This window comes from Cervus elaphus, chromosome X (assembly GCF_910594005.1).
Source record: "Cervus elaphus chromosome X, mCerEla1.1, whole genome shotgun sequence".
NCBI classification, from domain to species: Eukaryota; Metazoa; Chordata; class Mammalia; order Artiodactyla; family Cervidae; genus Cervus; species Cervus elaphus.
The window spans coordinates 124,268,062-124,411,369 of NC_057848.1; the positions used below are offsets into that span (position 1 = coordinate 124,268,062).

Consider the following 143,308-nt stretch of genomic DNA (forward strand, 5'->3'; position numbering starts at 1 on the left):
AGGGACCTCTATCTGGGAATTATACTCTGAAGAACTCAATTTGGAGGCATCAGCTGGTCTACTGGCATAGTTAAAGGGGGCTTTCCTGGTGGCTCAGTTCGTAAAGAATCTGCCTGCAATCAGGAGACCTGGGTTAGATCGCTGGGATGGGAAGATCCCCTGGAGAAGAGAAAGGCTACCCACTCACTCCAGTATTCTGGCCTGTAGAATCCCCATGGACAGAGCCTGGTGTGCTACAATCCACGGGGTCGCAAAGAGTCAGATACAACTGAGCGACTTTCACTTCATTCACTGGATGTGAGAGACTGGTGCTCCATCTAGCAGTTTATTCTGATGTTACTGTGATGAACCCTGAGTTTTGTTTTGGTGAGGGTTCAGTGTGGTCTCGGTATGGGGGTCTGAAAGTTTATTCTGAAACCTAAATCTCTTGTACACAGCCTGGGGAACTTCTTCAGGAAGGTTAGGCAGGATATTTGTTCTGGAGATATCATTTTGGTGGTTTGACCTAGAAACTGTTTGAGTCACTTACCTTATGGTTGCCTGTCTAGGGACTCAGGCATTGCTACCTTAGTACCAGGATCAATCTCACAATACTGCTCAATCAGGAGCTATATCTGAATCATTCATTGTTGGGTGGTCAGCATGAGAATTTGGGTTTAGAGTGCTGACTCACTGTGGCTCAGATATCAGCCCATTCTAGAGGGTTCAGCATCTCATCAGAGATGCTAAGGATGGTTTGAGCCATATATGAATGGTTTGAACCTTATGTGAATGGTTTGAATAAGACAAAAGCCTTTATTTATTTCATGTAAAAACAATCCCAAGGAACTGCCCTTCTCTTTCATTCAGATCTCATTGGCCAAAGCCTATATATCACATATCAAATAGCTGTACCCAGTTGCAAGGAAGACTTGGAAATATCTTTTAGCGGGGCTTGCTTATGCCCACTCAGCTAAAAATATGGATTCTGTTCCAAAGAAGGAAAGGGACAATGCAAGTTTCAGTGTAAAGCTAGCAATCTGGCTACACAGGTAGCAAGAATCCTGGGATTCTCAGTCTGAATCCCTGGTCCTGTGAATACAATTTTGTGTACTGATTCTGAGGGTATGAACTTAAGGTCTAGATGATTGGAAGCTCATTCTGGGGAATCAGTTTCATGATCACAGTTGAGAGACACTGGTCTACAAACATACTCTAAAGGATTCAGTTCAATTTCTGAGTCTTTGGACAGTATGGTAGGTTCAGCCCACAGAATCCCATTCTTGATGTTCACTTTATAGGGGGCTTAGTCTGGGGGTGCTAGAGATCATAGTAGTATTTCAATATGAGAGTTCAGGGGCTTTCTGTCAGTCCAGTGTTTAAGACTCCACACTTCTACTTCAGGGGGTCTCGAGTTCGATTCCTGATCAGGGAACTAAGATCCTGCATGCCACTCTGCACAGCCAAAAAAAGAAAAAAACCATGACTTCAGAGTTCAGTTTAGGAGCTTGATTGTTGGGATTCTACCTGAGAGCTCAGTCCAGGGTCTGTCTGATCTGTATCACCAGTCTGGTGCTTCATTCTGGGCTTTGGGTTTGTTTTGTGGGCCCAGAGTTTGGAGGTTCAGTCTAAGGAAAGTGGCTTAATTTGGGGGATTAGCCTTCAGCCATCATTTTCGGAAGTCAGTGTAGAGTTCTCAGTCTGGAGTGTTAGGACTCCCTCTAGGGATATTTGTCTAGGAATTCATTTTTGGATTATGTCATGACAGCTCAGACATTGGTAGATATCTGGGGGCTCAGTGTGGGAGCTTCCTCAGTGGGGGTCTTAAGAGGAGCCCATTCAGCGGCAGTTAGACTGGGGGCTCAGTTTTGGCAGGTACTTCTGTGAACCTAAGCTTAAAGTTTTCGGAGTGAGAATTTCATCCGGCAGCCTTTGGGGGGTCCACAAGGCTCACTCCCTCTTCCATACAAGCCTGTGAGAACTCACTCAGACTGGGCTGTTAGTCTGAGACTGAGACCTTGGAAGCTCATCTGGGGGCACGCTGGCTCCTGATCTCAATCTATAGGCTCACTCTGAAAATGGGAGTTATGGGTCTTAAACACTGACAGCTCAGTCTGGAGAAATTAACTTCACTGTCTCATTCCTTGGAGCTTGTGTTAGTTCTGAGAAGCAACACTAAGATGGGGTTAGTGTCACAAAAGTGGGCACACTTTTATCAGGGGGGATGCCCATGAGAGAAAAGTCACTGGAACATAATGCAGTCTGACCCAGACTAAGAAGAGAAGGAGGGAAGGTTGAGTGAAAGAGCTCTAGAGTGCTGTGCAATGTATGGGAGATTTGGCAAGACTGTCTGGGATACCTTGAACCAGTCACCAAAGTATCCCTGCCACACTCAGTCATTGGCTGAGAGTAGCTCATGAGAAGTATGGTCTCTGCACAAATGAGAGGAGCGATTTAAGAACACAGCAGCTGGGGCTCTTGATCAATTATGCTTCCTGAAGTTCAAAGTCTACAAGATGCATCCTCATCGCTTTCATGGGTTGCATACTGGTTGTTCTCTCTGAGGATTCCCTCTAGGGCTCTTTCTGGGCATGTTATTTGGGACATTAGGTTTTCAGTCTGAGGGAATCTGTTTCAGAACATGGGATTAGTTTGTACTTTCGGTGGGGGGATATCTGTGGCCTCAGTGTGTGAGGGGTCCTTCTGGGAACTCAGTCTGGGCCCACTTCAAAGGTATCACCCCCATTCTCCTTCAAGGAGCTAAGTTTGTGGTCTTAGTTCTATGGCTCTGCCTAGAGGCTCATTATGGAGAACCTGACTTTGAGGGTTTAAATGTAGACAGTTCACTTTGAGACACCTAAGGATTCAATATGGGAGCCTGATTTATGGTCTGAGATATGACTGAACCTCTCACTAAGGGAGTGCCAGGCTCAGGGCTCAGTCTGGGTAGCTGGGTCTGGCTGGCTTTGGGAGGCTCAGATACTGGGGGCTCAGTCTGGGACATTTTAGTCTAAGGAGTCATGACTAGGGTATCTCAATGTGATGACCTTACCTGGGAATTTCTGCCTGGTGGGTTGTCTTGGAATCCTAAGTAGGGTCCTTGACTGAAAATTTTCATCTGGAAATACACTCTGCATTTATACTCTAGCTGTTCAGTTTGGCAGTTCAACCTGCATTTCAGTCGTGGAGCTCTGTCTGAGGTCTCACACTGGGGACTGAATTTTGGTTTAGGTTTTGGGAGTTTAGTCTTTAACAGATCAACACGGTCATCTTCATCTGAAGGCCTAAGGTAGCCTGAAATGTTCCCTCTAGAGGGATCTAGAAGTGTTTAACCTGGGATTCATGGATTTATAAAGCATCATATATATAATTTGGAATGTCTATGTATATGAATACTAAAAAATTTTATTTTCACCAACCTCCATTTGAAACTTGACATTTTTTCCATAATGAATGTAGGCAACTGACCACAGTAGTATTAGCAGTACATACGACTTTGTCACTAATACACAGATATGTTTCACAGAAGATCTCTTAAAATATTGTTTACATTCATCATTAATTTGAAATCATAGTAGTCATTTAACCTGTTAGTGAAACTGTGTAACTCAGATTGGGACTTGAACCCATATGCTGGGACTCAAATCTGGCCAAAACCCACGATCTTTTGATTGAGATCAAATACCTGGTCTCTGGACTTAATGAAGCTCAGGTTCTTTATATCTCATTGCAGAAAGAATTCAGTGAGATATGAAGTGGTAAGTAAGAAATAGACTTATTTAGAGAGGTACAAATCCATAGAAAGAATGTAGTCTGTTTCAAAAGGGAGAATGGCCTTGGGAGAAACACACTCCACAGAGTGTGGGCCATCTCAGAAGGTGAGAGGCCCCAAAATATGGCATGGTTAGTTCTTATGGGTCAGGTAATTTCATAGGTTAATAATCTGAAGGATTATTCCAACTATTTTGGGGAAGGGACAGGGATTTCTAGGAATTGGGCCATCGCCCACTTTTTAGCCTTTCATGGTCGGCCTCAGAGCTGTCATGGCACTGGTGGGTGAGTCATTTAGCATGCTAATGTGTTACAATGAGCAAATAATGAGGCTCAAGGTCTACTGGATAGTCGACTATTCTGCCATTTGGACCTAGTTGGTTCCAACCAGCTTATGTCATGTCCTCAATGGCTGTCATTCTTTTAAAGTTTGTGCCCTGCTCCTTCCCTCCTGTTTCATTAGTTGTTTTTGTTGTTCAGTCACTAAGTTGTGTCTTTGTGACCCCGTGGATGGTAGCTCACCAGGCTCCTCTGTTCTCCACTATCTCCCAGAGTTTGCTCAAACGCATATTCATTGAGCTGGTGATGCTATCTAGCCATCTCATCCTCTGCTGCTCCCTTTCCTTTTGCCTTCAGTCTTTATCAGCATCAAGGTCTTTTCCTGTGAGTTGGCTCGTCACATCAGGTGGCCAAAGTATTGGAGTTTCAACTTCAGCTCCAATGAATATTACTTCCAATGAGTATTCAGAGTTGATTTCCTTTAGTATTGACTGGTTTGATCTCCCTGTAGTCCAAGGGACTCTCAAAAGTCTTTCTCAGCACCACAATTTGAAAGCATCAATTCTTCGACACTCAGCCTTCTTTATGGTCCAACTCTCACATCCATACATGACTACTGGAAAAACCATTAGTAGATCATGGTATTTAATGCATTAATAAAGACGTATATATATTGGGAATTCCCTGAAGGTCCAGTGCTTAGGACTTGATGCTTTCACTGCTAGGTCCTAGGTTGTATCTCTGGTCGGGGAACTGAGATCCTACAAGGCGTGCTCAAAAAGAAAAGTATGTTACAATAAATGTTTATAGTATTTTGGTAAATTGTATTTTAATATAATTGGTTTCCTCTGTAACTCTATATTTCAGTTTATGCATTTAAGAACATTATTCTGAGAAAAAGTATACTGTCTACACCAGATTGCTAGATGCTAGATGGGTTCAAAGCACAGTTTAGTTCAGTCACTCAGTCATGTCTGACTTTTTGTGACCCCATGAACTGCAGCACACCAGGCCTCCCTGTCCATCACCAACTCCTGGAGTTCACCTGAACCCATTTCCATCAAGTCGGTGATGCCATCCAACCATCTCATCCTCTGTCATCCCCTTCTCCTGCCCTCAATCCCTCCCAGCATCAGGGTCTTTTCCAATGACTCAGCTCTTCGCATCAGGTGGCCAAAGTATTGGAGTTTCAGCTTCAACATCAGTCCTTCCAATGAACACCCAGGACTGATCTCCTTTAGGATGGACTGGTTGGATCTCCTTGCAGTCCAAGGGACTCTCAAGAGTCTTTTCCAACACCACAGTTCAAAAGCATCAATTCTTCAGTGCCCAGCTTTCTTTATAGTCCATCTCTCACATCCATACATGACCACTGGAAAAATCATAGCCTTGACTAGACGGACCTTTGTTGGCAAAGAAATGTCTCTGCTTTTTAATATGCTGTCTAGGTTAGTCATAACGTTTCTTCCAAGGAGTAAGCGTCTTTTAATTTCATGGTGGTAATCACCATCTGCAGTGATTTTGGAGCCCAGAAAAATAAAGTCAGTCACTGTTTGCACTGTTACCCCTTTTATTTGCCATGAAGTGATGGGACCAGCTGCCATGATCTTAAGTTTTCTGAATGTTGAGCTTTAAGCCAACTTTTTCACTCTCTTCTTTCACTTTTATCCAGAGGCTCTTCAGTTCTTCACTTTCTGCCATAAGGATGGTGTCATCTGCATATCTGAGATTATTGATATTTCTCCCAGCAATCTTGATTCCAGCTTGTGCTTCATCCAGCCCAGTGTTTCTCATGATGTACTCTGCATATAAGTTAAATAAGCTTGGTGACAATATACAGCCTTGACGTACTCCTTTTCCTATATGGAACCAGTCTGTTGTTCCATGTCCAGTTCTAACTGTTGCTTCCTGACCTGCATACAGGTTTCTCAAGAGGCAGGTCAGGTGGTCTGGTATTTCCATCTCTTTCAGAATTTTCCACAGTTTATTGTGATCCACACAGTCAAAGGCTTTGGCATAGTCAATAAAGCAGAAATAAATGTTTTTCTGGAACTCTCTTTGCTTTTTCGATGATCCAGTGGATGTTGGCAATTTGATCTCTGGTTCTTCTGCCTTTTCTAAACCCAGCTTGAACATCTCGAAGTTCACGGTTCATGTATTGCTGAAGCCTGGCTTGGAGAATTTTAAGCATTACTTTGCTAGCATGTGAGATGAGTGCAATTGTGCAGTAGTTTGAGCATTCTCTGGCATTGCCTTTCTTAGGTATTGGAATGAAAACTGCCCTTTTCCAGTTCTGTGGCCACTGCTGAGTTTTCCAAATTTAAATTTGTCACTTTCAATCTCAAGGCAAAGTCTCAGGGTTAATTCAGAGGCCTTGGTTTGTTGGAGCCTAGAATTGGGCTCCCTTTGTAGGAATTTCTAGTGGGTCTATTGTGATATTGTGATTTATAATAAAAATGTATATTGGAGAGTCCCTTGGACAGCAAGAAGGTCAAGCAAGTCAATCCTAAAGGAAATCAACCCTGAATATTCATTGGAAGGACTGATGCCCAAGTTGAAGCTCCAATACTTTGGCCACCTGGTGGGAAGAGCTGACTCACTGGAAAGGACTGTGATGCTGGAAAAGATTGAGGGCAGCAGGTGGAGGTGACAGAGGATGAAATGGTTGGATGCTGTCACTGACTCAACGGACAGAAGTTTGAACAAACTCCAGGAGATGGTGAAGGGCAGGAAAGCCTGGCGTACTGCAGTCCATGGGGCCCCAAAGAGTTGGACACGACTGAATGACTGAGCAACAACATTGAGTCTTCAGTTCAGTCGCTCTTTGCGACCCCATGACTGCAGTGCACCAGGCTTCCCTGTCCATCCTCAACTCTCGGAGCTTGCTCAAACCATTCCTAACACAGAGTTCCTAAAACCTTTGGAATTTCCTCTGAGAAGAGTGTGATAAAAGGCCTCTTTTGTTATGTTAATGAAGTGACTTTTTTGTGGAGCCAACCACATGATTAGGGTTGGCACTTTCAGTCCCTCCCCTCTACCTCAAGGAGGGGAGAGAGGCTGGAGTTTGAGTTTAGTTACCAATGACCAATCATCTAATCAATTGTACTCTGTGCTGGAACCTCCATAAAACCCCAAAGGAACAGGTTCTGAGGGCTTCTGGGTTGATGAACACGTGAAGATTCCAGGAGAGTGTCATGCTCAGAGAGCTTGGAATCTCCTTGTTCTCTTCCATTTGGCTGTTCCTGAGTTATATCCTTTTATAATAAACCAATAATCTAGTAAGTAAAATGTTTCTTTGAGTTCTGTGAAACAGTCTAGTGAGGTGAGGGTCATTGGGACTCTGATCTGTGGGCCTGGGCCTGTGGGTCAGAAGCACAGGTGACAACCTGAACTTGGGAATCCGTGTCTGTAGTGTGGGGGCAGGGGTGGTGGAGAGGGTGCGGAGAGAGGCAATCAGGTGACTGAGCCCTTAACCTGTGGGATCTTCTGTGATCTGGCATTATCTCCAGGCTTCCCTGGTGGCTCAGACAGTAAAGAATCTGCCTGCTGGGTTCGATCCCTGAGTCAGGAAGATTCCCCTGGAGAAGGGAATGGTTACCCACTCTAGTATTTTTGCCTGGGAAATCCCATGGACAGAGCAGCCTGGTGAGCTACAGTCCATGGGGTCACAAAGAATCGGACACAACTGAGCTATTTTCACTTTCTTTCTTTCCAGGTTGATAGTATTGTTGCAGAAACCAGTAATCGAGAAACCAAGCACCGCACTCGGAGAGTTGGAGAATTCAGGTTTATTATGCCGATGAGCCCAGAGGAGTTAACACTCTAAGCTCTGAGCCCCAAACAAAGGTGTTACAGATTTTTTTTGGACCTACTATAGTGGGCAACACTAGCTGCTAATAGGCTGGTTTAAACTAAGGAGTTTCACGCACACGGGAACAGAAGTCAAGATGGGGAGGGGGATGCCTGACCTTTACATGGACATGATTAAGCAGGTTGGCAGGGGCTGGACAACTGCAAAGAGCAGGACAAGGGTGAGTGAGATAAACTTCAGTTCCTAGTATTGTAAGTCCCCACTTTCTGAGACTTCGTGAGCTACGCGATCCAGACTTTGCAAGGAGCAAGCTGAGTTACAGAGGCAGAATGAGCAGGAGGTTATGTAAAATTTTAACTTTTCCTCTTCAGTATCAGAATTGAGTTGAATTGTAGGACACCCAGCTGATGTTGAAGAATTGCTTGGTGATGTGGGAAAACCCAAGACACATACACTGCAACTGGTGACTAGAATCTTACCTACTATATGTACGTTTGAGGCTCTGGGAAGTCACTCGAAAGTGGGAAGTCACTCAGAAGTGCTTAACCTCAGTTTCTCCATTTGGGCCTCTTTGAAGTCAATTTAAGTTGGCGAGTCTGTAGGAATGAGTCTCTAGAGCCCCGTAGGAGTTGATGCCTCCTGAGATGATCAGTCTGGGAGTGCTCATGATTATCATCACACATCACATTGTTTTCTGCTTCTGTTTTTTTGTATAGTTTCCTCAGCATTAAAGGCTGTTTCTTTTAGAAACACACTCCTATCCTCATCTACACAAACTTTATCACCTGGCAAAATTCCACTCAAACTTTGAGGCATTATCTCTCAGAGGCTTACCATAATCCCCAAGGCTGGATCAGGAACCCCCTCTGCTGGACTCACATGGGCCCCCGTGCTCCTTTCTCCTCTAGCATTGCACAGAGATGGACTTATCATAAAACTAATAAAATTAAAGCCTCTTCTCCTCACACTTGCAAAGACCACATTCAAGTCCTTGGTTGTTGAGCACTGTAAATTTGAGAAGTACTTAAGACTTGTCACTGTACAACAACAATCAAAATATAATGGAATTTTACACCTCACATGTAAAAAAAAACTATATAGAAGTTTTCCCAAATATAACAGTCTCAAATTTTGTATCACTAATAATGAACTGTGAAGTTGAAATTTTCCTAAACTACCAATAACAAAATATTTTGATCAGTTAAATGGAATTTAATTAAATTGAATTCCTTTTATTCTTTCTTGAAAATGTTATTATAAAATAATTGTTCTTTGCTTACAGAAGGATATCAAAGTGCACCCAAAAAAGAAAAAAAGGAAACGTTAGTAGAGAGATGAGTTAGGCAATTAATAACAATATTTTATTTTTCTAGTTTTGAGGATGTTTTGTGGCACTTTTCAGTTTTTTAAATTGGAATTTGTAAATTCTAAAATTTCTTTGATAAATCTAAATTGCTTTCACTTAAATTTGTACTATTTTTCTTAAAGACAGCTTTCAAAATTCTGTCAACCTCAGGCCTTTCAAAATCTGCATTCACCCTCAGCACTGATCATAGTCTATGGTCCTGACAATCTTGCACACCAGACTGTAAGCTCCTTGAGCATCTGACCAAACCCTGTGACCCAGCAGCACTCAGCACAGGACCAGACACAGAAGCACCAGTACTGTTTGCTAACCTAGTCTAGCCCAAAGTTTGCATCCTTTGCTGTGAGAGGGAATCACCTATAACACTTTTCTAAAAACAATTTTATTTAGATATTATTTATATACTATAAACTTCACCCATTTATTTTATTTATTTATTTTTTTGGTTTGGCATAGTTTATTAAAAATATGGAACGCTTCATGAATTTGCGTGTCATCCTTGCACAGGAGCCATGCTAATCTTCTCTGTATCGTTCCAATTTTAGTATATGTGTTGCCGAAGCGAGCACAACTTCACCCATTTAAAAAGTACAATTAAATGGTTTTTGGTTTATTTTCAGAGTTGTGCAACTATATTTGTTTGCTAGAGCTGCCATAAGGAAATACTCCAGACTGGTGGTTTTAACAACAAAACTTTATTTTCTCAAAGTTCTAGAAGCTAGAGGTTTGAGATCAAGGTATTGCTAGGTTTGGTTTCTTATGAGGCCATTTTCCTTGGCTTGCAGATGTGTGTTCACATGGTCATCTCTCTGTGCATGCATCTGGTGTCTCTCTCTGAATCTCCTCTTTTCTTTTTTTTTGGCCTTGCCACACTTCTTGTGGGATCTTAGTTCCCCGACCAGGGATCAAACCCCCCTGTGTCCCCTACAGTGGAAGCTTGGAATCCTAAATGCTGGGCCATAATCTTCTCTTCTTCTAAGGTCACCAATCATATTGGACTAGGGTTCACTGTATGACCTCATTTTACCTTAATTATCTCTTTAAAGACTCTGCCTCCAGATACAGTCACATTCTCAGGGGGTAGGGCTTGAACATATCAATGGAGGGGGGTGGGCGGAGAGGACAGGACTCAGGCCCTAACAGCAGCTGTCACCACATCTAATTTCAAAACATTTTCATTTCCACTAAAAGAAACCCTATACTCCTTAGGAGTCAGGCCCCATTTTCCCCCTTCCCCTATTCCTAGGCAACAATTAATCTATTTTCTGTCTCTATAGATTGGCTTATTCTGTACATTTCAGATAAATGATACCATACAATATATGCGCTTTTTTTGACTAGCTGGGAGTGATGTCACCTCTTTCATTCCTGATTTCAGTAATTTGAAATTTCTCTTTTTTTTTTACTTAGTCAGTCTAGCTAAAACTTTGTCAATTTTGTTGATCTTTCCTAAAGACACTACTTTTGGTTTTACTGATTTTCTCTATTGTTTTTCTACTTTCTGTTACATTTATTTCCTCTCCAATTTTATTATTTCCTTCCTTCCTTCTGCTTGCTTTGGGATTACTCTATTCATTTTCTAGTTTCTGAAGGTGGCAGATCAGGCTATTCATTTAAGGTTTTTCTTCTTTTTTAATAGGGACATTTATATCTGTAAGATTCCATTTAAGCATTGCTTTAGCTGCACCTCATAAATTTTGGTGTGCTGTGCCTTAGCTTTCAAATTATTTCAAGATGTCTTCTGTTTTCCCTTATGATTTTTTTCTTTGACCCATTTGTTACTTAGAAGTGTGTTAAAATACACATATTTGTTAATTCCACAAACGTCTTTCTGTTATTGAATTCTAATTTCACCCCACTGTGGTTGAAGAACAATCTTTGTATGGTTTTAATCCTTTTAAACTTATTGAGGGCTGCTTTAGAACATAACATATGGTCTGTCCTGGAACATGTTCCACTTGCACATCAGAAAAATGTGTATTCTGCTGCTGTTGGGTGGAGTGTTCTGAATACATTATTAAATGCAGATTTGTAGGCATTGCTACCTGAGGTTGCTGTCCAAGGGCCTGAAATCTACATCCTTAATAAGTTCCCCACATCTTCTCTGCGCATTACCCTTGTGTCCCGAATTCATGGACCTAGGCGTCCTCCACTCCTGGCTTCCTTAGATTTAATTACAGGTGAGTAACAGTGTTGGTTGGTGAAGGAAATGGCAACCCACTCTAGTATCCTTGGCCTGGAAAATCTCATGGACAGCGGAGGCTGGTGGGCTGCAGTCCATGGGGTCGTGAAGAGTCGGGCACGACCGAGCGACTAATGCTGACTTAACAGCGTTGGTGTCATCGATTCCTCGACAGACTTTTCTATTGCTCTTGTCTTGCTATCAGGTCAGCGGAAAAGCGAATCTGCATCCTCAAGCTCGGCTTCCGACTCCTTCTGTCTGGGCGGTACTGCGCAGGTATTGGCCCGCCTGGGGGTCACGTGGTCCGCGGCCGAATGATGGCGGACGCTGGTGAAGATTCGCGAGCCCTCTTCGGAGCTGCAGTCCGCGCGGCGCTGGAGGCCTGGCCCGCCTTGCAGGTGAGCGGAGCCGCAGCTGGGATAAAGATTAGGGACCGGGAGAGAACAGGAGTTGGTTTAGCGAGCCGCCTGAGGCTTGGTTGGGCGGCATAAAAAGGGGAATTCTGCGCCACTGCAGGCTGGCTCCCGGACTGACGTGGTGGGCTTGGGTCTGTATTCGCAGATCGCTGTGGAGAACGGCTTTGGAGGTGTGCACAGCCAAGAGAAGGCTGAGTGGCTCGGGGGTGCAGTGGAGGAGTATTTCTTCCGCAACGGTGAGTGAATGTAAGGCTCTGGGACTTGTCTCTGTGGGGGCGTGAGGAGGAGGAGGCCGCCGATTCTGAGGAGGCCGCCGATTCTAGTGAGTCCGCACTTCTTGAGCAATTGTCGGTTGGTACCTGAGGGCGAGGTGGAATGAACGCAGGCTTTGAAGTCAGAATCCTGAGTTCGAATGCCTCATGGGCCGTGCCATTGACTCAAGGTATCATGCTGGACAAGGATTATCGCCTCGCCTCGGTACTCAGTTTCCTAATTTGTAAAATGGATGTAAAAGTATCTACCAGCGCGATCCTATAGAAACATATTAGTCGCATCATGTAATTTAAAATCTTTCAGCCGCCACGTTAATAAAGTAAAAAGAAGCAGATGAAATGAACTGCCCACCTCAATGGATCCAAAATATTTCAACATGTAGTCAGTATAAAACGCTATTAATAAGATGTTTTACATCCTTTTTTAGTATTAAATTTTCAAAATCTGGTGGGTATTTTGCAGCTTTAGCACGTCTCATTGTTTTTTTTTTTGCCTAGCCACATTTTAAGTGCTCAGTAACCACATTTGACTATTTGGACAGCAGAGATCTACATCTTTGATGCACCTTGAGGGTCGTATAAGAACAAAGGGTCCTACAGGGAGTCTTTTACAAAATAAGGTTTTTTACAGATTTCTTCATTTAGTTTTTTAGTCTTGGAGGTGACATTAGGCGGAGTCCTTTCTCTCAAGAAAATTTACCATCTAGTGAGAGATCCAGATAAGTAAATAGGCATTTGCAGACAGGGTGATAGGTGTTCTAATAATGAGGAGCTCAGGATGCTTGGGTAATGTGAGCTGGAGGAAAAGGAGTCTTTTGGAGATCTTTAGGGAGTGGTGGTGATTGGGCTGAATCTTACGGGATGAGAAGGAGTTAACAAGGAGGGGAGGCAGAGAGAGCAACACTCAGAAATAAGTCCTGTGGTATGAGGAGATTATGCGTTATATTTGGAAAGTGGTAGGGAGCTCAGTGTTAGAGTAGGGATGTGTGTGTGTGTGCTTGTGGGTATGTGGAAGGGAGGAGTGGTGGAGAATGAAGATGGGAGATGGGGAGGCTCCTGGAAAAAGAGTGAGACGTGGAAGGCCTTATGTGCCTTTGATTTTTGTCCTTTAGGCCAGCGTTTGCCAGAATGCATGCTTTGGAAGACTAGTTCTATCAGATGTTCAGTGAAGAAAAAACTTCTCCAGTCAAATTATATAAGGAAAGCTCTTTTCTTCAGCTCTTACTTAAGAGTCACAGTAATCATTAACATAGTAAAGGCTTGGATAAGGACAAGAACCACCGAAAAGAAACCTGTTTACCTTTGTTTCCCTTTAGTTTTCTTTGAATAACTTCCCTTAAAATCCAGGAGGCCAGTTATTTTTCAAAAGCAGAATATAAAACACTGCAGTTAGGTGATTAAAAATTCATGAGCAGGATCTAATAGGATGGGGTTTTCTGGCTAGAAAGTTCAGAAAGTAGTGCGGAGCATGGACTTTAGAGGGAAAGACTAAGGAGAGGGCTGTTTCTGTCTAGAAAATGATGAGGCCAGAACTAGGACATTAGTCATGGGAAAGAAGGGATGGCTCTAAGGAAATTGTTTGACTGTAGATGGGGAGGGAAAATGGGGCAGGTTTCTAGTTTGAGTCACTGGGTGGCTTAGTTGCCTTTCATGGACTAGAAGAACACTGGAGAATGAAAATTAGGTTTGGAGGGTAAGATGATGAATCTGGCTTTGGATATGGAGGGTCTGAAGCACCTGTGGAACAGGTGGAGCGTAGCCTGGGTTGGAGACTGATTTGGGGGGCATTAGAATGGTAGGGAAAGTGAAGGGGGTGAATGAGTTCTCCCAGAGGGAAGAGAGAGCAAGGAGCTTTGTGGAAGACTTTCTTGAATTATTTTCTAATTCAGAAAAAGTAGAGCATGGGCCCATAAGGTAACTGAAGCTGAGAGAGGAAGTCTCAGCTAAAGTCATACAATAGGACATTGAGGTCAAGGCTGTGATGATTTCATCATGGCAAGTACTGAACATCCATTTCTTCTTACCTATCCCATTGGTCTGTGGCCTCCTGTGTCGGTGGAATGCCTGTGCTAGGCATTGTTTGGGTGACTTCTCATAACAGACCTTCAAGGAGGTTACCATTAACCTCACTTTGCAGAAGAGAAAACAGGCTTGGAGATGAGTAACTCACATGCTCAAGGTCACGTGGAGAGGAGGCTGGTTAAAATAGGCCAGCTGAAAAGGTGAGTGTGGATGGAATGCTGCAGGAATAGAGGACTTGGAAGAATGCAGGAGATTGGAAATTAGGTATTTAATGTTTGTTTCTTTTTCTTTTTAAAAACCATGTTAAAACCTGGAATGTAGAACACTTTAGCAAATAAAAGGCTCATTAAATCTTTACCCACCAATCAGATGTGGATCCACCAAGTAGGTACTTAAGAGTAGTGGGCAAGGGTGATGAAGTTGGCTGGTCTTTGACCAGAGGACTTTATCCTTTCATACTCAGCTGACTTGGAGCTAGATGAGGTGGAGGACTTCCTCGGGGAGCTAATGATGAACGAGTTTGATACAGTTGTGGAGGATGGGAGTCTGCCCCAGGTGAGCATGTCATGGATACAACTACCATCTTCCTGCCTGCAGCCTTTCTTCTCCCTGTCTGTTTTAGATGAACACTTTTGGCTGTAACCATTCTTTTCTTGAGTCCTGTGCAAGAACTTGACCTCCTGTTGCCTAAAGGAAAGTCTAGTCTTCCCAGGCCTTTCAAATCCTACCTGTATTATTTCTCTCCATGTATCATTCTCAGTCAGGTCTGTTTGTCACCTCCATCTCAGGGGCACAACCAGGCAGGTACATTTCCAAATGTTCTGGTTAACATCACTACTCCTGCTAGGATTGCCTTCCCTTTTTACGTCTTCTGTCTTTCAAACCCAGTTCTAGTGCCTTCCGTGCTAGGAGGGCCTCCTTCAACACTTCAGGCCCTTAATGAGCCCTTCATATGTGGTTGCTTCATTAGTCAACTCCTTGGGGGAGGAAAGATCCCCATTCTCTTCTGGAAAATTCCAGACCCCTCCCCACTCTTGCTGCAAACACGAGCTGGTTGTATTGTAGGTTCTCTAGAAAATCGAAGTTGGTTGAATGTTTTCTTGGTAGGTGAGCCAGCAGCTGCAGACCATGTTCCACCACTTCCAGAGGGGTGATAGGGCTGCTCTGAAGGAGATGGCCACTCTCATCACCCAAAGAAAGTGCAAGGTCAGAGCCACTGCACTGACGACAGCCGGAGAGACTGATGAGGACAATGATGCGAACAGCATGGAGCAGATGGAGGTGAAAGGGGTGCAACTCTTGGGTGTGGAGATGTAGATATTTTCAGTCTTCTGGGAGATTAGCTAATTTCACAGGGAACTTATGGGGGTGGTGGTTGTTGTATTAGTCATAAAGGGCAGGAAATTTTCCCAAGGTCACACAGCCAGTCCTGGCAAAGCTAGGAGAGCCTGGGTCTCCATTGGCCATAGCTGGGGGTTTATTTAGCTCTCTCTTGTATTTCTCCTCTAGGTTGCAGCTACGAATGATGGGGCAGCTACAGATGGGGTCTGCCCCCAGCCTGAACCCTCTGGTCCAGACTCCCAGACTATTAAGGAAGAGGATATAGTGGAGGATGGCTGGACCATTGTCCGGAGAAAGAAATGAACGGGGCTGGAAATGGTCTGGGTTCTTGTATGCTAGTTGTTTGGGATTTGTTTGTAGGTTTTTTGTTGGAGGGTTGCAGACCTGTGGACTGGTTATCCCATATCCACCCTTTCCCTCATTCCCTTGTCCAGCTTCTTCCAGGGGAAGAAGAGCCCAAGTGTTCTTGGACTTGGGGTGGTCTGAATGATGAGGCCTGATTTCCCAGCAAAGTGCCTCTTGGGTGCAACCAGTGTGAAGAGGGAGGGATGAGTGGGTGTGGGAATGACTGGAGGGGAAGCTAAATGCTGGTTGATAGTAGGCAGGTGAATGTGTGAAGGGAGAGAGCCAGCAGGAGAACCAATATTTCTGCTGGGTAAGGAATGGTGAGATGAGCTTGCAAATAGAAGAGAGATTAGTTGAAGCTATGAATGAAAGTAGCTGTGGTACCTCTCCCTCCCCCGCCCCCACATAGAGCAGCTCTGTGCTCCCGAACCTCCCAGGGATGTTTCCTTCCTGCAGCCCAGGGTCCAGCCCTAGGTTCCTTCAGGATGTCTAAGACCTTGTCTAGGCAGTGAGCTCAGGGGACCTGGGCTTTGTTTTCTGTCTCCTCCAACCTCTTTCCAGACACCTCATCCCATCGAAGTCACCTCAATAAATAATACCTTATTGTTTAATTTGTGGCTTGACCTGTGAGTAGTCTTGGAAGCATCCTTCTGGGAGCTGAGCTTCAGAGCTCAACAAGGGAGCAGTTTCTGGGCCTATCCTAACAACCTGGTACTTTGGACAAACAGATGCACAAATGGAGCACAGCCACGCTCTGAAAGTTTCCGTAAGCTTGAAATAAACTGTATTTTTCTTTAAAAAACAAAACAGAGTATTCTTTGTCCTCCCCCGTGTTCCCCTGTCCTGCCCAGTGGCCCTGCCATGGGTCTAGACGATAAAATACTGGGTAGCCCTGGGGGCCAGGTAGAAGCTGTAAGCCATGGGAGGCAGGAGGGGTCTGGTCACCACCCCACATAGCATCATACATATGAAGACACTGGTTGAAAGGGCAGGGGTGGGCCAGAGCCATGGGGTCTGTGGCAGAGCTGGCACTTGAATCCAGATCTCCTGCCTTTGGTGCTTTGGAGGGAATTGGGTGGAGGCAGGATCTGTAGGGTATTGAGGGGTTGGGGGAAAATGGCCTAATTCAGGCAGGTCTAGCAACAGCCCCCACCCTCCCTGGGGGGACAGGGTTTAAAAAAAATTAACCACACTGTACGAATATTTTTTAAAAGCCCAGGTTTTGTGAAAAGATGAATTAAAAAAACCCGAGACCCAGCATTCAGGATTGAAAGTGCCCATGATGGGAGTTCAAGTATTGACTGAGCTGGGAGGGTGGGAGCTGGGGCCCTTAATTGGACATGGGCAGCTAGAGTGTGGGGCAGAGGGTCCCAGTTACCCACAAACCCTCTAGGTCTTATCTCGGGTCTGAGGGGCTTCGGAGGGTTCAGCAGTGGCTGCTGAAGCTGCCACTGGCACCTCCTCCATCTCTCTGTCCTCAGACAGTGTGGGCCCTGGGCAGAACGTGTCCCCACGGCCTGCCCGGCCAAGCACAGCCATCCAGCGCCGCTGTAGCTCCTCTGTCTCAGGACTGAAGTACCAGCTCAGGTGGCTCTGGGTGATCTTGAAGACATGCCTTCTGTCGGGCCGCTCCCCTGCCTCAGGAGGCCCCACCTCAAAGCCAATGAGGGGCAGGCTGCGCTGCGCTTTCACATCCTGGAGAATAGGGACAGAGCTAGGGTCACCTTGGGGTTGGGCTTCTCACTGGTTTTGCATCTTCTAAACCCCTTTTTTTCTTTCCCTGCTCAAGAACCTTATGTGGTTTAACTGAGCAACAGGAAAATGTCTGAACTGGGGCTAGAACTGCAGGCTGGTTCAAATACCTCTTTCCTTCCACACCCCAAGCCAGCTAGGCTAGTCTTGAGCATATAATGTTTTCAGGCCTTTGGGCTGTTGCCCTCTTCTCCATCTTGCCCACTCCAAACTGGATTAAGCAGTATCTCATCTCCATTTCAGCTTCCTTCCCCTATAACTCACCCCACTTAGCCTTAGGTACGTTGATCCATAATCACTCCTTGTCTCGAGCCAGTTTTTGTCTCATAAGGGTGGGGGCTTCTGATTTCCCCTTAGGTTCACACTATCTTCCAAGGCCAAGGAGAGGTGAAGGACTGAGAGGAAAGGAGAGTAGCCTGGCTTTGCCAGGTGGCTGAAAGGACCAGGAGAAGGATGCATACCTGAGGAGCTCCGTAGATGTACAGCACCAAGGGTTCGTTCTCAGGGACCACAAACCATGCCTTGTGCCAGCCTTTTCCACCCTTCTCCATGTAGTGTAGGAAGCTGCAGATGACACTGTTCTCCGCAGCCACTGAGGCCTGTTTCTGTGACCAGAGACATGAGGGGCATCAATATTGATAGGAGGCCTACCTTGGCTCCAGCACCCCCTCAGCATAGGGATTGCTATTCACATGTCTCAGGAGGATCCTGAAGCTCAGGTGGCAGGAGTGATTTGCCCACTGTCAACCCAGTGAGGGAGAAGGCAATGGCAACCCACTCCAGTACTCTCGCCTGGAAAATCCCATGGATGGAGGAGCCTGGTAGGCTGCAGTCCATGGGGTGGCTAAGAGTCGGACATGACTGAGCGACTTCACTTTCACTTTTCCTTTCATGCATTGGAGAAGGAAATTGCAACCCACTCTAGTGTTCTTGCCTGGAGAATCCCTGGGACGGGGGACCCTGGTGGGCTGCTGTCTGTGGGGTCGCACAGAGTCAGACATGACTGAAGCGACTTAACAGCAGCAGCAACCCAGTGAGATTTGAAATTCAAAGCCAGGCTTATCTGCTGGATTCGGGCCATGGCTACTGCCTCTAAGGCTTGGTGGGAGGGGTGTGTAAGTCTCAGTGGGGGCCCCTAAATGTCAGTCAGGCATTCTTCCATCAGTCCATTTATTCTTCAAGTCATTTATGCATTTACACTTCATCTTTTTTTCAATCTTCCATCACATGCATTCCCTACACTCAGTGAGAAGCAACTTAGTATTGTGGTTAAGGGGTGGGTGGGTAAGGCAGTCAGGCTCAGAATCCCACCCCTAGATGGAAATACTGATATACTGACTTGGAAGGAGAGCATATAGGGCTGTTCTGAGGATTAAATTAGTTACTATATGTAAAGTGCTTAGAAGAATGCCTGGCATGAAGTTAGCTTTCTTTAAGTGTTAAATAAATACCTCAATTTAGTTACAAAGCATAAGTTTATGTATGTGCATATATCTAGAAAGATAGGAAGCATAAGCATTAATGTGGTAATCTCTGTGTTAAAGGAATTTGTAGTAGTAGCATAGTCACTAAGTGATGTCCGACTCTTTTGCAACCCCATGGACTGTAGCCCAACATGCTCCTCTGTCCATGGGATTTCCCAGGTGAAAATACTGGAGTGGTTTGTCATTTCCTTCTCCAGGGGATCTTCCCAACTCAGGGATTGAACCCGTGTCTCCTGCACTGGCAGGTGGATTCTTTACCACTGAGTTACCAGGGAAGCCCTGGGTTAAAGGACTATGGTGTTTTTACTATTTTTGGCTATGACGTCTAACTTTCTTCAAAGCACATATCTATTGTAATAAGAAAAGGTATTTTGTTAGTTAAAAGAAAATCCCAGCTCTGCCACTCACTGTGTAACCTGGGCCTCAGTTTCCTCCTTTGTAAAACAAGAATAGGAAAAGCATTGATAGATAAGTTACTGTGACGATTAAACATCTAAAGCACTTAAATAAAAATTACTCTTTGACTCACTTTTGTACTCATTTTACTCACGCGAAGCCTGGATCACTTGGTTCAGTGCACGCACGTGGTATTACAATTTCAGAAATGCCCAGGCCTTAGTCACCACTGCATGAGTGGCTGGGGCCCCTGTGGTCAGTTGAGGGTTGAGGGGCCTGGCTCTTACCTCCAGGATGGACCTCCGGCGCTGGGGTGTATGCTGGCTGCAGGCTGGGCTGCTCCCGGGTACCCCATGCAAAGCCACGTAGCAGTCAGTGCACACACGGTTGGAACGGTTGTTGTCATAGACAAGGCGAGCCCGGAACTCGGAGCACTTCCCACAAACCACCTGGGATGGCAAGTGGGTAAGAACAGCCTGATTCCAGTGGGTCTTCCTCTTCAGTGTACCAACTCCCACAGTGGACTTCACAGCCTCCCCCTACTTAGAGGGTGCCCTCTTAGAAGTGGGCCTTTGGGTTGCCAGCCTGTCTGCTCCATAGCTCTGCCCCTGCCTCTCAACACTTACATGTCCGCAGGCCTTGCAGTGGTGCCTGCGTTTGGTGATGGAATTGAAGGGCTCCTGGCAGCGCATGCACATGGTGACTTCCTTTTCTCGGATGGGCGTAGGTGCCCGCTTTCCAAGATCCACATTCTGGAGAGAGAGCCAGGTCTCCAGTCAGAGAGTCAAACTCAGACTCCCCAGCCCAGTCCATCCAGCCCTCGCCCAGGCTTGGATCATCACTGGTAGGCAACAGACAGATTCAGAAGACCTGCCTTTGAGTCCTGGCTCTGCTCTACTTCACTGTGCTACTGAAGACCTGTCACTTGTACCAATACTTTCCAGGCATTGGTTTCCCCAATAATTTCTCTATGACCCTACCAACAGAAGCCTGTGCTTCTGCAGTCATCTACTGCCTCTCCGGGAAGAAGAGAGGAGTATCTCAAGGTAAGGTGGCCACCTGGAGGGGATCCTGGTGCAGAAGGAGGAGATATGGACTCTTACCGGAGAGTTGGGGGGTGTGTCTTCATCTTCCCTGTTTGTGGAGTTTAATAGCTTGAAGGTCTCCAGCGTCTGTTCATGCTTCAGGAGGGTAGAGTTGATGGCCTGGGAGAAGTGTAAGAAATAAGAGGTCAAAACACAACTATCTATTTCCACCCTTACCTCACTTTCCTATAAACTAGCTTGGAGTCAGAAAAGTTGGATTCTAGACCCAGCTCTATACCTTGCTAGACGTATGACCTTGGGTAAGTCCCTTCCCAAAATCCAGGTCTCAGTTCTTATATTTGTGAAATGGGGGAAGGGGATCAGTGGCTGAAAAACCACAGAAGGCCTTCCTGGCAAATGTCTGGGATTAAATGTTTTACAGGGCTTAACTCACTGAGGTTACACCTTCAGAGGAGCCAGCTTTCTAAAGAACTGGGTAGTTTCTGCTTATCCTCTGGACCTCAGTTTGCTTATCTGTAAAATGGGGATGGTAAAATTTACTGGAAGGCAGATGTCCAGGCCCATTATGGTCAGATGTGAATATTAGGGGAGAGCCCACCACCCCCAGAAGACCTGTTAATACTCTTCCAGCCCCCTACCACAAAGCCTTCTTAGATGTTACCTGGACCCAGTCTTTCTTCTCTTCCTCAGTCCTTGGGTAGGGAAGGTGGTGGGGGCAGGGGGAAAGAAAGATGTTGGGTTAGGCAGGCCAACCAAAAGCAATTGGAGTGGTAAAGAGCAGATGTTTTGGAGTTGGAAAGATCTGAGTTTGACCTTGCTTCTTCACTTACCACTTATGTGACCTTAGGCAAGTCATATAACCTGAGTTTACTTATTCAACAGTTACTAATACTTTCCAGACTCTGTGCTAGGAGCCTGGGCCTCAGAGCAGACCCTACCATCAAGGAAGGAGCTCATGGGGGCAGACATGGACAATACAGGGGAATCAGTGCTGTGACAGAGGGAAAATGGGGCTGAGGAGCCCAGGAAACTTGTCCCATCCTGGAGTTTGGGTGGGGGCTGCTAAAGATGGTTTCCTCAAGGAGGTACTAGCCCTCAAGTAGAGGGGGTCAGGGTGAAGTGTGTGAATTAGCATACAGAATGTATAGGAAACCATGAATAGTTCCCTGTTTCTGCTAGAATGTCAAGTTTGAGAAAGGAGGGCAGTTTATTTTTTTTCACTTGTAAGAATGGATGATAATTACCAGCCTGAGTTGTTCTGAGCAGTAACTGGAAAGTGAAAGTTGCTCAGTCGTGTCCAACTCTTTGTGACCCCATGGACTATACAGTTCATGGAATTCTCCAGGCCAGAATACTGGGGAATTTCCCTTCTCCAGGGGATCTTCCCAATCCAGGAATCGAACTGGGGTCTCCTGCATTGCAGGCAGATTCTTTACTAACTGAGCTATCAAAGCAGTAACTGAGGTGATGTGTAAACTGCCCAGCACAATCCTTGATACACTAGGTACTCAATCAGTGTGTTGCCCCTTCCCTTTGCCTTCCTTCCCTAACTCTCCTGTCTGCCCTGGTGCAGGCCCATCAACAGCTCACTAGGAGTAGGGGCCAGCCTCTTGGCTGACTCCCGCCTGGCCTCCTCTAATCTCCTTCCACATTTACACTCCAGTGAAAGCCACTCAATCATGTCTGACTCTTTGCAACCCCATGGACTATACAGTCCATGGAATTCTCCAGGCCAGAATACTAGAATGGGTAGCCTTTCCCTTCTCCAGGGGATCTTCCCAACCCAGGGATCGAACCCAGGTCTCTCACATTGCAGGCGGATTCTTTACCTGCTGAACCACAAAGGAAGCCCATCTACACTTCAGACATCAAAAGTATTTTTCTAATATGAAAATATGACTGTATCCTTAGGATCATTTCATGAAAAATAAGGATGGGAGTCAATATTTAGCTACAAGAATATCCACTGCAATGCTATTTATTGTCATGAAAAATTAGAAGCAATCTGTGTCCAACAACAGGGGCTCAGGTTTAAAAAAAAGAAATGATGGTATACATCACTACTTCCACACAAGATAAGTGATAAAGCTGTTTATAATATGTTAACTCAAAACAACATATATAAAATAAACATAGCATTCCCTTTTTGTTTAAAAACACATGTGCCATGAGTGTTTACATTTGTCAGAACTCATCGGTGGTACACTTAAGACCTGTGCATTTCACTCTGAAAATTTTGCCTCAAGAAAAAGGAGGAGACCTTAAACAAATATTGAATGCTAGTTAATGATATGCATGCCAAAGTCTTTAGAGGTGAGGTGTATGATATCTGCAACTTACTTGGTGAAATGCATTAAAAAAATAAGATGGATTGGTAGGTGGATGAAATGATCGATTTGTGATAAAGTAAATATAGCACAATATTAACACTTGAATCTACATGGTGAGCTTGGGTGTTCACTGTATTTAAACTTTCCTGTATTTTGGAAAATACTCATAATAAAATATGGAAAGGAAACATTGTGTGTTTCTGTGTGTGCATACATATGCAAATAGAGGAGAAGCCAGAAAGAGTTTCTGCCAACACATTAGCACTGACTGTCTCTGGGTGGTACAGTTCTAGGGGATTTTACTTTATTCTGATTGTATTCTTTTTTACAAATTATTTTTTATTTATGTATATTTTCTAACTTCTTTGCACTAAACAATATAGCTTTTGATGTTTAAGAGCCACAATAGTGTTTTTGGCAGTGCATACTTAAGTATATAGGGGTGAAGAGTTATGTCTGTAATTTACTTTAAAATGGTTCAGCAAAATATTTATATGGCAAAAATATATACTGATTCCTAACTCAGTGCTTCTAAACCCTGGTGCCAGGTTGAATCATACGAGCAACATCACCTTCTTTGTTTCTGCTGGAAGAGGAAAGTGAAAGTGAAAGTCGCCCAATGGTGTCCAACTCTTTGTGACCCCATGGACTGCAGTCCATGAAGTCTCCAGGCCCTGATGCACATAATATTAAAATCACTTGGGGGAGCTTTTGAAACTCCCCATCTTCAGGCTATACCCCAGACACATTAAACCAAAGTCTCCAGGGCTGGGTCCCAGACATCAGTATTTTTTAAAGCTCCTCAGTTGATTCCTATGTCACCAAAGTTGAGAATCAGCTAAGTGGTGGGCATATGAGTATTTGTTGTATTTCTACTTTTCTGGTTATTTGAAATTTTTCATTAAAAACAACTTAAAGGGCAAAAAAGCAACCGCAAAGCAAACTCTGCATGCCTTCCCTCTGCTACTAGGAGAAAACCCTCCACTGCTCGGCGCACCTTCCGGGCCCAGCACCCCTCAGCAGCCCGCGCCTTCCCGTCCTAGCTGGTGACCTGTCCTAGTCATGTGGCTTGTCATTTAGGCTCTGTTGAGCCCTGACTGAGCCCCACATCTGCCCTCCCCTGGTTGTGCCTGTTGTCACTTTTGTTGTCACTTTCCTGGCTTCAGGCCTCTGAGATGCTTAGTCTCTCAGAGCATCAAACCCAACTGCCTTCTCTCATCTTCCAGGACACCCTCTAGCCCACATTCATCTCTCTCCTGCCTCCATGTAGTCCCAGCAATGAGAGTTCTGACTCTGATTTCTTAATTCTTTGCAGCCTCTCAGAAGTAGATCATCTACCCACATGCATTCACTCTCTGGCCCTGAACATGGCCTTGATACCCTATCACCAATTCCAGCTCTGCTTTTTTCTAGCTGCGGGATCTTGAGAAAGGTGTATAACTCTTCTGTGCCTCAGTTTCCTCATCTGTAAAATGGGGTTGATAGTAACAGAGGCTACTTCAAGGGTTTTGAGAGTTCAACTAATAAATTTAAACTTAAGTTAAAATTAACTTAAAACTGTGCCTGGCACAAGAGCAAGTGGTCATTAAATGTGAACTATTATTATAATCATTCAAGTAGGGAATGGATATGAAGGTCCCTTTGTTAAATGGCTGGACATTATTTTAAAAGTTGTTCTTTAAAGATTTTTTTATTATGAAAAATTTCAAGCATACAGAAAAGTAGATAGGATAACACAAGTACATTAAATATATATTCACTACATAGATGCAAATTTAAAAAATATTTTGCTATATCTTATACATATGTGTGTGTGTGTGTGTGTGTATATAGGCTGATATAAATCATTTAAAAATAAGTTACAGATATCATGATACTAAATCTTCAGCATGCATCACCAAAAAAAGGCCATTCCTCTATATCCTCGTATACCATTATCACACCTGAGAAAGTTAGCAATAATGCCCTGGTAGCTAATGCCCAGTTCACGTTTAGGATTTTCTCTACTGTCTTGAAAATGTCTCTTAGGGCTGTTTTTCTCAAACAAGACTCCTATCATGGACCAGGCATTGCATTTGGTTGTTATTTCTCTTAAATCTCTGAATCCACAATAAACTATTTGTGCTACTGTTACTCATGTTTGGATTACTATCTCATTATTCCCTCTCCTCTAACAAAACCCATCAGAAGAGCAAGCATCTTTGGGGAAAGGGACCCATCCTTTCTCTGGAATACTCTCTCCTCTAGGGAGGTAGCCAGTCCCCTGGCACTAGGTCTAGAATGCCTCAGCATATCTGACAGCGACAGGAGGCTGGAGAGAAGATATAGGCAAGGACAAGTACCTGGCCTGGAGCTCCAGGGAGCGCTGCTTTCCTGACACCAGGAAGGTCCGAGGCAGATTGAGGTTGGAACTTTCCTTCAGCTGAATGGAGAAAGAAAAGGGCTTGGTGAACTACTGAGCTCACCTACTGAGCGCCACAGGGCCCTCGCCCTCTGCACACATGCACACACTTGGGGTCAGAGTCAGAACATCTTTGTTCCTCCCAGCGCCAAGGTCCCACTCCAGGTCCCCCTTTCCCATCTCCTGGTGCTTACCTCCATGCCATCTACATCAATGCGTGCCCGCACGCTAAACTTCTGGCCAAGGAGCCGCAGCCTGGGCACACAGTAAAGGAGGCGGTCGTTGAACTAGGAAGGAAAAGGTTTTGGATGTATGTGTGGAGGCCCCACAAGGGCTATGGCTCAGCTCCCTTCCCTTATAGGACTCCTGAAACTTTACTGCTGGGGACTCAAGGCAATAGATGGAGAAAACACCGACCAGATTGGGCACAAAGGTTGCAAGGAAAGAGCCTAGGCATGGGAGTCACTTCCTAGTTGGGTGACTTTGGGCAAGTCAGTTCTCTCTAAGTTTTAGTTACATAATCTGTAAAGTTGAGAAAAAAATGCCCAGTATAGGTAGTAAAAATACAATGCATTAGTAGAGGAAGGAATGGAGAGCAGGAAGTACAGCCTTAAGTGAGTACCGGGTCAATGCGGCATGGCGGGTGGGGGTGGTGTGGCCCACTTGCACCCCTACCCCTGACACTTACTAGTATGAGGTATCGGTCTTGAGTGGTCCCATTCTTTGCTGACAGCTTAAGGATATGGCCTTCTTTTATGAGCTCTTTGGTGGGGCTGACAATGTCTTCCTCACCTCCTAGCAACTCGTATACCTTCAGCAGCTTGTGCATTCGCTCCTGGTAGTGAGTAAAAGGCAAGGTTTGAAGTTCCAGCCTCCCCTCAGATGTCCACAAGTTGCAAGCCTCCCAACCCCCAGGATGGAGATAGGTGGCTGGCCAAGGAAAGGCAGGGGCTAGAAAGGCCACTCACCATTTTGCGGATGGCAGCATTAGAGTGCTCTGCTGCTGTGGCTATCAGTTCCAGAGACTCTGCAGACAGAGTGGGAGGTCAGATAGGGGCTAGCAGAAAAAAGGCTTTGGGAGCTTCTCTGCTCCCTGAATACCTCCTCCTGGCCTGACCACACCCTCCCCATTCCAGAAAGTGCCGGCCTCAAAGATGTCCATAGCAACATCACTTAAAATCAGAAAACGACTCGATTAATGCCACAGTAGTAGCAGAACCACAGGACATGAAATAGCTGGCAGCCAATAAAACGTAAGCTTAAGGTTATTATTTCCACAAACAAAATAACAGTAATAGTTACACCTGTAACTGGAAGGACATATACCCATGTTTAACAAGTTGTCTCAGGAGCTTCCCTGTTGGCTCAGTGGTAAAGAATCTGCAGGGTTTTATGGGTTCGATCCCTGTTCCGAGAAGATCCCATGTCACAGGATAACTAGGCCCGTGTGCCATGGCTATTGAGCTTGTGCTCTAGAGTGGTTAGCTGCAACTACTAAAGCCCACGCACCTAGAGCCCATGCTCTGCGACAAGAAAAACCATTGTAACTAGAAGCCTGAGCACTGAAGCTAGAGAGGAGCTCCTGTTCACCACTAGAGAAAGCCTGCCTGCAGCAAGGAAGACCCAGTGTAGCCAAAAATAAATAAATAATTTTTTAAAAAAGTCTCTGCAGCAAGAGAGACACAGATGTATAGAACAGTCTTTTGGACTCTTTGGGAGAAGGCGAGGGTGGGATGATTTGAGAGAATAACATTGAAACATGTAGATTATCATATGTGAAATAGATTGCCAGCTCAGGTTTGATGCATGAGACAGGCTGCTCAGGGCTGGTGCACTGGGATGACCCAGAGGGATGGGATGGGGAGGGAGGTGAGAGGGGGGTTCAGGATGGGGAACACATGTACACCCATGGCTGATTCATGTCAATGTATGGCACAAACCACTACAATATTGTAAAGTAATTAGCCTCCAATTAAATAAATTTAAAAAAAGTTGTCTCTGGATGATGGGACTATGGGTGATTTCACTGTCTTCTTTTTCCGAATTTTTGACAAAGAATATGTATTAACTTTTATAATCAGAAAGCAAGTCATATAAAGAAACAGAGACAGTTCTATTCTTTGTCTCAATAATTCTGACGATAGGAATCTATACTAAGAAAATACGTGTTCTATGTACAAATACACTTTCGTTGCAGTGGTATTTACAATAATGTCAAACCAGAAACAATACAACTGTAGGGGTTCAGTTAAACAGAGTAATGTGCATTCATATAACACAATACTAAACAACCTTTGCAAATGATGCTTTTGTAGGATTTTTCATGATCTGTGAAATGCTCAGGATATTTTAGGAAAAGGAAAGGATACAAACTTGTGTATACCACATGATCTCAATGCCACAAATATATGTGTATTAAAAATACCAGTAAGAAATTATGTCAAAATGTTCCTCACTCTTATTCTCTGGAGTTTTGCATCATAGATGATTTTCTTCCTTGCCTCTTTCAGCTTTCCTGTATTTCCATACTTCCTATTGTGACTAGGTATCAGAAAAAAATACAAAATAAATCCTTACGCATCTCCACACACTAATGAATCTTGTCCATGCTTGAGGCCCAGCTGCACTGTACCCAATTCTTGTTTGCATGGTGCTGGATTTTCCCATTCAGAAAATATGCACAGGTGCTTCTGAAGAGAGTCCACATGGTTGGCTAAGCAAGTGTTATTTTCCCAGGAGGCTGTCTCTCAATGACCAAGTCTTGGTGCTCAAGATCTGTGGTCCCTAACCCAGTTCAGGCCTTTCAGGTGCCAGTCTCCAAGCTCCCAGCCCTTTTCCACCCTAGCTGTCAGAGGGCGCGCTTTTACACACAGCTTGCTGTCACTCCTCTGTTCAAATCTGTCAGTGGTTCTCCTATGCCTGCAGGGTAAAGACCCAGTCCTTTAGCCTGGCATTCTAAGCCCTTGGTCAACAGAGGCATCTGTTGACCTCTCCAGCCTTCTCCACTTGCACCTCCCTAAACGTGTCCTGTCTTGCTTCATCTGGCCAACTCAGTCTTCTGGATTCAGCTCAGCTCCTCCAAAAAGCCTTCCCTGAGTACCCAGGCTGGGTTAGGACACTGTCTGGGTTCCCACCTTCCCCTTTGCTCCCTTCTGTCCCGCCAGTCACATTATGTATTCATCATGTATTTACCTATCTGCATCCCTCAGCAGACTAGGAGCTGCCTAGGATGGGGAAAAGGTTCTACCACCTTTTCCTGGGCTCCTGAATAGATGTTTTGCCTAACATTCTTCAACCCTCGTAACAACCTTATGTGCCTTGTTTGTCCAATGAGGAAACTGAGAATCAGAGAGAGAGGTGCAACCCTAGGCTGTGTGCCCCAGGAGGCAGCAGAGCTGACATTAGAGCTGCCCTTTCTTCCACACATTCTGCATGGGGTATGCTGGGTCGTGGAGGTGGGCAGTGCCCAGGAAAGGGGGCAGGAAGAAGACTCTGGCAAGCTGTGGTCATATAAGCTCGGGCCTGTAGAGGCCACTGGGCTCAGACTACTTTGCTATCTGGAACTCTGTCTGGAAATGTCCTGTGTTGGGGTATAGATGGGCTTTTCCAGGGGTCCAGTGGGTATAGGCTCTGGTGATTCAATGTGGGGATTTCAGTCCAGGATTTCTTTTGGGGGTTCAGGCTAGGGAGTGTGGTTTGGGGAGCTTTGTCTAGGAGCTTGGTAGTTTTGTCTGGAAGCTCTGATGGGGACTGGTCTGGGCTGGGCAGTCTAGGATCTTGGTTAGAGTTCAGTCTTGGGCTCAGGGGGGCTGCTCAGGCCAGGAGTTCCAGCTGGCCTGGTTTGGGGAACTCAGTCTAGGGTCCAGGCTCCAGAGTTCAGTCTGGGAAATATAAAGTAGGAGAGTCACTGTGGAACCATAGATATGATTCAGTGGGGCTCAGATCTGGAGGTACTTTCTGGGGCTCTACCTGGGGATTTTAGTTTGATGGGTAAAAAAAAAAAATAGGGAGGTCAACTTAAGATCTTGGGCTGGGGAGCCTAGTGAGCACATCTCAGGCTGGCTGTCCTTCAGTGATTCTCATTCTGAGCAGCTCAGAAAACTGGACTGGAAAGTTCTTTCTGAGGGGCTCATCTCTGGGCTCAGTGTGGGGAGTTCAGCTGGCCAAACTCAAGCTCTGAAGTTTATTCTAGGGACTCATATAGGGCTGAGATTGGTATAAAACAGGAAACTAAGTTAGGTGAACTCAATCTGAGGGCTGATTTTAGGAACTCTGTACCTGCTATTGCTTCTGCCAGGGACATGCTCCTCCCTACTCAGCACATGGCTCTCCTCTTCTTGTTCATATTTGATTCAAATATCCTCTTTTGAGAGGTCACCCAGTCTAAAGTTCGTTCCGCCAGTCACTGTCACATCACCCTCTCATTCTCTGAATCACACATAGCACCTATCTAATGTTCTCCTGTGTATTTATGACTTTTGTCTACTGTTTATCTCCCCGACTAGAACACACACTCCCTGAGATCAAGGACCTTGTCTGTCTTGTTCACCTTCCATATCCCCAGTGCCTAGGACAATGCACAGAGCACCAAGGTACTCAGTAAATAGATGAAGAAATGATCTATTATGTTAATTAAGGAATAAATGAAAATAAGAGTCTGGGGAGAGAAAGCTGGGGAGACTCTGGGGAGCACTCTTGGGGTGTAACCTTGAGAAGTGGGTCCCATATTGAAAGAATCAGAATGAAACCCTTGCTAGTGGTTCAGTGTGTACTTGTCTAGGGAGGTGGTATTTTAGCCTAGAGATCCAAATCTGGGAGGCAGAAAATATGGAGTCCAGTCTGGGGTACTCAGTTATGGGGAGGTGATTTTATGGGGTTCTGATCAGACTTGGAGGTTCTTTTGGGAGGGTCATTCTGGGTAGTGACTGGTGGGTACAGAATGAAGCTCTAAATGTGGAGAATGGAAAGTCAGGGACTTGATGAGACAAGTCTCTTCCTGGGGAGCTCAGCAGTGAAGATTCAGTAAAGAAAACTTGGCCTGAGAGGGTCAGTCTGGGCTCTTAGCCTGTTGGCTCAGTCCCTGAGGGTTTAAGCTCAGTTTCATTTTGGACTGGGGACAACTTTATTTGAGAACCAGTCAAGGGGTCAGCCTTGGGGTCTTAACCTAGGGAAGAGATCCCTTTAGGGGATCTTTCTGAGTACACCCATCAAATTCTGGAGTTCCGGTTGGAAATTTCAGGCTGGGGGACTCATGAATGTCCTGTCTAGGTGCTCAGGCAGAGACCTCAACCTGGAGGTTCATCCTGGGGTCTCATTCCAGACACTCAAGGTGGGCCTTTCAGTTTGGAGGTGCTACTCTGAGATCTCAATTACATGGCAATGGAAGGCTGACCCTGTTAGTTGTCTTTGGTGGGGGGGTGGTGGGGAGGAGGGCTCGGTTGTATGCACTCACTTTGGGCGTCCTTGCTGTCCGGGGAGCCATGGGGCAGCTTTAACAGATAGTCCTTGAGAAGCAGCTCATAACGGGGGATGCGCTGCACGGGCTCCAGCATGTGGTGCTGCAATGTCAGGTTGCCACAGGCTTCCTCCTTCTGTGACAGGCAGAAGCAGGAGGGTTCAGATCTGGCCAAAAACCCCTGACCAGGTGCCCACAGACCTGTCCACCTCAGCCGGCCCCATCCAGCTTCACTGCTTACCTGCACCTCATGGATGATCACTTTAAACTGGGTGGAGCGCTCTGTCCAGGTGTTGACCAGCTCCACAGCTCGGTCAAAGTTCTTCACATACTCGCCATACATTTTGAGGAAGGGTGCCAGCTTCTGCAGGATGTCTCCGATGCGTGGGTAGCGGTCCCTGGGGTGGAAACAGGGGCTGACCTGGTCCTGCTGATCCTTGTCCCACACAGTGCCCCCACTCTACAGGCCATTCTTATCCCAGTCCTGGAAATCTACTTCTCAGCCAGTCTGTTCCTTTGGAAATGTTGCTTATATTATAGAATAAGTAGGCTGAAAGGCTCATTGTGACCTAAGACCACAGCCTGGGCCCACCCACCCCAACTCTGCCCTGCCCTGAGCATAAGGGATGACACATCCTGGGACACCTGGAAGGGCCACTTCATACACTGCCTATTGATTCTGTGCCCAGCCTTGTACTGGGTTATTCTGGTGACACAAATAAGCCACACTTAGCTGATCCCTGAGAGGGTCATGGTCTGGTAGGGGAGTCAAAGTAACCAGACCTGGTTGCACTCCTCAAGAGTCACAGTCTATTGGAGGACACATAGGACCAAATCTTCATTGGTCACAGTCTGCTGGGGGAGACAAGAAGTGGCCTTGGTTCAGCCCTCAGAGGTCATAGCAGTTGGGGAGATGTAGGAAGTGACTTCATGCCAGTGACTTCATGTAGAATGAAGACGTACTTTATCCTGTGGGTGTGGGGAGCATGGAGATGATTTAATCAGGAAGTAACATGGTCTGGTCTGATTGTTGTTCAGAAAGACCATCATGGAAAGTGATATAGACACTAAAGGATGAATTGGAAGAGGAGAGCCTGGAAGCCAGGAGACTGCCTATGAACCTTGCCTTTCTACCCCAGGACTCAGCTCAGATCTCACCTCTTCCCTGAATCCTTTGTTAATCCCTAGGCTAGTTTTGGTCCCTTTGATTCCCACAGCCTCCCATTCTCAGCTCTATCATTGTACTGATGTGAAAGTATTAGCTGCTCAGTCATGTCCAAATGTTTGTGACCCCATGAACTATAGCCCACCAGTCCTCTGTCCATGGAATTGTTCAGGCAAGAATACTGGAGTGGGTAGCCATTCCCTTCTCCAGGGGATCTTCCTGACACAGGGATCGAACCCAGGTATCCTGAATTGCAGGCAGATTCTTTACCGTCTGAGCCACCAGGGAATAACAATGACAACAATCATAGCACTGATTAAAAAATGGCTCACATTCACTTCAGTTCAGTCGCTCAGTCGTGTCCGACTCTTTGCGACCCCATGGACCGCAGCACGCCAGGCCTCCCTGTCCATTACCAACTCCCGGAGTTCACCCAAACTCATGTCCATTGAGTTGGTGATGCCATCCAACCATCTCATCCTTTGTTGTCCCCTTCTCCTCCTGCCTTCAATCTTTCCCAGCATCAGGGTCTTTTCCAATGAGTCAACTCTTCACATGAGGTGGCCAAAGTATTGGAGTTTCAGCTTCAGCATCAGTCCTTCCAATGAACACCCAGGACTGATCTCCTTTAGGATGGACTGGTTGGATCTCCTTGCAGTCCAAGGGTCTCTCAAGAGTCTTCTCCAACACCACAGTTCAAAACTTAGCACTTAACTATATAGTGGGTACTATTTTAAGCTCTCTACATGTATCAACTCATTCAGTCCTTAAAATAACCCTACAAGGTAGGCTATTATTATTACCCTCATTTCACAGCTGAGGAAATGAAAGCACAGTAAAGTAAGAAACTTGCTTAACAGCACAAATTTAGCAAGTGGCAGAATTGGAATTTGACCCCAACCAATTTGGCTCCTAACCTTATACTTTTTAGGGCTTTGCTATTCTGTTGTAATTTTCTGAGTCCTGATCTGTGTTTCATTCTAGATTGGGAGGGCCTGGAAAGCAGAGTTCAGGCCTGATTCTTTTTGTGAAAGGCGATGAGGGGAGAGGGCAGGTAGGAACAAACCCTAGTGCACACATCGGGCCTGGGCTCAGCAGGCAAGTGGATAGGAAGGTGGGCAACCTAGATTTGGGGCCCCTCACCATTCCTCCATGCGCTTCTCTAGCTCAGGCAGCAGGAACTGCTGGTGGAAGCAATAGATGGAGCAGATGTTAGAGAAGATGCCGTGGACGACGTCAGCTGGGAAGGAACTGCGGTTCCGAGCCTCTTCTAGCAGCCGAGCGCAGAACACCTGTGGGGCAGGGTATGTGTGCTCAGCCCAGTGGGGCCTGGGGCTTGGCTGGGAAAGGAGCAGCTTGCAGGTGAGGGCAGTGTTTGTGGGCAGCTCTATGGAGCTTTGGGATCAGCACTGATCTTGAGATTGAGGAGTGAGGGAATGGAGTGAGGCTTGTGTGTGGGGTTGATTTCAGGTTGTCAAGGTTAGGATCTGGAGGTAGACATTGGAACAATAAGTCAGGATCAAGGTCAGGGTCAAAATTAGACTCAGGGTCAGAGAGAAGGTTGGAATTAGATCCATTCATGTGACAAATATTTTTGAGTGCCTACTGTGTGCCAGGCAGTGAACAGACAAAAATTCCTACCCCTTGGGATTCTAGTGGATTTGGGGGTCAGGAATAGGGCCAGGTTTAGAATGAGGGTCAGAATCTGGTTCACAGTCAGTTTAATTCAGGATCTGGATTAGAGTTGTAGTTAGGGCTTAGGAATGAGGGTTGATACAAAGATCAAGCTTGGGGTCATGAATCAGAGTTGGCTTCAGGGGGACAGGATGGGGGTCAAGGTCAAAGAGGAGCCTTACCACCTCTAGATTCTGGCCCCACTGATAGGGGTAGGCTCAGGCCCTCTCACTTCCTCTTTGGCACCCACCTACCGGATCCTGGTGCCCTGGTGCCCCTGCAGGACCATTCACCTGATCCAGGAGATGGAGCCTGGAAACGTAAGCCTTCTCAGTTTGCAGGAGTTCATTGGCAATGTGGAACACCTTCTGCTGCACAGTCAACTGAAGAGAGAAGAGGCAATTGCTGGTCTATCATCCTGTACCCTAACCTTCACCTAAACCCCTAGAATTCTCAGAATACCATAAATGCTACTCTATACCTAATGCCACTTAAAGATAACCGTACCTCCCATCCCTGAAGCCATAAGCCTCATAGCTTCACCCCAACTCCCCTGTGTGTCATAAAGACCACCCCTCAATTCTGATACTGTGTACTTCTCATTCAGCCACTCATTCACCAGGCCATCTGCTCCCTCTATTCACTCTGCATACTGTAGTGGGTAACGTGTGGGCTAGAAAGTCAGACTTCCTAGCTAGGTTCAAATTGTAGCTCTGCCATTTACTAGCTTGAATAAGTTGTATAAATGTTCTGTATTTAAGTCTCTTCATCTACATATACAGATAATAATAGGACCTAAGTCCATTTGTAATTGAGTCAACTAAATGATTTAATGTAAGTGAAACATAGCAGACTATGGATTAAGTAGACTATAAATCTTAGTTATTTATTCACCCACTCAGTTCATTGTCAGTAAAGGCTTGCTGAGTACCTGAGGCATGAGGAAAACCCAAAAGAATAAAAATGTATAAAACTCATTGCCTGTTGGCCTTGCCTGTTTACTGGGCACATATTTGCTGAGTCCCAGACCTTGGCCCCCACATCTGAGCTGGGTTCTGGTGACACAGGTATTCTGCCTATGACCTAATTAAGTGCAAGGATACCTTGGAAGCAGTGTTAGGCTGCTGGGGCACTGAAAGGGGTTCCTGCTGCTGAGAGCTTTTGTCTCACAGCCTCAGGCTCCTAGGGGGCTCTAAGTTCTTGTGCCCTTCCAGAGGCCAGCTGTCTGGAAGTCTCTCTGGATGTGAGACTTTCCATTTTACAAATAAGGAAACTAAGGTTATGGTGGGGCAGCAGAGACTTGCCCAACCTCACATAGCTACTGAATCTGGGGAATGTCCAGCTGGAGCAGGACTCTAAAGATCCCAAACCAGAATGCCCATCTTTAAGATGGAAAAACTGAGGCCCAGCTGGTGGTTTTCAGATGAGGGTACAGCAATTTTCCTCATGGGAACTTGGAACTGTGAATGGTCATTTTTGTAGTTAAGAGTGATACAGGGACACGGCACAGGTCTGCTACTGATATTTAGTACCAGGAGACCAGGGAAGCCAAACATTCCAAGTGGAAACAATGCCCTGTCTTGAGAAATACTGAGCTGGGGAAAGAACCAAGTGTAAAAGCCAGGCTTCTGGTTTCTCCACACAGTCCTGCCTCTCGGTGAACGTGGGTCAGTACCTCCACGGACTCCTGTCTCTCCATCAGGGGCGCTGGGACTTCTCTGTCCTTCTCATCCTCCTCCTCGTCGTCCTCCTCCTCCAGGTCACTATCAACCTCCTGGGAGCTGGGCCGGTGGGGGTCGGCCAAGGCAACAGGGACACTGGCCAGGGCAGGGGGCCCAGGGCAGAGGCTGTGGCTAGGGGGCCCGTCATCACTGATGAAGCAGGTCTCCTCGCTGTTGGATGGTGAGCTGATGCTGTCAATGCCGCTGTCCCGATTGGGTACCTTCTCGCCATCCCGGGGCCCAGGAGCCAGCAGGAACAGGCAGCGGGATGCCTCGCCCTCAGGGAGCTGGGGCACTGGTGGCTGTGGGGGTGGCTGTGGCAACATGGCTGGCTCTGTGGGACTTGGGCTGGGGCCAGGGGCTGGCCTATCCGAGGCAACAATCACAGGCTCTCTGAGGTGGGTGGTAGACACACATGGAGGCAGGGCATGAGCTTGACTGAGAGGCCTGTCTTACAACTGTCCTTTCTATTCCAGGCCCACCCTCCCCCCATAGGGTCCCCCAGGAGCTGGACTCACCTTTCAAATTTCTCAATCAGTGAGGATACTGCTGCAGAACTGGGGCTGGCCTCTGCCCTGGAGGCCAGGCCCTTGGCTACTCGGGGGTCTGCAGGCAGTGGGCGTGATGGTGGGGGTGGGATGGGCTCAGGTGGTGGGGGCATCCGGGGCATCTGCAGGTAGCTGGGCTTCGGGGGGACTAGAGAGATGGATGGGATAAAGAGGGGAGATCCCAATGGGCTGAGTTTGAAGTTGGTTGTTGCAGCCAGGCCACAAGCCCCTCCACAAACCCCCGGTCTGCACCTTTGCCTGAGACAGGCACAGAACTGGCCTGAGGTGAGATGCCAGTATGTGCTCATTAGCCTCAGGTCACAGCCCTCTGCTCCTAGACCGTGGTGCTTCCTGTCCTTCTAGCAAGTCTTCTCCTCAGCCACTGGCAAACCTTTCCCCTCCTCTGTCCCCTCTCCTGGGCCATTTCTTTGTCCCCTCTCTGGAACCACTTACCCTGTGGTTTTGGGCCAGGTGCCCGCTTCAGTGGCGAAGGACGCTGGCTGGGGGTTTCAGTGGGGGGGCCTGGGTCTGAGCGAAGTCGCTGGGGACCTTCTGGATGAGGCTCAAGGCCCTGGCCAGGGTCAAGGGACAAACTTTTAACCAGGATCCGGTTTCCCTGGTGCATCCCTGCAGAAAGGGAGAAACTGGGTGTTAAGCAACTGATTATCCCAAAGGAGACTGGAAAGTTGTATGTCTTAGCAGGTACCTGTGGTATCGAGTTCCCCTGAACCCCTCTCCTGGCTACACTGTCTTTCTGGGAAACCTTTACTCCAGCAGTCAGATGGGGAGCCAGGCCCAGGGTTGTGGCTAGCTGTTTTCATTAATAGACGAGAGTTCTTTGTGGTTAGTACATTGATTTCTTGTATGTCAGCAGGCATCATTACTAGGGAGTTTAACCAGGCTGGGGGCAGGCACGAGAAGCCTACGGTTTGTGTACATGCTTGCACCGTTGTTTATATAGCCACAGTGAGATGCTGAGCCTAAAGCATTCTTCACATTTTCTCTTTAGTTCCTGAGGATATCTGGACTTCCTTTTCTACAATTTTATATAGCTGAAAATAATGAAATTATATTTCATGAATAAAAGTTTTGCTTCTTAAAATCCCAGCTTCTCACTAATCTGTACTGCTGCTGTTACTGCTGCTGCTGCTGTGTCGCTCCAGTCGTGTCCAACTCTGTGCGACCCCATGGACTGCAGCCCACCAGGCTCCTCTGTCCATGGGGTTTTCCAGGCAAGAGTACTGGAGTGGGGTGCCATTGCCTTCTCCATTAATCTGTACTATCCTCCTCGATTTCCACACCTACACACACCCACACACAGCCAGCACGCAGAGTTCAGGTTACAGGAACAGCTTTAGGACACCAGGCAAAAAAATTCAGGAAAGTGAGGCCTTTTTGCATTGTCCCTCTTCCTTCACCGTGGTGTCCCTAAACCCACCTCTGTCTTTGGTCCTGGGGGAGATGATGGTCACCCTGGGGTGAGAAGATTCGGTCTGGGAGGTGTGAGGGGACCTCTGCACCCAAGGATGACACATTCTAAGGGAAACAATGTGGTCTGCCTGGGCAGGGATCTGTGTGTGGCAGGTCTCAGATGATAGAGAAGTCAGGGAAAAAGCAGAGCAGAGTAGAGAGGGCAAGCCCCGGATGGCAGTTTGAGGAGCTGGATGACCAGCCTGTGGGCAGAACAGAGCCATGAAAGACCATCGTATAGGGAAGGATGCAGCAAATAGGTGTCAGGACAAGAGAGGGAGTGGCAGCCAAGAGCCCCCAGAACTCCCACCCACACATGGTGCCAATTTTGCCATGCCACAGTCACATGACCTCTCATAGCCACCGAGAGTCTGTTACCCTGTGTCACAGTTTCACACGTGACCAGTCACAAATGGGTTCACTCAGTCACAGAGACACAGGTATTATTCACACTGTTTCACTTAACTTTGGGGACACAAAATTCAAACATCCAATCGTGCCATCACGCTTCTGAAAGCCTAGTCACACACAGTCACAAAGACCCACAGTCACAGCTTGACATATTATCATACAGCCTCACAGTATTACATTCACTGGCAAACATGGCCATGCACAGTCACAAAGACACATGTCACACAGTGGTAAATCTACAATTTCACACATAGCCTCATATAACAATCACCTAACCACTTACCATCATATACCCACTTATATACTCCTCAAATATGGTTCCACTGAGTCACAAAGATATACAGTGCCATTTACACTGTATCTCACAATCTCAGGGCCACAATCTCAGGGCCACAGTGTCATACACACCAGGATATGGTGTTACAGGTTCACACCTGCAAATGGTTCACACAGTCACAAGACTATAGCCATTGGGAGTTATTATACCATGTCATACACAACCTTGCACAATGACTAAACCATACAAAGTCACCTGCCACCATGTACCCAGAATCACAGACACAATCACACATGGCGTAACTTACTATGTCATACTCATGAAACAAACATGTCCGTGGAGTCCCTGGGTCTTAGGGGCTCAGGTATACACATGACACTTGCCTCCTGGTCTACATAGTCATGGTGTCACATGCAGCCTCTGTTGCAAAAACATACAGCTACAACACAGAAATACTCTACTGGGTAACAGGCTAAAAGAGCAGCAGGAAATTTCAGGTCTTCTAGTCCTGGAGGGAGGGAATAGCCCAACCCACAGGGTTCCAACAGCTTCCCAGGATCTCTGACTCCATCAGGCCACAATTCAGTCACAAAGGCCCCGGGGTCTCAGGCCATGGTCCCCTCCCAGCCCTGAAGGAACAAGGTGCCCTAGGCCCAGGGCTGAGCCCCCCTCCCTCACTCAGTACCTGGCTTTGGGTGCAGTTTCCTCACTTCCTTTCCCACAGCAGGCAGGGCCCTGGCTGGGAGGGAGGAGGTGCTCCTCTCAGCTCAGCTGGGCTGCTTACCCTGCCCTGCTCAGCATATCCTGGCCTGGTCCTGCCCTGCCCTCCCCCTGGGCGTGGGGTTGATGAGGATGAATCACCTTGAGGGCGGCACATGAAGAGACATAACTTTGAGAGACCACATGGCCAGAGAAAGTGAGAGACAGAGAGAGAGCAGCTGACAGGGCCAGAGATCCACAGAGCAAAGCCAGACACCCCACCATGCAGACCCCTCTCAGGGTAACACACACACGGGTGCCAGGGTCCCAGCAGGTACCTTTTGTCTGCCTCCTTGGGCCTGGAGGCACGCACCTGGCCCTGTCTCCATACCTCAAAGCAGGCAGGCCTCCCTGGGTAAGCCCTCCCTACCCAGTCCATCCAGGGCGGTCGAGCCCCTCTCTACTTAGGACCCCTCTCTCTTCACTGTTTGTCCTAGGGATAGGGTAACCTTGCCACCCTCTGTGGCCCTGCTCTGGCTCACTCTCTGCTCCCTCCCCACCCACTTCACCTGGGAGCCCACAGGTGGGCTTGCCTCTCCTTTCTCTCTGCCTCCTTGCAGGCAGCCCTGCAGAATGGGACTGAAATATTCAGGGACACCCTGGATTCCTAGGTGAGAGGGGCAGATTCTAGCGAAGAGATGAAGGCAGTGAGAAGGGCAGTGACTTGCCCAAGGTCACATAGCAAGTCAGTGACAGACTTGCAGCAGACTGATCTGAGACCGAACTTCTTAACTCTGCTCTCCAAGAGGAAGCTGGGAAAGAGGGGAACCTACAGGGGCAGAGGTGTGCCCCAGTGCTTCACAAAGTCAGGAGCCAGTGCAGCTGGTGAGAACAACACCTCCAAGCCTGCCCACAGATTATGACAACAGGGCTTCAATTCAGGAGTCTGAGCCTGGCCAAGAACCAGGCAGGGCTCCACTGAGGGAAGAAGATAAAAGATCCCTCTCTTTCCTATTGCAGTGTTCCCTCCATGCTCCTCTGCCTACATTTTCCTGTCTCCTCCTATGTTTCCCCTTAGTGTCCCCCATAGCTCCATGTGTCGCTCCCTCTAAGTGGCTAATGGACCTCCAGCTCAAGTCATACCACTTATCTGCACAAGAATCTGCAATGAACTCCCCATTGCCCATGGGGAAAATAGAAGCTTCCCAGCTAGTTCTCTATGGCCCCTCATGACCATGCTGAACTCTCTGGCTTCCCTTGGCTTAGCTTAGTCCCCCAAATACTTCTGAGCCCTGCTCTGAGCCCAGTAGACTAGGTGCTGGAGAAGGTGAAAATCCTATGTCTGCCTTCAGGGAGCTCCCAGGGGAGGTCTTCCCCTGCCCTAGATACCAGAGCTCTTCCCACTGCCCCATCGCATCCTCACCCTCTTAAGTCCTGCATTGATTTTCTCCAGTCCATTTTTTAAATTAAATTAATTTTTTTGGGCCAAACTGCTTGACATATGGGATCTTAATTCCCTGACCAGGGTTTAGACCTGCACCCCTTTATTGACAGAGTAGCACTGAAACATATGCATTACCATATGTAAAATAGATAACCAGTGGGAATTTGCTGTATGATGCAGCAAACTCAACCCGGTGCTCTGTGACAACCAAGGGTGGGATAGGGTGGGAGGTGGGAGGGAGGTTTAAGAGGAAAGGGACATATATATACCTGTGGCTGATTCATGTTGATGTGTGGCAGAAACTAACACAATATTATAAAGCAATTATCCTCCAATTAAAATTAAATAAATTAAAAAAAAAAAACAAACACTTGCGCCGCTTGCAGTGGAAGTGGAGTCTTAACCACTGGACTGCCAGGGAAATCCTCCAATCCATTTTTTATGGTTGATAATCCATAATATTCTCTCTCACACTTGCACCCACACCCACACACCTGACAAGGTCTTCCACCAGCACTGTCCCTTGACCACTGGGTTTACCAGAGCCCCCAGTACCCATAAGAACAGAGGCCACAAAGGGCACTCCCCCCATAGAAAGTCACTTGACCAAAGGCTTCCACTGCAGGGGGCACAGGTTTGGTCCCTGGTCTGAGTGGGGGAGCAGTGAGGAAAACTGCAAAGACCCAGTGAGAACCACAGAGCTGCTCACAGGTCCACATGCAACGTGTGCAGCACAGGGTGTGCACACACACCTACACTCAGACATCTCTTGCTGCTAACAGGAAACACACTCTGGGCACCCCAGGATGCCTAGGTGCAGCCCCTGCTCTGCTGTGGGATGGGGCAAACCCTCCAACAGGCCCTCAGCAGGCTGAAGGGCAATCTTGATCCTGACCCTCAGGGAGCTCCCAATCTCAAAGACAAGAGACTCTCATTCAGGAAAAGCTAAGTGCGGCTCAGGAAGTGCAAGGGGGTCAGCCTGTCGGGACTGGGGAAGCTCAAGGGAGGGAGAGGCCAGGGACAGGATGGCCAGATAAAATACAGGATGCTTAGTTACGTCTGACTTTCAGATAAGCAATGAATAATTTCTTAGTATAAGCATGTGTCATGCATACTTAAACTAAAAATGTATTTGTTGCTGTTTATTGTTTTAGTCGCTAAGTCATGTCTGACTTTTCAGTGACCACCATGGACTATAGCCCACCAGGGTCCTCTGTCCGTGGGATTTTCCAGGCAAGAATACTGGAGTGGGTTCTCATTTCCTTCTCCAGGGGATCTTCCCAACCCAGGGATAGAACTTGCGTCTCCTGCATTGGCAGGTAGGTTCTTTACCACTGAGCCACCAGGGAAGCCCCAAAATGTATTATGCTATACTAAAAATTTTTTGTTGTACATTTGAAATTCAAATCTACTTTTTTGGGGTGAATTCCAAAAGCTCTAGTCAAGAAGGGATTCTAATAAATGAGGTGGAGCCAGGCCTCTGAGGTGGCACCAGGCAAGCTGTGGGTTCTACCCAATTTCCCTGCAGTGGGTGCCTGAATGCTCATGACAGTGACATTATTTCAGGTATAACCTTGAATCTGGTCTTATTTACTAAAAAAAAGTCAACAACTAAAAATCTGTGGTACTTGACTATTCCAAAGAAGGGTGGCTTGATCACACTTGCTGACCAAACTGCATGGATTAAGATGTTGTGAAGCCTTCACTAGGAATATCTGGCTCAGGAGTAACACAGACCTCAGTTAAATCTTAACACCCTCACTTACTGTGTGACCCTGGGCAAGCCTCTCCATCTATCTGAGCCCCAGTTTCCTTGTGTGGAAAATAGGATAACAATCACAGCCCCCTGGTTTTGAGGAGTCCATGATACAAAGAAGGGAAAGCACATAGTGCCCCCAGCCCCCCGGCAATGTGGCTTGAACTTGAAAGCCAATAGAACTGTACATCCACAAAGAAACAAAACTATGCACACAGATATATAAACCCACGGGCCACAGGCTGCAACCCAACACAAAGCTATCAGCACACCAAGAAATATGTGCAAACCCAGTCACAGATGAACACAGAATCCAGCCCCACTCTCTGACAGTTCCTCAGATCAGGGCAGGATTTCTACTAGAGACAGAATGGCAGAGAAAAGACAGTGGTACCTCATCCTCCATTCAAATTCAATTAAAATATAGAAACCAAATGCAATCGTTAAGTTTCAAGAAGTATAACAGAGTTTGGAATTTTCTCATGACGACTTATTGGTACTGAAATAGCAAAATCACTCCAGAAATTGTTTCTGGTAGCTTCACGGCACTGATTGGCAGGTGCCCTGAGCATGTGCTTCTGGGCTTACTGGCAGAACAGATCTACCCCATAGCTGAGTTTGAGGACAAGGACTTTTCCACTGGAACTGGACCCTCACCTCTTTCTGGGAATTTCAGCTCCCAGTTCTCCCCTTTCCTGGCCAGCAGCACCCCCTCTCTCTTCTCCCAGCTGTAGCCTTGGCTTAATCTCAAGACAGCTAATAGGGCCGCAGACTGGAACTCAGCCATTAACTCCCTGGTGACCTGGGGGATTGCTTCACAACTCTGGACCCCAATTTCCCCATCTGCAAAATGGGGAGAGTATGTGTGTGCTTCTCATTGTGAGGAACTGGTGAGATGCTACTTTGGGCAGAAGCCAGCCCTGGCACTCAGGTCTCCTGACCCCCAGTGTATGCTTCTCTCAGCAACCCCCAGATCCCTGCCTCTCCAGGGTGTGAGATAGGCCCCTGAGACAGCTGAATTCCTGGGGGTGGGGTGGGGTGAGGAAAGAAGAGGGAGTGGAAAAGAACAGCAAATAAGAAAGTGTCCTTTGGGAAGCCAGCTCTGTGGGGGGTGGGGAAGGGGAGCCCCTCAGCTTGAGAAAAAAGCAGAGGATAAAGGTGGGGTAGCTGCCCCACCTCTTTCCACCAGCCCCTTGAATGTGAGGTCCAGCCCAGCTGCACTGCTCTGCTTTTGCAGCCAAACTTGTTTGGCCTGGCAGATGTTCTCTCTGAAAGTTTCAACACAAAGCTCTGTCAAGTAGAAGTGCAGGGGGAGCTGTCTATAGGAACCCTGTGACTAGCTAAGAGTCCTTCCTTGAAGTGGACTGGTCTTGTGAACATAAGGACTCTGCAGAAAAATGGAGGCATCTTCTGCAGAGTGAAGGCATTTTAGGAAAGTGGGAGCCATTCTGGCAAGTAAGGAGCTTCCTAGAATGTTTCCTTTTGAAAACTGGAGAAACATTATGTAAAATGGAGGTCTCTTTGATAAAAAGGGAAGAAATTTCTGCAATTTCTTTGCAATATTCCATTTCTGCAATGTGGAGGTTTCCTCAAAGTGGAGCGACATTCTATAAAGTAAGGAGCGTTCTATAAAGACCCTTTTGTGAAATGGATGACATCTGTAAATGGAATCTGACGAAATACAAGACTGTTCTGTAAAATGGAGGAACTCTTTTGTAAAATGAGGTTCCTTTTGTAAAGTGAAAAACATTCTGTAAAGTGTGGACCCTTGTGTAAAGTCAGAACCTTTCTGTAAAATGGGACAACGTAATGCAATAGAGGATGGTGAGGGTGGGGGTAAACTAGAGAGTACATGCCTCACTTAAAGCAGGGACAAGCCAGGACATGGAAGCAACCTAGATGCCCATCAGCAGATGAATGGATAAGGAAGCTGTGGTACATATACACCATGGAATTTTACTCAGCCGTCAAAAAGAATTCATTTGAACCAGTCCTAATGAGATGGATGAAACTGGAGCCCCTTATACAGAGTGAAGTAAGCCAGAAAGATAAAGAACATTACAGCATACTAACACATATATATGGAATTTAGAAAGATGGTAACGATAACCCTATATGCAAAACAGAAAAAGAGACACAGAAATACAGAACAGACTTTTGAACTCTGTGGGAGAAGGTGAGGGTGGGATGTTTCAAAAGAACAGCATGTATACTATCTATGGTGAAACAGATCACCAGCCCAGGTGGGATGCATGAGACAAGTGCTCCGGCCTGGTGCACTGGGAAGACCCAGAGGAATCGGGTGGAGAGGGAGGTGGGAGGGGGGATCGGGATGGGGAATAAGTGTAAATCTATGGCTGATTCATATCAATGTATGACAAAACCCACTGAAATGTTGTGAAGTAATTAGCCTCCAACTAATAAAAAAATTAAAAAAAAAAAAAAAAAAAAAAAGCAGGGACAGCAGCTTCTCCCGTTTATCTAATTGTCACCTTGCAGTAACAGGGCCCCTGCATTTTCAGGTCTTCCAATATTTCAAGAAAATCAGAAATCCAGACTTTTGCAAGAAATCCCTTAATTTTAAAAACACTGAGTAGGTCAAATGAAATGTGTGAGTCAGATTCAACTTATGGGACACCACTTTGCAATATCTGAGTTGGATGGTTCTTAAGGCCCCTTCCACATCTGCCATTTACTTCCTGCTCTATCTGACATGCTATGGCCCTGGGGCAGCAGCTTTGGAGTCTCTCCTCCACCCTCTGGAAGGGCCCAGTCTCCTAGGGACCTGAGTAGTTTCAGAGAGCTGGCTCATGCAATACTTGTCAGCAGTTCCCTGAACTGGAATCTGCCTTTTGTTCTGTCTTGTCTTCTGCCCTGTTTAGGATGCCTGGTGAAAAAAGCAGGAGATTGCAAGAACTTTTAGAACTCTCTGGAACTCAAGGTGCTTACTTTTTTGTGAAGGATATAAGGTATGAGGATTCAACTGTTTGTTGAGCTCCTACTCTGCTCCAGGCATTGTTTCCTATATGGCACCCTCCTAACAACTCTGTATGCTATTAACTCCTTTTTACAGATGAGGAAACTGAGGCACAGAGAAACAAAATAACTTGCCTGAGGAAGTGGTTGAACTGAGATTGGATCCCAAGTGTGTTTGTGTCCAGAGTCACAGAGCACATCCTCACTCAATGTCTGCTGAATTGGGAAAGAAATCACATTGAGGAGAGGGGGAAGGAAGAGAACTTTCTAAAGGAAATGGATTTTGAGTCCAGTCATCCAGGAAGTGTTTTTTCACATATAGATGGACTGGGCACAGTCCTGCAGGCAAGGGAAGAAAACTGAGCAAAGGTGTGGATACTAGGGGTGGGGCGGTAAAGCATGTGTTTGAAGGACACAGTGAATAGAGTCCTGGGCTTGTAAGACTAGGAAAGAATAGAAGGAAGGGGCCGAAAAGGCCAAAAGACAGGCAGGCACTCTCCTCCTTCACCAACCACTACCACCAAGATACAGACCCATAGGGGCCACGCAGAGATAGGCACTAGCACAGAAACACATACACAGTCTACATACAGAGAGACCCACATACAGAAACAACTGGAAAAGGTCCAAGGGCTCAGACAGAGCCAAGGTAACACAAAACAGGAATACAGGAACACTTAACATATACAGACCTAGAGACACACACAGACACACATGGATGTATAACATACACGTGGAAATACATAATAACAAGAACATTAAGATATACACAAAACAGACCCATGGAGACAAAAACAGTTAGGCAGCCAGGCACATGTGCCCTCATGTGCATACATACACACACACACACACACCGCAGACTCAAGGGAGCACAGACAGCCCATCCCTCTTCCAGTTTCTTGATTACTGTGAGGGCCTAACCACCTCCTCCCAGCGTCTCTGGACCTGAGGCCAGAGAAGGCTGGGAGTGGTAGCTCCACCCCCAGGGAGGGGCTGGGGACTTAGAGGACAGGAAGGGAAGGGAGTGGAGCTGCAGCTGGGAGCACTGGGGGCAGTAATTACCCGGCGCTGGGGCTGCCACGCTGGCTGGGATTTCCCTCCCCTTGAGGACAAAGCCACTGGGGAATGGCCCTTCTGACCCCTGCTGTGTGTGACCCCAGAGCCCCCAACACTTACCCATCCCCCCTCCCCACTTCCCTGAGGCCTGGTCAAAATTGAGATTTGGTGACACAGAGAAATCACGAGGGGGAAAAAGACAGAGAGAGACCGGGACAAAGACAGGAAAACTACAGAGACCCAGAAATTTGGACAGCTAGAGAGGGAGTCAGGAAAAAAGGGGTGGGGCGAGTCAGAAGAGAGACAGTGACACTGAGAGATGCAGGCCTAGAGAGGCAAAGGGGACAAAAAGGACAGACCAGGGCCACTTGTTGAACATGGCTACAATGTGCTCTACTTGTGGCATTTAATCCTAACAACCCCAGGAGGTGAGGATGCTAACTCCATTTTGTAGATGAGAAAACCGAGGCTCAGAGGGGTGAGGTGATTTGCTCAGGATCACATAAAAGTAGAAAGTGGCAGAGCTGGGGTGAGGGAGTGGGGGCTGCCTCTCACCACTGCCTGCCCCTGCCCGGGACATGGGAGAAAGGAGTTCTCCGGAGACAGAAGCTGTCTGGAGACTCAAAGTCCTGAAGTCCCGAAGAGATGGCAGTGTGAAAGAGCCCAGCACCTTCCCTGCCCACCTCCCCTGTGTCCCCGGTGGGGGAGGGGGCCGTGGCTACACCTGGAACGCATTAGGCAGGGAGGCCCAGTCTAGGCGAGCCAGGAAGATGCAGAAGGGGGAGCAGGGAAGGTGAAGGTGAAGTTGAAGGCAGCAGCGTGGGAGGTGGCAAGGGCCTAGAAGGCCCAGGCAGAAGAGCTTCTATGCCAGCTTGAGCTTCTTGGGGCTGTGCTGCCAGTCCCGCCCTTCCCGCTTTCTCCAGGAGCCCTCCCTCCCTGACTTAACCCCTTCTCAGCGGAAGTGCTGCTGAGGGCTGAAAGCTGCCAGCAACAGCAATGGGAAAAGCCTTCAGTTCCCTCTCTGGGCCTCAGCCACACACCTGTGCCCCTCACCCTCCCGTCCTTAGTCTGGGGCCCAGATGGACACAGTTGACACTGACTGGGCACTGCCACACAGATGCCCCTTTTCCAGGCTTCTCAGACTCAGTGCATTCTAAACCCCAGCTCTACCCCAGCCCCTAGTGGCTCCTCCTCCTGCTTCCCCACCCCAGGAACTGCACCTCCAGCCACCCAGTTCCCTAAGCTAGTCCCTAAGCCAGAGGTTTGGCTTTCTTCGAGACTCCTCCTGCTTCTTCAACTCACTTGAATCCAGCCAGACCCCAAGTCCTGTAGACTCAGCTTCTTCAGAGGGCAGGAATCCATAGGCTATCTTTCCCAGTCCAGCCTCCTAACTGGTTTCCTTCCCATCCTCAGGGTCCTCTACAAGGTATTCTCCACACCACAACCAGCTTATGAAAACACAGTCCCCTTCAATTTTTGCAGCCTGGTGATGGGCTCCCCTTGCCTCTGGAGTGAACTCCAAAACTCCTGAGCTCAGGGACAAGTAAGGCCAAGCTAGAGAATACTTCCCCACCCCCACCCTCCAGGCACAAAGGCCTCTTGTCTGTTCCTCGAAAGTGCTCTCCTCAGCCTGGGGCTTTGGCACATGTCATTCTCGTGGGCCTGAACAGCTTTTCTGCTTCTCCTTACCTCTGGACTCCTATTTATCCTTCAGATCTCAGCTCAAGTGTCCTCTCTTTTACCTGCCTGCCCCCTCCTCATCTGTTCCTGCAGCATCTGTGCTTGGAATTACCTGTCATGTCTTCCCTGCTAGAAAGGAGCTCCACGAGAACAGGGACTGAGCCTGCCTTGTTGCCCAGCCAGCAACTCAGAGGGCCAAGCAACAAGTAGGTACTCAATAAACATTTGTTAAATAAAGAAATGTCCTCCTCCCTCCTCTCTTTCACTCTGCATTATTTGCTCACCAAGAACTTATTGATGCCCTATTATATACCAGACAAATGTGATGAGCAGGTCCTCGATGTTACAAATGGGGAAATGAAGGTGTTGTGGTGGGAAGGGAAGCCTGAGGGCACAGTGAATCAGGAGTGCTGAGTTCCTTCTGCTGCTAGCCTCATCCTTGTCTCCAGTCCTCTGTGTTGAGGTACATTTTGGAGATGTCACGCCTTCCAGGTCCAAGGAACTGGGTATTGGACCCTGGAGAGGCTGGACTCACTGCTCTAAGGAAGACTGCTCTCTACAGTTGAGGGCAGTTAACTCTTCCGGGCTGGGCATCAGGAGACTACACTTCCTGTCCTCTTTCCAGACAGGTCCTAGCCACACCCAGACAGCATCTGGCCAGCTCCACATCTGCCTAAGGCATTTAGCTAACTGGCCTCCAGAAAGCCATGGCTGGCATCTGTCTGGGGCACTGTTAGCTACCATTCACCCTTGCAGGACCAAGTAGCCCCAGCCAGGCCATCCCCTAGAGGCAGAGGAACCTGAAAGGCTGGAGGAATGGGGGTGCCAATCATCTGCAATTGGAGACTTCAATTCTTTATTAGTTCTTTTTGTAGCTACCTTTGTTGTATTTGTTTGGGAGGTCCCAGGTGACTAGGAACCAAATCTGGGTTCTTTCTCAGACACTCCCCTGAAATCTCAAACTGCTGCTCTCCAAAAACCACCAGCAGAGCCCACCACCCCTTCCTTTCAGGAGTCCTCTCTTCTCCTTTCCATGAGCAACCTCCCTCTAAGGCCTCTCAGGATGCCCTCAACAGGGAAAACATGGAGGGAGTCACAGGAATTTACTAATGTTTGGTTTGCTTTTCAGTACTCCCTTCGTTCTGTGCAACAGCCAATATCCTGGGTATATGTGAAATGGGTCTCAGCTTTATGCAACTATACTTTAAAAACTGCTCCTCCCCCCATCCCAAATGGCATTTCTAAGGCAAATTTTGGGCAAGTAATGAATGATCCACCTGAAGATGACTCTGCTGACTTCACTATATATGTCTTCAAGGAGGGGACTGGCCCCCAGAACCATGTACACTCTCTCCATGAGCTGCTGTGTGGCTGGTGGTACTCATTGGCAGTGGAAAAACGCCCAAACATCTCTGGCCTAGACCTCTCTTCAGAGGTTTCCAACCCTACATCCAAATGCCTGCTGGCCACATCCACCCAGGTGTCCCTCCAGGGCTCTTAAATGCAACAGGTTTCAAATGTATCTCAGTATCTTCCCTCAAACCTGCTCCTTCTCTTGCAAGTAGATGGCCCCACCACTAACCACCAGGTCACTGTAGTTGATTTCAGAAAACGACCCAGAAACATCCTGGACTTTTCTCTCTTCCTCAGCCTCTATATCCAAGATCTGTCCATGTTAGCACTGAAATACTTCTCAGATCTTACCTTCTGCACCTGCCATACCATTACCTCTTGCTTGGATGACTGCAATCCCTACCTGCCTGTCTCTGACCCCACTCTTGTGCCCCTACCATCAACTCTCCACATACAGTCATGGGGAATTCTCAAACACCCATATCTGAGCACATCATTCCCTGTCAAAATTCCCCTTTGCCCTCAGGATAAAGTTCCTTCACCAGCCTTATCTTTCTGCTTCTCCCAATATCAGCACCGTCCCAGGATGCCTCATATCTCAGTGCCTTTGCTCATACTGAACTTCCTACCTGAATTGCCTCCATGTTCCTCCTAGCTCTGAAAACCTTGCTGACACCCTTCTAGAGCCCTTCCTTTGGGCCAGGCCTTGTGCTGGATGCTGCTGATACCAGGGTTTCCTCTGCCCTAGAGTCCCAGAACTATAACTGCCTTCCAACTTGAATGGCCATATGGCAGCCATTCACAAGAGCTGGGCATAAAGGGTAAACTGAGGCTCCCAGTGTCTTATATGGGTGAGAGGTTGACTCATTCCCTTTAGTTTAGATCCCATGCCTCCCTTCAGGGTTGGAAGTTACGGTGAGGCGGCCAAAAAGGGGCCAAAAAGGGGCCAAAAAGGGAAAACAACGTCAGAGTAGAGGCTGATGTGGTATCCTAATGATACTGACTCACTGTAGGATCACAGCTAAACTGCCTCTCAGAGTCTCCATGGTCCCAGCTCAAGAATGGTGCCCATTCTAGGCTATATATCAGAATCACCTGGGGAGTTTTCACAATAGATTCCTGGGTTGCAACCCCAAGATTCTGGAGCTCTGAGTTAGAGTCTGGGAATCACATTTACTTTTTCAAAGTCAACAAGGGATTCTGATTTTCATCTAGTTTAGGAAACCCAGGACCAGATGGTGACAAGGGACCTTTCCAACTCCAGAACGAGTGTCAGATGATGCCCTAGGCTCCAAATCAGGAGAAGCTAGCCCCTCTTGCTGCCTCCCTCAACTCAGTCCTTCCACTACCCATGAAAATGCTTTAACACCAGACTTTAATGCTTTGCAACTCTTTCAACTGAGCTAAGGTCAAGTCCCAAGCTATCTCCCAACCAGCATCTAGAAAGATATTCCCGAAGCTGAGAAAGAGGGTAGGGTTCTTCCCAAATCTCTATGAACAAACCTATACTTGGGAACTCCTTTCTGACTCTCTCAAAGCACTCTCTTGTATCTCAGAGAGGTTAGGTTATCTCAGTAACCCAATAAGGCCTCACATTTTATTAACCTGGGAAATGGCCATAAAAACAATCATCCAGCCCCTGGATAGGAATCAGGGTAACTAAAAGACAAAGCACTTTGAAGCAATTCAAAGCTTTCCCATGGATAAGATATTAATACCTTATTTTAAAAAGCACCCCCCCCCCACATACACCACCAGGATGGACCACTGGCTCCTAAGGATGGTGATTCTATAAAGGCTTCAGCAGTCTGAAGGAGGAAGGCAGGAGGCACACAGAAATCTTAACATATGGACTAAAAATGTTTCAACCCTTTAATTGAAACTTAAGACTCTGTCTCTCATACACACATACACATACACACACACACACACACACACACACACACACACACACACCCTACAATCACCAACCCTGCCCTCTTTGGGCCAATTATAGGCGAGTCCTGTAGAGAATGAAGCAAGTCACTTGTGCCTACCCCTGGGTTGGCCAGGCAGTGGGGGAGGCGGGCTCTCACGCCCCATGCTGCTGTGAATCACATGGCTCAGTGCTTGTCTTGCCAGGGCCTGAGTAATTCCTCCGCCTCCACTTCAGAAGGTTTTTCTTATTTTTTTTTAAATTTTATTTCATTCTGCAGGCTTTGCAACCACATAGACTCCTCATGGCATTCTCTAGATGAGGAAATTTGAGGCTCAAAGAAGGGAAGTCACTCACCCAGGGTCCTACAGTGAGTTAGTGAGGAATGGTTGAATGAGACGTCAGGTCCTTCCCTGACACCTTTCTTATTCCCACTCTTCATCTTGAAGTGAAAAAATAGAAAAAGACACCCACCAATGACTAAGGCCTTTTAATACTGTTTGTCAGTCCTAAAAGAAATCAGCCCTGAATATTCATTGGAAGGACTGATGCTGAAGCTCCAATACTTTGGCCACCTAATGTGAAGAACTGACTCATTAGAAAAGACCCTGATGCTGGGAAAGACTGAAGGCAGGAGAAGGGGATGAGAAGATGAGATGGTTGGATGGCATCACAGACTCGATGGACATGAGTTTAAGCAAGCTCCAGGAGTTGGTGATGAACAGGGAAGCCTGGCACACTGCAGTCCATGGGGTCACAAAGAGTCGGACACGACTGAGCAACTGAACTGAACTGAACTAAACTACTAAAGCAGGGACTTCATTGGGAAAAAAAGAGTGTAGGAAATCTGTGCTGCTTTTTGGGGGGAGGAGGGGAGTGATTCATGATGGGTACTGTGATTGTAATTTGGAAGGACTGGTGGAGTGGGAAGAATCACTGCTGTGTATTGATCAGAGGCCAGAGACCAGGGGCCCAGATGCTGCCCAGCTACTGACTCCCATACCAAGAGTATCTGGAGGGCAAGAGTCCAGTTGTCCTTCTCTTAGACAAATAGTTACTGAGGTCCTACTATGTGGCCCCTTTGTATCTGTTTAGGCATTTGTTCAACAAGGATTTATTAAGCATCTACTGTATGCTAGCCACTATGCTAGTTGCTGGGGATCCAGTGATGAACAAAACAGATACAATCCCCTTGCCCTCTTGGAGCTCACATTCTAGTTGAAGAAGACAGGCAATAAATAAGTAGACACATAGAATAAGATAATTGCATATGTACTAAGTGCATGGATGGAAGTGCACTGGCAACTTCGATGGACACCCACAAGGGCCCCTACCTAAAGTGATCAGGGAAGGTCTCTCAGAGGAGATGACATTTGAGCTGTGACCTAAGGGTAAGAAACAAGCCAGGTGGAGAGCTGGGGGAAGAGCTGCCAGGCAGAGGGAAAAGCAGATGCAAAAGCCCTGAGGTGGGAGTGCTTGTGGCATGTTTTGGGATCTGAAAGAAGGTGCTGCAATAAAGTGGGTGAGTAACCTGCTCCACACAGTGTCTGTCAAGGTGAGTTTGGAAAGTCAGCAGGAGCAACATGCAGGCAGGGTGTTAAAGGCCTATTGTTAGCTGATTTATCTCCAGCCCATTTGGAGGGAGCCCCTGAGGTTCCACGACTAGCTCAAGGTCACAAGAGCAGCAAGGGACACATGTTGCTCATACTTTTATGCTTTTCTAATGCTACCTGGTGCTGGTCCACAGTCCCCTAAATCTGAGGAGCCTGGGATGTGGGCCCTGGGAGGTCCCAGAGGCTCAACAGCTCCTTCATTGTTGCCTAGTGGAAGGCACTGTTTTTCCTCCATGGCTCCTGGGCTCAGGTCCACATGGGATATTCCCAGATAGAGGAGGCCCTGCTGGACTCCTCAGACACTCAGGTCTTTGCAGCACGAAGGCCTCTCCAGGCAGTGGTCAGTGGTCCCAGCCTGGCCTAGAGCCGCTTCACTCTGCAAATCCAAGTTCAAGCATCCTGACTTCTCACAACCAACCTTGTAGTCCTGCACCTCTCCAGCTCTGCTACAACTGGCTTTTGCACCGCCCCCCTCCAACTATCACCACCTCCAGCCCTTCCCTCCAACTTGATCTCCAAGGCCCACCTCTTAAGACCACCTTTCTCTCTCATCAGCACCTTTCACTCCCTCCTTCCCTTGTTCTCCTGCCACACGCACTGGCAAAACCCCAACCTTGGATCAATCCACCATCCCTATTTTTTTTTTCCACTCATACTCCAGAGCTGCTGAATAGTACAGGAGAAAATCACATAAGCAGAAGGCTTGGCATTACTTTCATGGTCTCCAAGCTCAGTTTGGGGAAGCAGAAAGACCATAGACTTTGGACTCAAACAGATCTGTTTTGGAATCCTGTCTCCATACTAGCTGTGTGACCTTGGACAGGTTACTTAACTTCTCTGAGCCTCAGTTCCCTCATCTACAAAATGGGGTTAATGATATCTACTTCACAGGAGGCTCCTGAAGATGAAATAAAAACCCATGTAAAGCACCCAGCCCGGTGCCTGGCACAAGGTAGGTGCTTGGCAAATGGGAGACTCCTTTTCTCCCATTCCCCCAAACAAGCCCCGGTTCCTCCAACCAAATCCCCCTTACTGCCTTGCAATCCTACCCCTTTTTCTTAGAGTGCTCCCTCTCCCATTAGCCTCAGAAGATAGAAGAGAAGGGGGTCGGAATGGTTGAGAGGGCACAGCGGACAGAGAGGAGGCGGGAGTTGGGGGTGGGGGTGGGACTGGGGTTGAAAGAATTAGAAGGCCGAGGAGCGAGGGAAGCGGTTGGAGGTTGAGAAGAGTCGAAGGGCTGTGGTGAGCGAGCCGGCCCTGAGAACAAGAACCCGCTCCCAGGCCCATGGCTGGGGCTCCCATTCTCTCTCAATCACTCACCAGGCCGGGGCTGCGAGCCCTCCAGGTGGTAGGAGAAGCGTAGGGCCCGGTGGTGCTGTGGACTGGGGCCGCAGGGCAAGACCCGGGGGCCTGGAGCGACGCCCAGGCTGGTGTCCGAGGGTCCGGGAAACTGGGGATCCAAGAGGCTGCCGAGAGCCGAGCCTGAGCCCCTGGGCACCGGCAGTCCGGGTTCCGAGGCTCCAGGGTCCGAGTCAGCATAGGCCGGTGACGCGGCGCCGGGGGAGTTCGCAGTTGGGTGTTCGGGCTCTGAAGGCCCGGCGCCCCCCGGGGCTCGGTGGCCGTGCATGGTCCGGGCCTGGGCGCGGGGCCCGGGCTCCCCGCTTGGCTCCAGCTCCTGGGGCGGAGGCACGGGCGGAGGAGGCCCGGCGCCCGGCGGAGCAGCGGCCTCAGGCTCGGGGGGCGGGGCTGCGGGCTCAGCCCCACTGCGGAGACTCAAGCCCCCAGCCCGGGCCCGGGCCAGCAGCCGTGGCAGCGGTGGCAGTACCAGCAGTAGCCGCGGCCACCGCCGCGGCGGTACCAGGCATCGCCGGCCCCGGCCCCGCGCAGGGAGTGGGTTCGGCGGGGCCGGGGGCCCGCTGGGGAGCGCTGTCTATGCGGCAGCGGCTGAGTGAGGGTCGGGGGGTTGCGCTCGGCGTGGGCTCTCTCGCGAGCAGTGAGCCACTTCCGTGGCCCCGGGGCGAGCGGCGGTCTGTTCCGAGTTCAGGGTCTCTTCTCTCTCCCCAAATGGGAATCGATCTAGGCTCTCCTGGCTGGTCGGAAAGGGTTCTTCCTCCCGCCGCAGCGGAGGCTAGGGGGCGGAGGGGAGGAAAGGAGAGGGAAGGGGAGGGAGGGAGGAGAGGATGGCGGTGGCGGGGGGCGCGCCTTTGCGCCGCGCGCTCGGGCTGCGGGGCTCTCCCTCAGCCAATGCCTCCAGACGATGCTCCAGCAGCGGGGGCTGGGGAACAGTCTAGGCCCGGCTCCACCGTCCTCCCCAGCCTCGGCCTGGGTCTCCGCGGTGGCGGGCGGGAAGGAGCCTGGAGAAGGGGGGTGGAGAGGCGGGAGTCGTCGCTGAAGCAGCCACAGCCACAGCGGCGCTGGGACCCAGTTGCCCGGGTCCCGCCCCCTCGCTCAGGATTTGCGCCTGGCCACGCCCCCTAGCTAGGGCCGGCCTCTATTCTCGCTACGACCGCCCTCTAGGCCCTCCTCCTTAAAAATTCCGCCTCAGCCTGCAGTACGCATCTCCCCCTGGTCCAGCATAGGCAAGTCAACGGGCTCAACCTACCCAAATCTGCCTTTCTGTCCCATCTCAGGTCTGTCTCTCTCTGCTCATCCTCAATCTCTTTTCTATCAACCTTCCCAAATGTTCCAGAGTTTCTCTAGAGCTTGGCTCATAGGGGACTTGCCTTTCATGCTCTTCACTCAGCTCAGATCAGACCTCGTGGTCATTTTGCCACCTTTGACCAATAGCCTCAATTCCCGGGATTGTCGCATCTGCCTGGCAACATCCCAACCTTGAATCAGCCCAACTGTCCATCTTTTCTATGCCTGTGCCCAGGCAACTAAACACTGCAGGAGAAAACTGTTCAACCTCATAGATTTGTGCCACTATAAACTCATGGTTCCCAGCTTCTACCAGGCCTTCCGTTCTGATCCACAACCCTTCTATGCCTTCCCGACAGCCCCCTCTCCCATGCTCCACAACAGCCATTTCTAACCTCCCTTCTCCTCAGTCCCCCTTCTTCATCTAATCCCTGACCCTCAGCAGATGACCCCACCTCCTACTTCATAAAGTAAACAGAAGTCACCAAAAAAGGAAGTTCCGGACTTCTTGCTACCAAACCTAGAGTCTGTCCTTTGCTCCTTCCTATTAGCATTTAAACATACTCAGGTCTCTTCCTTCTAAAAACAATTACCAAAACATCTTCCTCTCCAATCACCTCCCTCTCTTCTCTCTATAAATGTCTCAAAAGAGTCACCTGCACTTAACTGCCTTAATTTTCCCATTTCCCACTTATTTTAAAACCCACTCCAATCTGCCTCTATTTATTTGCCTGATACTGCTCTCTTATGAAGGTCTACTGTGGCCCATATCACTAAATCCAATAGAATCTTTTCAGAGGTTATCCTTTTTTTTCCCTACCTGACTTCTTGGTAGCATTTGGCACTAGTGAACATTCCCTCCTCTTTAAACCACTTCTGTGACACCACACTCTTGTTTTCTCCTACTTCCTTGGTAACCCCTTTTTACTTTCCAGTCTCCTTGTACGACTCTTAAAGCTGGTGCTCTTTAGGGTTTGCCCTGAGCTCTCTTATCTCTCTCTCTCTCTCTCTGCTCTTTCCTGCATTACATTCATTCCCATAGTGTCAACTATCATTTATTTGCTGATGACCCCCAAATTAATACCTCAAGTTCAGATATTTTTTCTGACCTATGCATTCAATAGGTTAATAAACAGCTCTACCTGAATACCCTGGAGACACCTAAAGCTTCAGCTTCTCTCCAACTCAAGGCATCCTCCCTGAAGCCTTTTTGTCCATCTTTGTACCTTATCTTAGTGAATGACTCCAGTTAAGACAGAAACCTGAGCTATACCCTGACTCTTTTCTCTCCTCCACCCCCAATGCAATCACCAAGTCCTGTCATTTTTATCTCCTGAATATCTCCCAAATTTATGTAGTCTCTTCATTTCTGCTGACACTACTCTAATCTAGGCCAGCACTATTTCTAACCTGAATACTGTCATAGCTTGTTTCATTCTTGTTCCCTGGCATCAAGTCTCTTCACTGTAGGCAATGTGATTTTTGAAAAGGTAAACCAAATATTACTCTCATGTTTAGAACGTTTTAGTGAGTCCCTACTGGCTCAAAAGGAAAGCTGCCTTCCTCAACAGGCAAAATTAAACTGGGCCCTTCATGATTTGACTCCCACCAGCCTTTCCAGACTCCATGCTTGAGTCAAAGCTGAAATTCTTAGACTTCTCCTTAGTCTGTCTAGCTTTGAGGGCTTTGCATATGCTATTGTATCTGCAAGAAATTTTCTCCACATCTCCCCAATTCCATTTCATCTGTTCTTCAGATCTCTGCTCATTTGATGAATGCCTTTTGGGCACACACTTGGGGCCAGGCACACTGTGAGGCACTATTTATGTAGTGGTGAATAAGACAGATGTGAACAAGATCGTGGTGAACAAACTTGGCTCTCAGAATTTCAGTCTGGTGCTGGAGAAGACTTGAAGTAAACAAATACATAATTACAACATATAAACACACAAAATTACAAATTATGATAAGGCTATAAAGAGCCAGGACAGGATGATAGGAAAGAGAATATGGGGGCAATTTAACCTGAGAGTCAGGCAGATCCTGATATTTAAGCTTAGTGAAGTGGGAGTTAGGTTATGAAGAGGGGAGGCAAAAGTGTCCTAGGCAGAGGCCACGGCAAATAAGAAGGCCCTGGGAAGAAACCAGTGTGGCTGGAGCATAGAGAGCTGAGGGCAAGAGGATGGGATGTGAGGTTGAAGAAGTAGGCTGGCAGAAACCAGCTTATGTTGAGATTTATAGGCCATGGTAAGGAGAACAGATCTTATTCTGTGAGCAATAAAAAGGTACTGAAGCAGTGCTTTTAAATGTGGGTCAAACTGAAGAAGGTATTGAAATCAATTTGATAAAAGAATAGAAAATATCAGAATGTATTATAGGGTCATGAAGGAAGGGTAAGCATGTCTCATGAAACTTTTGTTTCAGTTTGTATCATTTATAATCGTGATGAAATACTATCTCTTTTGTAGATACTTCACACCCCACAAATGCTGAAATACACTACATTGAAGGGTTTTAAGCTTGGGGTTTACATGGTATAGCTCTCTTGTCACTCAGTCGTGCCCGACTCTTTGTGACCCCATGGACTGCAGCCCACCAGGCTCCTCTGTCCATGAGATTTTCCAGGCAAGGATACTGGAGTGGGTTGCCATTTCCTTCTGCAGGGGATCTTCCCAACCCAGGGATCGAACCCGGGTCTCCTGCACTGCAGGCAGATTCTTTACCGACTGAGTTACAAGGGAAGCCCATAGTTAATGTTTAAAAAGATTACTTTGGCTGCTGTGAATTGAATTGGAGATAGACAAGATTAGGAGTCTACTGCAATCAGAGATGATGGTGAGTGTGACTAAGGTGGTAGACTGTGAGATGAAGAGATGTAGATAGATTTGAAAGATACTTAGAATTGAAAGGGCTTGGTGTGCTGGCTTGGGGGTGGGAGGAATCAAGGATGCCTCCCAGGGATCTAGTGATGTGAAGCCAGGTCATTCATTGAGATGAGGAAGATGGAAAGAGGAACAGGTTTTCAGGGGATGATCAAGAGTTCAGTTTTACATGCCCTTGAGATAGCCAAATGAAGAAGTCAGGCAGATAGTGGTATATAGTATACAGAGGAGAAGTATGGTTTCAGATATAATTGAGAGTTGGCAGTATAGAGATAGCATTAAGAACCATGAGAGAAGTCAGTCTGGGACAGAGCAAAGAGAAAGGAAGAGGACCCATGACCAAGCTCTGAGGAATTTCAACTTTAGAGGTTCGACGAAGTAGGAGGTGGCAAAGAGACTGAAAACAGGTAAAGAGATAGGGACATAACTAGGGTTAGGAAAACCAGAATGGATAAAGAATGGATACACCATTGGTGGGAGTGTAAACTGATACAATCACTCTAGAAAATGCTGGGCATTTTCTAGTAAAGCTGAATGATGCACAAACTCTAGGACCAGCACTTTTAGGTGTCTATCCCAGAGCAATAGTTTCCATAGTGTGGTCTGGGGATCCTGAGGGCAGGGATGGGGAGTGGGGGGGCCAAAACCATAACTCTAGAAAGATGTTATTTGCTTCTTTAGTCTCATTCTCTCAAGCATGGAGTTTTCCAGAGGCTAACATGTGAATGTGATATCATAACAGATTGAATGCAGAAGCAGATATGAGAATCCAGCTGTCTTCTATTAAGCCATACAGTAAAGAGATGTGCAAAAATGTAAAACAATGCCACTCTTCTCACTACATTTTTTTGGTTTGGAAAATAGTTATTTTTCATAAAAATGTTACTTTTGTTAAACGTAATGGGCTTATTTAAAATTAATATATTTATATTTTCTTAGTTTTAATTTCTAATACAGCAAGTATCAATTGGTATAAGCCAATACATCAAAGCTCTTTGGGGTATGCAATAATCTTTAAGAATGTAAAGGAAGTCTTGAGACCAGAAAGTTTGAGAATTTCTCCCCTAGAGAAATCCTTGCACGTGTGTATTGGGAGACACTACAAGTGTTCACCAAAGCCTGTTTGACAACATGAAACAGAAACAAGAGCATAAGATTAATAAATTGAGACATGTTTATACAGTGGAATACCACAATGAAATAAATGAATGAACTCCAGCCACATGTATCAACATGGATGAAACTTAGGAAACCTAATACTGATTCCAAAAAGTTATGGAAGAATATGTTTCTATAAATTTGAACAACATGCAAAATTATACAATATATGGATGCAGTCATATGTTGTAAAACCATACAGAAAAGCAAGGCATGAAAAATGACAGTGGTTGTCTCAGGGAGGGAAAGGAAATGTGATTGGGTAGGACTATGTGGTGGGTTTTTGTCATTCAGAAATGATTTTTTAAAATAATTTTATGTATTTATTTTTGGCTGTGCTGGGTCTTCTGTTGCTGTTCAGGATTTTCTCTAGTTGTGGTGAGTGGGGGCTACTCTTCGTTGCAGAGCACAGGCTCTAGGGCATGCAGGCTTCAGTAGTTGCAGCATGTGGGCTCAGTAGTTGTGGTTCCTGGGCTCTAGAGCACAGGCTCAATAGCTGTGATGCACAGGCTTAGTTGCTCAACGGCATGTGGGATCTTCCTGGACCAGGGATTGAACCTGTGACTCCTGAATTTGCAGGTGGATTGTTTACTGCTGAGCCACCAGGGAAGTCCAGAAATGATGTGTTTTTGAAGCTGGGTGATGGGTACAGGTACATAGGTATTCTATAATTTATTCAAACAGTACAGACATGTATATTCTGAAATTTATAATGTATTATCATGAAAAATAAAGTTAAAAAACAGGAATAATTGGATAGAGTGATGGTGGGAGGGTATATTGTTTTAGGACCCTCCCTGAGGTCAGAGGGAATAAAACACTGCCCTCTATCCTGCTGAAGTGGAGCTAGGTGTGTAGGCAATTCCCTTTAGAAACATGGCTATGAATGGGAACAGAGCCCAGAGAGTTCAGGTGATGGTAGGAGGGGCAAAGAATGATTCTTATTAAAGATGGGAGATACTAGACTATGCTTATTTGCTGCTAGGAATGACCCAGAGATCATAGAGAGGGATAGGATGGGAACACAGAAGAGAAAGCGAAGAATGGAAGGGAAAGGAGGGGCTGGGATCTGGGGCACTGGGCCTCAGAGAGAAGCAAAGGTCCTCAGGCCCTTCATTGTAATAGAAAGGAAAGAGACAAAAGATGAACACAGATACTGGGAGGTTTAGAGAGTCAGTGGAGGGAAGAGGCAGGTCTTGGAACAATGTCTGATGGCTTTTGTCACCGAAGCATGAGATAAGATCAATTTTCTGTAGAGAGACTCGAAATATTAGTCAGTCTTTCTTAATAGCATGGTTGATAGAAATTTTTTTTCACTATTGATAGTTTAGAAAAGTTTCAGCTTTACAATAATGTACATTTTTAGGACTATTATCAAATGTGGGAAAACCTCTGTTTAATTTCTTTTAAATATGAACTGTAAGATGTCAGGGCATTTCAGTTTTTTTGTAGAGTGAAGAGTACATATCTTCAGTACACTTTGATTTTCCCCTGATTGTTAAGCAGGGCCTTGGAAAAGACCTGTGCAAATAAGGGACCCTGAAGCTTCGTTGACCACTATGTAAACCTCTCTTTGGCCTCTTTGAGGCATTCTCCCCCAGGAAGCATTCTCTGCTTTTCCCTGGCTGAGGTTCTCCCACGGGGCTTTATTCCTACAACTCACAGGACTTTTCTCAGTCTCTCTGAAGTAGCCAGGTCATCCTTTTTGATAGAGGGAACTCCAGAGGGTAAGGGGTCAGGATACGCTTACCTTGGCTCAGCAGTCTTCCATTAGTCTGTGAGTCTTCACTGGAGTAGTGCGGCATGGTGGTCAAACATGTAGGCCTTAGAGTCAGGCAGAGTGGATTTTGATTTTTTTGCACCTTGGGTGCACAGATAGAACAGGGTTCATTTTAGTCCTTTGTTCATGACATAACTCTCACCATTGGTCCACGCAGGGGACCAATTGGTCCTAGCTCCTCTGTGTGACCCTGGGCAAGTTACTCATCACTCAAAGTCTCAGATTCCCCATCTGTAAACTGGGGATGATAATAGTATCTACCACATCAGAGTTGTGAGGATTCGATAACATAATCCATGTAATACATGCACAATCCCCAGTACCTAATGTTTAATAAGCAGTAGCCCTCCACATGATTGGGAGTATATTGTGGGTGGAGGATACATTACTGCATAACAAAGGCCCAGGCCCTGACTTCCTGAATTCACAGCCTATTGGGCACCACACAGTCCAGTGCCAGCCCTGATACATCCGAGACTTGTGAATGGTTGTTGAATCAAATGGTTGCTCATCTTGTGTCTCTATTTCTCTTTTATTTTTTACTGTCACCTCAGTTCACCATCACTGTCACCACTTCTCAGAGGTCTCCCATCTGTCTTATGCTGCTCACTTGCTTTTCCATTTACACCTCTCTGGTGGTTTCTCTTCCCTGTCTCTCCTATTCTCTCTCCATTTCTCCCCTTCTTGCTCCTGCTCTCACTTTCTGTTGCCTCTGCTGGGGGTTGACTTCTCTCCATTTTATTCTCATTTAACTTATGGTTCTCCTCTTGGTCTGTCTCCATCCTCACATACATAATACCACATTACCCTTCCTCATGTGCTTCTGAATTTGTGTTCCAAGATTTCAGTCTTTTCTGTGTTTTTTTTTCAAATTCCCTTTGGCCCCTTGGCCTCTTTTCTGTCTGCCCCTCTGTCTGAATCACACTCTACCTATTTATCTTACCTCTGGCTGTCTCCCAGTCCTCATCTTTCTATTTGTACTGCTGCATCCATCTGTCTCTGTTCCCCACCTATCTTTCTCTATTTCTATTCTCACCTTTCTGTTCCAATTTCTGTCTTCACCCCTGCCCCTGCAACTCCCCCCAGAACTAATATTTACATTCTCTGTTTCTGTCTTACACACATACCTCTGTGTTGGTCTTCTTATCCTTTTTCCCTCTTTGATGCTCTCAACTATCACCCCTTTTCTACCTCTGTTACCATCTCTCTTGTTGGGTGGCTCTCCTCATGTGCCTGTCTCTTGCCTCCATCTTTCTGTCCCTATGTGTTTCATCTGTGTGCTATCTTGTCTCCAGTTCCCTGTCTGTCTCTATCTGTCAGTGACAAAGTTGAGAGCATGGTCACTGGTGTTAGATTGTTTGGACTCCAATCCTAGTTGTGTCCTCATCTGTAAAACAGCAGTACCTACTTCAGTGTTACCAAGAGCATTAAATGAGCTAACACATGTAAAGTTTGTAGAACTATGCCTCAGACAACAAGTGCTCAAAAATATTAGCTCCTAAAATTAAACAACAAGGACCTATGGTATAGCATAGGGAACTATATTCAATATCTTGTAATAACCTATAATGGAAAAGAGTCTGAAAACACACACACATATATATACACAACTGAATCACTTTGTTGTACACCTGAAACACTGTAAATCAACTATACTTTCATCAACTTCTTCCTCCTCTTCCTCAATACCATCTCCATTTCTGTCTTTACCTAATCTCAGTCACCCTCCCCGTCACTACCTGGCTGTTACCATTTCTGTCTCTTTCTGTCCTCATGTTTTAGTTAACTGCCTTTCTGACCCCAATCTCTCTGTCTCTGCCCCCCCCACCCCGTACATTCCAATCTAATTTCTGTCAGTCCCTCTTTTTCTACCCTGCCCCTTCCATCTGTCTATACATCTCTCTGTCTCCAATCTTGTTTCTTTATCATCATTTATTAGTATCTGTTGCTACCATTCAGGCCCTATTTCTTGGTCTCTGTCTCTTAGCCTCCTGTTCTCATTTCTCTACCCCTTGTTCCCACATCTATTTTTATTTATGTATTTGTTTTAAAAACCTTATTCTGTTTCTTTCTCCTCATCTCCGTGTGTCTTCTTCTGGCCTCTCTGGACAATTTAGATCAGAATTGGTCTGGTAGATAATGTGGAGCTATAAAAGGGTTTAGGAGGAAGAAGTAGGCCTGGCAAGAGGCGAGTGGCAGGGTGTGGAATTTCATGGCTCTGCCAGATCCTCCTGAAAGACACTGCCTCTGAGGTCAAGGTTAGCATAAACCTCCTCAACTCAGTCTCTTCAAGAAAGACAAAGAATGCTGCAGTTATTGGGAGGACCAGGAAGGGGTATTTTTCTGAGCGAAATTCCATCCGGAAGCTGGAATCCAGAGCATTTCCTGTTGTAATGTTTCTTCCAGACTTGGAGAGTCTGAACTTGCCACGTAGCATGTACACTGCATGCATATATTTCTACAGTAAAATACAGAGATGCATACATAATCCCCCACCCGCAGGCATGTACAGAGACATAAAGATACACATAGAATGACGAACCCTCACAGTTGCAGATACTCAAACACATGGAAAAACACACAGAATGAATTACCAGCTGGCAGAGATGCAGATGTACACAGGGATATTAGAGACCCATGGAAATACCGCCATCATGGCTCATGGACCCATGCAAACAGATACAGAAAAATGACTACCCAGAAACATTTTTGAAAAATTATTCATTTTCAGCCTAGCATTTTAATATAAACAGAAACAAACCAGAGCATCATGTATAAAAACACACCTTTATAGAAGTGTACATATTCATTATATAATCACAAATAATCCAAAGCAACAGGGAATCACATATAACCATTGCTCTGCTGTAAATGCAGAGGTAGTCAAACTTCCTCTGTCCCCAAAAGACAGACATGCTTCTCCTCTTGTGCCCCTCTCTCTGTGAAGGCACCGTCAGGTACTAGACAAATAACTGGAAAGATCTAGGTAAAGTTTTTTCCTAGAAAATTTAAAATGATAAAAATGGCATAGAAGGTAGAGAACTTGAAAAGGCCACTAAGCATTAGTGAAATTGAAAGGGTAGGTAAGGACCTCCCTTTCCTCCAAATCCTGACCCAGATGGATTTACAGGTATAGTGTGCCGGATTCTCAAGAGTTATTTCTCTTCTTACACAAGTTATTCGAGAAAATAGAAAAGGAGAGAAAGCTGCCTAACTCATTTTATTTGTCTAGTAAAATCTTGAAATCTTGATTTTAAAACCAGATAAAGACAATAAAAGAAATCCATAAGTTCATTTCACTTATGAATATAGATGTACAAGTTTTAAACAAAATATTAGCTTATCTAATTAAACAGTATGTTAAAAAATACATCACAATTCAAGTGGAGTTTATTTTAAGAATGCAAGGAGAATGCATTCAATCTCAGAAAATCTATCAATGTAATTTACCATGTGAATAGACTAAATGAGAATAATCATATGATTATCTCAGTTAACATAGAAAAAGTATGTTACATGCCTACTTATGGTGAAAACTCTTTAAAAGAATAAGAATAGAATGTAGATTTCTTAACTTGTGAAGGTTACATACCAAAACCCTACATCATATTTTGCTGTAAATGGAGAAACTTAAGATGCATTTCCTTGAAGATTAAGAATAATACTAGATACACTTTCACCAAGTACTGTTTAACATAGAACTGGAAGTCTTGCTTAATACTATTAAGGGAGAAAAAGAAATGAGAATTGTAAGGATTAGAAGAGATAAAACCAATAGATTCAATTGACATACGATTAGAATTTAAAAGAGTTCAGCAAAATCAACTTACAGGACTTTCCTGGTGGTCCAGTGGTTAAGAAACTGCCTGCCAATGCAGGGGACATGGGTTTGATCCCTGATGCAGGACTATTCCACATGCCATGGGGCAACTAAGCCCGTGTGCTATAGCTACTGAGCCTGTGCGCTAGAGCCGGTGCTCCAGAAGAGAAGCCACTGCATTGAGAAGACTGCGTCCCACAACTAAAGAGTAGCCCCCACTTGCCACAACTAGAGAAAAGTCCGCACACAGCAATTTAGCCAAAAATTAAAATAAATCACTTTTTAAAGGTCTTGCTATTTAAAACAAATCAACTTATAAAACTCAATAACATTTCTTTACACTAGCAATAGATAATTAGAAGAAAGTAACAAAAGATACCTAAAATCAGTCACTAGACTAAAATTAATCATGGTGGACGGTGACAGCAACCATGAAATGAAAAGATACTTGCTCCTTGGAAGAAAAGCTATGATAAACTTAGACAGCATATTAAAAAGCAGAAACATCACTTTGCCGACAAAGGTGCATATAGTCAAAGCTATGGTTTTTCCAGTAGTCATGTATAGATGTGAGAGTTGGACCATCAAGAGGGCTGAGTGCTGAAGAATTGATGCTTTTGAACTGTGGTGCTGGAGAAGACTCTTAAGAGTCCCTTGGACTGCAAGGAAATCAAACCAGTCAATCCTAAAGGAAATCAACCCTGAATATTCACTGGAAGGACTGATGCTGAAACTGAAGCTCTAATACTTCGGCCACCTGATGCAAAGAAATGACTCATTGGAAGAGACCCTGACGCTGGGAAAGATTGAGGGCAGGAGGAGAAGGGGGCGACAGAGGATGAAATGGTTGGACAGCATCACCAACTCAATGGACGTGACTTGGAGCAAACTCTGGGAGATAGTGAAGGACAGGGAAGCTTGGTGTGTTGCAGTCCATGGGGTCACAAAGAGTGGGACACGACTTAGTGACTGAACAACAACAATCACGAGACCAAAATATAAACTTCTCTAAATGTCAGGACAACTGAAAAAAACATCAAAACAGACTACATAAGTAACATGCTTTTTTAAAATTTGTAATATTTGCAAAAAGTTTGTCAAACAAAAAATAACCTAAATGTCCATTTAGATGAACGGATAAAACAATTGTGCTATGTCCATATGATGGAACGCTATTCAACAATAAAAAGGAATTAACTATTTATACAGAAATAACACAGATGAATTAAAAATAATTACACTGAGTAAAAGGAGCCAGACAATAAAGAGTACATAAATCATGATTCCATTTATATAAAATTCTAGAAAGCACAAATTAGTCTATTATGAACAAAAGTAAACCTGTGACTGCCTAGAACATGCTTTTAATATACAAAAATATAGCTAAAAATAAAATAATTTGACAATATTAACATCAAACATCCTTTGTATCAATAAAAATAAATGATCTTAGCTTACATATTTAGAGAAAAACATTTTTCTATTGGATCACTGAGCAAAATCCAGCTACTATATTCAAGAGAGTCAACTAGAACAAATTGATTCAGAAAGGTTAAAAATACAAGAAGGGCAAAGGTATACCAGTCAAATGCAAATAAAGAAAGCAGAGGTTGCAATAATTATCAGACAAGTTAGAAACTCAAAATGAAAGGCATTAATTGACTGTCAAGGTCATGAAAAGACTGAGGAACTGTCCACAGTTTGGAGGAGATATGATGACTAAATGCAATGTGGGATTTTGGTTTGGACCTTGGAACAGAAAAAAGGACATGAGTGGAAAAACTGGTGAAATCTGAATAAAGTCAGGAGTTTAGTTAATAGCAGTATACAAATGCCAATTTCTTAGTTTTGACAAATGTAGTCATATAAGATATTAACATGAGGGGCAACTAGATGAAGGGTTCTATAAAACTAAAATTATTCTAAAATAAAAAGCTTATTACAAGAAAATTAATTGAGACAACAATGAAAATATAAAGTTATGACTATTTTTGTATCAAATAACACAGCAACTTTCACAAAGCTGAAATGTTAAGAGAGACAAGGAGAAATAGATAATAGATTGAAACACTCTAAAAACAGGAGAAATTTAACTCACCTTTTCCATTCCACGACAGATCAATGAAATAAAGTAACAACAAGAGCCCAGTAAGAATACAGAAAACATAAACAAAATCAATATTAGGCCAAGAAGAAAATCTCAGTAAATTCCAAAAGGTAGAACTAATATTGATAAAATTCTTTGATCACAACTGGATAAAATAAGAAATCAATGTAAAATCTTCCATCTAAATATATAAAACTTCTCTGTCAAACAATTATTGAGTCAAAGGGCAAACTCAAACCAAAACTGCTGAATTTCTGGACAAAATGATAATGAAAACATTACATATCAGAATCTATGGATACAGATAAAGCAGCAGTCACAGAAAAGTACATTGCCTCAAAATATTTGTATTAAAAACACGGAAAAAATTAAATGAATAAGCACTCAACTCAGAAAGTCAGTGAAAGAGAAAGAAAATAAATTTAAGGGGAACAGAAGGAAAGCATTAACAAAAGTAAGTTCAAATAAAGGAGTTAGAAAACAGATAAAAGTAGAACTCTGCTTCATGGATCACTGCTTTGTTGTGGCAAAGGGGCTTGCGTTAACGCAATGAAGCTACAAGCCATGCTGTACACAGCCACTCAAGACAGATGAGTCACAGTGGAGAGTTATGACAAAACGTGGTCCACTGGAGAAGGGAATGGCAAACCATTCTAGTATTCTCGCCACTAGAATCCCATGAACAGTATGAAAAGGCAAAAAGATATGACACCGGAAGATGAGCTCCCCAGGTTGGCAGGTGTCCAATATGCTACTGAGGATGAACAGAGGGCTAATAATAGCTCCTCTGTTTACTAATTACTAATAGCTCCAGAAAGAATGAAGTGGCACTCAGTTGTGGATGTGTCTGGTGGTGAAAGTGAAGTCTGATGCTGTAAAGAACAATACTGAATAGGAACCTGGAATGTTAGGTCCATGAATCAAGGTAAATTGGAAGTGGTCAGACAAAGACAAAGATGGCAAGAGTTAACACTGACATCTTAGGAATCAGTGTACTAAAGTGGATGGGAATGGGTGAATTTAATTCAGATGACCATTATATCTAATACTATGGGTAAGAATCCCTTAGAAGAAATGGAGTAGCCCTCATACTCAGCAAGAGTCCAAAATGCAGTACTTGGGTGCAACCTCAAAAATGACAGAATGATCTTGGTTTGTTTCCAAGGCAAACCATTAAGCATCACAGTAATCCAAGTCTATGCCCCAACCACTAAAGCCAAAAAGGCTGAAATTGACCACTTTTATGAAGCCCTACAGTACCTTCTACAACTAACACCAAAAAAGATGCCCTTTTCATCACAGGGGATTGGAATGCAAAAGGAGGAAGTCAAGAGATACCCAGAGTAACAGGCAAGTTTGGCCTTGGAGTACAAAATGAAGCAGGGCAAAGGCTAACAGTTTTGTCAAGAAAACACGCTGGTCATAGCAAACACCCTTTTCCAACAACACAAGAGATATCCAACCAACTGTGGAAAATTCTTAAAGAGATGGGAGTACCAGACCACCTTACCTGTCTCCTGAGAAACCTATATGTGGGTCAAGAAGCAACACTTAGAACCTTATGTAAAACAATGGACTGGTTCAAAATTGGGAAAGGAGTATGACCAGGCTGTATATTCTCATGCTATTTATTTAACTTCTGTGCAGAGTACATTGTGTGAAATACTGGGCTGGATGAATCACAAGCTGCAATCAAGATTGCTGGGAAAATTTTCAACAACCTCAAGATAATCAGATGATACCACTCTAATGGCAGAGAGTGAAGAGGAACTAAAGAGCCTCTTGATTAGGATGGAAGAGGAGAATGAAAAAGCTGACTTAAAACTCAACACTCAAAAATCTAAGATCATGGCATCTGGTCCCATCACTTCATGGCAAATAGAAGGAGAAAAAGTGGAAGCAGTGACAGATTTTATTTTCTTGGGCTCCAAAATCACTGCGGACAGTGATTATAGCCATGAAATTAAAAGACACTTGCTCCTTGAAGGAAAGCTATGAGAAATCTAGATGGCATATTAAAAAGCAAAGACTTTGGGACTTCCCTGTTGGTCCCATGGCTAAGACTCCCCACTCCCAGTGCTGGATTCGATCCCTGGTCAGGGAACTAGATCCCACATGCCATAAGTAAAGATCCTATGTGACACAACTAAGACCCGGTGCAGCCAAATAAATAAATAAATATACAAAGCAAAGATATCACTTTGCTGACAAAGGTCCATATAGTCAAAGTTATGGTTTTTCCAGCAGTCATGTAGTCACGTATGGATGTGAGAGTTTGACCACTGAATGCTGAAGAATTGATGTTTTTGAATTTTGGTGCTGGAGAAGACTCTTGAGAGTTCCGTGAACTGCAAGGAGAACAAACCAGTCAATCCTAAAGGAAATCAATCCTGAATATTCATTGGAAGGACAGATGCTGAAGCTGAAACTCCAATACTTTGGCCACCTGTTGCAAAGAACTGACTCATTGGAAAAGACCCTGATGCTGGGAAAGATTGAAGGCAAAAGGAGAAGAGAGCAGCACAGGATGAGATGATTAGATAGCATTACTGACTCAATAGACATGAATTTGAGCAAACTCCAGGACATAGTGAAAGACAGGGGAAGTCTGGTGTGCTGCAGTCTATGGGGTTGCAAAGAGCTGAACATGACTTAGCAACTGAATAACAACAGTAGAAGTAATACATAAACAGATGAACTAATTCTGTGAAAAAGAAATATATAAGCCATAAATAATAATCAAGAAAGAAGAAAGCACAAATACAAACCAGGAAACGAAAAGTTGGACATAACCACAGTACGAGGACATTTTACACATTATAAGGGATTCCTCATACAACTCTATTCAAATCATTTTAAAGACCTTGAAGGAATGGGAAACATCCTAGGAAAACATAATTTACCAAAACTCTAAAAGAGCAAAGTTCATATAGACCAATTTCCATGGAAGAAACAGAAAAAGTTATGAAAAGCTACTTTCCTCCAAAAGCACTGGGCCATTATGATTTCACAGGGGAAGTCTGCTGCTGCTGCTAAGTTGCTTCAGTTGTGTCCGACTCTGTGAGACCCCATAGACGGCAGCCCACCAGGCTCCCCTGTCCCTGGGATTCTCCAGGCAAGAATACTGGAGTGGGTTGCCATTTCCTTCTCCAATGCATGAAAGTGAAAAGTGAAAGTGAAGTCGCTCAGTCGTGCCTGACTCTTAGCGACCCCATGGACTGCAGCCTACCAGGCTCCTCCGTCCATGGGATTTTCCAGGCAAGAGTACTGGAGTGGGGTGCCATTGCCTTCTCCACAGGGGAAGTCTACTAACACTGAAAAGCAGATGATTTGATGCTGTTCTTATTTTTCTGAGCCTAGACAAAAGTGGAACACTTTCAAATTCCTTTTATGAAGTGAGTATAACATTGATACCAAGATCTAACAAAGATTCCACACAAAAAAAGAAAATGATAAAGAGCAATTTTTACTCATGTATATTGATACAAAATCCTAAACAAAATATTAGCAAACAGAATCCATGATTATGTGGCATTTATTCCAAAAATCATTCAATATCATTGATACAATCTAACATTGTGAATCTAAGGAGAAAAATCATATCATCATTTTCAGAGATCCCAGAGAACCATGTGACACAATTCAATACCCATTCTTTATTAAAAGAATTCAGCAGAAGAGGAATATATGGTTTCTCCCTTAATATAATTATGTGTATGTATATGTATTTATATTTGTATATGTATGTATATGTATTTATATACATCTCCCCAAATCTAGCACTTCACTTAACTGGGGAAACACTAGCAGTGTTTATATACTAAAATCACAAGGGTATCTACTCTCTCCACTACAAATTAACATTATAGTTAAGGTAGCAGAAACACTGTGAGTAGAAAAGAAAAAGAAATTACAATTGGAATGGAGGAAGTAAAGCTGTCATCACTTATAGATAAGACTGTATAGTCAGAAAACCCAAGAGAATCAATAGAAAACAATTACAAACAAGAGAACTCAGCAAGGTAGCAGGATATAAAATTAATTATAGAAATCATTCAGTTTAGATGATGTACAGAAGAGAAGTCCATTTATTATAACAACAAAAAGACAAAATATTGTCTTGGTCTGTTGGGGTTGCTATAACAAAATACCACAGACTCAGACTATAAGCCAACCAAAACTTACTATTCACAGTTCTATAGGCTGGGAAGTCCAAGATGAAGGCACTCATAGATTTTTATGTCTGGTGAGGGCATGCTTCCTGGTACATAGACAACCATCTTCTCACTGTGTCCTCACATGGCAAGAGTGGCAAGGGAGTTCTCTTGGGTCTCTTTTGTAAGGACACTAATCTCATTCATGAAGGCTCCAATCTCATGATCTAATCAGCTGCTAAAGGTCCTACCTCCAAACAGTATTACCTTAGGTTTCAACATATAAATTCGGAGGATGGGGGCAAACACAAACATTCAGTCTACCTAGAAACAAACTTATCAAGAAATGTTTAAAAGCTTCAAGAGAAAACATTTATAAACTCTGAACAAACAGAACAGGCAGGAACAAATAGAAAGGCACCCCATTTTCTTAAGACTAAAAATCATAAAGATATAAAGTTAATTTCTAAATTTAGTATAAGCTAACTAAAAATACCCTTTTTTCTTTCTCTGAAACTAGACAAGCTGATTTAGAGTTCAAATGGAAAAATAACAAACAAGCACAACCAGGATATCTCTGAAAAGGAAGAATAATGATGAGGGACTATTGCCACAATAATTCTCTGTAAAAAACCAAAATGAATATTTAGATACCCAAACTTAGACAGAGTCTATGGTCAGCTGAGAGGTTCTGTGCTCTGGGTCAGGCTCTGTTGATGTCACTGCTAGTTCATGTGTTTGCACTAAGTTGGTGGCTTGGCTAGAGGTTGGTTGCTATAGGATGCCTTGGCTGGGAGGCCCAGGCTCATTTCTAAATGTCCCTCACTCTAGTAGGCTAGCCTGGGTATGTTCTTGTAGCAGTGGTTGGGAGTCCAAGAGAGGAAGCAGAATATGCAAGGGCTTTCTCAGGTCTCTGCTTATATCAAATTTACTACTATTCTGTTGGTTGAACTAAACTGTATGGCCAAACTCAGTCAGTTTGGGAGGGTACTACCAAAGGGTATGGAGACACATGAAAAATTGGAGTCATTAATCCAATCTATCTCAGAAGTACAAATCAAAATCTAGAATCCATAAAAGAAAACATGGATAAATTTGTTTACATAAAAATAAAGTAAAATTTGCTTGGAAAAAATACACTGGAAAAATCAAAAGAACAACAAACAGGGAAAAAAATATTGACAACTGATATCATTCACAAAAGTCTAACCTCTCTAATTTAATAAGCTTGTAGAAATCAAGGAAAGGCGAATAACCCAACAGAAAAAAACAGAGCATATAAACAGACAACTCACAGAAAAAGACAAAAATGACCCTTAAACATATGAAAAGATGCTCAATGTCACTCATAAAAACTTGAAAATCTTTAACAATATACACTTTTGAATGAGGTTGTGGTGAAACATAAACTCATATATGAATGGTAAGTGCAAAATGGTGCACCAATGGAGGGAAATTTTGGCAAAGTTACAAATGTGATTCTTACAGCTAATTCTATGGATATATATCTGCATACATATGAAATGTCTGTTCATCATGGCACCATTTTTAATACCAAAGGACTAAAATACCCTGAACATCTATAAGTAGGGTACTGCAGTCATTAAATGAACTATTATACATCCACATAATGTAATAGTTTGAGGAAGTACTCTATCTTTGCACTTCCATATAGTGTCTATGTACTGGAAACTTTCTAATGCTCTGATATATAAGGACCTGCAGGATGTATCAAGTGAAAAAAGCAACATGTATAACTATATATATATATATATGGTATGTTAACTTTTGTGTAAGAAAGAGGGAGATAGAACAGGATATACATTTATACTTGTTTGTAAGTACATAAAGAAACATAAAGAAACTGGAAGAATAAAAAAACTGGTAACCATGGGCAGTGTGTATGGTGGTAACTGGGTAGAATGCAGAAAGGTTAAGTGACAATCCTCAAATTATAATTTTTATATAAGTTTGCTTTCAAAATGCACGTGCATTACCTATTCAAAAAGAAATACTCACAATAGTAACAAAAACCAGGGGATAAAGCTACTAGAAATTAAATTAGTAAAATACATAATAATTCTAAAGAAAAAACTTTAAACTCTTAATAAAGAGCACAGCTAAAAGGTGAACTGAACAAATGAGAACATTCCATACTCTTGGATGGGACAAGTAAATATTCTGATGGTGTCAACTCCCCTAAATTAATCTATAAATTTAGTGCAATCCTAATAAAAATTACAGTTGATTTTTTTTCTTTTTAATGTATGTGGTTTTTTTTTTTTTATTATTAGTTGGAGGCTAATTACTTCACAACATTTCAGTGGGTTTTGTCATACATTGATATGAATCAGCCATAGATTTACACGTATTCCCCATCCCGATCCCCCCTCCCACCTCCCTCTCCACCTGATTCCTCTGGGTCTTCCCAGTGCACCAGGCCCGAGCAATTGTCTCATGCATCCCACCTGGGCTGGTGATCTGTTTCACCATAGATAGTATACATGCTGTTCTTATGAAATATCCCACCCTCACATTTACAGTTGATTTTTTGAAGAGCTCAATAAACTCTTTTTAAAATTTATGTGGATAGTTAAGACAACCCAAAAGAAGACTAAAGAGGAGGGACTTGCCCTATCAGATTTAAGATACATTATAAAATATTAAAAACAAGGTGGCATTAGTACAAGAACAGAAACAATCTATTTGTGTACATTTCATAATATATGAAAAAGATGGTTTGGCAAATCAGTGAAAAGGGAAGGACTGCTTAGTATTTGGTGGTGGGAAATGTGATGTGGAAAAAATAAAATTGCATACCTACCTATCACCATATATGAGATGGATTCTAAATGGATTAAAACCATGGAAGGTAAAACTATAAGGTTAATAGAAAAAAAAAACAGGAGAATATCTTTGTAACTTAGGAGGAGGGAACTACTTTTTAAGTCTCCCCCGAACCCAAAACCATAAAGCAAAAATGTGATGAATTTGTAAAATTAACAGTTTCTGTTCAAAGATGTCTATTATGGGCAAAGTTAAAACAAGGGAAGAATATTAGTCCCCTGAAACTGACAGAGGACTAATAGCTAGACTATATATGGAACTCTAGCAAATCAACAGGAAAGATAGAAACCCTAATAGAAAAATGGACCAACAATACAAGCAGGCAATTTACAGAAGAGGTATTTAACATACATCTAAAGAGATGCTCAAAAATTAATTAGTGGGAATTCCCCAGTGGTGTATAGTGGTGAGGATTCTCTACTTTCACTGCTGAGGGTGCAGGTTCAATCCCTGGCCAGAAACTAAGATCCCACAAGGCGCTCGACAGTAGCCACACCCAAATTAATTAGTAATCAGAGAAATGTAGACTAAAACAAGGTAAGATATTACTTTACACCTATTAGACCAGCAAAAACTAGAAAGGTGGAAAATGTCAAGTGTTAGTGAGGATGGAGGGGTCCAGGAATCTTTGTACACTGATGGTAAAACTGGACTGGTGTAGCCATCCCAGAGAAGCATTTAGTAGTATTGGTATTCTTAGTTAAACTAAGTATATGCACACTATGATAAAATCATTCTGTTCCTGAATATATATTTCAAAAGAAATTCTTATACAGGCCAATAAGGAGACATGTACAAGGATGTGCATCACAGTATTATTTGTGGTGTCATGGAGCTGGAGGCAATCTTGCTGTCCATCATTGGGGTAATATTCAAGAAAAATGTGGTGAAGGCACAGTGTGGTTAGATGGTGGTGGTGGTTTAGTTTCAAAGTCATGTCCAGCTCTTTCAACGCCATGGACTGTAGTCTGCCAGGCTCCTCTGTTCGTGAGATTCTCCAAGCAAGAATACTGGAGTGGGTTGCCATTTCCTTTTCCAGGGGATCTTCCCAATCCAGGGATTGAACTGGAGTCTCCTGAATTACAGGCAGATTCTTTACCAACTGAGCTATGAGGGAGGCATGAGCAGTTTCTAATTGTATTAGCATGAGCAGTGGTTAGCATGAACAGTTTCTAATTGCATTAGATGTATATACAGCAATATGGATACTTTAAAAGCAAAGGCTGAATGAAAAAAAGTAAGAAACAGAATGAAATGCCATTTATATAAAACAAAAATACATAGACAGAAAGCAGTCTCCGCAGTGGGACAACCTGATGCTATGTGCTCCTGAGAAGATACAACATGAAGTAAATGAAACCCTCTATGTACTGTTATTGCTGAAATTATTGAACCTGAATCTAATCATGTGGAAAGAGGTGAATCCAGATATTCTGTGGGACACTCTATAAGAAACTGGCCTGAACTTCTGAAAAGTTATCAGTGTAATATCAAATGCACACAAAATATAGGGGTACTATTCTAGATTAAAAGAGGCTAAAGTGTTACAATAACCAAATGTAATGCACAAACCTTGATTAGATACTGGGATCAAAAAATCAGAGATGGAGAAGCTCTATACAGTCAGCAAAAACAAGACCAGGAGCTGACTGTGGCTCAGATCAAGAACTCCTTATTGCCAAATTCAGACTTAAATTGAAGAAAGTAGGGAAAACCACTAAACCATTCAGGTATGACCTAAATCAAATCCCTTATGATTATACAGTGGAAGTGACAAATAGATCTAATCAAGGTATTAGATCTGATAGACAGAGTGCCTGAAGAACTATGGATGGAGGTTCGGGACAGGAGGCAGCGATCAAGACCATTCCCAAGAAAAAGAAATGCAAAAAGGCAAAATGGTTGTCTGATGAGGCCTTACTAATAGCTGAGAAAAGAAGAGAAGTGAAAGGCAAAGGACAAAAGGAAAGATATACCCATTTGAATACAGAGTTCCAAAGAATAGCAAGGAGAGATGTCCATCGGCAGACAAATGGATAAGAAAGCTGTGGTACATATACACAATGGAATATTACTCAGCTATTAAAAAGAATGCATTTGAATCAGTTCTAATGAGGTAGATGAAACTGGAGCCTGTTATACAGAGTGAAGTAAGTCAGAGAGAAAAACACCAATACAGTATATTAATGCATATATATGGAACTTAGAAAGATGGTAATGATGATCCTATATGCGAGACAGCAAAAGAGACACAGATGTAAAGAACAGACTTCTGGACTATGTGGGAGAAGGCAAGGGTGGGATGATTTGACAGAACAGCACTGGGATGACCCTGAGGGATCGGATGGGGAGGGAGGTGGGAGGGGGGTTCAGGATGGGGAACATGTACGCCCCTGGCTGATTCATGTCAGTGTATGAGAAAAACCACCACAATAATGTAAAGTAATTAGCCTCCAATTAAAATAAATTAATTAATTAAAAAAAAGAAGAGGTGGCAAGAATACACAGAAGAACTATACAAAAAAGATCTTCATGACCCAGATAACCATGATGGTGTGATTACTCACCTAGAGTCAGACATCCTGGAATGCAAAGTCAAGTGGGCCTCAGGAAGCATCACTACGAACAAAGCTAGTGGAGGTGATGGAATTGCAGTTGGGCTATTTCAAATCCTAAAAGATGATGCTGTGAGATATGCCGTGAATCTGGAAAATTCAGCAGTGGCCATGTAAGTGTTCATAGGTAAGTCAGTTCTCTGACCCTATTTTTTCATAAACGTCTGAAAGATGTCTTAAATGTCACTGCTATTGTGAAATGGATTTTCATGAATAAACTTCAGGGTTGGTGAAGGACTCCAAAAAAGAAATAAAGAAAGCCTTCCTCAGTGATCAACGCAAAGAAATAGAGGAAAACAATAGAATGGGAAAGACTAGGGATCTCTTCAAGAAAATTAGAGATACCAAGGGAACGTTTCATGCAAAGATGGGCACAATAAAGGACAGAAATGATATGGACCAAACAGAAGCAGAAGATATTAAGAAGATGTGACAAGAATACACAGACAAACTAAACAAAAAAGATTTTCATGACCCAGATAATCATGATGGTGTGATCACTCACTTAGAACCAGACATCCTGGAATGCAAAGTCAAGTGGGCCTTAGCAAGCATCACTATGAACAAAGCTAGTGGAGGTGATGGAACTGCAGTTGAGCTATTTCAATCCTAAAAGATGATGCTGTGCAAGTGCTGTACTCAATATGCCAGCAAATCTGGAAAACTCAGCAGTGGCCACAGGACTGGAAAAGGTCAGTTTTCATTCTCCAATCTCAAAGAAAGGCAATGCCAAAGAATGCTCAAATTACTGCACAATTGCACTCATTTCACACGTTAGTAAAGTAATGCTCAAAATTCTCCAAGCCAGGCTTCAACAGTATGTGAACCAAGAACTTCCAGATGTTCAAGCTGGATTTAGAAAAGGCAGAGGAACCAGAGGTCAAATTGCCAACGTCCACTGGATGATCAAAAAAGCAAGAGAGTTCCAGAAAAACATCTACTTTTGCTTTACTGACTATGCCAAAGCCTTTGACTGTGTGGACCACAAGAAACTGTGGAAAATTCTTAAAGAGATGGGAATTCCAGACCACTTGACCTGCCTCCTGAGAAATTTGTATGCAGGTCAGGAAGCAACAGTTAGAACTGGGCATGGAAAAGCAGACTGGTTCCAAACCCAGAAAGGAGTACGTCAAGGCTGTATATCATCACCTTGCTTATTTAACTTACATGTAGAGTTCATCATGCAAAATGCCAGGCTGGATGAAGCACAAGCTGGAATCAAGATTGCCAGGAAAAATATCAATAACCTCAGATATGCAAATGACACCACGCCTATGGCAGAAAGTGAAGAAGAACTAAAGAGCCTTTTGATGAAAGTGAAAGAGGAGAGTGAAAAAGTTGGCTTAAAACTCAACATTCAGAAAACTAAGATCATGGCATCTGGTCCCATCACTTCATGGCAAATAGATGGGGAAACAGTGGAAACAGTGACAATTTTTGGGGGCTCCAAAATCACTGCAGATGGTGACTGCAGCCATAAAATTAAAAGACACTTGCTCCCTGGAAAAGCTATGACCATCCTAGACAGCATATGAAAAAGCAGAGCCATTACATCACCAACATAGGTCTGTCTACTCATGTATGGATGTGAGAGTTGGACTATGAAGAATGCTGAGTGCTGAAGAATTGATGCTTTTGAACTGTGGTGTTGGAGAAAATTCTTGAGAGTCCCTTGGTGCAAGGAGATCCAACCAGTCAATCCTAAAGGAAATCAGTCCTGAATATTTATTGGAAGGACTGATGCTGAAGCTGAAACTCCAATACTCTGGCCACCTGATATGAAGAACCGACTTATTTGAAAAGACCCTGATGCTGGGAAAAATTGAAGGCAGGAGGAGATGGGTATGACAGAGGATGAGATGGTTGGATGGCATCACTGATGTGATGGACAAGAGTTTGAGTAGGCTCTGGGAGTTGGTGATGGACAGAGAAGCCTGGTGTGCTGCAGTCCATGGGGTTACAAAGAGTCGGACACGACTGAGCAACTGAACTGAACTGAAGAACATTTTGGGCTTAACTGGAAAATCTGAGTATAGGGTATCATTTATGATATTATGGAATTAGTAAGTTTTCTTAGGTGTGATAATGGTACTGCAGTTATGTAGGTAAATGTCCTTATTCTACAACATATGTGCTGAAGTTTTTAGGGGTGAGGAGGTGTTATACTGCCTGCAAGAAAATGTATACATACACATATAAAGAAAAGTAGAGCAAATCTGGCAAAATATTAAGAGTATACTCTTTCACTTCATTCTACTTCTTCAACTGTTCTGAATTTTGAAAAATGGAAAAATGACAATTTGGGGGAAATACATGCATGTAAAACAATACACATTTTGCAAGAACACATATAAAGAAAGAGATATGCATAAAAGACTTTCAAATGGTTGTCTACATGAGGGAAATAAGAGTGGGAAGTAGAGATGAAAAAGAATGTAAAAAAAACCCAACAAAACCTCTCCCTAAAGTAACATATGCTCATTGAATACATGAAAAACAGAGAAAAGCACAATGAAGAAAACTAAATTCATTGATAACTTCATTTTCCCTGTCAGTAGTTCTCAAAATGTACCTGGGTTTGCAGCAGCAGCTTCATCATCATCATCATCGAGAACTTGTTAGAAATGTAAACTCCTGGACTCTACTACAGATTTAACTAAAACACTATTCTGGGTGTGGGGCCCAACAATTGGTATTTTAATAAGCTTTCCCATGTGATTCTGCTGCTGGCCAAATTTGAGAACCATTTAGACACCATTAATTTTGTTACAAATACAGTCTTTCTTAAAAAATATGAACTACTTCAGGCATACAAATAAGTATGAAGAATAACACAACACACACCCACGTGCCTATTACTCAGATAAAATATTAGAGAAACAGTTGCTAAGTCCCTGTCAATTTCTCTCTCTCATGTTGTTCCCTTGTTTTCTTCCCCAGAGGTAATCTCAGGGCTACTGAGATGCTGTCTCCTGGGCGGGGAGTCCTAAACATCCCTACCAAATAAAACACTCTCTACTTTCAGGTTGTGACAATTTTTTTTAGTCAACATAATCACCATTCTGCATTTGGTGTTTAATTCCTTTGTTTTAAAAATATTGTTTACGTATCTATATAATAGATAAACAATATAGTGAATTGTTTTCTTGCTTAAAAAATTCGTATAAATGGTCTCACACTTCATGTATCCTTTCCCAACTTGCATTTTATCACAGAATTATGTTTTTGAGATTTATGTGGATTGGTATACCCAACTCTGCTTCGATTTTTTTCACTGCTGTATATAGTACTCTGTTGTGTGGGTGTACAATTATTTACTTATTCGCCTCTTGGTGAACTTTTAGATTGTTCAGTTTTTTCTCTATTACTAACAGTTCTGCAATGAATACTTTTTTTTTTTACTGCTTTAAAAATTTTTATTTTGCAATGAATATTCTTGCACATGCCTCCTTGTGTATATGTGTAAGAATTTCTCTAGGACTTAAGGTATATATGTGCACATCTCTAACAAAATTGTTGGGTTCCAGGGCCATCTTCAACTATTTGGATTACTTTTTATTTTTTTCTGATTACTTAATTGTTTTCTGAAGTAGTAGTACCAATTTTCTTATCAAAGACTTCATTACAGTTTTTCCCCATGGTTTGTGCATTTAGCACTTTGTTTAAAAAGTCCTTCTACCGTCCTAGGTCACAAAGATATTCTCTACCATCTCATGTGGAAATAAATAGGGATCCAGTTTACTTTTTCTTGTTATGGTAAGCCAAATTTTCCAGTGCTATCTACTAAAATGTCCATTTCCCATTGATTTGTGGTGTAGGCCTGTAAACTTACCCATTTAACAAATATTTGCTGAAGCCTGCCTTGTCTTGTGCTGGGTCTTGCAGAGGGCTCAAAAATATAGGCCCCTAGTCTCAGGGAATTTGCTCTCCTGTGGAGATACAGCAACATCAATGATTACCGTACTGAGATAAATGCAACAAGGTGCTGAGTTTTTAACCAAGCTGGGAAAGTTCAAAGAAGCGACAAGAGTTAAGTCTTAAAGAACTTGCTAATGCAAAGGGGAAGGTGAAGGTGGCCAGGGCTGGTTTGGGGTCCAGAGTTGTGTTTCTCTAGGGAAAAGAGTTTAGATGCCTTCCATGGATGTAGTGGCAGTGAGTCCTGTGCATGTAAGGGGTAGGAATAGGCAGAGGGAGTCAGGAACACATCCTTGGCATAGAGAAGGTTGGCCTCACCCCAAAGTTTAGGCTAGAGGAAGAGCCGTCACTCGAACTAAGTTATCAGGAAGAAGACATTTTCAGACTAATAATAACTTCTTTACGGGGAGACTTTATTCTCCGGCCAGGTCAGGAGTTCCCCGAGATGGCTTCTTAAGAAACCCTCACTTGCCCCCACTCCAAAGATAAATCCATTCCCTCCAGCAGATGCCGCTCTGGAACCTGAGGGAAGGAGGGAGGCGGAAAAGAAAGCAAATGGGTGGGAGAGACTTCCAGTTGTCCGGTTCCTGGGCCTTGCCGTGGATCTTTGCTAATGCAGAAGGAGCTCCTAGTGGCTCCCTCAGGGTTTGTCTGGGGCTCTGCACGCCAGGATGGTTTTTGGTAGTAGCCAGTCATTTCAGGTGGGTATACGCTGCAAAACATGTGACCCAGGCAGCCATTTTCTCACACCCTGCCCGTCGCCATCTTGCACTGTAGACAAAGACACCGACCCCCACCCTTGTCTGATGCGGCCCTGGAGAAAGCTTGGTCACTAAGATTCGAGAACACACATATATAGGCCCGGGCAGAGGCCCGCAGACAAGAACTTGCCTTACAAGTAGGTTATATGGCCACATCAGCCGATGAAGAACTGCCCCCTCCCTCTTCCCCGCCTCCCCCTCAGCGATAACCTTACCTTACTGCGCAGCCGGAAGGCGGGGCCAGTGGGGCCGCGAGGAAGGGACGGGCGGGCGCGAACCGTCAATCCGAAGCTCCGCCTCTGGGGACGCTCCAAGTACTGAACCGGCTCCGCGAGACCGGGATCCGGAAGTCGAAGACTAGCGGGGCGAGCGCAGCCCCTGGGCCAAGAGTGTTGTGCTGTCTTCTCTTCTCAGAGCTCCGCCGGAAGTGGAGGTAAGAAACTACTCTCTTTTTTCGTGATGAGAGCTCACCTAGCCGGCCGCGCGGAAAGGATCAACTGTTTGCGGTGAAACCAGAGGCTCCCTCAGCCCCGGAACAGAGAGGTAAAGAGTCAGGTTCCTTTCAGGGTAGAAGGGCCTGGATGAGAGACAGGGATTGCTCGGCACGTGGACACACGCCCAAACTCATTCTTGGGTGTAGAGGGGCACGGACCACCTCATCTAGATAGGCGTGGACCCTTCTGTGTGTGTGTTAGTCGCTCAGTCGTGTCCGACTCTTTGCGATCCCATAGACTGTAGCCCGCCAGGTTCCTCTGTCCATGGAATTTTCCAGGCAAGAATAGTGGAGTGGGTTGCTATTCCCTTTCCCAGTAGACCCCTGGACACCCTTTATGGAGAGAGTTACAGACCCCACTTGTGTGGAGAAGCGTGGAGTGCCCTCCTCCTTTAGGGTAGTGAGGCTCCATTCCGCACTTTTCCCGTGTAGACGGGCGTGGACACCCCAAAGGTGTGGCGACATCGACACTCCCCCATAAAGAGATATATCTTCCCTTCTCACGAGGCTGAACCGCGCAGATTTCTACTGGCAGGTCTGCTTCGGTGCACCTTTTCCCTTATGACAGAAGCTTTGATGTATTTACCCCCACCCCTGCTCGACCACTAGAACAGAAGAGCTAATAAACAGTTGAGTGAACCTCTTTCCCTTAGCGTCAAGACCTAGAGACCTTCCTACCTTGCCCCTGTGTAACTAATTGACTGATGCCCTGCGACCATTCCTGCAGAAGTGCGAGACCACCCCTCCCTAAGTGTTTTGAGGCACAGGTCTCAGCCCACAGAGAACCACACAGATGTACCCCTTCTAGGCTAGAGTGAGTCCCCATTGAGGAAAGTCAGGCCTGATCACCTTCTCCCCAGGCGCTGGCTTACTGAATTTGTTAAGGCTTGACCCACCAAAAATGCCCTGCAGCAAACAGCAGCAGGCCTTAACCAATGAAGAGAGAGAACTGCCTCTTCTGGGTCCCCCGGGGAAGAGGGACTCAGATTTATTCTTCTTTTTAGGTAGACGCAGATCATTCCTTCTTCCCTGCCCTTCCAAGGATTTAGAATCACCAACTGTAGGAAAGGAGAGACCCCAAAGGAGCAGAGAGGTGCCTTGCAATATTGAGAGGCAGTGACATCACTGATCACCCCACAGTGCAGTGCATCTGGGCTCCCCCTTATCCAAGGTAGAGGAGCTCAGACCTTTTTCTCTCCATCCAGGGGAAAAAAACTCATAGGAAACCGACCCGCCCCCCAGTGTAAGGGCCATTCCATTGAATTTATAGCTGCATCCCCCCTCCCCATATAGAGAACCAGAGGTCCTTTTCCTTCAGTATTACTACACTGCTGACTTCAACAGGTATGCAAGATAAGCAGATGATGCCCCTCCCACCTCCCTGGAAAGGTCTAGAATAGCCCACTGCAGGCAAGGTGCAGGCCCTGTTCATGGAAAGCTGAATAATTCCCCCCTTTGTTAGCATGGCACTAATGAACTAATGTCATCTTGTAGTGGAAGTAGGCATATCAGTCCCATCCCATGGCCCTTCCTAGGGTAAAGAGACCCTCCCCCTGCCACACACACAGATGTACAGACCTGTGCTCCTCTTCCATGCAGCAGAGATGCACACAGCCACTGTGCCAATTTTTCCAGTTCCTCTGTATCCTGGAGTAGAGTGACAAAAGGTATCCTGCTCTCCCTGCAGTCAAGGAATCTGCCAAGGAACAGACCCTAGCCATATATACAGGCACAGATTTTTTCCCCCTCTCCCCCAAGATTTTGCACTGACCTCAGTCCACATAGACATACAGAAAAGCTCTATTCAGAGGTCCCTTATCTCCTAGGATATGTCTCCCCCCTCACCTCTCTCCCAGGATAGATGAGACATAGAACTCCCTATTTGGGGAAAAGAGATGCAGTAAATACTGTGTGTAGAGACAGATTGTCCTTGCATACCCCTCTCCCCTTAGAGTAGAGAAGTTTAGTGCTAGTCCCTTACCTAAGGTATATAACACTACAGGGTGGAGGATTGAGGACCCAGGATCCCATCTGATGCATTGAGGCACTGACTCCACCCAGGAAGAGAGGTTTACACCTACCTTCCCTATATTATTATTAATAATTATATTCAGCCATACCAGACACCAGCTCCAGTATAACCCCTTCACTCAAATTCCTCTAATTGTTAGGGCTTCCTTATCATGTACTTTTGCCTTCAGGGGGCTTAGTAGGGAGCTTGTGGCACTGTGGTTCCCCTCTCTGTCTTCAAATTGGTTCTTCTCCCATTCCAACAGGAAACAAAAGCCTGCAGATTTGAATCTACCTGCTTTCAAGTTAGTCATCATGATGAAACTTAGACACAGTGAGTTTCTTTTACTGCTCCTTCCCAGTCCTAAGCTTTAATAAATACAGTATTTTAAGGCAGCTTTAAAAATTGCCTGGTATAAGCCAGATCATTCAGTCTGTCTTTTATGTATGGTATTATTGTTGTTTTCCCTCATGTTATCCCCCATACATATTTTACAGATAAGGAAACCAAGGCTCAGCAAGGTTAAGTGACTTGATCAAGAGACTGTAGGTGAATAGGGGTAAATACCATATTATACTGCCTGTAACCCTAACACAGCTTAGCATTTTTCTTTATTATAAGTTGTACCTATAAGTCGGTATCATGGATTGTGCCAGTGGTTAAGAGTATGGACTCTGGAGCAGACGGAGTTTGAATCTCAGTTCTTCCACTTACATGTGTATGGCCTTGGGCAAGTTACTTAACTTCATTCTCCTTATCTACAAAATGGGTGGGAGTGGGGTGGGGGAAGAGGAGAATAATAATAGTTCCTACTTAATAAAGAAATAAAAAGAAATAGTATTTGCCAAATAGTGTTGTGAGGATTTTAGTTCAGTTCATTCGCTCATTCATGTCCGACTCTTTGTGACCCCATGGACTGCAGCACGCCAGGCCTCCCTGTCCATCACCAACTCCCAGAGTTTACTCAAACGCATGTCCATTGAGTTGGTGATGCCATCCAGCCGTCTCATCATCTGTCGTCCCCTTCTCCTCCCACCTTGAATCTTTCCCAGCATCAGGGCCTTTTCAGATGAGTCAGCTCTTCGCATCAGGTGGCAAAGGATTGGAGTTTCAGCTTCAGCATCAGTCCTTCCAATGAATATTCAGGACTGATTTCCTTTAGGATGGACTGGTTGGATCTCCTTGCAGTCCAAGGGACTCTCAAGAGTCTTCTCCAATACCACAGTTCAAAAGATTCAATTCTTCAGCGCTCAGCTTTCTTTATAGTCCAACTCTCACATCTATACATGACTATTGGACAAACCAGAGCTTTGACTAGACGGACCTTTGTTGGCAAAGTAATGTCTCTGCTTTTTAATATGCTATCTAGGTTGGTCATAACTTTTCTTCCAAGGAGCAAGCATCTTTTAATTTCATGGCTTAGTCACCATTTGCAGTGATTTTGGAGCCCCAAAAAATAAAGTCTGTCACTGTTTCCTCGGTTTCCCCATCTATTTGCCATGAAGTGATAGGACCAAGATGCTATGATCTTAGTTTTCTGGATGTTGAGTTTGAAGCGATAGGACCAGATGCCATGATCTTAGTTTTCTGAATGTTGAGTTTTAAGCCAGCTTTTTCAATCTCTTTCACTTTCATCAAGAGGCTCTTTAGTTCTTCACTTTCTGCCATAAGGGTGGTGTCATCTGTATATATGAGGTTATTGATATTTCTCTTGGCAATCTTGATTCCAGCTTGTGATTCATCGAGCCCAGCGTTTCTCATCATGTACTCTGCATATAAGTTAAATAAGCAGGGTGACAATATACAGCCTTGACGTACTCCTTTCTGGATTTGGAACCAGTTTGTTGTTCCCTGTCCAGTTCTAACTGTTGCTTCCTGACCTGCATACAGGTTTCTCAAGAGGCAGGTCAGGTGGTCTGGTATTCCCATCTCTTCAAGAATTTTACAGAGTTTGTTGTGGTCCACACAGTCAAAGACTTTGGCATAGTCAACAAAGCAGAAGTAGTTGTTTTTCTGGAACTCTCTTGCTTTTTTGATCATCCAGTGGATGTTGGCAATTTGACCTCTGGTTCCTCTGCCTTTTCTAAATCCAGCTTGAACATCTGGAAGTTCTTGGTTCACATACTGTTGAAGCCTGGCTTGGAGAATTTTGAGCATTACTTTACTAATGTGTGAAATGAGTGCAGTTGTGCAGTAATTTGAGCATTCTTTGGCATTGCCTTTCTTTGAGATTGGAGAATGAAAACTGACCTTTTCCAGTCCTGTGGCCACTGCTGAGTTTTCCAGATTTGCTGGCATATTGAGTGCAGCACTTGCACAGCATCATCTTTTAGGATTGAAATAGCTCAACTGCAGTTCCATCACCTCCACTAGCTTTGTTCATAGTGATGCTTGCTAAGGCCCACTTGACTTTGCATTCCAGGATGTCTGGCTCTCGGTGAGTGATCACACCATTATCTGAGTTGTTATCTGATTATCTGAGTTGTTATCTGGGTCGTGAAGATCTTTGTTGTGAGGATTTAATGCATTAAAATAGAAGAACACTTAGAAGGGTTCCTGGCACATAATAAGCACTCTATTAAGTATTGGCTTAAAAGATTCAGCCTTCATTTCTCTTTGGAATTTAACCCTTCAGAGGATGCATACAGTGTTCTGCCACTAAATTGTTGTCTGACATCTTTTGAGCTATGGATTTTTCTTACTGTGAAATAGACAGTGTGGATAAATGGCTGTTGTTTCTGCCTTCAGGACTCCTTTTCCTTCTCATCCTTTAATGGGATAACTCTTGCCTGTTTTTCAGATTTCACCTTTTACATAACTTCCTCTGGAAATTGCTCCTCTTAACCTCCTCCCTTGGTTTACACTTGCCTGTGCACCCATAGGGACCAGGGCTATTAACTCTGTAGATTGTGTCTGTCTCTTCTGCTGCTGCTGAGTCACTTCAGTCATGTCCAACCCTTTGCAATCCAATGGACTATAGCCCACCAGGCTCCTCTGTCCATGGGATTCTCCAGGCAAGAATACTGGAGTGGGTTTCCATGCCCTCCTCCAGGGGATCTTCCGGACTCAGGGATCGAATCCTTGTCTCCTGCGGCTCCTATGTTGCAGGCGGATTCTTTACCACTGAGCCACTGGGGAAGCCCCTGTCTCTTCAACTTCTCACTGACTCCTGGTTTATCTTTTTGTCCCAAGGGTGCAACATGACCAGGCATAGCTATTGGGCACTTACTGTGTGTCGGGCACTAGAATGTCTCAGTAATGCTAACTCAATTCCCTCTCCTTCCACCATGATGTTTATAGTCTAGAAGAAGACAAATATGATACATGGACTCTTTCTCATAAGAGATAAGGCAAGGGTGGTAGGACAGACTTTGTGCTTCCCTGCCTTTATCCTGCCATCGCCCAAGGAGAAAATAGCATGTGGATAGCACACTGGATAGACTGGATGAAAATTGTGCAACCCAGTGGCCTTGTATTCTGTGTGAATGGTGGCCCTGCCTATGTAGGGCTTGGTTAAAAAAAATTCACTTTATATAATGATAAAAATTTCATCAAGAGTCAGGCTTTGGTTATGTCAGTACCAAAAGCAAATAATCATTTCTTCAAGCAACACAAGAAAAGTGAACAAAATTAGTTTATACTCTAAGAACATTAAATACAAGATAATAGAATTTCTATTTTATTTTTTTAAATTAATTTTTATTGGTAACAATTATTGATAGTGATGAAAAAGACAATAATTAGCTGGTTAAGTAGAGTATATGCATACAAAGGAACCCTGGCAAGTGAAAGAAGTGAAGTAGTATGGAAAAACAGATGGAAAGATCTCCAGGATTTGTTAAGTGAAAAAAGCAAGTTACTGACAGGAGTACATAGTGTATTACCTTCCTTGGGAGAAAATGGGAAAATAAGAATATATGTTTATATTTGCACAAAGAAACTGAATGATGCGTGACAAACTAATAAAGTGGTTTCTTGTGGTGAGAGGACTGCAGGGACTAGGGACAAGTGTGGGAGGGAGACCTCTGAGAATACATGTTTTTATTTATTTTTAATAATTTTTATTGGAGTATAGTTGATTTACAATGTGTTAGTTTCAGATGTATAGCAAAGTGAATCAGTTATACATATATCCACTCTTTTTTAGATTCTTTTCTGATATAGGACATGACAGAGTATTGAGTATAGTTCTTTGTGCTATACTGTTATTACTATTGTTGAGTAGCTCAGTCATGTCCAACTCTTGCGACCCCATAGACTGTAGCCCACCAGGCTCCTCTGTCCACGGGATTTCCCAGGCAAAAATACTGGAGTGAGTTGCCATTTCTTTCTCCAGGGGATCTTCCTGACTCAGGGATCAAACCTGCATCTCCTGCATTGCATGTGGATTCTTTACCATCTGAGTCAGTAGGGAAGCCCTGTGCTATACTGTTTGTCCTTATTAGTTTTCTAGTTTATATCTGAAAGTGAAAGTGTTAGTCACTTAGTTGTGTCCAACTCTTTGTGACCCCATGGACCGTAGCCCGCCAGGATCCTCTGTCCATGGAATTCTCCAGGGTTGAATACTGGAAGCCATTCCCTTCTCCAGAGGATCTTCCTTACCCAGGGATCAAACCTGGGTCTCCTGCATTGCAGGCAGATTCTTTACTGTCTGAGCCACCAGAGAAACCCCATTTTTTATAGCAGTGTGTATATGTCAGTCCCAATCTCCCAGTTTATCCCTCCACTTTCCTGCACTGGTGACCGTAAGTTTGTTTTCTGTATCTGACACGGTTTTCTTTTGGAACTGTATGACTGTATTACCTGTTAAAGACATTTAAAACATTTACAGCCATCAGTGATTGGTTGCACAGCTATGTAATCCATCATAATGGCAGACTGTGTAAGGTGCACAGGGAGGGAAATGGGGTGGCCACTGAATGAAGAAGCAAGTGGCATCAGTGTTTTGGAAGTCTCTGGGAGGTTGAACAAATGTGCTTGAAGATAGTTGAGAGGGATGTCTTAAGACTACTTTTCCTTTAAACGATAAAACACTCTCCTTTTTAATAGCCATTCAAAAATGTACAGCAGTTGAAATTGTATTTGAACACTCTTTCTAGGCTTCTCAGTAATCTTCCTAGATTTAATCATTATCATTACCATTTGGGTCCAGGGTATCTCTCTAGCCCAGGATATGGAGAGCTGCACCACGAAGCATCTCCCCTACCTTCTGCTGCTGAATATCATTGAGAGTTGGTATATGGCAATATTGGTGCTCAGATTTAAGAAAATTCTTCAAGGTCATATAGGTAGGTACTTATTGAACCAGAACAGGAACCTAGCTCTGGCTGGCTAAAAAATGGTAGCTGTTTTCTCTCTGAAGCTATTAAAGAACGATAACAGGGGCTCCTGGGTGTTGCAGTGTTGTGAGTGGTGAATGCACCCCTGCCTTCTTCTCTGTTTCTCCCCCACCTCCTTCTCTCTGAAGCAGATGTTTTTTCCTCTCTCTAAGTGATATATTTTCTTTCATCGTGGCCCTCATTTTCCAGGGAAGTTAGGTCGATGGAAATTGTTGAGTAAAATGGCCAGACTTGGTTAATTCTAAGCCTCACATTCTTTTCATTGCAATGTGAATATTGTGGAAGAAAAGACTTGGGATCTGATTTTTTTGTTACAGGGAAATTCAGTTCATTTACTTTCATTGTAATAACTAATATGTTTGGTTTGATTTCTACCATCTTATTTTATATTTTTTGTTTGTTTCTTCTTATCCCCTTATTACTTCTAAAAAGTTTAACAAGTTAAAAAAATCCTCCATCAGTACTTAAAATTATGTTGGTAATTGCATTCATATTTAAATCAAGTGTAACTAAATTTCTGTATCACTTTATCAACGTTAAAAAATAACTATTTTTATCCTACTCTTCCAAAGTTGTGAGACCTTTAGCATGGTTTTATGCTTATTTTTTGCTGATATACTTCCTCAAGTCATTTTACCAGAAGGAGAAGGCAGGTGGTAATCTTTCCACATCTGAAAATTTCCTTTACCTTCACACAAGAGTGATCTTATTGGTCAGTTGTAGAAATTTAACTTGGAATACTGTCCCTTGTCTCATTACTTTGTAATTATTATTCTTCTGTCTTAGGTGTTCAGAATTGTGGCTTTGAGAAGGCTGTCTGTTTCTCTCTCCTTTGCTGGGAATGTCTTCTATTTGGAAGTTTATAAGATTTTCTCTTTGTCTTTGGGGCTCAGAAATTTCATCAGTATATGTCCAGGGCATATATGTGTCTTTTGTTTGTTAATCTTGATGCTCCATGCACCTTTCTGGCCTGAAGCCTAAATCCTGTTTTCAACTTGGACAATATTTATCTAGTATTTTTAAAAAATAATTGCTTCTCCATTTGTATCTTTTCTCTTTCTGGAACTCTTCTTAATTTAGATACTAGCTGTCTTGAGTCCATTCTCCATTTTCTATTTTATACTTTTCTTTGTATTTTTGCTCTGTTTCAAAGAAGCTCTTCCCTTGATCTTCTGGCTTATTAATTTGGTTGTTAGTGATATTCATTCTGTTTTTCACTACATTGATTGAATTTTTACTCAATATCAAGTTTTGGGAATCTTTTTCTTATACAGTTCCTTTGAAGTATCTTCTTGAATCTCCTTAAGAATAAGTAGTATTTAAATCCTCTGTTTCCTACAGTAACTCTGCTTTGATATGAACCACCTGATGTGATTGGGAAGCCTGTCCTCTGTCTGATAATCTCAAGCTGCTCCTATATTTGTTTGCATATCCTGACCTTCTAGAACCTCTTCTTGTAGGAATTCCTTTAGCCCCTTTGCAAATGGTGAGAATTCTTTCTGAGAGGCCAGTTGTGAAGGAGGTGACAGAAGGGACTTCTAATTGAAGTGGGGAGAGGCCTTTTACTTTCCTAGGCTTGGTTAAGGTGTGATTGTAGAAGGTGAGCTCTCTTCTCCTTAAATCAAAGGGAGGCTACAGTTTGGCTGAGTAGTGTAATTCCCTTGGGAGGCAATGGCATGAACAGGGTCGGCAGGAAAGGACAGTTCTCTCCCCATGGGCTGAGGGCATCTACTCTGGTTTAGCTGGGTGGGACTCCTCAGATCACCTTCTCATGCTGCCAGTCCCCCACTTCAGCCTGGTGCCAAAATTGTTGAGCTGCCTCAGCTAGAAGTTGTAAGAGAGGAGTTATAAGTGCATGTTCCTGTTGCTCTCTTCACAGGATTCCCTTAAGAATTATTTCAGTTTGCACTGGGTATAATGTTTCAGGTATTCACTGAAATATCCAGTACCTCTTCTGACACTGCAGCTGCCAGCTCTATGTCTGTCTTGTGTGCCTAGAGAGACATGGTGTCTGAGGCTTCCTTAGATTCCTAGTATTGCCTGACCTCCATTAAGGTTCAAAGCATGTTGGGTAGGTGGATGATGGCTTTTTTTTTTTTTTTAGAAAATAAAAAGCCAGGTAAAGGTTCCAAAGGCTGCAAGAAGGTAAGTTGGTACCGCTCTCAGGTAAGGTATACCCATTGTTGGGGACAAGGTTGGGAACAGGTTGCCCACTTCAGAAGAGGCCCACAAAACCAAGTAGATATTGGTTGACTCCAAATAGAGCACCACATTGTAATCAGCAGATTTGGCTTTCCCAAAAGCCATTTGGGTGGCTTCAGCATAGAAGTAGCAACATTTATTAAGTTCCCACCACAAGCCATATACTGCTTTGTGCTTAGTTTACCTTGATATGGATTGTCATTATCTCATTTTTTTTTTTAGATGAGGAAACTGACCCTCAATGAGAAAGTTCCTAGGTTCAAGTAGCTCAGCTGGGACTTGAGTCTTAATTCCCAAGTCTCTATTCTTCATGGAGAGGCAGGACTCAAACAGTCTTTGGCCCAGCTCCTCAATCTCCTGGTCCTGCTGGGAAAGTTGTGGACAAATAAAACTTGCATCAGAGCAGCAGTTCTTAAATTTTAGCATGGTTAAAGTTCTCAAACTTTAGCCCTCCAGAATCACCTGGAGGGTTGGTTAAAACACAGATTGCTTGAGTTTCTGATTTAGTGGGTCTGTCTCAGCATCTGATAAGTGCCCAGATGATGCTACTACTGTTCCAAGGGCTATACTTGTAGAGCTATTTAGTATTCCCTTGGCCTTTACTTGGGAAACCTTTCTACTTACTGCCCACCCGCCCCGCCCTGACCTTTCCTGGTATTCTTTACTTAGTCCCTGCCTAGCTATGGGAAGAAGGGTCTCTCTGGTCATATGGGGACCTCTGGGGACAGAGCCCTTTTTGTTTGCTTCTCTCCTCTTTCCTCCCACAAATCTACTTATGAGCAGCTTTAACGCCACCCCCCACCCCGGGAAGGGTGATTTCTATGGGTTCATTAAATCTTCATTTTTTTCTCTCTTCTTTGGTATCCAGCCTGCAAAGCAGAATGGAAAGAAAGCAGCCACCAAAGTGGCCTCCTCTCCCCAGTTTGTTCACTCCAATGATCATGCCAGTCGGGAGGCTGAGTTAAAGAAGAAGAGGGTAAGTCCTTTGCCTTGGGGGAGAGAGAGGGCCTGACTTGACTGCCAGGTCCATGGAAATGTTGACAGGCAAAGGCCAGAATTGTTAGGGTTGTTGAGGCTGTTTGTGGAAAGGAAAGAAAGGGCAGTTGCTTTGATACTTGATTTAGTGTCTCCATTTGCTCACCTCCCAGTTCATGGCTGTCTGGTTTTTGTTCTCACTGCTCCACTGGAATGATCCTGCCAGTCTCACCAGCATGTTCTCTGACATCAGACTCATGGATCGCTTTCTTCCCTCATCTTATTCAATTCTCAGCATTTGAGACAATGCTTTTTAAAAAAAATTATTTATTTGTAATTGAAGGATAATTGCTTTACAGTATTGTGTTGGTTTCTGCCACACATCAGCATGAATTAGCCATAGGTATACATATGTCCCCTCTCTCTTGAACTTCCCTCCCACCTCCCTCCCCATCCCACCCCTCTAGAGCCCTGGTTTGAGTTCCTGAGTCATACAGCAAGTTCCCATTGGTTATCTATTTTACATATGTAGGCTTTTTTTTTTTGAAGCACTGTCACTTTGGTTTTCCTGTCATCTCTCTCTCCTGGATGTCCTTCTTCCTTTTCTCCAGTTTCTTTTGGTGTTCTTTAAATGACAGAATATCCCAGTCAGTTCAGTTCAGTTCAGTCACTCAGTCATGTCTGACTCTTTGCGACCCCATGGACTGCAGTATGATAGGCTTCCCTGTCCATCACCAACTCCTGGAACTTGCTCAAACTCATGTCCATCGAGTCGGTGATGCCGTCCAACCATCTCATCCTCTGTCATCCCAGGGTCTTGTTTTTTTCCCCCTCTCTGATCCTAAGTGGTTCCCACTGCCTAGGACACGATCTCTCTCAGCTTTATATACTTTTCCTTGTATTAGTGTCTGCCATGCTTTCCCCTCCTTCATCTCTTTGTCTTTCTTTCCCTCAAACCCCTTATCTCTTTATCTCTTGCTGTCATGTCTTCTCCCTCCCTGTATCCCTGCTCCTCCCACTTGTGCCAAGTCACAGTGTTTTCTCCCTCTGTCACCTACTCCCTATTACTCTTGATCTTCCATCCCTCCCTTAGATTGCAGACCTCATCAGCTTCAGCCCTTTTGTATGGTCACTTGTTAGGTTGAGGAGATGAGGGGGAAGCAGCAGGCTGCCCGGGAGCAAGAGAGACACCGACGTAGGACCATTGAAAGCTACTGCCAGGATGTCCTGCGACGCCAAGAGGAGTTTGAGCGCAAGGTGAGAGAGCAATCTTTGCCCCTCGGTAGAACTGGTGTGAGCTTGCTCAAAAGCATCTTTTGCCATTGCTCTGTGAAAAGGAAAGAGGAAGGGTGTGAGATTTTTGGAGGGGGAGTAGGGAACCAGTTCAGAGAGGATGGGAAACGGTAGGGACATGGAGGGAGGGTGAGAGGGAGGTGAAGAGCTGTATCTGTGATTGGAGAGCCCTGATTAGGTCCTTTCTCCCAAGCTGAAACACAAAGACTGGGGATTGGGAGTCGGGAGGACTGGGGGACAGGAGGAGAGAAAGATTGAGAGTGTAAAGTGAAAGTTAAGAGAGGAGTCCACTTCTTTCTAGGACTTCTTACTGCATTTCTGGCATATAATCTCATCTCACAGAATATACGATTTCCAGTTCAAAGTTTCTTGTCTAGTATAAAGTACACATTTTGCTTCCTCCATCCCATGTTCCCCATAGATTGTTTTTCTCACTTACACCTCCCTCTTAAATTCCTCCCTTATATACTCAGGTGCATACCCAGTCCTCTAGCTGGTACTCAAACACAGACTTACAAATAGGCACACACATGGACCATGTGGGTCTGTCCTTCTTCTTCTTGATTTTGTTGCTTGTGGTGGGCTGGAATTCACATGACTCTCCCAGTCTCCCATGGTTGCCAAAGATGGCTCTCACTCTCCTCCCCTGGACCATCCTCTTTTTTTTCCTTTAGGAGGACGTTTTGCAAGAATTAAATATGTTTCCTCAACTGGATGATGAGGCTACAAGGAAGGCTTATTACAAGGAGTTCCGTAAGGTATGGGGGCCCATTTCTTAAGGCCCTTTAGGGAGGGCACCAATCCAGTCGTGTCTCCTCTCTGTTTCTGTTTTTCCTAAGATGAAGGCCTCTTTTATGGGCCTTTTGATTCCTGCCCAGTTCTTTCCTTGCTTTCTTACCCTCTTCCCTGCCCTGCAGGTGGTGGAATACTCTGATGTGATTCTGGAAGTCCTGGATTCCAGGGACCCCTTGGGCTGCCGCTGCTTCCAAATGGAGGAGACTGTCCTACAGGCAGAAGGGAACAAGAAGCTGGTCCTGGTCTTGAACAAGATTGGTAGGTGTTGGACAGGATTGGGTAAGGCAGGGCAGGGGCCAAGCCTTCTTAAAAGACTAGCTTGGACCTAACCTTGAGACACAACAACTCAATGGTATTCAAAATAGTGCAAGGTAGGAATTCTTGTTTGAGTTTTTAAAGCTAGGGATTTGAGAGGTAAAGTCACTTGTTGAAACATACACACACACACCACATAATATAACAGAAGTTGAGAATGGAGTTAAAGTCTGTCTGCCTTTCACTTCCCTGTTTTTGCCATTTTGAGCTTTATTTGTGCCTGGCCAGTGCTAGACAGTTCCTCTTCTCCCTCATGCTGGATCCCAGATGGTGGGGCAGAAGAGCACATGGATGTGCTCAGGAGTCACTCTGGTCTGGGTTTCATCCCAGTTTTGATGTCTATTTTCTCTGGAATCTTTGACAAGTCATGTCACCTGAGAGCTTCCATTTTTCTAGGTGTGAAATGGGCTGTGATTGTCCCAATCTCATAGGATCATTGTGAGAATTAATGATAAAGTGCTTGGTACATACATGGTCAGTACTTCATAAGTGGTAGCCATTCTTTTCAAGGTTATTTTTGACATTTGGCCCAACCTAGAATAATCCAGGGAGGGAATGGAAAATAGTCTTTGGGAGGCCTCTGGTACTGGACCCCAGGTCTGGGAGGAAGGCGTCTAGAAATATAGCTGGTTACCCATTGTCCTTGAAGAAACAGGTCTACTTAGAGAGGGCCAACTTGTCCCCAAGACTAGATTGTCCTTTCTGACCAACCTGGGGACTGGACAGGGACTGGCAGGCTAGGGAGATATCTGTTGGCAGAAAGTGGGCCAAGCCTGGGTTGTGGGTGGCTGCATCTTTGGACTGAGCCATGAGGTGATGTTCTTACCAGTCCTATCCATTCCTATTTTTCCTAGACCTGGTCCCCAAGGAGGTTGTGGAGAAGTGGCTGGAATACCTTCGGAATGAGCTGCCAACTGTGGCTTTCAAGGCCAGTACCCAGCATCAGGTCAAAAACCTGGTAAGCTGGGGCCAGAAACATCTAGCTTCTTACACAGTAGCCTGGGGCTATACTCTTTTCTAATTATATTATTAACATAGAAATATGTCTTCAATGTCAGACTAAATTAAAGTGTACAGAAACATTTGTTGCTTCTAGGGAGAGACAGTGGGTCCTGAGGGACATTTTTTTCAGTTTTGTAAGAAGTGTAAAACTTAATTATTAAAAAAAAAAGTAGAAAAAGTAAAAGCAATTACAGTTGACCCTTGAACTAAACAGGGGTTAGGGACATCCACTTTCTGCACAGTGGAAAATCAATGTATAACTTATAGTTGGACCTCAGTATCTATGGTTCTGCATTTACAGATTCACCCAACTGCAAATCATGTAGTACCATAGTATGTATTAGTGAAAAAAATTTGCATGTAAGTGGACCTGCACCATTCAAACCTATGTTGTTCAAGGGTCAACTGTATAGATGAAACTTGAATATCCTTTCACTGTTACCCCTAATTCCAGTCTCCTTTATCCATACACCAGATTAACCACCGTTGTTAGTTTGGTGTGTATCCTTCCAGATGTTTTTCTGTGCTTTATATTATATGTGGATTTGTATATAGAGAAAATAGTGCTTGGGTGTATCATATATGTAATCCTGAGGTGTACTTTTTTTCCCTTGAAGATCTTTCTATAGAGTTCTACCTTTTTTACACTAAATAAATATAGTTTTCAATTTTTTTAATCATTATAAGCAGTACTATAATACATACCCTTACACATCTTTTTGGCTAGTCAGCAAGTGTTTGTGTAGGTTGGGTACTGAGAGGTAGAGTGGCTGGGTCATAGGTACTTTGCATTTTAGATTTTCCTAGATACTGACAAATTGCTCCCCAGCCCCACCTCCCTTCTCTACCCCCCACCCAAGTGGCTATACCAATTTATCTTCCCACTACTGGGACAGATGAATGTGTGAGAGGGCCTAATTCCCTATACCCTTGCCAATATTTGATATCATTAAACATTTAAATCTCTGTTCATCTGGGAGAAACATGGTAGTTCCTTTATAATTTTTTACCTTTTAGATATCAAAAATTTGATAAGCATCCTTTTATAACAGCTTTTTCTTTGATCTGTATTCCACTTTAAGGATATAGCTCCTTAACCTATTTCTTATTAATGGATATTTAAGTCAATTTCTATTTTGCAGTGCTATGGTAGGTAAGTAAGGACAGAGGAAGAGATGAAAGGGCATTCAGGGCAGAGGAGGTGGCATCAGGAATAAAGAGATGGAGGCTGAAATGGTCTTGTCCTGTGTGAAGAATCAAGGGAAGGTAGGCTCTACGTGGGCCGGACAGTATCTCTTCTTTCCCTGGACAGGGAGGCAAATGTCCTCATCATGTAGACAGGGTTCACTGAAGCCCAGAGCATGGAATCAGAATTTGCTGGCCACATACCTGTGAGAGGCAGAGTTGGAAATCAAACCTGGCCTGCTTAGAGGCGAGGAGGCTGTCCTGCTCCTGCTGAGGGAGGCAAGAGATGTGTGTTTAGGCAGAGACTGAGACAGAAGACTGGAGGTGGAAAAACTGGAAAAAATAGGCCTTGTGGAAGCAGGGAAATGGCAGATGTTTGTTCAGGGCCTGTGTAAGAAGCCCTTTGCTTCATGCTGGTGATGTTGGTGATAACAGGGAAGCAGTCCTGAAATTTGGAAATCTGCGCTCAGACCACAGCTCTCATCTCATGCCTCTTCTGTAATACCCCTCATTTTCCAGAATCGCTGCAGTGTGCCAGTGGATCAAGCCTCTGAGTCACTGCTGAAAAGCAAAGCCTGCTTTGGAGCTGAAAACCTCATGAGGGTTCTGGGGAACTATTGCCGCCTTGGTGAAGTGCGCACCCATATCCGTGTGGGCGTTGTGGGTAAGGCCTTGGGGGAGGTTATGGGGCCCAGACTTCTTCCTTGTGCAGGGGCTTCATTGGGGGAAAGGATTCTGGGAACTTCATGTTACTTTTGGCTAGGGAGGAGAGGAGCTGTTCAGGAAGGGTCCTTTTTTTTTTTTAAGGTATTTATTTTGGCAGCACTGGGTTTTTGTTGCTGCATGGGCTATCTCTCATTGCGGCAAGTGCTCACTAGTTGCAGTGCTTGGGTTTCTCATTATGGTGGGCTCTCTTATTGTGGAGCATGGGCTCTAGGGTGTGCAGGCTTCAGTAGTTGCAGCTTGCATGGGCTGAGTTGCCCTGAGGCGTGTGGAATCTTCCTGGATTGGCAGGCAGATTCTTACCCACTGTGCCACCAAGGAAGTCCCAGGAAGGCTCTTTTGATTTGTAATTTGGATTGGTGGACATGGGGAGGCATACTCAGAATCACCACTGTAGTTGGAGTATTAGAACCATGGACTAAATGTGTGGGGCTAGGCTTAGAGTTGACCCATGTCATCCTACCACTCTGGGGAAGGGAATGGTTGCCTCATCCAGTATTCTTGCCTGGGAAATCCCATGGACAGAGGAACCTGGTGGGCTATATTCCACGGGGTTGCAAAGAGTCGAGACATGACTGAGCACATATGCATGCATCCCACCAGAGCTGTGGGAGAGAGGGGTGAACATCTCCCTTTCATAGATAAGAACACTAGGGCTCAGAGAAAGGAAAGGAACTTGGAGGGTTCACCCCTGTCTGAGACAAGACAAGAGCTGAGGCTCAAACCTGGAACCCAGGGCGTTGAAGGAAAGCTGTTGGGAAAGGAACTGGGAAGTTGAGAGAGGCAGAGATAGACCAGCAGGGAAAAGGAATGAAGCCAAGAGAAAAAAACATTGGAGAAAAAGCTGGAAACAGAAAAAGGTAAAATACCTGAATAGATACAGAAAAATATCTGGAAAACCAAATGGTGGGATTGGTGGGGAGTGGAAAAGGAAGACAGAGTTGAATGACAGAGGCATGCAGACAGAGGGAGATATGATCACAAAAATGTGTGTAGAGATCTGCAGAGAGAGACATGAGAGGGCTAGAGATCCTCTCATGTGAGTAGGGAGGGAGACATGTATACCCAAGGAAAGAACAAGTGAGTCAAACTCAGGGATAAAGAGATTCAGAGGGAGATGCACGTAGAAAGAAGCAGGAACAAAGTTGCAGACACTGAATAATGTACACCCACACCTATACACACATATGGATCCACAGACACATGTATAGATCCATACATATGAAGACACATACAGATCCAGAGGCAAAATACATGCAGACCAAGTCCTTCCCACACACTTAGCCAACTCCCCTCCAAGCAAACAGAGCCATAGAGAGACACGTGTGCCCAGATGCATTCGACCCTCAGACACAATCATGTCAGAGACGCAGATACACATCTATGATGAGACAGATATATATGTATATATAGAGAAATAGAGTCAGAGAGAGAACTAGGGAGACACAGAGAAAAAGAAGCACAGTGATTCATGTAGAGAGACAAGCCCACTGAGAGAAGGACCATATACAGAAAGAGCTGAGAGGAGTTGGCATAGAGGGAATTAACAAAGAGGCAGAATTGTTGGGGTGGGGAGAATTTGAGAGAAAGGACAATGGCCATAATGAGAGAAAGTGAGACAAACCGGCAGAGAAAAGAGTTGCTTAGATACACAGAGAGAAAGACAGAAATTGGAAAAGCAATGGTATTTAGAATGAGAACAGCTAAGAGAAGATACACAGAGACTTCTCCACACAAGGGATATACACACAGGCACATCTATTGGAATAAATAGTACACATGTAAGTTCTAGCACACATTGAAAGAGAATGGTGGGAATGAGAGACCCAGTGAGTAAGAAATAGACAAGGACATCCATAGACCGAGAGGCGCTTACAGGTGCCCAAACAGAAAAACACACCACAGACAGAAAGCTCCTCAAAGACTGACATCTCAAAGGAGCCCCACCTCCCACTCCCTATCCCCTGCCAGGTGAATTATACACCAGGATGGATGGTTCTGTTTCATGACATTTCCTAGTGCCCACCATCCGTTGGATTGTGTCACAGAGGCCTTGCATCCAGCACCTTTCCCAAGCTGGTTGTAAGTAGGAGGTGAGTGTCACATCTAGTGAGAGGAACACATCTAGCCAGGGTGCTCACGTGTAGAGGAAAGGGATAGAAAGGCCATGGAGGGGCTTAGTCAGGGCCTTGGACAGAAAGGCAGGAGGCCAAGCTCTGTTTTTGGCTTCCCATGGCCTGGTCACACTGCCCCTGCCTGGTCCTCCCACGCACAGGCTGTCCCAAATATTTCTGAGGACCCTTCCTGCCCTGAGCTATCTGCTGTTTCTTTGTAGGCCTTCCCAATGTTGGGAAGAGCAGCCTGATCAATAGTCTGAAGCGCAGCCGTGCATGTAGTGTGGGAGCTGTTCCTGGGGTCACCAAGTAAGTACCTGCTTGCTCCCCTACTTCACAGGTCCTTTACCCTACCATTTCCCAACTCCCATGCCTTTAACCCCTGTCCCTTATCCTGGACCACCTTCTGATTCTGCCGTAGGCCTGGGAGTTTCATTAATAGCCCTCATTTACCTGGCACACCCTGGGTTTGGGCCAAGCACCCAGCTGGGTGTTCCCCCCCCCACCACAGCTCCTTCAAGCCTCCTGACAGTCATGCAAGATTGGGCTCTGAGTAAGCAGTTCTGCTTCCTCGATGAAGTGACAGGCTCAGAGAGTCACAGAGGCTTGCCTGTGGTCCTGCAGCTCAGTCCCTGGTGGTGGAAGTGAATCAGACTAGAATCAGACCCCGCATCTCTTCACCTTCATCTGTGTGCCATTTGTCACACTCCTTCTCTCCACTGGGTGCTTGGTCTAGAGGATGCCAGACACATCTGGACTCATCACTGTCCTACGTCCTCTCTTATCTCCCCTCTCCTGACCCAGGTTCATGCAGGAGGTCTACCTGGACAAGTTCATCAGGCTGCTGGATGCCCCGGGCATCGTCCCAGGACCCAACTCAGAGGTGGGCACTATCCTGCGCAATTGCATTCACATGCAGAAGCTGGCGGACCCTGTGACCCCGGTGGAGACCATCCTGCAACGCTGCAACCTGGAGGAGGTATGCAGGGCTCTCACTTATGCCCTGCCTTGCTCCAAGGGCCCTTCTTTCTTACTCATGATTTCTTCCTCTCTTTACCAGATTTCCAGCTATTATGGTGTCTCTGGGTTTCAGACCACTGAGCACTTTCTGACTGCAGTGGCCCACCGCTTGGGGAAGAAGAAGAAGGGGGGTGTGTGCAGTCAGGAGCAGGCAGCCAAAGCTGTCCTGGCTGACTGGGTGAGGTGAGTAGGGGTAAGGGTGAGGCCTTCTGGGAGTCAGGTTCCACAAGGGGGCCCATCTGTTTTCACTGCAGCAGAGGGGCAGCCTGACTTCCTGGGTAGGGAAGGCCAAGGCATCAGGTCACATCCTTCTCAGCAACTCATGCCTAGTGATTATCCAGCAATTCAACCTCTTGTTCAGAAGTTACTGTCTGGGCTTTCTAGTTGACTCTCACTGTTTCTGACTTGAAAACTCATTCTTTCTTTGACTGGTCATTTGCTTTTTAACATACAGTTAAAATTTTTATTTATTCATTTATTTATGTTTGGCTGTGCTGGGTCTTTGTTGCTGTGTGTGGGCTTTCTCTAGTTGTGGTGAGTGGGGGCTACTCTCTAGTTGCAGTGTGTGGGCTTCTTATTTCAGTATTTTATTGTGGAACACAGGCTCTAGAGTATATAGGCTTCAGTAGTTGCAGCGTATGAGGCTCAGCTGGTGTGGCGATGGGCTTAGTTGCCCTGTGGCATGTGGAATCTTCCTGGACCAGGGATCAAACCCATGTCCCCTGAATTAGCAGGTGGATTCTTAACCACTGGACCACCAGCAAAGTCCTCATTTGTCATTTGTTGTCTTAATAACGTCAATTTCTTCCCACCTCCCAATGCAGCGGGAAGATCAGCTTCTATACACTCCCACCCTCCACCCACACTCTGCCTACCCATCTCAGTGCTGAAATCGTTAAGGAGATGACTGAGGTCTTTGACATTGAGGATACTGAGCAAGCCAATGAAGACACCATGGAATGTAAGTAGGGTTGAGTGGGTTGGCCTGCCCAGCAACTGGTCCTGCCCTAGTGGAGCCACAAACACCTGACAGCAGGTCCCATGTTTGACCTCCCCATGCTCTGGCCCTAGTCTGGCTTGGGGAGAACTATTTTAAACATCTTTAAGTTTAATGTCTTTTCCCACAAAGTGAGGAACTGTAATTTGGGTCACAGGAAGATAGGGTGGTGGTGGAGTGGAGTGGGGGGTTGGCTGGTTGTGGGCTCTTAGTAGATATGAAAAAAATCAACAAAGTACCTGGAACATGGTAAGGTGTTTAGGAAGGGTGAGTTTCCTTTCCCCATCTCTTGAGGCCTGGAGTGGACTGAGATACTTCTCTCAAAAACCCTTTCTCTCCACAGACATAGAGAACAGACTGGTGGACATAATGGAGGGAAGGAGAGGGTGGGACGGATAGAGAGAGTAGCATTGAAACATATATATTACCATATGTAAAATAGATAGCCAGTGGGAATTTGCTGTATGACACAGGCAGCTGAATCTTGTGCTCTGTGACAATCTAGAGGGATGGGATGGGATGGGAAGTGGGAGGGAAGTTAAAGAGGGAAGGGCATATATATATATACACCTATGACTGATTCACATTGATGTATGGCAGAAACCATCACAACATTGTAAAGCAATTATCCTCCAATTAAAAAAGGAAACAAAAAAGAAAACCCTTCTCATTGCCCCAGGTTTTGTCACAGCCATTGCATGTCCATTCCTGCATTTTTACTCTTGTCCCCATTGGTGGGTGAGGCATCTGAGACACAGAAAGGTGATACTTGCTAAATGGTACATGGTCAGTGACAGGTAGATGTGGCATTCAAACTAGCTCTCTTGCCCTGTTGTTGAAGACTCTTCCAGCTCAGTGTATCTGAGTGGTTAGAAGAATGAACTGCCTGGATTAAAATCTGAGTTTTGTTAGCTGTGTAGTGCTACACAAGTTTCTTAACCTCTCCATGACCAATGAAATCATCTGTACAATGGGATGATAGCACATACCTGATAAGATAGTTGTGAAGACTTATTTAATATGTAAAACCTAGTGCCTGGCATATAGCACATGCTTGGTAAATATTAGCTGTTATTAAGATGGTTATTTGTTGGAGTACAAAGGTATGACTTTCAGAAACTCCTGTGGGAAGTTAATTCTCTTCAGCTATTCTACCATCTGCAGCTCCTTCCTCTTCTACCCCACCCAAGAAAGGTACCCGGTACTCTCTGGGCCTGTCTGTGGACATTCTTGGGTAGTGGAGAAAGTCTTGGCTGGCCTGGCTTCCAGTTACTCTGTTTCTCTTGAGGGCCAGTAGTTTTCCTTCTCTGGGCCTTTTAGTGTGCTTGGATTACAAATGAGGACAAGAGGCTTGCCTGCTTCAGAATATATTCCCCATGTGGCTTTGGGCAAGTCAGCCCTCTTTCTGAACTTTACTTTTCTGTCAGGTGGACATTTGGGAGGAATTAGAGCTTACATTTTTAGGGCTGTATGTGAGGGCAAGTGGGGCTCTGGCAGTGAGAATGCACTTTAGCAAATGATTGAGGTCCCAGAAATTGAGAAGAGGGAGTGGTTAATAATCAGAGTTTCCTAGTTGCCCTAGTGTTGAATCTTGAAGAGTGATTAGCAATTAGAGGCCCAGGGAAGGAGATGGGGCAAAGTTTAGAAGAGGTGCAAGGGTAGTATGGGCCCAGGGCAATGTACACATTTGTGGTCTGCAGTAGAGGCCAGCTCCAGACAAGGCACCAGTGAAATAGGGAGAGAGGCCTGGTCTTGGGGAGGGAATCCTAGTAGCTGCCATTTATAGAGCAGTGTCTCAGGCTAGTGCATTTCAGGCACCCATTGCTGTGATTCACAGCAGCCCTGTGTTACAGGGCTTGTGGCATTCTGCTTTTCAGATGAGGAAGCTAAGACTCTAAGACTCGCAGGCAAGTACCCTAGTGGAAAACCCACACCTTTAATCCTTTGTTATGTGGCCTCCCAGCAGGAATAAAAGAGCCTTCCTTCTTGACTCCCCTGGGCAGTATCCACATATCCTTTCCACTGAGGCCTGACCAGGGGACTGGTAGCAGAAAGGAGCCAGGGCCCTGACAGTGGTATTGATTGTGTTAAAGGCTTGGCCACTGGAGAATCGGATGAGCTGTTGGGTGACATGGACCCGCTCGAAATGGAGATCAAGTGGCTCCATTCTCCGATGGTGAAAATAGCAGATGCCATGGAAAATAAAACCACCGTGTATAAGGTACCTGTCTATTTCTTCACGGCAACCCTCTCGTCTACCCAAGGGCTCTGGGAAATGGTCAGTCCCTTCCACCTGGCTCCCACGAAGTCCACCTATAATAGTGGGGAGGTACAGGTCATTCATTCACTCCCTGTGGGCACTCTGGCTGTAGTCAGGGTACATCCTTTGCTAACCAATGGCAGATCCAAGGAGGAGGCATGCTCTCAGGCAGCTTTCCAAGCCCAGCTTTAGCCCTAGAGAACAGGATCCCCATCTATCCACCCAGCTGTTCAAGTTACAAACCTGGACATCCCTTACTTGTCCTTCCCTCTAACTGGTATCTTGGATCCTATACACAGTCACCAAGTCTGTCTTCTCCCTCCTAAATCTTAATAGATGCTCTTGGTGTCTTTGTGGCCTACCATTCCTGTAACCCTAGCCTAAGCTTCCAGTTGTCTTTGACCTGGATATATGTCCCATATGGCAGGTCCCAAAGGTCACCTGCCCTTTCATGGCTCCCCAGCACCTACAGGATCAAGTTGATATGCTGTGCTGTGATCTCGGAGGCTTTTTCAGCCTTTTCATCTGCCAGTCCCCCCCGTCTCTGCCCTTCGAGAGGTCACAGTGTAGTGGTTTAAGCCGTAGATATCCACACTGATGGGAGACACACAGGGATTCAGGGCAGACGGTGGGAAAGCATAAATCTAAGGGCCCTAACCTATACTACTTGTGAGCCAGGGAAGTCTTCCTGGGGGCTCTGATACTTTTGCCACATCTTGAAATTTGAGGAATTCTCTGGGTAAGAGGGGCAGCAGCCCTTGGGCAGGGGCTCAGCCTGTGCATGTGCCAAGACCTGAAAGGGTGAGAGCATGGTATTTTGCAGAAATCACTAGTGGTCTGAGGTGGCTGGAGTCAGGGTAGAGGTAGGGAAGGGTGAATCTGGTGTCAGATCCCTGAAGGCCTTGAGTTTGACTTTAAACCATGAGTAATAGGTAAACACTGAAAGTTGGCAATTTTGTACAGGAGGAGGAAAGGCAAAGGGTTTAAATTTTTTCCTATTTTGTTTATTTAAAATATTTTGACTAGGTACATGGTATAAAACTGAAAAGGTAGGAAATTCCCTGGCAGTCCAATGGTTAGGACTCTATGCTTTCACTGCCAAGGTTTGGATTCAATCCCTGGGGAACTAAGATCCCACAAGCTGTGCAGGGTGCCCTCCACCCAAAAAAAAGGTAGAGAGTATACAATAAAAGTAAATCTCTCCTGCTTCTCTCTTCCAGCCACCCTGCCCTCCTTGGAGGCAATCACTATTAGACTTGAGTGTCCTTTCAGAGCTATTGCATCTTCAACACACAAACACATAAAAGCAGATAGCAGATCTATTTTAATCCAAATAGTCATATGCTGTTTGTATTTTTCTGCACATTCCTTATTTCACTTACAAATTCATAGTGTAGATTGTTCCATATGATTACTTAACTTCATTTTTGGTGGCTACATAATATCTGGAAGGGTTTCTTAAGCAGGGAAGTGATTTGGTCAAGTTTATATATTAGAACTATCACTCCAGTGACTGCAGTAAGAATCAAGTTTTAAAAAAAGGAGCCAGAGTAGAGGTAGGGAGTCTATGAAGGAAACTCTTGCCTGTGCTCTGTAAGAGATAAGACCTGCCTTAGGGCAGTGGTAGGAATTATGCCCATTCCCATTTTCACATAGTTTCAAAACTCCCCCTAGTGCTTATAGGAAAATCAGTTTAAAGTTGTGAGTTTAAGGCCATCCCCCAAGCACCCAGAACATACCATTTTTCCTCATAGACCAGCAGTAGTTCCCTGCTCTGTATTACAAGTTCCAGGCTCAGGTTCAGGGCCATGAGAAGGGCCACTCTATTGTCCAACTCTGGGAGATACCATTAAGTGTGCTGTGTTGTGAATGGTGCCCGCCCCCTGCAACCCCAGAGTTGTAGGGTTTGTAGCATTGCTTTTCCTCCGCTGTAGTGTAGTAGGTAGTCATACATATAGAATTCTGATTGCTTGGGTTCTGATTTATTCCACTGCTTACTAGCTGTGTTACCTTGTTTGTCAAAGACATTGTTGCCAGTATTAAATGAGTTAATATGTACGTGTGTGTGAGTACAGGTATACATATTCATATGTATGTATATGACACACATACATGTATGTGCTTAGAAAGGTACCTGGCACATAGTGAGCTTTCTGTCAATATTATGTTTTACTGACCCTGTGTACCTTCTACTCCAGCCCAGTAGATACCCTTTTGGGTGCCCAGGTATGCTCTGTGCTTTCCAGTGTTCAGTCAGGAATGACCCTTCCATCCACAGTATGTTGACCACCACCATGCCCTCAGCCTCTGTCACTTAGGCTGCATATCTTTGGTGGACACTTACCATATTCTAACTTGTGATGTGGTTGGGTTTTTTCCTCTTTAGCCTGGTTGCTTCCCAAAGATGGGTGTACATGCGAATCATTTCTCCAGCATTTCCCCGTACAGAACTGGGCACAAGATAGATGTTGGAACATATTTGTTAAATTGAGTAGGACCTTAAAAGGTCATTTGAACAAAGAATCATTGTAATACCAATTGTCATTGACAAGTAGTTCTACTTTTTCATTTTATTCTTGTAAAAGCCAGGCAAGCTACCCACTGCCCACCCTTATTTGACAGATGAGCAAATTGTGGCTGAAAGAATAACTAAGCACCTGCCAATCTGTGGTAGAGCCAGACTTGAAGATTAGTTCTTTGTAACTCCAGACTCCTGTTCTTAATGCAAGCCTGTCCCTACCTCCTTTGCAGAAGTCTTTGGGGTTATTTTGGGGGCCCAGACCTCACTGTTGTCCTCACTTTCCCCAGATTGGAGATCTTACTGGGTATTGCACCAATCCAAACCGTCATCAGATGGGATGGGCTAAGCGCAATGTGGACCTTCAGCCTAGGAACAATAGCATGGTGGATGTTTGCTCAGTGGACCGCCGCCCAGTGCTACAGAGGATCATGGAGACAGACCCCCTGCAGCAGGGCCAGGCTCTGGCATCTGCCCTGAAGAATAAGAAGAAGATCCAGAAGCGTGCAGGTGGGAGGACCTGACCACCCTCCTGTGCTCCAAAAAAGAACCACCTGAGGCCTTAATTAAGGGCTCCTAAATGAGCATCTCCATGTGTCTAACCCTCTGTCAGGATTAAGGGGCAGGGATGGGTTAGGAGGATCACCTGCTAGCAGAGTGGTCCTCAAACTTCAGTAGCTTATTTTAGAAGTGACTTGGAGGTTTATTAAAACACAGGATTCTGGGACCTACCCCCAGAGTTTCTAGTTGAGTAGGTTGGCTGTTGGTGAGGGCTGAGAATTTGTGTTTCTAACTGGTTCCTAGTCAGTGCTGATGTTGCTTCTCTGGGGGCCACACTTGGAGAACCACTGGCCTAGTCTTATGTATCAAATACCCCATTTATTTATCATTGCTTTCTATGTGTTAAGAAACTTTCAGGCTACATACATATGTTTACTTTATCTATAGATAAAACACTCAAAATCCAAAGGGTACAAAAGGATATACATTAAAGTCTCCTCCAGTCCCCTAGTTCCAGGCCTCCCCCCAGAGGCAACCAGTTAATTTCTTGTATCTCATTTCCTGGGGTAGGTTTACAGGCAAATATCTATATATTTCTTGTTCTGTTTTTTAGACAAATGTTAGTCTCTTGAACATTCAATTTGCCACATCATTTTTCCACTCAACATATATTACAGATATCTCCCCATCAATTCACAAAAGAAGTCCCTTTATTTTAATGGTGGTCCATTGTGTGGCTGGTCCACTTAGGTCTTCATGCTATACTAATTTTCACCAACTCATTGCAAGTCTTATTCTCATTCGGTAAGTGAGGAAACTGGGTCCCAGAAACTCCAGGTATTTGGGCCAAAATGTGAACCTAGGATTGATTGATCCCATAAGCCCTGTTCTTTGAACTAGACTATGTTCATAACCATTTGCTCTTGGCCTGATTCTACACTGAGTCCTGGGAATACAGAGGTTAATTGCTCTTTAACTGCTGGTCTTATTGGAGTGAGGAGGAGATAAGAAAACAGACATTGGGAACACAAAGTGATCACCATGAAGACAGAAAACAAAATGAGGGAACCTAACCCAGCCTGAAGGTTGTGGTGGGATAGAGGAGATCAGAGAAGGCTTCCTGAAGGAGGTTATGTCTGAGGAAAATCCTGAGGAATAATAGGGTGTGGCTGAAGGCTGGAGGTGAGCATTCAGGTTCAAAGCCCCTACTGCCATCCTGTTGGTTTGCTGTAAGAGCTTTGGGGGTCTTAACAAAGCACTGCTGATGGCAGAGTGCTGAGTTCAACACAGTAAAAGAAAAGAGCTGTTTTGATACTAGGAAGAGATAAAAATACTTGAAGCTCAGTAGTGTGACTCTGAGATATAAGCTATTTTGGGGTGATCATTTCACAGGTAGACAAATGGGTCTTTCTGTGAGATTCAGTAGTGGGCTGCCAGTAGCCCACCAGTTGTTTTGTTCAGTGTTGATGGTGGGCGGTTAGGGAGCCTGTTTGGGAGTTTGGTGCAGACAAAGATAAATGTAGCCTAGCTCCTGCAAGCCTTCTGTTGGCAAGCCAACCACCAAATGACTTCCTCTTTTTCTCCATCTGCAGATAAACTTGCCAGCAAGCTGTCTGATTCCATGATGTCCGCTCTTGACCTCTCTGGCAATGCTGATGACAGTGCTGGTGACTGATCCACTGATCTCACCTCCCTCTCCAACTCCAGTTCCAATGGAAATAACAGATGAAATGGTTTGCTTCTCCCTGAAGCACCTGCATATTAAAAGAACCCCTCACCCACTTCCCTCCTTTCTCCAGGAAAAAAAAAAGGTCCCAAGTATCTGAAGCTGACAAACCTAATACCTTTATTTAACCCCTACTCTGTTTACAAGAGAAATAAAAAAAATAATCAGAAGATCCCTTATGCCAACAATTTATCCTCCACCTTATAGGTTGGATTGGTTGGAGGGCCGACCCCTCACAAAACACTCTTGGAGACTGCAACTAGAGGCTAGGCTGCTGTATATTTGGGGATTCCTTGGCGGGTGTGTGTGTGTGTGTGTGTCTGATGGTTTCTCTACCAGTCCACAATGGAGCTCAGCAGTAAGACATCCCTACAATGGGCTGCAGGCCACACATCTTCCTCCCACCCAAGTCCACAGATCCTTGCTGTGGCAATGAGAGTAAAGGGAACAGTGATGAGCCTTCTGAGACTCTGGAAGGATCTAGGGATAGGATAGAGGAAAGAAGACAACACAGAAGCCTGGCTGGTTTGAGGTGTGGTAAGCACTGCTTGTTCACACACGGAAAATAAGGCACCTGTTGGTAGGTGCTTGTTATGGGGCATTTCTGGGCAGACTGAGTTGGAATCCCTTGAACTGATTGATTGTACTCTGGCTGGGCCCGTCCTTGTGTCACCATGTCTCACCCAGCACCAGCATTTGATTCAAAAGAGTTCTGGTGTCATTTATTCATAGGCTGCATCCTCAAGAGCTACCAACTCCTTTCTCAGTGTTTTCTAAACATTATACCCCTTAAAACTGTTAGCTACCTCTTCTGGAGGAGGCTGCCCTATCAGACAAAGGCCCAGGCAGTGTCAATATTCCTCAGTAAGGGACTTGGGTAAATGATGGCAACAGAAACACAAATCTTGCTTTACCAGAGCTTGTTTGAGTCATGCTTAGGACCTCAGTTCCCAGCAGTCAACCAGAGACTGGACACATTTGAAGGGAATGGGTCTTAGACTGCAGTCTGCCCCTCACCCCCAAACTTCCACATCCTCGTCTTTGGAACCACATTCACAGCTTAGCCTTGCCTCTTGCTGTCACCCCCTAATTTACCTATTCAAATCCTAAGACTAGAAGCATGTAGTGGACTGATGAGCCCTTGGCTGCAGGATGATTGGCAGGGAAGTGTAGACTGCTCCTGCATTCTGGGACAGCCAGAGGAGAGAATTACATATTGCTTGAGCACAGTACCCTGATTCCTCCCTTAACCTTCAATGCAATTTGCCAGTAAGAGGTTAGTCTCTCCATTTAGCCATCAGGGAAGTTTCTATATGAAAGATAAGTAGGCTCAAAGTTGTCAGGAAGTACGCAAGACAACATACATGTATATTGGAACCTAGGTGTGATCAAAACTATGCCAGGCCCTTTACTTTGCATTGTACTGCCTCCTTAACATTGATTAAGTACTTATGGTGTGCCAGCCTCTGTTAATCAAATTTTAAATATATTAATATTTTTTGGCTTTAAAAATAGTCTTGCTAAAATTCGGCTCCAAATATCCTTTAATGGGGGCTACCTTAGCAAACTCCTGAAAGATAATAGTGCTTCAGTGAAAAATTAGGTACCAGGACAGTTAAGGTCATTTAATAACCATATGACAATTCATAATTTAACTTGGTAAATTTTTCTAGTGCTCCTGAGAGATACTGGTAACTAAGTACTAGAAATAGGTATCTTGATAAGGAAGAAAGAGTAAGGGAACAAAATTTGGTCCAAGTCAAACAGAAGAACTAAGGTACTCATGCCAGGATAAGAATGTGGGATTCCAGATTTTCTACAGCATATCACAATTCTTTAAATAATTTCCAACTTTAAAAAATACAATTTTTGGCTGCAGTGGGTCTTCATTGCTTTGCTCACGCTTTCTCTAGTTGTGGCCAGTGAGGTGTACTCTTCATTGCAGTGGCTTCTCAGGCTCTAGGCTTGTGGGCTTCAGTAGTTGCAGAACAGTCTCGGTGGTTGTGGTGCACAGGCTTAGTTGCTCTGTGACATGTGGAATCTTACTAGACCAGGGATCAAACCCATGTTCCCTGAAATGCTAGGCAGATTTCTATCCACTGTACTACCAGGGAGATCCCCACAGGTTTTTTAAAAAGTCTCTCGAGTCTTTTCCCTCTTGCCTTAATAGTATAATTTATATATGATAAAGTTTACCCTTTATAATGTAAGTTCTGTGAGTTTGCACAAATATATACAGTAGTGAACTACCATCACTATCAAGATATGTGATAGTTTGCATCACCTCCAAACTCTCAGAACCCTTTGTAGTCAATCCCTACCCCCACCTTCAGATCCACTGATCTTTTTTTTCCTGCTCCTATGGTTTTGCCTTAATATGAACGTCATGTAAAAAGAATCATACAGCATGCAGGCATTTATTTTATGCCACTGCCACAGTGTGTGTGTGTGTGCTCAGTCGTGTTCAATTGTTTTCGACTCTGTGGACTGTAGCCTGCCAGACTCTTCTGTTCGTGGCATTATCCAGGCAAGAATACTGGAGTGGGTGGCCATTTCCTTCTCCAGGGGATATTCCCAACCCAGGGATCAAACCCATGTCTTCTGCATCTTCTGCATTGGTAGGCAGAGTCTTTACCATTGAGCCACCTGGGAGGCTCTTTTATGCTTTATATTTTAAACTTTTTTATTTAAAAAATTTACATAGAGTAATGTCTGGTGTACAGTTTGATAAGCATTGACAAATGCATAGAGTTGTGTAACCAACACAGTTAAGGTACAGAACTGTTCCATTACCCTCTGCCCTCCCATGTCAAATTCATACTGGTTACTTTATAGTAAAAACTTCCCTACTTCTGATTCATGGCAACCCTGATTTGTTCTTTGTCCTTATAGTTTTATCTTTTGGAGAATGTCATATAAATGGAATTATACAATATGGAGCCTTTGGAGACAGGATTCTTTCACTAAGCATAATACATTTGAGATTCATCTACATTGTTGGGTTTAATAGTTCCTTACCCGAATTATACTCCATTGCATGAGTGTACCATCATTAGCTTATCCATTCCCCAGTTGAAGGGACGTTGGGTTGATCCCAGGTTTGAGCAATTATACAAATAAAACTGGAGAACAATTATACCAAAGAAGTTCTTACACTGTTGTGAAAGTTCTAGGCCCCACAAGACTTTCCAACCTAGGGATCCAGCAAATGGACTGAGAATTCCCAGGGACTCTAACTTTGAAGGTCAGCAGGATTTGATTACAGAACTTCCACAGGACTAGGGAAACAGAAATTCTTGGGGGGCACAAACAAAACTTCGCACACATCATGACCCAAGGGAAAGGAGCAGTGATGCTACAAGAGACTGAGCGAGACTTTGTGAGTGTTTGGGAGTCTCCAGCAGAGGCATGGATCAACAGTGACCTGCTGCTGGTCAGGAGCACTGACAGCAGCAGTCTTGGGAGGCACAGAGCTGGGAAGTCCCTTTGGAGGAGGTCACCATTACCCCTACCATGGTTTGTCATCAAGGCCAAACTACAGGGAGGGAACACAGTCCCACCCATCTGCAGAAAATTGGATTAAAGATTTAATGAACATGGCCTTGCCCACCAAAGCAAGACCCAGTTTTCTCCACAGCCAGTCCCTCCCATCAGGAAACTTGCACAAGCCTCTTATCCTAATCTATCAAAGGGCAGACAGAATGAAAACCACAATCACAGAAAACTAACCAAAATGATCATATGGATCACAGCTTTGTTGAACTTAATAAATTGTGAGCAATGCTATGTAGGGCCACTCAAGACAGGTGGGTCATGGTGGAAAGTTCTGACAAGACATGGTCTATTGAAGAAGGGAATGGCAAACCACTTCAATATTCTTGCCTTGAGAGCCCTATGAACAGGATGAAAAGGCAAAAAGATATGACACTGAAAGATGAACCCCCTCCAGGTCGGTAGGTGTCCAATATGTTACGGGAGAAGAGCAGAGAAATAGCTCCAGAAGGAAGGAAGAGGCTGAGCCAAACAGAAACTACACCCGGTTGTGGATGTGTCTGGTGGTGAAAGTAAAGTCTGATGCTATAAAGAACAATATTGCATAGGAACCTGGAATGTTAGGTCCATTAATCAAGGTAAATTGGAAGTGGTCAAACAGGAGATGGCAAGAGTGAATATCGACATTTTAGGAATCAGTGAACTAAAATGGACTGGGATGGGTGAATTTAATTCAGATGACCATATATCTACTACTGTGGGCAAGAATTCCTTAGAAGAAATGGAGTAGCCCTCACAGTCAACAAGAGTCTGAACTGCAGTACTTAGATGCAAACTCAAAAACAACAGAATTACTTCGATTCATTACCAAGGCAAACTATTCAAAATCACAGCAGTCCAAGTCTATGTCCCAACCATTAACACCGAAGAAACCGAATGGTTCTATGCAGACCTCTAGAACTAACACCAAAAAAGATGTCTTTCTCATCAGTGTTGTTTTTCAGTCGCTTAGTCATGTCCAACTCTGTGTGACCCCATGGACTGCAGCATGCCAGGCCTCCCTGTCCTTCACCATCTCCTAGAGTTTGCTCAACTCATGTCCACTGAGTTGATGATGCCATCCAACCATCTCATCCTCTGCTGTCCCCTTCTCCTCTGCCTTCAAACTTTCCCAGCATCAGGGTGTTTTCCAGTGAGTCAACTCTTTGCATCCATCAGGTGGCCATAGTATTGGAGCTTCAGCTTCAGCATCAGTTCTTCCAATGAATATTCAGAATTCCTTTCCTTTAGGAATTATTGGTTTGATCTCCTTGCTGTCAAAGGAACTCTCAAGAGTCTTCTCCAGCATCACAGATTGAAAGCATCAACTCCTCGGTGCTCAGCCTTCCTTATGGTCCAACTCTCACATCCATACATGACTACTGGAAGAACCATAGCTTTGAATTTATGGACCTTTGTCAGCAAAGTAATGTCTGCTTATTTATTTATTTACCAACTTTTTGGCTGTACCGGGTCTTAGCTGGGGTATGTGAACTCTTAGTTGTGGCATGTGGGATCTAGTTCCCTGACCAGGGATTGAACCCAGGCCCCCTGCATTGGGAGCATGGAGTCTCAGCCACTGGACCACCAGGGAAGTCCCCTCTCCCAGCAATCTTGATTCAAGCTTGTGCTTCATCCAACCCAGCCTTCTGCGTTATGTACTCTACATATAAGTTGAATAAACAAGGTGACAATTGGTCATACTCCTTTCCCAATTTTGATCCAGTCAGTTGTTCCATGTCCTGTTCTAAATGTTGCTTCTTGACCTGCATACACGTTTTTCAGGAGGCATGTAAGGTGGTCTGGTATTCCTATCTCTTTAAGAATTTTCCACAGTTTGTTGTGATCCACACAGTCAAAGGCTTTAGCATAGTCAATGGAGCAGAAGTAGATGTTTTTTGAATTTCCTTGCTTTTTCCATGATCTGACAGATGTTGGCAATTTGATCTCTGGTTCCTCTGCCTTTTCTAAATCCAGCTTGTACATCTGGAAGGTCTTGGTTCACATAATATTGAAGCCTGGCTTGAAAGATTTTGAGCATTGCCTTGCTAGCATGTGAAATGAGTGCGATTGTGCAGTAATTGGAGCAACCTTTGGCATTGTCTTGATTTGGATTTGGAATGAAAACTGACCTTTGCCAGTCCTGTGGTTACTGCTGATTTTTCCAAATTTGGTGGCATATTAAGTGCAGCACTTTAACAGCATCATCTTTTAGGATTTGAAATAGCTCAGCTGGAATCCCGTAACCTCCAGTAGTTTTGTTTGTAGTGATGCTTCCTAAGGCCCACTTGACTTCGCACTCCAGGATGTCTGGCTCTAGGTGAGTGATCACACCATCATGGTTATCTAGGTCATTAAGACCTTTTTTCTATAGTTCTTCTGTGTATTCTTGCCACCTCTTCTTAATATTTTCTGCTTCTGTTAGGTTCTTACCATTTCTGTCCTTTATTGTGCCCATCTTTGTTAAATGTTCCCTTGGTATCTCTACTTTTCTTGACGAGATCTCTAGTCTTTCCCATTCTGTTGTTTTCCTCTATTTCTTTGCATTGATCGCTGAGGAAGTCTTTCTTATCTCTCCTTGTTATTCTTTGGAACTCTGAAATCAGATGCGAATATCTTGGAATTTTCTATGTAGATTATTTTGCCTTCTGCAAATTTAGACAGTTTAATTTCTATATTTTCAATATATATGATTTTTATTTTGTTTTCTTGCCCACTGTACTGGTGAGAACTTCCAGGATAGTGTTTAATTGAAGTGATGAAAGTGCAATTCTTGCCGTGTTCCATATCTCAGGAGAAAACATTGTCTTTCACCATTTTGTGTAATATTAGTTGTAGTTTTCTTTTCAGATGCTGTTGGTCAAATCAAGAAAATTTCTATCATTATTATTCTGAGTATTTTTTTAAATTTATTTTTAAATTTGGCCCATGCTGCATCTTCATTGTGGTGTGGGCTTTTCTCTAGTTGTGGCGAGTGGTGGCTACTCTCTAGTTGAGGTCTAGAGCTTCTCATTGCAGAAGCTTCTCTTGTTACAGAGCACAGGCTCTAGGATGTGTGGGCTTCAGTAGTTGTGGCATGTGGGCTCAGTAGTTGGAATTCCTGGGCTGTAGAGCATAGGCTCAATAGTTGTGGTATACACGTTTAGTTACTCTCTGGCATCTTCCCAGACGAGGGATTGAACCTGTGGCTCTTGCATTGGCAGGCGGATTCTTTAACTCTGAGCCACCAGGGAAGCCTGAGCACTATCTTTTTTTTTTTTTAATGTATCAATGGATGCTGAAATTTTGTCAAATACTTTCCTGTATCAGTTGATATAATTATATGTTATTTCTTTTTCAGTCTGTTGATGTGATGAATTACATTGGTTGATTACAAATGTGGAGCCAGCCATGTTAGCACTGCTTTAGCTTTGTTCCTCAAATTTTCGTATGATTTATTTTCATTTCCATCCAATTGAATCCAATTCAATGTATTAAAATTTTTTTAAAATTATTGAGATACAGTGCCATATCTTCTTTATTCACGCATCTGTTGATGGACCCTTAGGTTGCTTTACTATCTTGGGTATTGCAAATAATGCTGCAGTAAACATTGAAGTGCACATATCTTTTCAAATTAGTGTCTTCATTTTCATTGGATAAATACTCTGAAGTGGAATTGCTGAATCTTATGACAGCTATATTTTTAAATTTGGGGGAACTTCCATACTGTTTTCCATATTGGCTGCACCAATTTGCATTCCCACCAACAGTGCTAGAGTGTTCACTTTTCTCCACATCCTCACCAACATTTGTGTTTTGTAGTCTTTTTGATAATAATCATTCTGACAGATGTAAGGTGATATCTCATTGTGGTTTTGATTTGCATTTCCCTGATGATTAATGATGTTTTTGTGCCAGTAACATACTGTTTTGATTAGTGTAGCTTTTTAGTATAGTATGAAATCAGCATGTGTGATAATTCCAGCTTTTTCTTCTTTCTCAGACTGTTTTAAGTACTCAAGCTTGTATGTGTTTCTGTGATGCCATAGAAAATTTAGGATTCTTTGTTCCAGTTTAGTGAAATATGCTATTGGTACTTCAATAAGGATTGCATCAGATCTTTAGATCATCTTGGGTTATATGGTCATTTTCACAGTATTAATTCTTCCAATCCATGAACATGTATATCTTTCCATCTGTTTGTCATCTTCAATTTCTTTCATCAATGTATTCATTTTCCAAGTATGAATCTTTTACCTTCTTGATTAGGTTCATTCCAAGGTAATTTAATTTTGTTTGATGCAATTTGTAAATAGAATTGTTTTATTAATTTCTAGAAAAACATCTACTTCTGCTTTATTAACTATGCCAAATCCTTTGACTGTGTGGCTCATAACAAACTGGAAAATTCCTTTTTTTTTTTAGTATTTTTTTTTCATTTATTTTTATTAGTTGGAGGCTAATAACTTTACAATATTGTAGTGGTTTTTGCCATACATTGACATGAATCAGCCATGGATTTACGTGTGTTCCCCATTCCAATCCCCTCTCCCACTTCCCTCTCCATCCCATCCCTCTGGGTCTTCCCAGTACACCAGCCCCAAGCACTTGTCTCATGCATCCAACCTGGGTTGGTGATCTGTTTCACCCTTGATAGTATACTTGTTTCGATGCTGTTCTCTCTGAAAATCCCACCCTCACCTTCTCCCAGAGTCTAAAAGTCTGTTCTGTACATCTGTGTCTTTTTCTGTTTTGCATATAGGGTTATCGTTACCATCTTTTAAAATTCCATATATATGCATTAGTATACTGTATTGGTCTTTATCTTTCTGGCTTACTTCACTCTGTATAATGGTCTCCCATTTCATCCATCTTATTAGAACTGATTCAAATGAATTCTTTTTAAGGGCTGAGTAATATTCCATAGTGTATATGTACCACAGCTTCCTTATCCATTCGTCCGCTGATGGGCATCTAGGTTGCTTCCATGTCCTGGCTATTATAAAAACAGTGCTGCGATGAACATTGGGGTGCATGTGTCTCTTTCAGATCTGGTTTCCTCTGTGTGTATGCCCAGGAGTGGGATTGTTGGGTCATATGGCAGTTCTATTTCCAGGTTTTTAAGGAATCTCCACACTGTTCTCCATAGTGGCTGTACTAGTTTGCATTCCCACCAACAGTGTAAGAGGGTTCCCTTTTCTCCACACCCTCTCCAGCATTTATTGCTTGTAGACTTTTGGATAGCAGCCATTCTGACTGGCGTGTAGTGGTACCTCATTGTGGTTTTGATTTGCATTTCTCTGATAATGAGTGATGTTGAGCATCTTTTCATGTGTTTGTTAGCCATCTGTATGTCTTCTTTGGAGAAATGTCCGTTTAGTTCTCTGGCCCATTTTTTGATTGGGTCATTTATTTTTCTGGAATTGAGCGACAAACTGGAAAATTCTTAAAGAGATGGAAATTCCAGACCACCTGACCTGCCCCTTGAGAAACATGTATGCAGGTCAGGAAGCAACAGTTAGTACTGGACATGGAAGAACCGACTGGTTCCTTATCAGGAAGGGAGTACGTCTGTGCAGAGTACATCATGAGAAACGCTGGGCTGGATGGAGCACAAGCAGGAAGCAAGAGTGCTGGGAGAAATATCTATAACCTCAGATATGCAGATAACACCACCCTTATGGCAGAAAGTGAAGAAGAACCAAAGAGCCTCTTGATGAAAGTGAAAGAGGAGAGTGGAAAAAGTTGGCTTAAAACTCAACATTCAGAAAACAAAGATCATGGCATCTGGTCCCATCACTTCGTGGCAAATAGATGGGGAAACAATGGAAACAGTGACAGACTTTATTTTTGGGGGCTCCAAAAATCACTGCAGATAGTGATTGCAGCCATGAAATTAAAAGATGCTTACTCCTTGGAAGGAAAGTTACGACTAACCTGGACAGCATATTAAAAAGCGGAGACATTACTTTGCCAGCAAAGGTCCATCTAGTCAAAGCTATGGTTTTTTCAGCAGTCATGTATGGATGTGAGAGTTGGACTATAAAGAAAGCTGAGTGCCGAAGAATTGATGCTTTTGAACTTGGTGTTGAAGAAGACCCTTGAGAGTCCCTTGCACAGCAAGGAGATCAAACCAGTCAATCCTAAAGGAAATCAGTCCTGAATATTCATTGGAAGGACTGATGCTGAAGCTGAAGGTTCAAAACATTGGCCCCCTGATGCGAAGAACTGACTCATGGGAAAAGACCCTGATGCTGGGAAAGATCGAAGGCAGGGGGAGAAGGGGACGACAGAGGATGAGATGGTTGGATGGCATCACCGACTCAATAGATTTGAATTTGAGTAAACTTTGGGAGTTGGTGATGGACAGGGAGTCCTGGTTTGCTGCAGTCCATGTGGTTGCAAACGCCCAGACATGACTGAGCGACTGAACTGAACTTTCAAATAATATATTATTAGTGTATACAAAGGCAACTGATTTTTTAAATTAATTTACTTTTAATTGAAGGATTGCTTCACAATATTATGTTGGTTTCTGTCATACATCAACATGAATCAGCCAAAGGTACACATATATCCCCTCCCTTTTGAAATTTCCTCCTACCTCCCACCCCATGACACCCTCCTAGGTTGTCAGAGGGGCCTGGTTTGTGTTCCCTGATTCATACAGCAAATTCCCACTGGCTATCTATTTTGCTATCTATATGATAGTGTATATGGTTCCATACTGCTCTCTCCACTTGTCCCACACTCCATCCCTAACTTGTGTCCACAAGTTTTTTCTCTATGTCTGCCTTTCCATTGGTTCCCTGCAAATAGGTTCATCACTACCATCTTTCTAGATTCCATATATATACATTAATATACAGTGCTTGTTTTTCTCTTTCTGAATTACTTCACTCTGTATAATATGCTCTAGGTTCATCCACCTCATTAGAACTGAATCAAATGCATTCCTTTTTCTGGCTGAGTAGTATTCCATTGTATATATGTACCACAGCTTCTTTTTCCATTTATCTGTCAGTGGACATCTAGGGTGTCTATTCTCTATATCTTTTTCTCCATTGTTGCCCTGTAAATAAATTCTTCAGTACCAATTTTCTAGATTCCGAATATGGTATTTATCTTTCCCTTTCTGATTCACTTCGCTCTGTATAATAGGTTGTAGGTTCATCTACCTCCTTAGAACTGACTCAAATGTGTTCCTTTTTATGGCTGAGTAATATTCCATTGTGTATATATACCACAACTTCTTTATCCATTCATCTGTCGATGGAAATTTAGGTTGCTTCCATGTTCTAGCTATTGTAAATAGTGTTGCAATGAACAATGGGATACATGTGTCTCTTTCAATTTTGATTTCTTCAGGGTATATGCCTAGGAGTGGGATTGCTGGGTCATAGGGTGATTTTATTCCTAGTTTTTAAGGAATCTCCATACTGTCTTCCATAGTAGCTGTATCAATTTACATTCCCACCAACAGTGCAGGAGTGTTTCCTTTTCTCCACACCCTCTCCAGCATTTATTGTTTGTAGACTTTTTGATGAGGGCCATTCTGACCAGGGTGAGGTGATATCTCACTGTAGTTTTGATTTACATTTCTCTAATAATGAGCAATGTTGAGCATCTTTTCATGTGTTAGTCATCTATATGTCTTCTTTGCAGAAATGTCTGCTGAGGTCTTTTTCCCACTTTTTGATTGGGTTGTTTGTTATTCTGGTATTGAGTTGTATGAGCTGCTTGTATACATTTGAAATTAATCCCTTGTCATTTGTTACTTTGTAGCAGATTAATCATTTGCTATTATTTTCTCCCATTCTGAGGGTTGTCTTTTCACCTTGCTTATGGTTTCCTTTGCTGTGCAAAAGATTTAAGTTTAATCAGGTATCACTTGTATACTTTTGTTTTTGTTTCCATTACTCTAGGAGGTGAGTCATAGAGGATCTTGCTTTGACTTTTGTCAAAGAGTGTTTTGCCTATGTTTTCCTCTAGGAGTTTTATACTTTCTGGTCTTACCTTTAGATCTTTAATCCATTTTGAGTTTATTTTTGTGTATGGTGTTAGAAAGTGTTCTAGTTTCATTCTTTTACAAGTGGTTGACCAGTTTTCCCAGCACCATTTGTTAAAGAGATTGTCTTTTCTCCATTCTATATTCTTGCCTCCTTTGTCGAAGATAAGGTGTCCATAGGTGCGTGGATTTATCTCTGGGCTTTCTATTTTGTTCCATTGATCTATATTTCTGTCTTTGTGCCAGTACCATACTGTCTTGATGACTGTAGCTTTGTAGTATAGCCTGAAGTCAGGCAGGTTGATTCCTCCAGTTCCATTCTTCTTTCTCAAGATTGCTTTGGCTATTCGAGGCTTTTTGTATTTCCATACAAATTGTGAAATTATTTGTTCTAGTTCTGTGAAAAATACTGCTGGTAGCTTGATAGGGATTGCATTGAATCTATAGATTGCTTTGAGTAGTTTACTCATTTTCACTATATTGATTCTTCCAATCCATGAACATGGTATATTTCTTGATCTATTTGTGTCCTCTTTGATTTGTTTCATCAGTGTTTTATAGTTTTCTATATAGAGGTCTTTTGTTTCTATAGGTAGATATATTCCTAAGTATTTTATTCTTTTCATTGCAATAGTAAATGGAATTGTTTCCTTAATTTCTCTTTCTGTGTTCTCATTGTTAGTGTATAGGAATGCAAGGGATTTCTGTGGATTAATTTTATATCCTGCAACTTTACTATATTCATTGATTAGCTCCAGTACTTTTCTGGTAGAGCCTTTAGGGTTTTCTATGTAGAGGATCATGTCATCTGCAAACAGTAAGAGTTTCACTTCTTCTTTTCCTATCTGAATTCCTTTTATTTCTTTTTATGCTCTGATTTCTGTGGCCAAAACTTCCAAAACTATGTTGAATAGTAGTGGTGAGAGTGCGCACCCTTGTCTTGTTCCTGACTTTAGGGGAAATGCTTTCAGTTTTTCACCATTGAGGATAATGTTTGCTGTGGGTTTGTCACATATAGCTATTATTATGTTGAGGTATGTTCCTTCTAGTCCTGCTTTCTGGAGGGTTTTTACCATAAAAGGATGTTGAATTTTGTCAAAGGCTTTCTCTGCATCTATTGAGATAATCATATGGTTTTTATCTTTCAATTTGTTAATATGGTGTATCACATTGATTGATTTGTGGATATTAAAGAATCCTTGCATTCCTGGGATAAAGCCCACTTGGTCATGATATATGATCTTTTTCATATGTTGTTTGATTCTGTTTGCTAGAATTTTATTAAGGATTTTTGCATCTATGTTCATCAGTGATATTGGCCTGTAGTTTTCTTTTTTTGTGGCATCTTTGTCTGGCTTTGGTATTAGGGTGATGGTGGCCTCATAGAATGTGTTTGGAAGTTTACCTTCCTCTAAAAATTTCTGGAAGAGTTTGTGTAAAATAGGTGTTAGCTCTTTAAATTTTTGGTAGAATTCATCTGTGAAGCTGTCTGGTCCTGGGCTTTTGTTTGCTGGAAGATTTCTGATTACAGGTTAGATTTTCATGCTTGTGATGGGTCTTGTAAGATCTTCTATTTCTTCCTGGTTCAGTTTTGGAAAGTTGTACTTTTCTAAGAATTTTTCCATTTCTTCCAAGTTGTCCATTTTATTGGCATATAGTTGCTGATAGTAGTCTCTTATGATCCTTTTTATTTCTGTGTTGTCTGTTGTGATTTCTCCATTTTCTTTTCTAATTTTGTTGATTTGATTCTTCTCCCTTTGTTTCTTGATGAGTCTGGCTAATGGTTTGTCAATTTTATTTATTTTCTCAAAGAACCAGCTTTTAGCTTTGTTGATTTTTGCTACGGTCTCTTTTGTTTCTTTTGCATTTATTTCTGCCCTTATTTTTAAGATTCCTTTCCTTCTACTAACCCTGGGGTTCTTCATTTCTTCCTTTTCTAGTTGCTTTAGGTGGAGAGTTAGGTTATTTAATTGACTTTTTTCTTGTTTCTTGAGGTAAGCCTGTATTGCTATGAACCTTCCCCTAAGCACTGCTTTTTCAGTGTCCCATAGGTTTTGGGTTGTTGTGTTTTCATTTTCATTTGTTTCTATGCATCTTTTGATTTCTTTTTTTATTTCTTCTGTGATTTGTTGGTTATTCAGCAGCGTGTTGTTCAACCTCCATATGTTGGATATTTTATTAGTTTTTCTCCTGTAGTTGACATGTAATCTTACTACATTGTGGTCAGAAAAGATGTTTGGAATGATTTCAATTTTTTTGAATTTACCAAGGTTAGATTTATGGCCAGGATGTGATCTATCTTGGAGAAGGTTCCATGTGCACTTGAGAAAAAGGTGAAATTCCTTGTTTTGGGGTGAAATGTCCTATAGATATCAATTAGGTCTAACTGGTCCATTGTATCATTTAAAGTTTGTATTTCCTTGTTAATTTTCTGTTTATTTGATCTATCCATAGGTGTGAGTGGAGTATTAAAGTCTCTCACTATTATTGTGTTATTGTTAATTTCCCCTTTCATACTTGTTAGCATTTGTCTTACATATTGCAGTGCTCCTATGTTGGCTGCTTATATATTTATAATTGTTATATCTTCTTCTTGGATTGATCCTTTGATCATTGTGTAGTGTCCTTCTTTGTCTCTTTTCACAGCCTTTATTTTCAAGTGTTTTTTATCTGATATGAGTATTGGTCCTCCTGCTTTCTTTTGGTCTCCATTTGTGTGAAATATCATTCCAAGCCCTTCACTTTCAGTCTGTATGTGTCCCTTGTTTTGAGGTAGGTCTCTTGTAGACAGCATATATAGGGGTCTTGTTTTTGCATCCATTCAGCCAGTCTTCGTCTTTGGGTTGGGGCATTCAACCCATTTACAGTTAAGGTAGTTATTGATAAGTATGATCCCGTTGCCATTTACTTTGTTGTTTTGGGTTCGAGTTTATATACCCTTTCTGTGTTTCCTGTCTAAAGAAGATCCTTTACCATTTCATGGAGAGCTGATTTGGTGGTGCTTAATTCTCTCAGCTTTTGCTTGTCTGTAAAACTTTTGATTTCTCCTTCATATTTGAATGAGGTCCTTGCTGGGTACAGTAATCTGGGTTGTAGGTTTTTCTCTTACATCACTTTAAGTATGTTCTGCCATTCCCTTCTGGCCTGAAGAGTTTCTATTGATAGATCAGCTGTTATCCTTATGGGAATCCCCTTGTGTGTTATTTGTTGTTTCCCCCTTGCTGCTTTTAATATTTTTTCTTTGTGCTTGATCTTTGTTAACTTGACTAATATGTGTCTTGGGGTGTTTCATCTTGGGTTTATCCTGTTTGGGACTCTTTGGGTTTCTTGGACTTTGGTGACTATTTCCTTCCCCATTTTAGGGAAGTTTTCAACTATTATGTCCTCAAGTATTTTGTCATGACCTTTCTTTTTGTTGTCTTCTTCTGGGACTCCTATGATTCGAATGTTGGGGCATTTAACATTGTCCCAGAGGTCCCTGAGGTTGTCCTCATTTCTCTTAATTCTTTTTTCCTCTCTGCTTCATTTATTTTTACCGTTCTATCTTTTACCTCACTTATCCTATCTTCTGCCTCTGCTATTGTACTGTTGGTTCCTTCCAGAGTGTTTTTGATCTCATTTATTGCATTATTCATTATTAATTGACTCTTTTTTACTTCTTCTAGGTCCTTGTTAAACATTTCTTGCATCTTCTCAATCTTTGTCTCTAAGCTATTTATCTGTAACTCCATTTTTTCCCCAAGATTTTGGATCATTTTTTACTATCATTATTCCGAATAGTTTTTCAGGTAAACTCCCTATCTCCTCCTCTTTGGTTTGGTGGGCATTTATCATGTTCCTTTACCTGCTGAATATTTCTCTGCCTTTTCATCTTGTTTAGATTGCTGTGTTTGGGGTGGCCTTTCTGTATTCTGGCAGTTTGTGGTTTCTCTTTACTTTGGAGGTTCCTCCCTGTGAGTGGGGTTGGATGGGTAGCTTGTCAAGGTTTCCTGGTTAGGGAAGCTTGCATCGGTGTTCTCGTGGGTGGATCTGCATTTCTTCTGTCTGGAGTGCAATGAAGTGTCCAGTAGTGAGTTTTGAGATGTCATTGGGTTTGGTGTGACTTTGGGCAGCCTGTATATTGAAGCTCAGGGCTATGTTCCTGTGTTGCTGGAGAATTTGCATGGTATGTCTTGCTCTGGAATTTGTTAGCTCTTGGGTATTGCTTGATTTCAGTGTAGGTATGGAGGCTTTTAGATGAGCTCTTATGATTAATGTTCCCTGGAATCAGAGTTCTCTGGTGTCCTCAGGTTTTGGGCTTAAGCCTCTTCCCTCTGGTTTTCAGTCTTATTCTTACAGTAGCCTCAAGACTTCTCCATTCATACAGCACCGATGGTAAAACATCTAGGTTAATGGTGAAAAGATTCTCCACAGTGAGGGACACCCAGAGAGGTTCACAGAGTTACATGGAGAAGAGAAGAGGGAGGAGGGAGATAGAGGTGAACACGATGAGAAGAGGGGGAGTCAAAAGGGGAGAGAGCAATCTAGCCAGTAATCGATTCCCTATGTGCTCTCCACAGTCTGAACCCCTCAGAGAGGTTCATGGATTTACATAGAGAAGAGAAGAGGGAGGAAGGAGAAAGAGGTTACCAGAAGGAGAAAAGAGGGAATCAAAAGGAGAGAGACAGATCTAGGCAGTAATCAGTTCCCTAAGTGGTCTCCACAGCCTGGAACACAAACAGAGATTCACAGAGTTGGGTAGAGAAAAGAAGGTGGAGGGAGGAGATAGAGGTGACCTGGGGGAGATGAATGAGGGTAAAAAAGGAGAGACAGCAATCAAGCCAGTAATCACACTCCTAAGTAAAAATGGGTACTGAAGATTGGATTCTTAAAGGTACAAAATTGATAACAAATACCAAAAAGCAAAGATTAAAAATCTAGAGTAGAGGTTAGACTCTCAAAAATTCAATGTTAAAAAACAAAACAAAATCACAAAAATTATAAAATATATATATGAAGTTTGCTTTAAAAATAGGGCCTTTTTTCCTGCAAGGTAATAGTAGGTTATAAAAAATGAAAATTAAAGGACTTAATAGAGTACTTAAAAATAAAAAAAATTAAATTACAAAAAATGATAATAATAAAAATGTATCTAGGAATTTCTCTGGAGCTCTTGTGGGCAGTGTGGGCTCAGTTCAGCTTCAGATGATTCCTTGTTCCAGCTTATACTTCTCAAGATCTATAGGCCCCTTTCAATGCAGTCGGTGTTAACTCCAAGGTTTTAATCTGCTGCACCTGTCACTTCCAAAGCGGTTCCTTCTGTTTATTTTGGCTTCTTCTGTTTGCAGGTCTCTTCAGTGTCTAATTTCTACCCTGACACAAGGGGGCGAAGGTGGTCACTTATTTAGGCTCACTTGTTCAGTCGTGCTGTGGGGAGGGAGGAACACTGCAAACAAATATCACTGGCGTGTGTGGGGAGTGATCACAGTGTCTTGGCCACAATGGGTTTGCCCCTGCTCACACCGTGTGTGCTTTCCCTGGCTACAGTTCTCAGGCTCCAGGTTGCTCTGCAGGGGAATTGTCTTAACTGGGCCCTGGGTTGCGTGCACTTCCCAGGTCTAAGCCGCTCAGGTTCAGGTTCTCAGGTACTCCACAAAGGTGCAGACTCAGTTGGGCCTGCGTTTTGTACCCTTCCCAGGCCTGAGCAGTTGAGGTGACAAGGTGCTTGGTGAGCACACTCTCCCCAGGTCGGGGGTGTGTGTCTTATCACCTTCCCAATCCTAGCCGCTGGGTTTCCTGGATAGCAGCAGGTGCACCGTCTCAGGTGTGCTGTGTTTCTCTTCTGGGGAGCTGATCTCTGGCTGCAGCCCTCCTGGCGGATGTCAGCCATCCAGAATCCCAGGAAATCTTGGTTAGCAAGAGGAAGCCTGCTCGCAGTTTGGTAGGGGATGCTGTCTCTGGGGCTGAGTTTGCCCCTTTCCAGCTCTGGCTGCCACCCGCCTGCCTCCCTGCCTCCAGTGGGGGATGGGCCGGTCCACAGCCGGCTAGCTCTCCTCTGGTATTGGCTCAGTCCTTTGCTCTGTGAGAGGGCCCGGCAGTGCCTTAGGTTAGGGCTTTTTGTGGCATAGCTCTCTCTCTTTCTCTGTTTTTTTTCTTCTTTCTCTCTGGCTGTCCCACAGTTTGGGTTGCTGTCTCAGGTTAGCTCCCTCAGATTGCCCTCAGGGCATTCAGGCCCGGTCCTTACCCTAAGGAATGCAGCCCGCTCCTCCCTGTTCGGCCTCCACTTGCTGGTGGCGGATCCGAGCATCTGGACTACTTCTCTGCTGGGAGTTGCCGTTAGGCATGTAATCTGTGGGGTTTATTTATTTATTTTTCCTCCAGGTTACATTGCCCTCTGAGATTCCAAACTCCCCACAAACCCGCTGGTGAGAGGGTTTCCTGGTGTTTGGAAACTTCTCCTCTTTTAAGACTCCCTTCCTGGGATGGGTCTCCATCCCTACCTCTTTTGTCTCTCTTTTTATCATTTATATTTTGTCCTACCTCCTTTCAAAGACAATGGGCTGCCTTTCTGGGTGCCTGATGTTCTCTGCCAGCATTCAGAAGTTGTTTTGTGGAATTTGCTCAGCGTTCAAATGTTATTTTGATGAATTTGTGGGGGAGAAAGTGGTCTCCCCATCCTATTCCTCCACCATCTTAGGACTGCTCCCTTCCAGAGAAGTTTTCTTCCCCTTTCTCTCTTTCTTTTCCTTCTGGGATCCCTATAATGCAAATGTTAGTATGCCCGTTGTTTCCCAGAGTTCCCTTAATCTATCCTCATTTCAAAGAATTCTGTTTTGCTTTTGCTGTTATTTTTGGGTGATTTCCACTACCCTGTCTTCTGGATCATTGATCTGTTCTTCTTTATTATCTAACCTGTTGTTGATAACCTCTAGTGTATTTTCACTTCAGTTATGTATTTTTTTAAACCTCTGATTGGTTTTTATATTTTATAAACATTTGTGAAGCTCTCACTGTGTTCATCCTTTCTTCTCCAAGTTAAATCAGAATCTTTATGACCATTAGTTTGAATTATTTATACATTATATTACTTATCACAGCATTGTGTGTGCATGTGTGTTAAGCCACTTTAGTTGTGTCAGACTCTTTGTGACCCTATGGTCTGTAGAGCCCTAGGCTCCTCTTTTCATGGGATTCTCCAGGCAAGAATACTGGAGTGGGTACTGGTGAGTTCAAAAGAGTGGAGTAGAAGGATGTGTACTCATCTCTGCCTGTGAGACTCCCAAAATTGCAACTAACTTTTGAACAACCATTGACAGGAGGACAGTGGAACCCACCAAAAAAGACAGCCCTCATCCAAAGACAAAGAAGCCACAATGAGATGGTAGGAGGGGCACAATCATGATAAAGTCAAATCCATACCTGCCAGGAGGGTGACCCACAAACTGGAGAACAATAATACCAAAGAAGTTCTCCCACTGTTGTGATGGTTCTGAGCCCCATGTCAGGCTTCCCAGCCTGGGCTCCAACAGAGGGAAAGGGAATCCCTAGGGAATCTGACTTGGAAGGCCAATGGGATTTGATTATAGGATTTCCATAGGAGTGGAGGAAATAGATTTCACTCTTGGAGAGCACATCAGGAGATGGCAAGACTGAACATTGACGTTTGAAGAATCAGCAAACTAAAATGGACTGGAATGGGTGAATTTTACTTAGATGACCATTATATCTACTACTGTGGCAAGAATTCCTTAGAAGAAATGGAGTAGCCCTCATAGTGAACAAAAGAGTCCGAAATGCAGTACTTGGATGCAATGTCAAAAACGACAAAATGATCTCTGTTCATTTCCAAGGCAAACCGTTCAATATCACGGTAATCCAAGTCTATACCCCAACCAGTAATGCTGAAGAAGCTGAAGTTGAATGGTTCTATTAAAACCTACAAGACCTTTTAGAACTAATACCCGAAAAAGATCTTTTCATTGTAGGGGACTGGAATGCAAAAGGAGGAAGTCAAGAAATACCTGGAGTAACAGGCAGATTTGGCCTTGGAGTACAGAATGAAGCAGGGCAAAGGCTAATCGGATTTTGCCCAAAGAATTCACTGGTCATAGCAAACACCCTCTTCCAAAAACATAAGAGAAGACTCTACACATGGACATCACCAGATAGTCAGTACCAAAATCATATTGATTATATTCTTTGCAGTCAAAGATGGAGAAGCTATTTACAGCCAGCAAAAAGAAGACCAGGAGCTGACTGTGGCTCAGATCATGAACTCCTTATTGTCAGACTTAAACTGAAGAAAGTAGGGAAAACCACTAGATCATTCTGATATGACCTAAATCAAATCACTTATGATTATACAGTGGAAGTGACAAATAGATGTAAGGGATTAGATCTGATAGCAGAGTGCCTGAAGAATTATGGATGGAGGTTCATGACATTGTACAGGGATCAAGACCATCCCCAAGAAAAAGAAATGCAAAAAGGCAAAATGGTTGTCTGACAAGGCCTGTGAAAAAGAAGAGAAGCAAAAGGCAAAGGAGAAAAGGAAAGTTATACCCATCTGAATGCAGTGTTCCAAAGAATAGCAAGGAGAGATAAGGAAGTCTTCCTCTGTGATCAGTGCAAAGAAATAGAGGAAAACAATAGAATGGGAAAGACTAGAGATCTCTTCAAGAAAATTCGAGATACCAAGGGAAATTTTCATGAAAAATGGGCACAATAAAGAACAGAAATGTCATGGACCTAACAGAAGCAGAAGATATTAAGAAGAAGTGGCAAGAATACACAGAAGAACTATATAAAAAAGATCTTCATGACCGAGATAACCAGGATGGTGTGTTCACTCACCTAGAGCCAGACATCCTGGAATGCGAAGTCAAGCGGGCCTTAGGAAGCATCACTATGAACAAAGTTAGTGGGCATGATATAATTCCAGTTGAGGTATTTCAAATCCTAAAAGATGATGATGTAAAAGTGCTGCAGTCAATATGCCAGCACATTTGGAAAGTTTTGCAGTGGCCAGAGGACTGGAAAAGGTCAGTTTTCATTCTAATCCCAAAGAAAGGCAATGCCAAAGAATGCTCAAACTACCACACAATTGCACTCATCTCACACGCTAGCAAAGTAAAGCTCAAAATGCTCCAAGTCAGGCTTCAACAGTACATGAATGGTGAACTTCCAGGTGTTCAAGCTGGATTTAGAAAAGGCAGAGGAACCAGAGATCAAATTGCCAACATCCATTGGATCATTGAAAAAGCAAGAGCGTTCCAGAAAAACATCTATTTCTGCTTTATTGACTATGCCAAAGCCTTTGACTGTGTGGATCATGATAAATTGTGGCAAATTCTTAAAGAGATGGGAATACCAGACCACCTGACCTGCCTCCTGAGAAATCTGGATGCAGGTCAGGAAGCAACAGTTAGAACTGGACATGAAACAACAGACTGATTCCAAATTGGGAAAGGAGTATGTCAAGTCTGTATATTGTCACCTTGCTTATTTAACTTATATGCAGAGTACATCATGAGAAATGCTGGGCTGGATGAAGCACAAGCTGGAATCAAGATTGCTGGGAGAACTATCAATAACCTCATATATGCAGATGACAGCACCCTTATGGCAGAATGTGAAGAAGAACTAAAGAGCCTCTTGATGAAAGTGAAAGAGGACAGTGAAAAAACTGGCTTAAAGCTCAATATTCAAAAAACTAAGATCATGGCATCTGGTCCTGTCAACTTCATGGCAAATAGATGGGGAAACAACAGAAACAGTGACAGACTATTTTCTTGGGCTCCAAAATCACTGCAGATGGTGACTGCAGCCATGAAACTAAAAGACCCTTGCTCCTTGGAAGAAAAGCTATGACCAACCTAGACAACATATTAAAAAGCAGAGACATTACTTTGTCAACAAAGGTCTGTCTAGTCAAAGCTATGGTTTTTCCAGTAGTCATGTATGGATGTGAGAGTTGGACTATAAAGTAAGCTGCACACTGAAGAATTGATGCTTTTGAACTGTGGTGTTGGAGAAGACTCTTGAGAGTCCCTTGGACTGCAAAGAGATCAAACCAGTCCATCCTAAAGGAAATCAGTCCTGAATGTTCATTTTCAGGACTGATGCTGAAGCTGAGTCTCCAATACTTTGGCCACCTGATAGGAAGAACTGACTCAATGGAAAACACCCTGATGCTGAGAAAGATTGAAGGCAGGAGGAGAAGGGGACAACAGAGAATAAGATGGTTGGATGGCATCACCAACTCGATGTACATGAGTTTGAGCAAGCTCCAGCAGTTGGTGATGAACATGAAGGCCTGGTGTGTTGCAGTCCTTGGGGTTGCAAAGAGTTGGACACGACTGAACAACTGAAGTGAGCATAGAGATGCTTTCAGTGCAAACAAATGTGTAAGGCTTATACTTGTTCACACATGGGTCCTTGCAAAATATTTTTTCCTTTAGAGCAAAGGTTCTTGAAGTGTTGTCACTGAATCAGTTAGCATCAGCATTACTCAGAACTTGTTAGAAATGCAAATTTCAGGCCGGATTCCAAACCTACTGAAGCAGAAACTCTGATATTGGGTGCTTCTCAACAACCTGCATTTTATCAAGCCCACTAGGTGGTTCTGATGCACTGCTCTAGAAGTCTTGGGTGAATAGATGGAAATGGAATTGCTGAGCCAATAGGATACATGCATTTAAAAATTTTAACAGACACTGTTAAAAAAAGACGCCACCACCACAACCACGTAACTTCCACTTTAGAATGCAGGAAGAGGCCTTTCCAATGCCGGCTCCCATGTCATCTCACCTGCCCAGGTTTGACTGTCTTACATCAGCCTCCTGTGAGCCATGTCCTGGCTACTACAGATTCAAGGGCAGTTGGAGTATCTCCCCCACTTTGAGAAAGTAGGTGGAAGGAGTTAATAAGCCACGGTATGTATCTTGGGAGTGGGTGGGACAAAGACAGAGTAAGGCGTAGCGAACTGTAGGGTTCACAGATTTTCTTGGATCCCGCTCTCAGATCCACCAGTTTGCTTGCCCTTCTCTCATACGAGTAAGGTGTTGTCACTTGTTAAAGCTTTGGAAAGGGGAAAAGAGAGAATTTAGGAGCCTGAAGTTTGGCCCCATCTGCTGCAGCGGCCTGCCGATTGGCCAGTGGTGGGAACTCATGTGAACGGATGAGAATGACATCATCTTGCAGATCTTAGCGGATTGAGGTTTTTGGGCAGGGATGAGCTCAGGTGAGAGTAGCAGGGTGGGATAACCCTGGGTCAGTGCCAAACCGAAGCGCCTACTAAGAGATCTAGAGCCCCAGAAGCGGGGAGAGAGAGGAGTCTTGGAGGCGCCACTGGCTAGGCTGGGGCTGGACTCCAGAGGGTGTAAGCCACTGCCCTGGAGGAGGTTAGAACCACCCAAAGACAGGTAGTTGGGTGATCGCCAGAGGGTGACTGTGCCTGCATACATCCACAAATGGTTCTGCACAGACTGGCCCATATATTTTGAAACCATTTATTTTTGTATCTCTTGCCTCTTCTGCCCTAATTCCTGAGACAAAGAACCGTGGGTGGTTCATTGAATACCCAGCACCCAGTGGGAGGCCTTGGACAAGGAAATGGCAACCCACTCCAGTATTCTTGCCTGGAGAATTTCATGGGCAGAGGAGCCTGGTGGGCTACAGTCCCTGGGGTTGCAAAGAGTCGGACACGACTGAGTGACTAACTCCCAGTGGGAGGCCTGGTAACAAATAAGGCACGTTATTAAGATGTTTGACTGATTGAATGAAAAGGGGGGGAAAAGAGAAAAAGCTCAGAGGTTCATAATTTACATAAGGAAAATTTAGGACTTTTCCCCCTGTAGATGAGACATTTTAAATGTCTACCTGCAGAACCTCAGCCCACATAGCTTTTAAGTTGTCACAATCAAAGTGTACACATAACCCTGTGTCCCAAGTTGCAGCATAATAATTTCCCCCTGTTGCTATAGAATCTCCACAGCCATCATCCCTCGGCAATGGTTATAGAATATTCCATCAGACAGCTGTGCCATGAATCCTTAACCCTTCCCCTCTTGTTGGATGTTAACACTACTTCTCTGTTTGACCATCAGAAGATAGCCTTGTGAGGAATAGTATTGTGCTCAGAGCTTTTCCTGTTTTGGAGTAGGGGTGGGTAGATATTGAGGAGCAGAATTAGTGGGAAAATGACATGAACCTTTTAGGCTCTTGTTGACCCACTTTCCTGAAATGGATTGTACCCATTGATGCTAGAGGTCAAATCCAAAATCAACCCTAGTGAATTGCAGGTCTTGTCTGTCTCCCTGGTGGTTTAAAATTCTCCCTCCTGAAGCAGTGCTCAAGTTTATTATTAGTTCTGACCTTTGGGACAAGACAAACACACACTAAGAGTTCAGGGACAACTTTAGCAACTACAACAGCTGACATTGTGAGAGGATGTAGCTCAGGTTTCAAGCTTGGGCAACTGGTGTGGATGAGCTTGCCTCAGGGAAACAGGGAATCTGAGAAGAGGAACAGGTTTGGGAAGGGGCAGATGAGATCAGTTTTAAGTATGCTTAATAGGAGGTGCCTTTGGGACGTCTAAGGGGATGTATCCGGGAGACATATATACATATGTATAAATAACAATCTTTTCCCTTCCTTGAACTCCCAGAACTCTGTATCTGTGCCTCTGTCATTGCTTAGGCTACTTTTTCTCTTGTACTACCATGGGAGCTCTTTGAGGCCAGGATAAGGGCCTGATTCATTTGTGTATCCCTCCTCCCAGTGCTTTACACCTATGAGGCTTTAAAAGTCTGTCCTAGATAAAGAAGAAATTTCAATGATTTCTTAATTGGACAATTCCTGCAGTAGGATTTCTGTTCTGGGGGAAAAGTTTGAGAAACTTGAAAGTTCTGGGAAGGCTTCCTGTAAGAGGTAGCATAATGTTACTGTTAATAATTGTGACCATTTGTTGAACACCTACCACATGCCAGTTACTCTGCTACACACATGCATTAGAAAAGCCACTTTTTGCCTGCCATCAATATACCTCTACTTCTGGGAGAATTTGTTCTACTAACATCTCCTAAAGTCAGGCGTGTCTATATACTATATCTTTCCTTCCCTTAAGGTACAGCTCACTGCATCTGGTCCAAGGCTAGCCACACAACCTGAGAGTTTTATGGCCCAGCTTGAAATGATGATGTGGGTCAATCAGATTGTATTTTTGAGAATGTGAAATAAGAGATCCAGAGAGGAGTTGCCAGTTAGTTGTTGAGGGGTCAGGTCTAGCAGACCAAGATGCTGGTGGGGGGTGAACATTATGGATCAAGTCGAGTGTCAGATGCATTTCTGAGTTGAGCAAGGAGCATGGGAGAAGTATGCAAAGAGAAGCAGACATGTAGTGTAGATGAGCCATTTTAGTAACAAAGCTCTGGAGCAGAGGCCCGGGCTTTCCAGGTGGCTCAGTGGTAAAGAATTATTCTGTCAAGCAGGAGACACCAGTTCAATCCCTGGGTCAGGAAGATCCCCCAGGGAAGGACATGGCAACCCACTCTAGTATTCTTGCCTGGGAAATCCCATGGATAGAGGAGCCTGGTGGACTATAGTCCATGGGGTCGCAAAGAGTTGGACACAACTGAGCAACTAAATAAGAGCAGAGGACCATGCCTCATCCAGAATTTTCCTACAGCTCCAGGCTAAACGAACTCTGTGCTCAACTTCCTGCCCTTGGATTTCTGATCCTTGATCTAGCTTGACTGAGTTTCTCTTCCTTGTGTCCAGAAGAGCCCTAACCAAAACGTCCCTTTACATAGGTTTGTATTTTGGCCCTCTGAGGTGAGTGTATTTTTCCTCACTCTACAAATGAAGAAACAGATTAACTTGACTAGGGTTAACTCAGTCAGGAGGTGATGGATTCTCTTATTTTATTTTAAAAGTGTTAATGTGTTACTATTATTTAAAAAATTACCACATACTTGTTATAAAGAAGAAAAGCAATCAATACAGACATGATGTACCTGACCCTCAGCCAGCTTCTCCAACTCTCCCGTACATTTACTGCCCTCTTTCTGGAACACATCAAGGTTGTTATTGTCTTTGGGCCTTTGCACTGAGTTGTCTTTCTACTTGGAACGATTTTTTTTTTTTTGGTTTTCTGGTGGCTGGCTCCTCTTATCATTTAGGTCTTAGCTCAGTTGTCACTTCCTCAAAGAAGCCGTGCCAAGCCATCCAGTGTGAGATAACCCACCCAACCCTTTCTGTCCACTTCTATCCATCATATTACCCCATTTCTTTTTTCTGCATAGACCTTAATGTGTTGAAATTGTGTCTGAAATTTATGTAATTTTTTATCATCCTCTCCTTCAACACAGAGCAGAGGCCTCATTTGTATTCCCATGGCTGCCACACAGTAGAAGTTCAATCAGTATTTGCTGAACCAGTGAATGAACGTATAAACTAAAAAAGAAACCTTTATGCAACTCTCTTCTTTCCCAATACCAATTCCCAGAGACAGTAACTCAGTTTGTTCTACATCTTCCCAGACATTTTCTGTGCATATACAAACATTTACCTCTCTTATGTAAAAAATAAATGTGCATATATTCTTTCTTTCACAGCAATGAAAGTTCTGCAACCTGCTTTTCCACATAACAATTTGTCATTAACATATTTCCATGTCAGTACTTAATTACTTCATTAAAAAAGCCCAAATAAATTGTATTACATTGTATGGATGTACCAGAATTTATTTAACTAGGCCCCTCTTTTTAAAACAAATTTTATTTTATATTGTATGGCATTGGCAGTCTGAGGTGCATCTGACTAAAGCAATCCTAGCTTCAAGCCTGAGTGCTCACCTGGAGTTAGTTCTCCTAATTCACCTAATAAGGTGAATCCAGCCGACCAGAGGGTTTTTTTTTTTTTTAAATTAATGGATTATAGTTGATTAACACATTGTGTTAGTTTCAGGTGTACAGCAAAGTGATTCAGTTATATATATATATACACACATGTATCTATTCTTTTTCTCTTTTCCCATTTATATTGTTATATAATATTGAGCAGCATTCCCTGTGCCAGTAGGTCCTTGTTGGTTTTTCATTTTATTTATATTTTTAACTTTTTATTTTATATTGGAGTATAGCTGATTAACAGTGTTTTGATAGTTTCAGGTGAACAGCAAGGAGACTCAGCCATACATGTATCCACTCTCCCCCAAACTCCCCTCGCATTCAGACTGCCACATAACACTGAGAAGAGTTTCCTATGTTTTACAGTAGGCCCTTGTTGGGTATTCAATTTAAATATAGCAGTGTATACATGTCAGTCCCCAACTCCCTAACAATCCCTACCCTGCCTCACTCCCAGTTACCATAAGTTCCTTCTCTAAGTCTGTGAGTCTGTTTCTGTTTTGTAAATTAGTTCATTTGTATCATTTATTTTAGATTCTGCATAAAAGTGATATCATATGATACTTCTCTTTCTCTGACTTACTTCACTCAGTATGACTTTACTTCATTGTTTTTAATGGCTGAGTTATATTCCATTGTATATAGGTACCACATTTTCTTTATCCATTCCTCTGTTGATGGACATTTAGGTTGTTTCCATATCCTGGCTATTGTAAATACTGCTGCAGTGAACACTGGGGTGCATGTGTCTTTTCGAATTATGTTTTTTTCTGGGTATATGCCCAGTAGTGGAATTGCTTGGTCACATGGTAGTTCTACTTTTAGTTTTTTAAGGAACCTCCATACTCTTCTCCACAGTGGTTCTATCAATTTATACTCCCACAAACAGTGTAAGAGGGTTACTTTTCTACACACTTTCTTCAATGTTTACTATGTATAGGTTTTTTTTAAGATGACCATTCTGATTGGTGTAAGGTGATACCTCATTGTAGTTTTGATTTTCATTTCCCTAATAATGAGTAATGTTGAGCATCTTTTCATATTTGTTGGCCATCTGCATGTATTCTGTGGAGAAATGTCTATTTAGGTCTTCTGTCCATTTCTTGATTGTTTTTTTTTTTTCCCATTTATTTTTCATTATTTGGAGGCTAATTACTTTACAATATTGTAGTGGTTTTTGTCATACATTGACATGAATCAGCCATGGATTTACATGTATTCCCCATCCTGATTCCCCCTCCCACCTCCCTCTCCGCCCGCTCCCTCTGGGTCTTCCCAGTGCACCAGGCCCAAGCACTTGTCTCATGCATCCCACCTGGGCTGGTGATCTGTTTCACCCTAGATAATATACATGTTTCGATGCTGTTCTCTCGAAACATCCCACCCTCGCCTTCTCCCACAGAGTCCAAAAGTCTGTTCTGTACATCTGTGTCTCTTTTTCTGTTTTGCATATAGGGTTATCGTTACCATCTTTCTAAATTCCATATATATGTGTTAGTATACTGTAATGGTCTTTATCTTTCTGGCTTACTTCACTCTGTATAATGGGCTCCAGTTTCATCCATCTCATTAGAACTGGTTCAAATGAATTCTTTTTAATGGCTGAGTAATATTCCATACTGTATATGTACCACAGCTTCCTTTCCATTCTTCTGCTGATGGGCATCTAGGTTGTTTCCATGTCCTGGCTATTATAAACAGTGCTGCGGTGAACACTGGGGTGCATGTGTCTCTTTCAGATCTGGTTTCCTCGGTGTGTATGCCCAGAAGTGGGATTGCTTGGTCATATGGCAGTTCTATTTCCAGTTTTTTAAGAAATCTCCACACTGTTCTCCATAGTGGCTGTACTAGTTTGCATTCCCACCAACAGTGTAAGAGGGTTCCCTTTTCTCCACACCCTCTCCAGCATTTATTGCTTGTAGACTTTTGGATAGCAGCCATTCTGACTGGCGTGTAGTGGTACCTCATTGTGGTTTTGATTTGCATTTCTCTGATAATGAGTGATGTTGAGCATCTTTTCATGTGTTTGTTAGCCATCTGTATGTCTTCTTTGGAGAAATGTCTGTTTAGTTCTTTGGCCCATTTTTTGATTGGGTCATTTATTTTTCTGGGATTGAGCTGCAGGAGTTGCTTGTATATTTTTGAGATTAGTCCTTTGTTGCTTCGTTTGCTATTATTTTCTCCCAGTCTGAGGGCTGTCTTTTCACCTTGCTTATAGTTTCCTTTGTAGTGCAAAAGCTTTTAAGTTTCATTAGGTCCAATTTGTTTAGTTTTGCTTTTATTTCCAATATTCTGGGAGGTGGGTCATAGAGGATCCTGCTGAGATTTATGTCGGAGAGTGTTTTGCCTATGTTCTCCTCTAGGAGTTTTATAGTTTCTGATCTTACATTTAGATCTTTAATCCATTTTGAGTTTATTTTTTGTATGGTGTTAGAAAGTGTTCTAGTTTCATTCTTTTACAAGTGGTTGACCAGTTTTCCCAGCACCACTTGTTAAAGAGGTTGTCTTTTTTCCATTGTATATCCTTGCCTCCTTTGTTGAAGATAAGGTGTCCATAGGTTCGTGGATTTATCTCTGGGCTTTCTATTTTGTTCCGTTGATCTATAATTCTGTCTTTGTGCCAGTACCATACTGTCTTGATGACTGTGGCTTTGTAGTAGAGTCTGAAGTCAGGCAGGTTGATTCCTCCAGTTCCATTCTTCTTTCTCAAGATTACTTTGGCTATTCGAGGTTTTTTGTATTTCCATACAAATTGTGAAATTATTTGTTCTAGTTCTGTGAAAAATACCGTTGGTAGCTTGATAGGAATTGCATTGAATCTATAGAGTGCTTTGGGTAGTATAGTCATTTTGACAAAATTGATTCTTCCAATCCACGAACACGGTATATTTCTCCATCTGTTTGTGTCCTCTTTGATTTCTTTCATCAGTGTTTTATAGTTTTCTATGTATAGGTCTTTTGTTTCTTTAGGTAGATATACTCCTAAGTATTTTATTCTTTTTGTTGCAATGGTGAATGGTATTGTTTCCTTAATTTCTCTTTCTGTTTTCTCATTGTTAGTGTATAGGAATGCAAGGGATTTCTGTGTGTTAATTTTATATCCTGCAACTTTACTATATTCGTTGATTAGCTCTAGTAATTTTCTGGTAGAGCCTTTGGGGTTTTCTATGTAGTGGATCATGTCATCTGCGAACAGTGAGAGTTTCACTTCTTCTTTTCCTATCTGGATTCCTTTTACTTCTTTTTCTGCTCTGATTGCTGTGGCCAAAACTTCCAAAACTATGTTGAATAGTAGTGGTGAGAGTGGGCACCCTTCTCTTGTTCCTGATTTTAGAGGAAATGCTTTCAATTTTTCACCATTGAGGGTAATGCTTGCTGTGGGTTTGTCATATATAGCTTTTATTGTGTTGAGGTATGTTCCTTCTAGTCCTGCTTTCTGGAGAGTTTTAATCATAAAAGCATGTTGAATTTTGTCAAATGCTTTCTCTGCATCTATTGAGATAATCATATGGTTTTTATCTTTCAGTTTGTTAATGTGGTGTATCACATTGATTGATTTGTGGATATTAAAGAATCCTTGCATTCCTGGGATAAAGCCCACTTGGTCATGATGTATGATCTTTTTAATATGTTGTTGGATTCTGTTTGCTAGAATTTTGTTAAGGATTTTTGCATCTATGTTCATCAGTGATATTGGCCTGTAGTTTTCTTTTTTTGTGGCATCTTTGTCTGGTTTTGGTATTAGGGTGATGGTGGCCTCATAGAATGAGTTTGGAAGTTTACCTTCTTCTGCAATTTTCTGGAAGAGTTTGAGTAGGATAGGTGTTAGCTCTTCTCTAAAGTTTTGGTAGAATTCAGCTGTGAAGCCATCTGGTCCTGGGCTTTTGTTTGCTGGAAGATTGCTGATTACAGTTTCGATTTCCTTGCTTGTGATGGGTCTGTTAAGATCTTCTATTTCTTCCTGGTTCAGTTTTGGAAAGTTATACTTTTCTAAGAATTTGTCCACTTCTTCCAAGTTGTCCATTTTATTGGCATAGAGCTGCTGGTAGTAGTCTCTTATGATCCTTTGTATTTCAGTGTTGTCTGTTGTGATCTCTCCATTTTCATTTCTAATTTTTTTGATTTGATTCTTCTCCCTTTGTTTCTTGATGAGTCTGGCTAATGGTTTGTCAATTTTGTTTATTTTTTCAAAAACCAGCTTTTAGCTTTGTTGATTTTTGCTATGGTCTCTTTAGTTTCTTTTGCATTTATTTCTGCCCTAATTTTTAAGATTTCTTTCCTTCTATTAATCCTGGGGTTCTGCACTTCTTCCTCCTCTAGTTGCTTTAGGTGTAGAGTTGGGTTATTTATTTGACTTTTTTCTTGTTTCTTGAGGTAAGCCTGTAATGCTATGAACCTTCCCCTTAGCACTGCTTTTACAGTGTCCCATAGGTTTTGGGTTGTTGTGTTTTCATTTTCATTCGTTTCTATGCATATTTTGATTTCTTCTATGATTTGTTGGTTATTCAGAAGCGTGTTATTTAGCCTCCATATGTTTGAATTTTTAATTAATTTTTCCTGTAATTGAGATCTAATCTTAATGCACTGTGGTCAGAAAAGATGACTGGAATGATTTCAATTTTTTTGAATTTACCAAGGCTAGATTTATGGCCCAGGATGTGATCTATTCTGGAGAAGGTTCCGTGTGCACTTGAGAAAAAGGTGAAATTGATTTTTTTTGGGTGAAATGTCCTATAGATATCGATTAGGTCTAGCTGATCCATTGTGTCATTTAAAGTTTGTATTTCCTTGTTAATTTTCTGTTTAGTTGATCTATCCATAGTTGTGAGTGGGGTATTAAAGTCTCCCAGTATTATTGTGTTACTATTAATTTCCTCTTTCATACTCGTTAGCATTTGCCTTACATATTGCAGTGCTCCTATGTTGGGTGCATATATATTTATAATTGTTATATCTTCTTCTTGGATTAATCCTTTGATCATTATGTAGTGTCCTTCTTTGCCTTTATTTCAAAGTCTATTTTATCTGATATGAGTATTGCGACTCCTGCTTTCTTTTGGTCTCCATTTGCGTGAAATATTTTTTTCCAGCCCTTCACTTTCAGTCTGTATGTGTCCCTTGTTTTGAGGTGGGTCTCTTGTAGACAGCATATATAGTGATCTTGTTTTTGTATCCATTCAGCCAGTCTTTGTCTTTTGGTTGGGGCATTCAACCCATTTACATTTAAAGTAATTATTGATAGGTATGGTCCCGTTGCCATTTACTTTGTTGTTTCGGGTTCATGTTTATACAACCTTCCTGTGTTTCCTGTCTAGAAAAGATCCTTTAGCATTTGTTGAAGAGCTGGTTTGGTGGTGCTGAATTCTCTCAGATTTTGCTTGTCTGTAAAGCTTTTGAATTCTCCTTCATATCTGAATGAGGTCCTTCCTGGGTACAGTAATCTGGGTTGTAGGTTATTCTCTTTCATTACTTTAAGTATGTCCTGCCATTCCCTTCTGGCCTGAAGGGTTTCTGTTGATAGATCAGCTGTTATCCTTATGGGAATCCCCTTGTGTGTTATTTGTTGTTTCTCCCTTTCTGCTTTTAATATTTGTTCTTTGTGTTTGATCTTTGTTAATTTGACTAATGTGTGTCTTGTGGTGTTTCATCTTGGGTTTATCCTGTTTGGGACTCTCTGGGTTTCTTGGACCTGTGTAACTATTTCCTTCCCCATTTTAGGGAAGTTTTCAGCTATTATCTCCTTGAGTATTTTCTCATGGCCTTTCTTTTTGTCTTCTTCTTCTGGGACTCCTATGATTCGAATGTTGGGGTGTTTCACATTGTCCCAGAAGTCCCTGAGGTTGTCCTCATTTCTTTTGATTCTTTTTTCTTTTTTACTCTCTGCTTCATTTATTTCCACCATTTTATCTTCTATCTCACGTATCCTATCTTCTGTCTCCGTTATTCTACTGTTGGTTCCCTCCAGAGTGTTTTTGATCTCATTTATTGCATTATTCAGTTTTAATTGACACTTTTTAAATTTCTTCTAGGTCCTTATTAAACATTTCTTGCCTCTTTTCAGTCTTTGTCTCCAGGCTATTTATCTGTAACTCCATTTCGCTTTCAAGATTTTGGATCATTTTTATTATTATTATTCTAAATTCCTTTTCAGGTAGATTCCCTATCTCCTCCTCTTTTGTTTGACTTGGTGGGCATTTTTCATGTTCCTTTACCTGTTGGGTATTTCTCTGCCTTTTCATATTGTTTAGATTGCTGTGTCTGGAGTGGGCTTTCTGTATTCTGGTGGTCTGTGGTTTCTTTTTAATGTGGAGGTTTCACCCAGTGTGTGGGGTTGGACAATTGGCTTGTCAAGGTTTCCTGGTTAGGGAAGCTTGCATCGGTGTTCTGGTGCATGGAACTGGATCTCTTCTTTCTGGAGTGCAATGGAGTGTCCAGTAGTGAGTTCTGAGATGGGTCTATGTGTTAGGTGTGACTTTGGGCAGACTGTATGTTGACACTCAGGGCTATGTTCTTGCGTTGCTGGAGAATTTGCGTGGTATGTCTTGCTCTGGAACTTATTGGCTCTTGGGTGGAGGTTGGTTTCAGTGTAGGTATGGAGGCTTTTGGATGGTCTCTTATTAATTAATGTTCCATGTGGTCAGGAGTTTTCTGGTGTTCTCCGGTTTGGGGCTTAATTCTCCTGCCTCTGGATTTCAGTTTTATTCTTCCAGTAGTCTCAAGACTTCTCCAACTATACAGCACTGATAATAATACTTCTAGGTTAATGATGAAAAGATTCTCAACCGTGAGGGACACCCAGAGAGGTTCACAGAGTTACATGCAGAAGAGGAGAGGGAGGAGGGAGATAGAGATGAGCAGGAGGAGAAAAAGGGGGACTCAAGAGGAGAGAGAATATCCACGCAATCTCTGTTCCCAAAATGTTCTCTGTAGCCCAGACACCCACAGAGATTCACAGAATTGGATTGGGAAGAGAAGGGGAAGGGAGGAAATAGAGGTGTTCTGAGGTAGAAAACGGAGAGTCAAAAGTGGGAGAGAGTAATTAACACACTCCTGAGTAAAAATGGGTACTGAATATTGGATTCTTAAATGTCCACAATTGATATCAAATACTGAAAAACAAAGATTAAAAATCTAGAGTAGAGGTTAGACTCTTAAAAATACAATATTAAAAACAAAAACACAAAAATTTTTAGAATTATTTATGAAGTTTGGTTTAAAAATAGGGCTTCTCCTTTTTTTTGCAAGGTTATAGTGAAATGAAAATGAAAATTAAGGAGTAATAGAGGAATAATAGAGAACTTTAAAAGAAAGTAAGAGAAAAAAAATAAAACAAGAAAAAAAACTTTTTCCTAATTAAAAAAATAGTAAAAATATATGAAAATGAAAATGAAAGTTAAGGAGTAATGGGGAGTAATAGGGAATTTTAAAAGAAAATAAAAGAGAAAAAATAAAAAAAGGAAAGAAAAAAAAGTAAAAATATATCTAGGAATTTCTCTGGAGCTGTTGTGGTCAGTGTGGGTTCGGTTGTTTCAGATAGTTCCTCGTTCCAGCTTACACTTCTTGATATCTATAGGCCCCTTCCAGTGTAGTCGGTGTTACCTACAGGGATTTTAATCTGTTGCACCGGTCACTTCTGAAGTGGTTCCCTTTGTTTACTTGGCTTCTGTCTGCTGGTTTCTTCAGTGTCTAATTTCCGCCCTGACACAGGCGGGCAGAGGTGGTCTTTTGTTCAAGTTCGCTGGTTCAGTCGTGCTCCTTTTGAAGATGATGGGCTGCTTTTCTGGGCGCCTGATGTCCTCTGCTAGTGGTCAGAAGTTGCTTTGTGAAATTTGCTCAGTGTTCAAATGTTCTTTCAGTGAATTTGTAGGGGAGAAAGTGGTCTCCCCGTCCTATTCCTCTGCCATCTTGGCTCCTCCCCCCCTGTTTTTTTTTTTTTTTTATATTGAGCTGCTTGTATATTTTGCTTCATTTGCAGATGGGTATTGAATTTTCTTTGCTGTGCACAAACGTTTAAGTTTAATTAAGCCCCATTTTTTATATTTGTTTTTATTTTCATTACCCTAGGAAGTGGATCAAAAAAGATCTTGCTGCTATTTATGTCAAAGAGTTTTCTGCCAATGTTTCCTGTAGAAGTTGTATAGTGTATGGCCTTACATTTAGGTCTTTAATCCATTTTGAGTTTATTTTTGTGTTTGGTGTTAGGTAGGGAATTAGGAAAGGTAGTACTACCTTTCCAAGGTGGCGCTAGTGGTAAAGAACCTTTCTGCCAATGCAGGAGACATAAGAGGCTTGGGTTAGATCCCTGGGTCAGGAAGATCCCCTGGAGGAGGAAATGGCAATCCACT

The 143,308-nt window shown here is 43.8% G+C and overlaps 3 protein-coding genes and 1 non-coding gene across 8 annotated transcripts; 2 read left to right on the plus strand and 2 right to left on the minus strand.

Moving 5' to 3' along the window:
* Positions 1 to 9,668: 9,668 nt before the first annotated feature.
* LOC122690991 lies at positions 9,669 to 9,775 on the minus strand. The gene has a single exon (XR_006340242.1). It is a non-coding gene; the product is annotated as a U6 spliceosomal RNA (small nuclear RNA).
* Positions 9,776 to 11,654: 1,879 nt separating this feature from the next.
* TSR2 (TSR2 ribosome maturation factor) lies at positions 11,655 to 16,586 on the plus strand. Its single transcript, XM_043894983.1, has 5 exons — positions 11,655 to 11,786; positions 11,950 to 12,040; positions 14,562 to 14,653; positions 15,206 to 15,379; positions 15,608 to 16,586. Exons 1-5 carry the CDS (start codon positions 11,703 to 11,705, stop codon positions 15,740 to 15,742), a joined length of 576 nt encoding a protein of 191 aa, XP_043750918.1. The 5' UTR covers positions 11,655 to 11,702; the 3' UTR covers positions 15,743 to 16,586.
* FGD1 (FYVE, RhoGEF and PH domain containing 1) lies at positions 16,552 to 61,106 on the minus strand. Of its 2 annotated transcripts, XM_043894978.1 has the most exons (19): positions 60,837 to 61,106; positions 53,727 to 54,760; positions 36,210 to 36,383; positions 35,727 to 35,904; positions 35,163 to 35,601; positions 33,781 to 33,870; positions 32,957 to 33,105; positions 30,890 to 31,046; positions 30,646 to 30,784; positions 26,162 to 26,220; positions 25,882 to 26,028; positions 25,388 to 25,480; positions 25,135 to 25,214; positions 21,124 to 21,154; positions 20,520 to 20,621; positions 20,043 to 20,168; positions 19,704 to 19,865; positions 17,998 to 18,141; positions 16,552 to 17,479 (listed from the first exon to the last, which is right to left on the minus strand). In XM_043894978.1, exons 2-19 carry the CDS (start codon positions 54,031 to 54,033, stop codon positions 17,174 to 17,176), a joined length of 2,883 nt encoding a protein of 960 aa, XP_043750913.1. In that variant the 5' UTR covers positions 54,034 to 54,760; positions 60,837 to 61,106; the 3' UTR covers positions 16,552 to 17,173. The 2 variants fall into 2 exon arrangements, with proteins under 2 accessions (XP_043750913.1, XP_043750912.1); XM_043894977.1 differs by lacking the exon at positions 60,837 to 61,106 and having other exon boundaries at positions 53,727 to 54,889.
* A 20,232-nt stretch (positions 61,107 to 81,338) lies between these two features.
* Positions 81,339 to 108,726, plus strand: GNL3L (G protein nucleolar 3 like). Of its 4 annotated transcripts, none has more exons than XM_043894980.1 (17): positions 81,445 to 81,518; positions 83,855 to 83,922; positions 88,742 to 88,877; positions 91,033 to 91,073; positions 91,999 to 92,106; positions 93,246 to 93,362; positions 94,073 to 94,156; positions 94,316 to 94,451; positions 95,363 to 95,466; positions 97,215 to 97,359; positions 99,754 to 99,841; positions 100,337 to 100,511; positions 100,593 to 100,735; positions 101,377 to 101,513; positions 103,643 to 103,770; positions 106,618 to 106,837; positions 108,421 to 108,726. In XM_043894980.1, exons 3-17 carry the CDS (start codon positions 88,763 to 88,765, stop codon positions 108,501 to 108,503), a joined length of 1,824 nt encoding a protein of 607 aa, XP_043750915.1. In that variant the 5' UTR covers positions 81,445 to 81,518; positions 83,855 to 83,922; positions 88,742 to 88,762; the 3' UTR covers positions 108,504 to 108,726. The 4 variants fall into 4 exon arrangements, with proteins under 4 accessions (XP_043750914.1, XP_043750915.1, XP_043750917.1 ...); XM_043894981.1 differs by lacking the exon at positions 81,445 to 81,518 and adding an exon at positions 81,583 to 81,628; XM_043894979.1 differs by lacking the exon at positions 88,742 to 88,877 and having other exon boundaries at positions 81,339 to 81,518.
* The last annotated feature ends 34,582 nt before the right edge of the window (positions 108,727 to 143,308 follow it).

Coding starts and splice junctions, on each gene's coding strand:
- TSR2 (XM_043894983.1), top strand. CDS start 11,703: ATGATGGCGGACGCTGGTGAAGATTCGCGAGCCCTCTTCGGAGCTGCA. Junction 11,787..11,949: donor AGGCCTGGCCCGCCTTGCAG/GTGAGCGGAGCC, acceptor CTGTATTCGCAG/ATCGCTGTGGAGAACGGCTT. Junction 15,380..15,607: donor ACAGCATGGAGCAGATGGAG/GTGAAAGGGGTG, acceptor TTTCTCCTCTAG/GTTGCAGCTACGAATGATGG.
- FGD1 (XM_043894978.1), bottom strand. CDS start 54,033: ATGCACGGCCACCGAGCCCCGGGGGGCGCCGGGCCTTCAGAGCCCGAA. Junction 33,871..35,162: donor AGAGACAGGAGTCCGTGGAG/GTACTGACCCAC, acceptor TTCTCTCTTCAG/TTGACTGTGCAGCAGAAGGT. Junction 26,029..26,161: donor ATGCTGCCATCCGCAAAATG/GTGAGTGGCCTT, acceptor ACTCACTACCAG/GAGCGAATGCACAAGCTGCT.
- GNL3L (XM_043894980.1), top strand. CDS start 88,763: ATGGAGAGCTGCACCACGAAGCATCTCCCCTACCTTCTGCTGCTGAAT. Junction 92,107..93,245: donor CTGAGTTAAAGAAGAAGAGG/GTAAGTCCTTTG, acceptor GTCACTTGTTAG/GTTGAGGAGATGAGGGGGAA. Junction 100,736..101,376: donor GTCCTGGCTGACTGGGTGAG/GTGAGTAGGGGT, acceptor CTCCCAATGCAG/CGGGAAGATCAGCTTCTATA.